General features: G+C 31.0%; 9 protein-coding genes and 1 pseudogene across 9 annotated transcripts; 4 read left to right on the plus strand and 6 right to left on the minus strand.

Annotated features, from left to right (window-relative positions):
* The first annotated feature begins 7,292 nt into the window (after positions 1-7,292).
* LOC114185339 lies at positions 7,293-9,443 on the plus strand. The gene has a single exon (XM_028073007.1). It carries the CDS (start codon positions 7,694-7,696, stop codon positions 9,218-9,220), a length of 1,527 nt encoding a protein of 508 aa, XP_027928808.1. The 5' UTR covers positions 7,293-7,693; the 3' UTR covers positions 9,221-9,443.
* Positions 9,444-31,556: 22,113 nt separating this feature from the next.
* On the plus strand, positions 31,557-34,966 carry LOC114185420 (probable protein phosphatase 2C 65). Its single transcript, XM_028073134.1, has 5 exons — positions 31,557-32,051; positions 32,932-33,267; positions 33,362-33,476; positions 33,564-33,787; positions 34,252-34,966. Exons 1-5 carry the CDS (start codon positions 31,644-31,646, stop codon positions 34,666-34,668), a joined length of 1,500 nt encoding a protein of 499 aa, XP_027928935.1. The 5' UTR covers positions 31,557-31,643; the 3' UTR covers positions 34,669-34,966.
* On the minus strand, positions 34,074-38,183 carry LOC114185422 (aldose reductase). Its single transcript, XM_028073135.1, has 10 exons — positions 37,992-38,183; positions 37,505-37,555; positions 37,348-37,421; positions 37,137-37,224; positions 36,849-37,055; positions 36,626-36,697; positions 36,288-36,530; positions 34,837-36,127; positions 34,522-34,686; positions 34,074-34,423 (listed from the first exon to the last, which is right to left on the minus strand). Exons 1-8 carry the CDS (start codon positions 38,130-38,132, stop codon positions 36,038-36,040), a joined length of 966 nt encoding a protein of 321 aa, XP_027928936.1. The 5' UTR covers positions 38,133-38,183; the 3' UTR covers positions 34,074-34,423; positions 34,522-34,686; positions 34,837-36,037.
* Positions 38,184-44,736: 6,553 nt separating this feature from the next.
* On the minus strand, positions 44,737-47,332 carry LOC114183906 (patellin-6-like). The gene is made up of 4 exons (XM_028071085.1): positions 46,405-47,332; positions 45,788-45,912; positions 45,384-45,525; positions 44,737-45,209 (listed from the first exon to the last, which is right to left on the minus strand). Exons 1-4 carry the CDS (start codon positions 47,149-47,151, stop codon positions 44,919-44,921), a joined length of 1,305 nt encoding a protein of 434 aa, XP_027926886.1. The 5' UTR covers positions 47,152-47,332; the 3' UTR covers positions 44,737-44,918.
* A 3,097-nt stretch (positions 47,333-50,429) lies between these two features.
* Positions 50,430-53,233, minus strand: LOC114183956 (pentatricopeptide repeat-containing protein At3g18020). Its single transcript, XM_028071165.1, has one exon. It carries the CDS (start codon positions 53,039-53,041, stop codon positions 51,125-51,127), a length of 1,917 nt encoding a protein of 638 aa, XP_027926966.1. The 5' UTR covers positions 53,042-53,233; the 3' UTR covers positions 50,430-51,124.
* Positions 53,234-56,783: 3,550 nt separating this feature from the next.
* LOC114184027 (dirigent protein 22-like) lies at positions 56,784-57,690 on the minus strand. Its single transcript, XM_028071255.1, has 2 exons — positions 57,444-57,690; positions 56,784-57,339 (listed from the first exon to the last, which is right to left on the minus strand). Exons 1-2 carry the CDS (start codon positions 57,584-57,586, stop codon positions 56,913-56,915), a joined length of 570 nt encoding a protein of 189 aa, XP_027927056.1. The 5' UTR covers positions 57,587-57,690; the 3' UTR covers positions 56,784-56,912.
* A 12,715-nt stretch (positions 57,691-70,405) lies between these two features.
* On the plus strand, positions 70,406-77,115 carry LOC114184026 (kelch-like protein 12). Its single transcript, XM_028071254.1, has 11 exons — positions 70,406-70,569; positions 71,068-71,231; positions 71,458-71,639; positions 71,756-72,340; positions 72,422-72,499; positions 74,739-75,063; positions 75,146-75,345; positions 75,706-75,782; positions 75,936-76,037; positions 76,282-76,468; positions 76,573-77,115. Coding segments are annotated over exons 1-11 (2,001 nt in total). The 5' UTR covers positions 70,406-70,567; the 3' UTR covers positions 76,672-77,115.
* A 4,117-nt stretch (positions 77,116-81,232) lies between these two features.
* Positions 81,233-85,019, plus strand: LOC114184320 (annotated as a pseudogene).
* Positions 85,020-91,170: 6,151 nt separating this feature from the next.
* LOC114184321 (F-box/kelch-repeat protein At3g23880-like) lies at positions 91,171-92,400 on the minus strand. Its single transcript, XM_028071630.1, has one exon. It carries the CDS (start codon positions 92,398-92,400, stop codon positions 91,171-91,173), a length of 1,230 nt encoding a protein of 409 aa, XP_027927431.1.
* Positions 92,401-94,879: 2,479 nt separating this feature from the next.
* LOC114183366 (protein SIEL) lies at positions 94,880-102,510 on the minus strand. Its single transcript, XM_028070377.1, has 8 exons — positions 101,656-102,510; positions 100,000-100,077; positions 99,522-99,755; positions 99,201-99,392; positions 97,878-98,021; positions 97,151-97,240; positions 96,525-97,009; positions 94,880-95,802 (listed from the first exon to the last, which is right to left on the minus strand). The coding sequence occupies exons 1-8, from the start codon at positions 102,238-102,240 to the stop codon at positions 94,881-94,883; spliced, it is 2,730 nt and encodes a 909-aa protein (XP_027926178.1). The 5' UTR covers positions 102,241-102,510; the 3' UTR covers position 94,880.
* Between the last annotated feature and the right edge of the window lie 2,764 nt (positions 102,511-105,274).

Below are 105,274 nucleotides of genomic sequence, written 5' to 3' on the forward strand. Positions count from 1 at the left end.
TGTAACAAGCAAGAAGATTAATGGGAATTGTGTATATTAGTTTAGAATATATGTTGAAACTTAAGTGTTATTAGATATAACTGTAACTCCATAATTGTGCTGAAATTATTATGAAACTGTTCTGGAAATTTGCTGATTTTCAGGTGTGGGAATGTTGTAAAAACAACCAAATTAAAAAAAAAAAATAGAGCAGATTGACGTCTGGTGGTGATCTGACAGACGTTATTTAACGTCTGAGCTTACTGTGGCCGACGTTATTTAACGTCTGTCAGAGCCCAACAGAAGTCAAATTGCTCTGTTTTTTGGTTCCATTTAGCGCGAAAATTGACGTCTGCTGCTTTTGGCCCCGACGTTGGATAACGTCGGACCCCTATTGCTCCGACGTTAAGTGACGTCTGTTTTGTTTTTCAACGTTATTTTAACGTCACCCAGTACGACGTCGGTGTTTGGGCAGACGTCAAAGGTCAAAAATATCGGACGTTAAAAGACTTTTTTGTGTTAGTGAAACAACTTAAAAAATTTATTCATTTTGATCTCATGATAAAATTTTATTTAATAAGTTTATTTATAATTTTTTATTAATTATTTTTATTAGATCTAATATTTCACATTATTTATGAATTGAGACTTAAGACAGTTTAAATATTCTTCTTCCTTCCATTTTTCGATATGTCTTTCAAAGATAAAACCGTAACGGAGTTCCACGCTCTAAAACGGTAAAAAAGAGGATTTTTAATTGAGTATCCAAAAATTAAAGAATTTAAGTCAAAATACCAAATTAAAGTAGATCAATTTTTTTTATTTCTGAATAAGTGTATATTTTACCTTAATTTCTTCCATAACGGTATGGAACAACAGTATCATTGAAGTAGATACATCAATCACTTTAAGTATAAGAAGTCAAGTAAAAGAGTTGATTCAATTGGAAAATAAAAAAAATCAATTAAAATATTTTTCAAAAATATCTATTTTTCTCTCGGATGCATGATGATTGATTTTAACGAAACAAACTTTAAATCGAAACATTAATAAATATCTAATTCATATCCAACGGTTATACTTTGACCCCAATTAAGTTAACCTTAATCAAACTATATCAATATCAAAAGATGGTATATCTTAATAAATAACAATTGAAAGATTATTGGTCAAAAGATGTTCTCATTGATATCACTAAAAAAAAACTTGAATTAAGGTTTAGTGAAAGATTCTCCAACTCGAATAAGGCTACAAATTTTTCGATTAAAATCAAACTAAAAATGTACGGACATACACTAAAAAAAAAGTCAATGTTACTCTAATAAGGTTGAGCCAATGAAGTCTCGTCTAGGATCAATGATGTTCTTAGTTGGAACTTACACAAAGAGGCCTTTAGTCCAAGTCTAATTATAACACTTTAAAAACTTAATAATTAAATAAATATTAGAGTTTATTGTATAGCAATTGCATGTGTTAATTTCGACCAAATATCAAGTTAGTTTGTCTCTTATGTTTATTTATGATAGCTGTTTTGTGAAAAGTTTAGAACTTAATAAAAGTGGCGTGAATTAAGAAAATCTATCACAATTAGAGCCTTCAAAACAGGTAATTTAGTCGGCTTGATCCATTATAAATTGATCATTAATTAAGTGAGCCAACTAAACCTGACTCACTTTTTAACGAGCCAACAAAATTTAAATCCGACCCGACCCACCATGGATTGACGGGTTAAACGGATTGGCTCACGAGTTAACTTAATTAAAAAAAATATTTTTTTTATATTTTGTTTCAATCAAAACTAAATTATAATTCTAATTAAAATCTAAATAAACTTTAATACAATTCAAATACAAACCAAAATAAAAAAATACAAATTATTTATGTGTTAGCTAAAAAAACAACCTAACATGACATAGATGTAAAGTCCAACTTAATAAAAAACACTTGTGTGACCCTTTTATTTGCGGGTTGGTGAGCCAACTCGGCTCACCACAGGTTCAACCCAGGTGAGCCGGGTTCTAGATGAGCTGAGTCAAAAATCAACCCATATTAAAATTTGTAAAAAAATTTCAACCCAACCTGACTTGAACTTGTTGTGAGTCGAATTGGCTCGCGAATTTCAACCTATTTTGCCAGCTCTAATCACGTGTTTAACCTAATTACATTATGTGACCCTACATTGCATTACGCCAGATTAAGCAAAACATGCACACTGAAAAATTATATTATATATATGGAGATAATTCAGATTTCACAAATTCTAGGTAATTAACATAAATGTATAGGCTAATTGATGAAATATTTACCATTTATGGTAAAAGCAATCTATCCATTTTTTTCCAATATAACTTAACTAATTTTGGGAAAGAAATTAAAAAAGTCAAATTAGCCACAAATGGTAATTTCTTGTATGTGCAATTAAGATCACATTAGTGTCCTCAAGTCTAACATAAATAACACCTACCTTTAGCCAACCAAAAAAATCTTGTATCTAGATTTTCCAATTATTTCATAGTCACTACAAAAGAAAAACTTTGCCTTTCGTGGACAATAACGTGATCTAAGTAATTTCATTGCTTCTTTTGTAATCAACCTGCAACAATAAAAATTTGCTCAAAAGAGATCAAAGTAAGGGGTAAGAAGAGTTTAAATCATTCTCTTTTTTCATTATTCAAAACCATATTTTTTTAAAATGCCCTTAAATTAAACCAATCTCTTCATTTCCATGTCTTTATGAAAAGCTTTAGTGCCGATTTTAAAATCCTAACTACTTGTCTGTTCATGGTACTGGTACACCAGAGTTTTCCTTTTCTTTTTAGTTACGTTGAATACTTTATCACATGTTAACTTAGTTATAATGAAATTAATACGTGTATATTCATATTTTAATTGCATAAAGATGTTTCTTTAAATGTTCTAGAATGTGGGGTGATTTATCTTTGAGTATGATTTCTTTAATCGTTAAGAAGAATATTAATGAAGGGCTCAAAGAACAAATTAATTATTTCCATAGAAAATCAGTTATATTGTGTTATGGATGGACATCGAAATAATCAAATGTCCAAATATAGTGGATTATATAAAGTAAGTTTGATACATATGTGCATTTAATTATTATTTCTAAAAATAATTGACTAAATGTGGCAATATCTTACTTTGAATAATCCATTGTCAAGGAGTTTAGGTGAATCAATTATGACTGAATTGATATGTGAATCAATATCTTAATATTGGAAGTATAAGCATAATAAGTTCAATATTATACGAACATCCAAGACATGTCATTATTCAACCTCAAAATAAAAGAAAAATGGTTATTAATTTGAAACAAAATACTCACTAATTTCAGTAGAATATGCTTTAAACTTTTTTACTCCAAATATTTAAATTGGAGAATTTATTTAACAAAATTCAATCATATTTAAAATGTTATATGATTTAACCTTACACAAAAATTCTTTTATCGAATAAGCTTTTTTTCTTTACGAAATATCTATGAAAAGTGAGAATTTGTAAACCTAACTTATCCAAATGCATTGGAATTTGTTCGGAGGTACACCAACCAACTTTCCAACGTCCAAAACGAGCGAATCGCACGTGACTGGTGTGCCGTCGCTCTCTTTATCTGCTATCCTTCTGCGCACTGTTTCGCTCAACCACTCCCCTCCAACGGAAGCCTCAAACGACGTGCCGTTGGATCACGGAAATAGGGGTAATTTAGTCATTAGAATTCTTTAACGGCTATATAATATTCTTTCCTTCTTGAACGTTGATTGGTTCTTATTCATGTGCGTACAGTGTACTCCAAAAGTGAATCACCGCTCAAATATAATGCCAATAATGCCCTCTCATTTCATCACGAGAATTGTAGACGTTAAAAAGGTGGTCAACAGTTTTGAGTTTTCCAAAATTTAATGACGTTAAATATTTTAAAATTTTAATTACATATTTTAAATATGTATATTATATTATGATAAATAATTTTAGTTATATACGTTGTTTTCTGTAATTTGAAATAATAATTTAAGTTGTGATACTTAATTACTGGTAATCTATAAAATCTATTGCAACTTGATTTAAAAATAAATTTGAATCAAAATTCATCGAATACAAAATACATTGTTAAATATATTAACAATGATTTATTGTAATACAAAACATGATTATAGTAAAGTTTCATAAAATCAACAAATGAAAATATTAGTTATCAAATATAAGGTAATTATACGTAAATTAGGGTTAAGTATATTTTGATCACTTAACTTTTGATAAAAAAAATATAATTAGTCTTTTTTCAAACTTTTGGATCAATTTAATCTTCTATTTATAAGAATGTGAATTTAGTCATTTTAATTAAATTTTATTAAATTTATTTGACATTCCAAATATGTTTCTCAACTAACATTTAAAGCGAAAATATGTCATAGTATAAACTACTCAAATGTTACCTGAAATACATCTAAAATACTAAATAAACTTAACTAAATTTATTAAAATTGTTAAAATTATTAAATTCACGTATTTATAAGATTAGAAAACTCAACTTCGTCAAAGACTTAGAAGAAATTAACTCCAATTTTACTAAAAGTCCAAGAGTAAAACATATTTAGTCTCATCAATTAATATGATAAACAAGTAAGTTATATTCCAATGACTATAAATAAATGTTATAATAAATTATTTAATTCATATTTTTAACTACAAATCAAATATGTGTATTAAAAAAATATGGAGAATGTTAATCAGTGACACTGGTTAAGGAATAATTATTGTCTATTGGTTCTATCATTGTTACATTAAAAACATGAATAATTAAGTATATTAATTAAAGTAATATAAATGTATATAATAGATTTTATAAAGATAAAAATACCCTTTTAAATTTTTAGACAATAACTTTTTGATACAAAACATGAACTTTGAAATTTTTAGATCTTTACTAAAATGCAAAAAAAAGAAAAATCTTTACTAACTTTTTTTTTTGTAAACTTTTAAATGTTTAACACTATTTTTCTTTTTGTTGATTTTTCTGTTAATTTAGACTTTCTTATATTTATTTATATTTAATTTTTAGCAACATTAAAATATAGTTATTTTATTATTTAATTATCTTTTAACTTTTGTTGGTGAGTATTAAATAAAATATTAAACACACATATACAACACTTATGGACATTTTGTCCTTTAAATAAAATAAAATAAAATAAATGATTATTAAGTCAGATTTTATAAATTACATTAATGGTTATTAAGTCAGATTTTATAAATTACATTAATGGTTATTAAGTCAAATTTTATTTAATATCACACATAACTACATATAGTTATACTTTTGTAGTATTCAATGCATGTTAATTATCCTTAATCTGTACTTAACAAGACCCAAAACATATTAATTGATACCTTCCTCAGTAGTTGTAATGAACATGTGTTTTAATGAGATATTAACATTTGACTTGTTACAAGTATGCAAACATAAATTTAAGACATTTAATATTCAGGCATGTACATATTTTTTAGATGTGTAATAAATTCTCCATTAATTTCTTATTGAGGTTTTCATTTACAAAAATTTAAAACTCAAGAAAGTTAGGAGGTCTTTATTAAATAAAAGTGGTTGTACTTGACACATGTGTATTTATCATTCATAAGCTTCTTAAAAACATCTCAATCAAACATCTTAATATCACTTTAAATCATAACATACACATTATTACATTGAATAATTGAACTAAAAAATAGTTTATACTAAATTGAAAAAAACGTGTCACTTTAAGCAACTTACAATAGGACTAAGTAAAAGCATATAATTGGAGTTTAATTCCAATGTTTTTCAAGAAATTGTTCAAAAAACTTAGAAAACCAAGAAAAGTATTAACTCCCATAGTGCATGATTCACAAATTAAATATATCAACACAAATCTAGAATAACAATATTCGTTTATTCAATTTTGATCTCGCATTCAACAACAAAATCTCTCAAATGGAACCAAAACAAGAAAAAAGAGAAATTTTGAGATTTGAGAGTTCAGAAAAACTTATACTCTAACTAAAATCTTTATTAGTCAAAAATATTTTTCATCCGATAACAACCTAAAAAGAAAGTTAACTTCTTTAGTGAATATTCTCATTGATAAAAAAAAATGATTTTCCCTTAATCGTTGTCTTAGTAATACTCTTTCATGAAAAAAAAAATCAAGACGAACTCCAAAAATTAGAAAAATATTCAGAAATAACCTAAAAGTTAAAAATAAATAATAATAATAATATTAATCAAGATTATAATATATATATATATATATATATTAAATATAATTTTAAATCTTAATCTTTATTAATTTTTTTAGATATTCATCTCTACATATGAGTTTTTGTAAAGTATGTAACTCCAAATTTATTTTGCCTTGTATTAATTTTGAATATTAAATATGTAATTATTAGTAAAAAAATTTATCTCACACGATCAAACTAGATAGATATATTTCTTTATTTATCAATTTGTTTTTAGTTGACATTCTTGATACTTTATTTTTTATTTTATTTGGATATGTATTTCACATACTATTTGTCTAACAGGACAACTTTTTTTCTTCTCACAGTTAAGACTATTCTATCTTTACGCGCATATTTTACATTCAAAACTCAACAAATCTTTATTTTCATATCTCTAAATTGAAATTCGTCCAACATGAATGAATCCTTTTCCTTTCACGAATAATTAACATTGGTGTACTGTCAACAGCTTTTATTACTTTTCTTTTTTATTTATTTATTTTTTCCTTTTTTCCCATATTAAACTAAATTTTCATAGAGTATAGTTGTGATAAACCGAAAGTTGCCATATTAATATAAAGTAACACTGATAAAATTGATTTACATTCATTTCATTCCATAATTACTTAATTTGATATGCTTATTAAACTTTTGGAGTTTGCTTCCTTTGCTTGCAATCTTTGACATTAGATTAGATGCTTCACGAAAATCTTTTTTAAATCATATATCTTATGCAACACGAATATTGAAAATGTGAGCAATAATATCAAACATTTTTATAGATTTCGACGAACACAGTTCATGAAAGACGGACCCAGCAGGAAGCAAAACAAAACATCACACAGACACATCGCAAAAAAAAAATATCAAACAGTTTTGCATTGCCTGCGTGGACATAACTAACCCTCCAACACCACATTACATTTGTCTCTGTCACCGTAAATAAAGAAAAAAGGAAAGTGACGTGGCAGTGGCATTCTTGCAATTTTAAAAATTCTCGGAGCCAATTGCGGAAAAGAGAATATTAGATTATCTCGCTCTTCTTCCTTTATCCACGCAGCACAATCCGGTTACTTTTCACACGCCTTTCCTTTTTTCTCTGCAAAAACCACCACCACCACCGAGTCACACTCTCCGAGTCATGAACTCGCTCTTCGCTTCTCCGTAGCAAAAACTCCCTTACAACGTAGAAAAGAAAGCCACCGCATATTCATTTGTGAATTATGTTTTCCCGTTTTGCCCCTCGCTCGCCTCTCTATTTCCCAATTTCTGCCACCCAACCTAAACCCCTAATCGGCGCCAACCACACTTCAGCTCGATTCTGCTCTCGATAAAAGGAAAAGCCATAATCTATCTTCTTTTTCCATTTTCGTTCCTTTTTGATTCCGCCATTTGTTTTTCTTATTGATTATTCTGTGAGAAAAAAGTGCGCTGTTTTACCATGGAACAGTCCGCAGGCAAGCCTAGTTCTCTCCGGAACTTTCTCGTACGGTTTCTCCTTTTCGGCGTTTTGATCATCGGCGTTCGTTTCGCTTACATCATCGCCGTCGCTGGCGAGTCTTGCAATATCGGCGACTTCTGTTTTTTCTCTCTGCCGCAGACTCTCAGCCTCGTCACCGCCGGCACCGGTCCCCTTGCTGTCGAGTCTGCCTCCGGCGGCGGTTCACTGCAGCCCGAGCTTTACACCAGCAAGGACTGGATCAAAGGCGTTCGGTTTTACTCTTCCGCTTTTCAGGACCTGATTGCCGGCGGTTACCTCTCGCCGCAGTCGAAGTCGCTGTGCGTGGAAACGCCGACCGGACGCGACGTCTTCTCGTTGAGGGAGATCGGCGTGAAAGACGCCGTCGGAATTGCGAGGAAGGGGGTGAAGCCGCTTGTGAAGTTTGGCCGAGGTGAACGGATTCCGTTCGGCAATAGGACCTTCGATTTCGTGTTCTCCGGCGAGGATTCGTTCGTGCAGTCGGCGAAGCCGGCGGATTTCGCGGCGGAGATCGACCGGACGCTGAAACCTGGAGGGTTCGCAGTGTTCCATTTTGCAAACCCTAAAGATACGTATAGTTTTAATTCGTTCCTTGATTTGTTCCATTGTTTCAGAGTAGTGAAGTTGCATGGCTTAGAAGGCTTTGATTCTTCAATGCCGTATATACGTGAAATTGTTTTGAAAAAAGAGTGTGGTGATGGTGCTGGTAAATTTGATTTTGGTGATTCAAATGGAAAATGTTATGTTCCTGGTTATAAGCATGATTTGGTTAAGATTGCCGAGCCTTTGATATCGGAGGAGCCTTTAAAGCCTTGGATTACTTTGAAAAGGAATGTGAAGAACATAAAGTACCTTCCTTCAATGGTTGATATAAGCTTTAAGAACAGGTATTTGTATGTTGATGTTGGAGCTAGAAGCTATGGCTCTAGCATAGGGTCTTGGTTTAGGAAACAGTATCCTAAACAGAACAAGACCTTCCATGTGTATGCTATTGAAGCTGACAAGACTTTTCATCCGGAGTATGGGTTGAAGAAGGGGATCACTTTGGTTCCTTACGCTGCATGGGTGAAGAACGAAACATTGACGTTTGAGATTCATCGTGATCCTGGGGAGCATGTCGAGGTTAAAGGCAGGGGGATGGGTAGGATTCGGCCTGTGCAGTCTTTGGGGAAGGAGGAGTTTGATGGCGAAGTGGAGAAGATTCAGGGATTTGATTTTGCTCAATGGTTGAAGAAGACTGTTACAAAGAACGATTTTGTTGTGATGAAGATGGATGTTGAGGGTACTGAATTTGATCTGATTCCGAGGTTGTTTAAAACTGGAGCTATATGTTTGATAGATGAAATTTTCCTCGAATGCCATTACAATAGATGGCAGAGGTGTTGTCCTGGGCAGAGGAGTTCTAAGTATGAGAAAACATATGATCAATGCTTGCAGCTCTTCAATTCCCTTAGACAAAGTGGAGTTCTTGTTCATCAGTGGTGGTAATTGCCCTACACGATAGGTGAAATTCCATACTCCTTATGTAACATTATTTTCGTTTTTTAAACCTTCTACATGTTTCTCTCTAAACATTTTTTCATCCCTCACTTCTTACCCCCGACTATAGAGAAGATTACTATGTTTCAAATTTCTTTTCATGTAACAATTGCAATTGAAATGAAATCATTTCTTTAAATCAATGGTATTTGTTGCCGGACTTTTCTTTTTATTGCCCCTTGTATGGATATGGAAATGGGTAATTGGATTCTGTAATCTCTTCTTTTTTTTTTTCTCCAAACGAATTTAATTATTCTAATTTGTCAGTGCTTTTAAATTATAAATTGAAATTTATAATTTTTGGGGGGATCATATGTCAAAAAGACTCTTATATTTTCTTGAAGTTCCAATTCCTTGGATAGGATGATGTTGTTCATTGTGTAAGTTGAGAATATAGGTGATTTATGACATTTGATATGTCAATGTCATTGATCTGTACTCCTATGTGTATACCAGGTAGATCTTTCTTTTGTTTTGTTTTATAATTTTGAATTCTCCTACAAAATCTTCCTAATCCACGAACTAATGAATAAAATGTTGAATGTTTCTTAAGTTTTTCAAGATATTAGATGTATTTACTTTTTCAATAATATTTTCCTCAAAGTACTAGGAAGAGGATGTAGACGATAGTTTATGTACCCAATTAGTTTCTTTTTCCTGGTAATTTTTGAGACATAAATAGGAAAGAGTCCTAATTTTTACTTTTGTTTTATGTTGTTTGACTAGGGGTGGGATTTGATACCTTAGGACATCATTATCATATCCAAGTCTGAACTTTATTATTCCTTAAATGGTTCTTTATTGTGGTTTCATGGTGTGTTTATTGGATATGTCATTGATTAACGCCGCAATGTGAGACAAGTGCGTTTTATGTGAGAGTTCACTTGCAGTCACTGATTAAATGGCCATTTTCATTTATATCAATAATAAGGTAGTAATCATATTTTTCATGGGACACCACCCACATGCATCAACATTGCCAAAACAAATTATTATTCACATGCTATTTACGACACAATAAAAGTTATTAGAAATATAAACTTGTCTGTTGAAAAGAAGAGAGAAGAAAAAAAAACTTGTTTTATCTTCTTGCAACTGTGAACACATATTTCTTGCAAGGATTCGTGTTTAGAATTAATAGTAGAACAGAGAAGGTAAGAATGGGTTTGATATCATAGTGGTGGTGGCGGAATGCTACAATGATTTACTTATACTGTGGCAAAGAGTGAATGCTTTTCTTCATTACTTCTTTTTTTATGTCCCAAGTTTCTAGACATGTTACTTTCTTGGTGGGTGTGAAGATAAAGTTCAATCGGCTTTTGAACGTATGTGGGGTTTTGGCGAAGGCTCATGGTAGTTGAAGAGAGACTAAATGCATGGGAAAAAAAATATCCCAATGTGTGACTCCATTATTAGTGACAGCGAAAACATGACCAAAATTCTTAAGTGTGAGTTGCAACTTAGCTGGATATTGATGACAATCAAGATTCCACATGGATGAGAAGCACATGTTAAGGGAAGAAAAAAACACAAAGAGACAAAACATAACCGAAAAATAAAAGAGTCATATTTTGGGAGAAAGAAGGTTATCATGGTAAATGTAGTAAACCTCTTGTCGCAAAAAGTTAGGACCCTATTTTTCTTTACAGTGTCGAAGCCATGGAATAATTGATTAATGAAGATAAGTCTCGGGTTTGATTAGATTTGATCAACTTATAGTCGGGATTAAACCAATTAAACTGGTTCGATATTTTTTGTCTTTGATCACTCGGCTTGAACTAAAGTAACAAGGCTTTATCCTTTATTAACTTGAGTATTGTATCTTAGTTTCACAACATGATCACTCGTTCACTCGTTACTTGACATGGTGTGTGTTTGTTGTATAGTTATGTTGGACGGCACTCCAATCCAATACTACATTTACTTCCTTTTTCGGTATTGAAAGTGTAAACTGTTTATTTAATGCAATTTCAATATTTCCATAGCACACTTTTAATCAATCATTTTTTTTTTTCTCACAAGCTCTAAACTTGTGTTTAAAATAAATTTAGTTTGCGACAGGATGTAAATAGTAATACTCTCTTTTTAATCACTTTTCACAATCAGTTAAAAAATGATTTGTAATAAACTTCATTGAATAATACTAAATAGTGCGTGTAAATCCTCTTTAAAATATGGCAAGAGCCAATGAATATAGCTCATACACAAAGGGTATAAAAAAACATCGATAGCATCAAACTCTATGAATTAAGCAAGTTTTAGCAATAGATCTTTGAACAATTTGGGCCATCTATGTTGGACCTAATGGGTGATATATGAATAGCATGTGTCCCTTTGACTTGAAGGGTGCAGCTATAGAATTTCCTTGTACTCACTTCTTCAAATGCCATGTGAAATATCAACCAAAACTTTCTTTCTTTGGTACGGTGTGGTTTTCAATTCATTTATTCTGAGTTTTGAATTCATGAACTGACCAAACAGTATCAATCATTTGGAAAGCTTTTTACAACTGAGTTATGTTTTTCTCTTTTCCTTCTTATGGTAACAAGCATTAATGCATAAACTTTTGAACTAGTGATGTCACGGGTAATAACATGTTATGGGTAGATTTTCTTTTTTTCTGATTGGTGGTGCTATAGTTAGCATCATGAATGAAGAAGTGTGACTTGTGATCAAATTTTTGGTTAAATCTCCACCAATGTAAGTGGTGGGTTTTGTTTCAACATCACTATCATGAAAACATGACAACTCCACTTTGCATTATCTTCCATTGGTTGGCTATTGCGATCTTCACGGACTATGCTTGTAGCTGTTGGTTTTGTTGGATCGGAATTAAATTTGTAATTATTGTCATCCATTGATAATGATCTTTCTTCCAATCAAAAGTTGTGTGTGTGCATGTGGTGAAGCAATCACAAAGGCGGAATGAAGAAAGGCAAAATTTTGATCAAGAACTTTCGAATCTCATTCAGTAAGTGTATAAACACAAGTGTTGATGATGCAAGTGAGAACCACTCTTAATACTCTTCAATTACACCATTATCATTTACTAGGGGGACATATTATTTGTAAAACAAATTGTACAATGAATAGAGAGAAAATTAAGATGTAAATTTTGTTGTTGCCTCAATTAAGTTATATAGTAAATTTATTTATTTTAATTGAGTTTCTCTAGTTTACTTATTTTAATTACATCGTAAATTTATTGTATTTAATTGATTTTCTATTAATTTTTTATATTTCTAAAATGAGTTTTTATCTTCTTTTTTTCTTTTTTGTAATTGAGGAATTAAATTGTTACTTTGTTTCGTTATTTAACTATATCGTTTACATATCAAGTCCTTGGCAACATTATGCTTAGTTTAAAATGAGAAGTTATTTTTATTATACTTATTGACAACGAGATTTTATTACTCCAGAGCAATCAAGGAATTCTTTTTGTCATTTCGATGATAGGACCAACTTTGTTATCTAATCAATATAAGGAAATATTGTATTATTGAAAGAAAATTTTACCAAACAAAAAAAATTGTCGATCAAATAATTTATCAACAAATTTTAGAATTTTAATTATCAACAAAAATATTATTAATAATTTTTATCAATAAAATTTTATTATGAATGTATGTTTTTGTTCATAAATTTTGTCAATAAAACTTTTTATTTTGACTATATTATAGTAAAATCATTCTGTAATTAACTTTTTTAAAATTTATCGATAAATTCATTCATAATTAAATTTTTTAAGATTTGTTTATAATTAATTTTTGAAGATTTATTGATAAATCTGTCAGTAATTATATATTTTAAATTTATCTATAATTTTATTAATAAATTCGTCAATCGAGTCAATTACACATCACTCGTTGTAAAGGTGGAGTGAAGATGAATGGAACATCTTTCCTCAAATGAAATGTTACTAAAATGAAAATTTTACATCAAACTTTCTTGTGTCAATCAATTGCATATCCCTAACTGCTTTGAATTTCTGTGAATGTTGTTTATATTATTTTTTTTTTCTATTAAACTTGATTATTGATGTATTCCGGATAATGTCGTATTTGATCATTTATTAGAACAATGAATAATTGTGATAAACTATTTTTTATCCTTTATTAAGTTAAGAAAACTGAATATTATATTACAAATATTTTATTATTATTATATATATATATATATATATATATATATATATATATATATATATATATATATATATATATATATATATATATATATATATATATATATATATATATATACTGATATGACATTAGGTATAACTAACAATATTATGGGGATAAATATGGGAGGGTAACATCCCAATTTCAGACTTTTATTTACTTATCCATCTTGCAGTTGCATATGCATTGACATTAACTTGTTATTTTCCTCTTTTTTAACCTATAATACTGCAAAGATGGCAAAAAAGAAAAAAAAAAGTAATGTTAGGTTTTTGACAATCATAATAATATTTTTTTATATATATTAATTTATTTTTCTTGCCCACCCCACTAGAAGAAATTATTGAATTGTTTAAATTGATGAGTTGAGTGAGTAAGTGGGATTAATGGACCTTGTGTCATGAACCCACTATTGTGTTGTTGGACCATTATTCATTAAGGCCACACAAATGGTTTAAGCCGTTTTTTCAAAATTCCTTCCACACTACGCTTTGAATTTTTTTTCATGGTGATTCATCCATAGATCAAAAAGTAATCAATCTCATGATTACAATTGAAATATAAATTTAACCAAAATTTTATTCGTTCCCATTATTTTAACTAAATTGTAGACCTATACTTGGAATTTGTATCACATCTCCGGTGCATAAATTATTTTTTGTTTCATAAATAATCCAAATAATACAATCATCAAATTAAAATTCATAAACAGTTAAGACTAAAATACATAGGAATTCAAATTGAAATTTTATATGACCATTAAGTTTTAAGAGTTTACAAAATATAAAATTAATAAAAAGATCACAATCTTCCTATATTGAAATATATTTTAGTTATTGCAAAATTTTAAATTAAGGTTGTGTTGTGTCAAATAGATTAGCAACATATTGTTGCATCTATTAGAAGTATAATCATTTTCATCATGATGTTGTCATCGTCGTTACATAATTTTTTTTTCTCATTTATCATTACTGTCTTGATATAACAATAACAATGTTTACACTAAAAAAATCATATAAATTCAATAAGAATGTTTAACCTAAAAATCATATAAATTCTGACGATTTTAATATGACAGTCGTTGAAAATTACCATTTTTTATAATATAAGACGACAATTGAAAAACTGTCATACTTTACATGTAAAATGTAACGATTTTAACTGTCATTTATTATTTTTCGATAACCATCATAATTTATATGTAAATTATGATGTTTGTAAGTAACATTTTTTTCAATTTTATCAATTTCTCTTTCAATCAAATCATTAATTTTAAATTTTTCTTATTTTGATCAAAGTTATAGTTTGTGACGACATGAATTACGATAGTATTCAAACTCATTATCGATCTAAATTATGAGAGATAAAATCGTCACATTTTATAAAAATAATTACCGCAATTTACACTATTTTTCTTAGTACACCATAATTGTCATGATTACAATAATAAGAATAGTAAATAATAATCGTAATAAAAAAATATATAAATCATACTAATGCTCTTAAAAAAATAATGTAACCCATCATATATATTTTACGATTAGTAAGTGAGATTTCTTATAGATTTAAATTTTACTTATAGTAAATCTCTTCAAATATTAATAATTATGTCATATTTTAATTTACTTTCATTGGTATTATATCACATTTTAATTTAAATTCTTAAATATTTTTAAGTTTTTTATTATATTATTTTAAATGATAGTTATTATTAATAAGTCTAAGAGTTATTTACAATCCTCACGTAATGATCCAATGGGATATATTCCTTTTTCTTTTTCACTTTAGAAAAAACTTTTATCAAAGTTAATCTTCAAATTCAAAATCAAAGCTATCAAATTACAATTTAAATCCCTTCTTTCTACAGGGATTGAAGTTTCATGTGAACCTTTCTTATAAGGGTGAGAAAAATCAATAGTAATACCTAGAGATGGCAAATAAATCCGTGCCCGTGGGTATCACCCGAACCCGTCCCCGTTTTGACGGGGAATCCCCGCTTTGACTGGGTATGGGTATGGGTATGGGTATGGGTAATACCCGAAATTTTTAACTGGGGATGGGGATGGAGATGGGGATATATATATACCCGCCCAAATACCCGTCCCCGCTTAAATTACTAAACTATTTATAATTTATTAAATAATCTAAAAAATATATATAAATAAATAATATATTTACACATAAAATATAATATAATATAATATAATATAATATAATATAATATAATATAGTATATATACATATAAATAAAATATACTTATATATATATATATATATATATATATTTACACATATACATGTAATATAATATAATATAATATAATATAATATACATATAATATATATACATAATAATATAATATAATATATATAATATATACGTATAAAACAAATTAATCATTTAACTAGTGAGATCTTTTATAAACAAATTTATAAAAATTTAAAAGAAATATATATATATATATATATATATATATATATATATATATATATATATATATATATATATATATAAAAGCATAAAATATTTACGCATATACATATAATATATATACACAATAATATAATATATATTATTATATTTATATTATTATATAATATAATATAATATATACTTAAAATAAATATATATCTATAAATATATATATATATATATATATATATATATATATATATATATATATAAACATAAGATATCCACACATATAATATATATACATAGTAATAATAATATAATATATAATATAATATAATATATATAAATAATTATATATATATATATATAAACATAAGATATCCACACATATAATATATATATACATAGTAATATAATATATAATATAATATAATATAATATATATATATATATATATATATATATATATATATATATATATATATATATATATATATATATATATATAACATATTTCTCATTCTCTTTGTTTTTTGTTATACACTTTGTTTACTCTCTCAATTGTCTGGTTTGTTTTTCAAGATTTAATTTTGAAGGTAATTTTTCTTCTTCTTATTACATAATTTTTACTCTCTGTACATGGTTATGTTCAAATAGGTGTTCCTCAATTTCATTCTATGAAATAATTTTTAGGTTACACATTTGATTATCTTTATTTATTTATTTATTTTCATGAAAATGTTTGACTCTTATTTGATAGCTCTTCTTTTTGTTACTTTGGTTATACACTTTTTTACTCTCTTTTAATTGTTTGGCTTGTTCTTTAAGGTTTAAGCAGATCTTCAAGGTACTTTTCCTTTTATCATAATCTTAATTATACATTTTTTTTCCGTTATGTTATGTTCAAATGGATATTCTCAAATTTGGGTCACACATTTAATTATCTTTACTCCTTTATGATAATTTTATTTATTATTTATTTTTTGTTTCATGATAATGTTTAATTATTTACTATAGAGGCTTTGATGTGTACAAGAAGTTGGATATGGAACTCAAACCATCTAGCTAAGTTACTCAAATTTATTAATATTTGTTGTTAGTATTTTTTGTGAATTCTCATCTAATATTCTACATTTGGTGTTTGTAGGTGTTAAAAAATTAAAAGGAAAAGATGTTCTAATGAGTGAAAATGAATCTGATGAAGAAGGTACATTATATTCTAGTAATTAAAATTTTCAATTTCAATTATTATATCATATCTAATTTTTCATTTTTTTTCTATGTGTAGGTGGATCGAATGCAAATGAAACCACTGATCATTTGTAAAATTAATAAATATTTTGGTTATTATAAAATTTTAGTAATGTGTAATTTTTTAGCTTTTATATAATTATTTGAATTTTATTTAGTTGTTATTTGATACTTTAATTTGAGATTTATACTATTATAATATTTTTCTTAATATTTGACATCATGAAAATCAAAAAGAGTATGTTATTTTAATATTGAATATTTTGATAGTATCATGATTCCGTTGGTGTGATTTTTAAATTTTTTTTATAAAAAATATTTAATTGATATATGGAACAATAAAAAAATGGGTATGGGTATGGGTATAAGAAAATACCCGTTACCCGGTGGGGATGGGGATGGGTCAAAAGTTGTATACCCGTTGGGTTTGGGATGGGGATGGGGATGAATTTTTATTATGAGGATGGGGATGGGATCATGATACCCGTACCCGCCCCGCCCCGTTGCCATCCCTAATACCACCATTTGATGATTGTTTTTCTTTTTGAATAAATTGTCGGTTTTCCAATCTAAATTTATCCACTATGGAGTGTGTTAAATTGTGTTGGATCAATTAGATTAATTTTTGATTTTATTTTCAAGTATCAACCTAATTAATTAAAAAATAATACAATTTAATATTTACAAAAAATAATTCAAGACTTCATTTTCAACAATTTTAAAAGAAGCTAATCAATTATCATCATCCTAACTAGTGCAACAAGACTTATCTCTTATTGAATTCAACAAATTTCAAGTTCATGTCATTACTTGCACATCCTTTTCAAATACCTAATATCCTTTATTTCTTATCAACATGTGCAATAAAGTTAGCAATTCCATATTTTTTCCCTATTAGCCTAATATGATTTGTCATAACACTCTCAAATTGTATTGCCGTCTATTTATTTTAGTCAACCTAAAGCTTTGAAAGATCTTTTGTAGGTTACTCTTAAGCTTATGACATGGTTCAAATGATTCTCCCAATCTAAGAACATTTGTTATTTATGGTGATTGAACTTCAAATGATGCAAATTGAGTAGGACCTTTAGAGATGTTATTGACGGTAAAGAGTTTTAGGTGTTCATACTTTCTATATAGACTCACTACATTAATCTTTTGTATATGTGTGAACACCCACTACAAGAAAAAGTCTCATTATTAATTAATTTTAGTGACCAAAAGTTGTTAATCACTATAGTGACCAATTTATATATCATTTTATAAAAGAAAAAAATTATTGGTTACTATTATAAATAAAAAATAATAATTGGTCTCTAAATTGGTTTTTAAAATTTAGCTACTAAGGTTTTAGCTACCAAAAAAAATTAGTCACTAAACATTAGCTACCAAGATTTTTGTTACAAAAAAGAATTGGTTTCTAAATTAGTCTCTAATTAATTAATGATCAATTAACGACCAATTATAATTTTTTATTCATAATAGTAACTATTTTAGTAACCAATAATTTTTTTAAAAATTGATATATAAATTGGTCATTATAGTGACTAATATCTTTTGATCACTAAAATTAGTTGTTAATGAAACATTTTCTTATAGTGACCGAAACCATTACAAATTACCAAAACCATTTCAATAAAATCAATACTTTGTTTGTTTCATATAAAAATAATCGGTAAGATTTAAAAAAATAACAATTACAATTTAGCATTTGTAACCATCCATTCATCACATCCACTAAAGCAAGTAAAAAAATTACAATATAATCACCCAACAGATGTTGTTGGGCTTTTTGCAAGACGAGAAAAGCTTGTGTCTTGCAAATTATCAACAAGGTAATAAAGGGATAGAGCACGACAAAGAAGAAAGATAATATTTTTATCTATGAAAATTTAAAATACAAAACATAATTCACAATTTAAAACTAAAACATATATAAATTTTATATTTATCGAATATCAACCAAAGAAGATAAATATGAAACTTTATTTAAAGAACAGAAGATATATAATCAAACTCGGTCCCATTTCATCTTTTTCATTCCAGAAAAAGAAAAATTATATATAAAAAAGTGAAAAGTAATATCTTGTAAGAGATTCATACCAAAATATCCTAGAATAAGAAGATATTGGAATATAATAAAGTCTAAGAAACTAAAATAGTTATTTCCTTCCACCAACCGTTTTGCTGAAACCCTAAGTTCCTTGAACCCCATGGAGACAACGAAGTCCACGTTGACTTTGTTGTGTCATAGATGTCAGAGATAGATACAACATGCAAGCAAAACAATGTGATTTGTACTATCATATTAAACCCTATTTAATGTCAAGACGCGGTCTTTGCATTGCATTAATGCTTCTGTCTTCCTATTTTTTGGTATTCAATGCTATAATTTATTATTCTGTTAGAATGCCACTCAAGTTGGGTATAAAGCAACTGTGTGGGTTAAGTTTATAACAATATATAATTTTAAATGAAAACTATTTTGTTGCAAAAATTTAAAGATTTCTCAATAAGTTTTGTTAATAAGTACAGTAGAAAAAAAATGATTAAATTGTGCTAAGTATATATACTTAAATATATTCTAAATTTATGTAAAATTAGGTTTGAAACATGGTCTAGTGCAAAGGTATGAAACATGGGACTAGGAAGAGAAGAGGATGTCCCCAATTTACTTGGGAAGGATTCATGTCGTACTTTGATCTATATGTTTGGAGGGAAGGTAATAAAGTATACCTCATACTATGGCTAAAGGGGCTTCCAAAATAGGATTTGGGAGCATGATTGGTCATGATGTTAGATGATATTTTTTATGTTTGGATAAAAAATTCAAGATCCTTAAAAAGCTTAAAACCTGTTGGATTTAAATTGTGTTTATTTTATATTATTTTAGCTTTTAAATATTTTACTTATAAAGCAATATAATTTTATTTAATTATAAACTTGAATAATTTTTTGAATAAAGTATTTTAGTTATTACTAAATAATATGTTGGGAAAAACACATCATCAATTAAGAACATTATCAATGTAACGTGGAACTTCAAATACAGAGAAAAAACCAGAACCACAAAGAATAATCACTATGTGCAAATTTGTACAACACACATAAAACACTCTCAACCCTTTGATCCCAAGTACATCCACAGCCTTCAGAGTAAACATAAAACACTCTCAACCCTTTGACCCCAAGTATATCTACACCTTTCAGAGCAAGAATTTAACTACATCTCACAACACTCTATTACAAGAGAATAAGAAAAGTCAAACACTAGCTCAAAGTGTCTTTGACTTGGGGTAAAGAACATCATGAACTTAGAGTTCATTGTATAATCACTCACCCCTTGGTTATTCTAAGCGATGTGAGACTTTTCAATACATATTATTTTCATCATCCCAACATTCTCCACCCTTATTAAAATAAACACATCTTCATTGTCTATACCTGCAATCATACTTCACGATAAGGAGTATTACTTGGAATCAAGTCGTCTTGAAAATTTTCACTTGGTATTAGTGTAGAGCTAGCTGTCAACAGCTGTCATTCTGTTATGCTTGTTAGTATACAGCTGTCAATCTGTTGATAGTCTGTTAAGCTTTGTTGTGTATAAATACGTGCTATTGTAAATGTCAAAGACAATCCACTCAATATTCAGTTTTCTCTGCTAAGAGCATTTCTCTGCTAAGAGCATTTCTCTTTCTCTGTTCCTACACTTTTCTGTTATGGTATCAAGAGCCCGCAATCTCCATTAATGGAGTCGTCGCATCCTACTTTCTCAACCTCTTCCATTCCTTCCTTTCATCCTATCTCTGAGAAGCTGAGTGAGTCCAACTTCCTTTTATGGCGGCAGCAAGTTGAACCAGTGATCAAAGCGCACAAACTGCAGAGATTTGTTGTGAATCCTGTTATTCCTATACGGTTTCTCACTGAAGATGATTGTGCAGCAGGCATTGAAAATCCAGCGTACTCTACTTGGGAACAACAAGACCAAGTCCTTCTATCGTGGCTTCAATCAACGCTTTCTTCTTCAATTTTGTCTCGGTTGATCGGTTGTGTACATTCGTATGAAGTTTGAGACCAACTTCATGACTATTTTCAAAAACAGAAGCGTGCGAAAGCCAGACAATTACAAACAGAGCTTCGCACCATGACGCTTGAGCAAAAATCAATGTTTGAGTTCCTTCTTCGCATTAAGTGTCTGGTTGATGTTCTTAGCACTTGCGGTGATCCTGTTTTGCCTCGCTAACATCTAGATGCTATCCTTGAAGGTTTACCAGAAGATTATGGACCGGTTATATATGTTATTGAAAGTAAATTTGATCCTCTTCCGATTCATGAGGTTGAAGCGTTGCTCCTTGCGCACGAGTCTCGTTCACAAAAGTTTCGAAAGAAGTTACTCGAATCTCCTTCAATTAACGTTGCTCAAGACGGATCCAATTACAATTCTCCAAACAGCTTCCGTTCTCAGGTCCAACATTTCAATAACACATATTCTGTTAATAGAGGCGCTCCTGGCTATACTAGCAGTTCTAATCGGACTGGCAATTTTGATAGAATAACCACTGCCTATAACCGCGGAGGTGGTGGTTTTACTCGTGGCACTCGTGGTCGTGGAGGCAACGGTAGAGGAAGAGGTCGTTATGCAAACTTCCAGTGCCAAGTTTGCTTGAAATTTGGCCATACTGCAGTTGTGTGTCATTATCGATTTGATTCTGATTATCAACCTAACTCAACATTAAGCCTTCAAGAGCCTGTGTTCTGTAATTCTTCCAGCACGTCAGATGTTCGACAGAATGCGTCACAGACCAAAAATGTTGTTCCAAGTGCCATGATCCTTAACTCTGAAAATCAAGATCCGAACCTTACTACATGGATCCCTGACTCTGGTGCTTCGTTTCATGTTACTGGAGAGTCTCAAAATATTCAACAACTTCAGTCCTTCGAAGGTCCAGACCAGATCTACATAGGCAATGGCCAAGGGCTCCCTGTTCAGTCGTCAGGTTTCACACAAATTTGTTCACCTTTAAATCCCACCTTTCCTTTAGCTCTTAATAAATTATTGCTTGTTCCGTCTGTTACCAAGAATTTAATTAGTGTCAGTGAGTTTTGCAAAGATAATCATGTCTTCTTTGAATTTCATCCTAATCGGTGCGTTGTTAAATCACAGGCCACAAATGAGATCTTGCTTCATGGCTCCTTGGGTCCTGATGGTCTCTATGTCTTTCCACAGTTACAAACTTCTCAATCTGCTGCTCAACCATCCTTCTCTGTCCTTTCTATGTCTCCGAGCACTACTACTAATAAAAGTGCTGATCCAAGGTTTTCTGTTCAAAGTTCCAAGCCATCTGAGCATGTTGCTCCTACTTCTCAAACTTTGTGGCACCTTAGATTAGGTCATCCCAATTCAAGTGTACTTAAAATTGTTCTGACTCATTGTAATATTCCCATATCAAATAAAAATTTGTTTGAATTTTGTGCAGCTTGTTGTGTTGGAAAATCACATCGTTTACCCTCTTCCTCATCCCAAACTGTTTATTCTGTTCCGCTTGAACTTGTTTATAGTGATCCGTGGGGTCCTTCCAATGTTGTGTCAACAAATGGTTTCTCTTATTACATAAGCTTTGTTGATGCTTTCTCTAAATTCACTTGAATTTATTTTCTGAAAAATAAGTCTAAAACCTTCACTGTTTTTCAGCAGTTTAAGGCCATGGTTGAACTGCAGTTTAATACCAAATTAAGAGCATTCAAACAGATTGGGGGGGGGGGTGTGAATTCAGACCTCTGTCCTCGTACTGTAAAAATCAGGGTATTGTTCATAGACTTATTTGTCCTCATACACATCATCAAAATGGTGTTGTTGAGAGGAAACATAGACATATTGTTGAGTTGGGAATGACTCTTCTTCAGCAAGCCTCTCTTCCAATCAAGTTTTGGGACTTTGCCTTTCAAACCTCTGTTTACTTAATCAACCGGTTGCCCACATCCTCCTTACAATTTCAAGTTCCATACACTGTCCTGTTTCACAAGTCTCCTGATTATGCCTTCTTGAGAAACTTTGGTTGCTCTTGTTATCCCTTTCTATGTTCCTATAACAAACACAAGTTGGAATTCAGATCTCATGAATGTCTATTTTTAGGCTATTCTCCTTCTCATAAGGGTTATAAGTGTTTGTCACCTAGTGGTCGTTTATATGTTTCCAAGGATGTTGCCTTTAATGAGTTGAAGTATCCTTTTCATGACTTATTTCCCACCACTAGTAATAAATATGATGTTTCTCCCATTGTGGATACTCTGCCCAGTGCCAATATTCCAATTGTTTCGTCTTCTCCTTCTACTCCAGCTGTAACCAGTCAGTTTTCTCCACCCATAAATACTAATTCTGTTATCATTCCTCATGAGCCCGCTGTTATTGCTCCTGGTTCTGGTCAGTCTCTAAGTTCTGTGAGTCATTCTTCTCCTCCTCATTCATCTCCACAAAATATACATCCTATGCAGACCAAGTCTAAAGCTGGAGTTTTTAAACCCAAAGTTCACCCTTCTTTTCTGTTAACAACCTGTGAACCCAATAGTGTGAAACAGGCCCTTGCTGATCCTGCATGGTTTGCTGCTATGAAACAAGAGTTTCAAGCTCTTATTGATAATAATACTTGGGACTTAGTTACTCTTCCAAATGATAGACAACCAGTGAGTTGTAAGTGGGTTTTTCGCATAAAAGAAAATGTTGATGGTTCTGTGAAAAGGTACAAAGCCCGCTTAGTGGCTAAAGGATTCCATCAAGTTGCGGGTTGTGATTTTACTGAGACATTCTCTCTTGTCATAAAACCTGTAACCATTAGATTGATTCTTACTCTTGCTGTTACTAACAAGTGGGATTTGTTTCAGCTTGATGTTAATAATGCATTCCTAAATGGTTCTCTTCAAGAAACTATCTATATGCAACAGCCACCAGGGTTTGACAGTGGTGATAAATCTATGGTTTGCAAACTTAATAAAGCCATATATGGTTTTAAGCAAGCCCCGAGGCAGTGGTTTCAGCGTCTAAAACAGATTCTGCTATAGCTTGGTTTTGTTGATAGCAAGTGTGATCCTTCTTTGTTCATTTACAGAGATAACAACAACACTGTTTATGTTTTAATATATATGGACGACATCATAATTACTGGCAGCTGCGTTTCTCTGGTTCAACGCTTTATATCTCAGCTTCATTCTAACTTTTCTCTTAAACAGTTGGGTAAATTGGATTACTTTCTCGGTATAGAGGTTAAGTCTCTTCTTGATGGCTCTCTTGTTCTGACTCAAAGCAAGTATATTAGAGATCTCTTACAAAAGACAAAAATGGTTGAAGCCCAATCTGTTTCATCACCCATGACAGCGCCCTGCAAACTCAGTAAACATGGCACAAATTATTTTCATGACCCTTCTCATTACAGGTAAGTTGTTGGTGCCCTTCAGTATGTTACTGTGACTCGTCCCGATTTAAGCTATGCTGTTAATAAAGTGTGCCAGTTTATGGCTACTCCATTGGATTCACATTGGGTTGCTGTCAAGCGTATTTTGCGATACTTAAAAGGCTTTGTCAGTCATGGTTTACATATTCAAGCAGCACCTTCCTCCAAACCGTTTCAGATCAAAGCTCTATGTGATTCGGATTGGGCCTCTGATCTTGATGATCGACATTCTACATCAGGGGCTGCCATCTATTTTGGACCCAATCTTGTCTCTTGGTGGTCGAAGAAACAGACTGTTGTTGCTAGGTCCTCCACTGAAGCAAAATATCGCTCCTTAGCAAGCGCTGCAGCTGAAGTTACCTGGATCCAAACTCTTCTTGCTGAATTAGTTGTTTCCTCTGTTGTGCCAGCTTTATATTGTGATAATCAGAGTGCGGTTGCTGTCACTCACAATCCAGTTTTACACTCTCGCACCAAACACATGGAAATAGATGTTTTCTTTGTCAGTGAAAAAGTCTTAACTCAGCAACTTCAGGTTTTTCATATACCTGCAACAGATTAGTGGGCTGATGCCTTAACCAAACCTCTATCTCCTAGTCGTTTTCTATTTTTACGTTCCAAACTCAATGTTGTTGATTCCTTTTGTACTTCTCAACCCCATTGAGTTTGAGGGGGGCTATTAAGTGTAGAGCCAGTTGTCAACAGCTGTCATTCTGTTATGCTTGTCAGTATACAGCTGTCAATCTGTTGATAGTCTGTTAAGCTTTGTTGTGTATAAGTACGTGCTATTGTAAATGTCAAAGACAATCCACTCAATATTCAGTTTTCTCTGCTAAGAGCATTTCTCTTTCTCTGTTCCTACACTTTTCTGTTACTTGGAATCAAACATTCAAAAAATTTCACTTGAAGATCAAATTATCCCAAAAATTTTTACTCAAAATCAAACAATCCAAAGAATACGAAATATATTTATCACAAGAACTTCAACAATCTTCATTCATATGAATTAAATGTATTTTACTTCACATGTCAAGTGTTTGAAAAAACTTTCAAGCCTAAGTTTCTTATTTGTCTTCCATATTGGATATTATATGTAATTGTCTTTAGTTTTGGCCATTCAATTATACTAATCTAGAAATTATACTTTAGTCACCCAAATATTCTCCGACGACGTTATTTTACTTATATTTTTTATAATTGTGTTTTAATACTCTTGCAAAAACCACCAAAAGATAAGAATATACGAAGAGAGAAAAAAATGGAAAGGAAAATTAATTTTGTTATATTTTATCCATTTACATCTTATGCAGTATTCTAACAACTAACAATATATTGGATATATCCCAAAAGGATGACTCGTCTTTTGAAGTTAGTTCACCATTCAACCACCTAACATACGTACTTTAGGTACAAAAAATAGCAGTATTCAGAAAGTTGGTAACCCTTTCGAGAATATTTTATATAAATAACTAATAATGTCCTATTTATTTGAAATACACTAATTTAGACTTACGTATGTCAAAATTCAAAATTGAATTAACGGGTATATGAAAGTATAATCTATTATGCATATTTATTTATTTAATTAATTATCTATTATTTTGTATTATATTCGATTCGAGATCTCGATTAGAAACAAAATAAATTTATATTATATAAATAGTTACAAATTTTACTTTATAAATTAGTTATGAAAGATTAAGTTAAACTTAGAGTATATATTTATTAAGATAATGATAGGAGCGACCTAAGAGCTTGGAAGGTCAAAAAGAAACTTAAAAAATGAGGTCTTTTATTTAAAATTTATTTTTTGAGTTTTTTTTTTAAATTATTTGTTAATTGTCATAATTAATTTTATTTAACATTTCTTTCCATAGATAATATGATTAATCCATTTAATCTTCTTTGAGACATTATTGATCATAATTAAGTTTTTATCGCTTGAAACAACGGACACTAGAATTGTTAATATTATTTTATAAGTTCTATGTCCATTTGGAAAAGAATTCATTCTTTTTATATAAGTAAGAACATCAAACAATTTATTATTTTTCAAATCTATAATTTCTCTTAAGATATTTAATTCTGAAAATAAATCAAATCCATCAATATCCAACAAATTATCATGTTTCAAAGATTTTTTCAAGGTTTAAGAAATTTTCTTTAAAAAATGTACAAGTGACTTTAATTTTTTTAACACGGAATAAAAAATAAAAATATCTTCATATATTTTAAATTGTTCAAATCTAACTTGAAGTATGTTAATTGTTTTGTCTACAATATATAAAAATTAATTAATTCTAAACGATTCTTGAAGAGATTTTATAATTTCATTTTCAACATTTTCATCAAATTGTCTCTTTCTGTTGTTTTATCTACAATATATAAAAATTAATCAATTCTAAACGATTATTGAAGGGATTTTACAATTTCATTATCAACATTTTTATCAAATGGTTTCTTTCTGTGTCTAATATGTTTTTCACGAAACTTAGGTTTTTCTCAACTCAAAAATAAGTATTTTTTTTTCCTAAACTTGAATTATCTTTCTACAAAAATTGACTTTAAATTACGCTTCAATTAATTTATTATCCACCAAAAGACTAACCCCTAATCTAACTAATAGCTTTTAGAAAAAATTCTAATTCTTTGTCAAGATATATGCAAAAAAACTCTAAAACTCGTAAATCGAAAAAAGTATCAAAAAACAAAATTGAGCAAAAGAAAGATATTTCTAATTCTAATACAAATCCAAAGCAGAATCAAAACAACATTACAAATCGAAAGAAAAAACATACTAAAGATAAATAATGTGGATGACAAATTTGGAACACACGAACAATATGAGATTCAAGAAATGTAATATACCAAAACTCTAAGAAAAAGGAATCTTAGAAGAAAAAAAGAGGTAAAAGGAGACAAGAGAAGTCACAAAGAGATAAAAGCATAAAAAAATAAAATAGAATTCGAATTGATTATAAGAGAACAAAGATAAATAATCATAATCTTCTTTGTAAACAAACTTGTAATTTACTAAATAAAAGTTCTAACACTTTAATTATAATTTTTTTATACAAATAAAAAGTTAACCGACACTAATAACAATTTAATTGAATTTTATTCTCAAACATGAATTTTTAATTACTTTAATAAAGCTATATTAGTAATAAAATAGTTTTTTGAAACCTTTTTCTTCTTCTTAATCATAAATTTATAATTAATTTTATAGGGTTATATTAGTATAAAAATTGATTCTTTTTTTAAACATAATTTTATAATTAATTTAATAAAAAAATATTAGTAATAATTTTTTTTAGATATGAAGATCTAAAACAAATGTTTTTACTTGTTTTATTCCTGAGTCGAGCTTGGATAATGAACATTGTTTGTTCATCCACATGATTTCTTATTTTATTTTATTTTTTATTTTTCTTCTGAAGATTCGTGAGAAAGTTAGTGCATCATAATACACCATCTATGTATGCCGACTTTTATATAATTTTAAGTAACGTTTTTTTATGGAAATGTGAAAAATATATGAAATTCAACGTTTGAAAAAGGTAAAATTTTTGTTTGAGTTGTGAACTCTTTAGAATTGAGTTATGTATATTTGATTATCAAATGGAGATCGTTACGTAAATAAACTATGATACTTAAGTCAAAGTTATAATAACAAAATAGATTAACATTTTGGTGGTATTAGATAATGTTCATGTGGAGAATAAATAAGAGATGTCAGACACAAATATCACATTACCTCAATCTGCAATCTCCTATCTTCTCAGTAGGCTTCTTTTCGACTGGCATATGCTATCTGCTGGTGTCTCGGCTTACCAGTTTGGACCCAAGAGTTACCTGCGGAGAAGACTCCGATGCTCAAAGTCAGCAAAGAATTCTCAGAAAAGTCAAATCTCGTAATTAAGGAATTAATGAATGTGTACCTTTAATTGCTGGGGTTCACGCATATTTATAGATTATTAATTATGTTTAACCACGTCATGGGCTGGGTCCTGTTTGGGTCGCAGGTGGGCCTAAGTCTAGCCCAAGACCCCTAGCTCGATTATTGTGGGCCTCAAAAGCTTTGCTAGTAATGTTTAAGTCTATAAGGGTCGTCAAGTTCTCGTTTCCTCTTCTATAGCATACGGCTAAGGCCGCCTATTCTCGCCCGTTTGATTTATCTGGTAACTATTCGTATCCCTGAAGGTTATGTAGACGGATTTTACTGTTATAATTATGTTAGGCTGCCTAGGTGTAGTACAAATAATGATACAAATATGTAATAGTAGTATAACTAAGTCGTTAATACTTACAAATTAACTTCAAATTATTAATTATAATAAAATAATTTAATATGTAAAAATAATAATCATATTTTAATTAATTTAATTAAAAATATTAATTAATCAATTAAAAACTTAAAATTATATATATATATATATATATATATATATATATATATATATATATATATATATATATATATATATATATAAAAGAAAAGAAATTTATATTTTGTTCCATTTTTGACAACTCAAAATGGACTAAGTTAGCTCTTTTTACCAATCTTAAAATAAAGGTAAAGAAAATATATTTAATCCTATGTTATAGATAAATAGTATTTTTACCTTTAAAGTTAAATATAATAAAATATTTTAAATTTTTATAACTAATAATTATAATATATAGAAATTATATGTGATTTAAAAATTAATCATTACTTACTCCTTTCTTTTTCTATCTTTATACAATCTAATACTAATACAAAATAGTAGCTTAAATAGCTTTTAATTTATGTATGGTCCCATCTCACCAGAATCTCTTTAAATATTTTTGTCACTTTTTAAAATATTGATATTGATTTTGATTAGTTTCTATTAAATAGCTAATAAGAATAAAATGATACATTTTCTGCAATAATTTATTTATTTATTTATTTAAATCATCACTTCCTTTTACGGGAATATTTTTTTTTTTTTTGCTAAAAGAGTTATCAATATTGCTTACGAATAATGCAATGTTTTAAAAATTAAATCGAATATAAAAAATTATCAGACGTTTAACTTGGTATTATTCTTTCTTTTTCTTCTTTTTATTTGTACAGATAAAGTAAAAAGTAAATACATTAATTTTAATAAGATCCGCCGAATCAACAAAAACACACAACTCAAAAGATTTGACTTGGGTCTAGTTATCCATTTTTCGCCATTTGACTTCATTTCATCTGTTTGATTCATTTCTTGTGAGAATTCAATTGTCTGTGTCAAAGTATTTGCAATGCAATGATTTATCTCCTTTGCTTAACATAAATATCATTAATCGTTACAAAAAAAAAGTGTTACTTAATGAATGAATGCTTATATATAAACAATATTACTTAACAATTATTTAACAATAAATAATTTGTATATGTAAAATAACTTTTCTACTTAAAATAGAGCTGTCAAAATGGGCCGTCTGACCCGACCCAAGCCAGCCTACTACGGATTAGTCATTTAGTGGATCAATCCAATTTGGCTCACTTATTAGCAAGTCGACAAAATTTGAATCTGGCCCGACCCACCACGGATTGGTGGGTTAAACGGGTTGACTCACTAACCCACTTAATTTAAAAAATATAATTTTTTTAAAGTCAGAAATTAAATTTCGGATTAAAATTTAAATAAACTTAAATACAATCTCAATATAATCCAAAATGATGTTAATATCCAATAGAAACCAAAATAAATAAATAAAAATACAAATTACTATCTAAGATCAAAGCGTTCTTGCGACTTACCAAATCTTTTATTGAATGCAATACTTTTTTCGACAAACTAATTATACTTTTTCCAATGATTATACTTTTATTAGTTGGAACTAGGTTTCCATTTGTCAACCTACCAATGTGTTTGGTTAAAACAACATAACGTGTGTCACCATGCGGGTTGGTGGGCCAACCCAGCCCACCACGTGTTCAATCCGGATGAGCCGAACTCTTAGTAGATCGGGTCAAAAATTGACCCGTACTAAAATTTATAAAAAAAATTCAACCCAACCTAATCTGAATCTGTGATAGGTCGAATTGACTCACGGATTCTAATCCTCTTTGACGACTCTACGTACTAATATTTCCATTCAACAAAATAATAAACAGTTGAATGTTTCATAAATATCCGGCAACCTAATTTTGATATGTGAATAGTGATATGCTATTAATGAACAGTGATTAGGATAAATTTTCTGGTACCAATATCATTATCTATTGCGGAATTCTGACTTATAAACATTGAACTAGTTTATCTGTGTAAATAATAAATTTAGAAATATTTTTTTAGAAAAAATATTCTGTAAAACTCGTGTATGTTTAAAAATAATATAGAATTACTTAAATCTTAATTTTTTTAATTAGTTGACTATATACGAATATTTATATTGATAGACACAAATTAGACTCAATAGAATTTATTTAAGGCATATTTTGAAATACAATTATTATAAAATTCAACTAGTGTAAACACAGGCGCGCGCGCATGTGTGTACACATTTTTTTGAATTATATTAATAATGGATGATGTTGTAATGTTATTAAGTTAATAAATAAAATAAAAGTATATTTATAAAAAATAAAATAAAATGTACGGAGAAAATAAGAGAAAAATAACTGTTGATGAATAGTAAGAGAAAAAAAGAAAAAGGAGATAAGTAAATAATTTTATAAAAACTTGTACAAATAACCATTAATTTTTAAAAATTTAATAAATAATTAAATTATAAAGGGTAAAGTTGGAATTATGAAATGTGGACACAAAAGAGGAAATCCCCTTTATATATAGTTATAGATGATTGAAAATGTATTATTTGGCCAAAATTATCTTTAATAAAGTCTTTCATTCTTTTTATTTCTATTAGACTTTGACTTTTGACAACGGAGAAAAAACGAACAACAAAAAAACCACCTAAGAAACAGACAATAATATAATAATATTCATAGTTTCAAGTTTCAACCTTTGTCTCAACATGCCAACCTCTTTTCCCTATCCTTCTTCCATTTGTATATTTTCCAAGTCCTTCCATGCATTTTTGGCCTTCGTTTTATGCATTTGCCCGTCACCTTTATACGCCTCTGCTTCACACTGAATTCTGACCCTTCATATCTTTCTACAAAAAAAAAAAAAAGCTTCTTTCTTCTCTCCCTCGTTTCTTTTCTCCTGATTATCATCTGGGTATTCCCTGGATTTTTCAGGGGTGCCCTGGTTTTCTTCATTGGAAATTGCTGTCACTGGGTCGCAAACATGGGAGGCTGTTGCAGCCACGAAGTCTCGGTTCGAGGGAAGGTGGAAACCGAGATGGATGATAAAGAATATGAGTGTGATCATGAAAATGATGAGTCTTATGAACGTGGTGGAGCATTGGTGAGGTTAAGAGGATCTTCCAAGTTTGTTTCAATGCACACCCAACAGGGCCAGAAAGGTGTGAACCAAGATGCAATGACAGTTTGGGAGGTATGATTGCTCATGTGGTTATTTTCATTTTGATTTTTCTGTATTTATTGCCATCAATTTTGATAGCTTTTTCTTCTTTTGATTATTTCTTCTATTTGCCATTAAAGTTTTCAATCAATTCCTGTGGCCTGGATTGTAGTTGTCTCTTTCGCGGCGAGGTTTTATTTCATTTCATTAATCATCGACTTTTGATGAATTTAAAGGATAAGATTCTCATTAGAAAGTTGTCTAATGTGTTAGTAATCACCTGTTTTTCAGTTCTGTGTTATTTTTGTTCGACATTTTTGCTCCCTTTTGTTTTTTCATGTTATTCATATAGTTTTCTCTGCCTTAACTTTTATATGAACATGACTTTATTACCCACGTTCTATGTCTCTTCCTCCTCCTCTTTTTATTGAACCAAAAACACGAAAATTCGTTGTCACTGCCAGATATAGATTTGAAGTGTATAAGAATTATATCTTTGTCTGCACTTTGTGCTTCATAGCTCTATCCTTTAATTTCTATGCTTTTTGGTAATTCCTGAGTGTCTGTTCGATAATTGGCATGATTTAGGAGTAACTCAATTTTAACCATTCACGATGCTTTTTTTATAAGCCAAATATTAAGATGGTCTATGAAGAAGAAGATAAACGGTTGAAAAGCAACCTGCAAGCACTTTTACAGTTGCATTTGTTCTTCCTCTTGGGTTTGGGGAATTGCTACCAAGATTCTTGTTGAATGGTCATTTCAGTACTTGATTGTTTTCTTTGGTTTTATGGTTAATAATGAAAGAATTGAGTTACTCCATGTCTCTATCCAATTGCCTTTATCATAACATGGTGCTTTTAATATATAAGACATGTGGCTTGGACTAAGATTTGATATGGAACATTTATAGGGCTTCACAGGAGAAAAGGATGTGATTTTTTGTGGTGTGTTCGATGGTCATGGTCCTCTAGGCCACAAGGTTTCACAGTTTATTCGTGATAATCTGCCCTCAAAACTGTCTGCAGCAATCGAAGTTTCACAACAGAAGACAATAAAGTTTTATGATGCCAATGATGCAGAAACTGCTAGTTTTGATGATGGCTACGATGAGAGTAACCACATGTCCCTTGCTTCATGGGAGGGATGCTTTCTGAAATCCTTCGATGAGATGGATGAGCACCTTGCTCGGGAAATTAACACTGACAGCTATTGCAGTGGTTGCACCGCTGTGACTTTAATTAAACAGGTATAACTACTTGTTCACATAGCATTTTCTACTAGTCAAACACTTTTAAATTATGGAAATAACTATATCCATCACTTTCCCACCTAAAATTCAGGGTGACCAGCTGATAGTTGGCAATTTGGGTGATTCTCGTGCAGTTCTTTGCACAAGGGACAGGGACCAACTCGTTGCTGTTCAACTCACTGTTGACTTGAAACCAGAAATTCCAAGTAGGTCTAGGCTTTTCCCTCAATTTCCAAGTCTTGGTAGACCATAAAATCTTGAGTTTAAACCATCTTTTCTTCAATTTCTCTCAGGTGAAACCTCTAGAATCGTTAACTGTGAAGGAAGAGTGTTTGCAGCAGAAGAAGAACCAGATGTGTACAGAATATGGATGCCTGATGATGACTGCCCTGGACTGGCCATGTCAAGAGCCTTTGGAGACTTTTGCCTCAAAGATTATGGCCTCATATCAGTTCCTGATGTATTTTACAGAAAAATTACCCCACAAGATCAATTTGTGGTTTTGGCAACTGATGGGGTAAGCAACAACATTACGATGTCACCTAAATTCCAAGTTCTATTATATATTGCTGGTTATTGTTTCTCTGGCTTCATATAATCTCCCAATCCAAATGCATATGCAAATAGGTTAACCTGTTCACTTGATTCTTATGATTTTCCCCATTTATAGTTTCATCCTTAGAAGAGAAAATTGTAAATTTTAGTCCCTTCACATACATAAAAGTTAAGTATCGGTCTCTATTGTTAACATCAGATAATACTTTCTTTCTGGCAGTGGTAAATCGCCACAAAAAACTATTAAGGAACTACAACTTTTGGTTTCCTCATAAAGAGACTAAACCTTGAAATGTGGACAATTATAGGGCCTAAATAATAGTTTAAACTATGCTAGTATTTAGTCAAATCATGGAAGCAATGAATTACTTTTACAAACATCCATTTGGAATGACCAAAATTTTATATTTTCTGTTTTCTACACAGATATGGGATGTGCTCACTAACCATGAAGTAGTAAGCATAGTTGCTTCAGCACCAAGGAGGTCTATCGCAGCCAAGTTGTTAGTAAAGCGTGCTGTAAAAGCTTGGAGATACAAGTATCCTGGTTCCAAGGTTGATGATTGTGCTGCCATATGTTTCTTTCTGAATGAACAACCTGTTCAATCCAATTCACAATCCCACATGAGTAGAAAAAATAGACAGTGCAGCAAGAACTTGCATCGCTCTAAAACCACTAGAAATGAAGACACTGACACAGTGGATGGCAAGGTTGGGTTGGAAATAGATGAAGAATGGAAAGCTCTTGGAGGGTTTTCCAGAGCCAACTCTTTGTCAAAACTTCCACGCCTTGCTAGGGCTATGAGTAAACGGCAATCGTCCAAGTACTATTCACCACGTTGAATCTCACTAATGAAGGGCCTTCAAAGAAGTTGATGCATGTTTAGGAGGAAACAAAACGAATATTTTAGGATCATACGAAAAATTTAATGATGAGCTTTGTATGAAAATCTATGTTCAAACATGTTCATTTCACTCGGTCTTTAAAAAGATACCAAACTGCATGTCTACCTCAAGATGTAATGCTTGTGCCTTCTCAAAACATTGTCAGGGTGACCATCTAGTAATTACATACCATTATGACTGTCACCAATGGAAACATTTGTCTTGTGCACTTTATAAATTGAATTTGCATTGTGAAGAGTGACTTCTAACGCATGAACTCAAATGGAAGTTGTCTAGGTTCCATATACTGTCAACGCTCTTAATATCTGCAAAATGGTCTGCAGAATGTTCCATGACAATTTTTTGGTATCAAGAGTTAAAGAAAAAACTGAGGGACCTCATTTATTTATTTATTTGCTATGTAAATTAATGTATGTTGATTCCTTTAGTATATCATGCCCACTAAAGAGTTTAAATTATTGCCCTTTGACCATCCGGAGCAAGCCTGACCTTAAGCATTCCTCTCTTATCTACAATCTGTCACTCTTCAGAATCATAACTTCAAACTCTGCATTTATTACTACTTTTGTTCTACTTCAAATTCTCTGCCACTAGGAACAATTGGACAAGTGCCCCCTACTTTTAAAGATATAATAATGAACCATGGGAACACCCTGGCTTCATTGCTTGCATTGAATAGGGAGTGTTTATTGACCTTGGTTAGTGCATCAGTGACCGTCTTTGTTGGTTGCAGTGGTTTCACCAAAGTCTTGGAAATTTAGATTTTTGCTTATAAATTTTGTCCAGTAACAATGATTTTAGACGCTGAAGAAACCTTTCAGTGGATCAAACACATACAAAAGCAAGTTAACTCTGAATATAAATTGACATCATCCTTTACTGAATACAGATCACCTAAGAAAAAATGCTACAGAAACACATTTCCCTTGGGAAAAGGCAAATTACATAGTAAAATCCTAAGGATTTTTGTAATTAAGGTTAGAAAAACATACAGAATAATTGAAAATTCCTTGGCCTCAGTAATTCCTTACCAATAATTCTCAAGCTTCCCAAACACTGACTACTCCTAACTTTATTTATATGATCAGAATCATAGTTGATGTTAATCTTTATAAAGTACTAGTGAAGTAATTATAGTATATCACAGATAAAAAGTCTGCATATAGAGGGTGTGCACCTAATATCAATGTGAATGACCTGAACCCTTACCCTTTATAAGAACAAGTATCACATTACGTTAAATCTAATTCTACAAAGTGCCTTGGAAAAGAGAGAAACAAACAAAGTGGGTTGGTGCAAATGTGGACTAATCTTCATGGTCCCAAATATCCGCTGTACTCTTTAATGGACCATCGCTCTTGTTCACAAAGAGCTCTTCACCGTCCAGAACTCTTCTCTGCAATGTATCAGTAACCAAGGAAAGAAAAGAAACACAGTTATAGGATAGTGTGAATGAATGTGTGAAGTAAAAAGATAAGGTGTATGATTTTTTTGCTACAAGACTGACATGAAAGACCAAATAATGTGAATAACAAAATGTTGAGTTGAGTGGCTACCTGCTCCTGCATGCTGCTAAGGGTCTTAAAATCTTTTTCTGGAAGTTCCCAATTGAAGACACTGACATTCTGCATTATCCTATCTGGCTTAACTGATTTGGGGATGACACTTGTCCCTCTCTGAATGGCCCACTTCACCAGCACCTGCCCTGGATTCTTGTGAGACTTGTTGGCTATCCTATCAACCCTTTGATCTTTGGTCAGATTCCTCCCACTGTCTGATGAGCCCAGTGGAGAGTAAGCCTACAACAGTCAAATTTTTCATTTCAATCACGGCCCTTTGTCATAAAAATAAAAAACCAAGAGGAACAAAATTAAACTAGCAAAGTGTTGATTACAGTGACATGGATGTAATTCTTCTTGCAAGCTGCAAGCATCTTATCATTTCTCCATCCAGGATTCATTTCCATCTATAACAAAATAGCAAATATAGAAGTTCAGAAAAAAGGAGGTGGGGGTGTACCATTATCCAATGCAACACTCAACCTTTGAGATTGTTCATTGTTCCTTCAGGATAACAGAAATTGAGGTAACAAAAAATCTGTACTTATATGAATTCACCTGGCAGACAGAAGGCATTATTTGAGCAATGCTCAGCAGCTTTTCAAGCTTTGCCAGAGTGAAATTGCAGATTCCAATGTCTCTCACAAGCTTTTCCTCCACAAGCTTCTCCATTTCTCTCCACACCCCTTCCATGTCAAACTCTAAAACATCTCCTGGTCCTGGGGGTCTGCTGGCCCCATCTTTTAGTCGAAATGGCCAATGAATCTGCAATTTACACATTAGAGTCTGTCTTCTAGAAAAAAGTACAAAAAAACATATATTTCGGACATGATAGAAGCTCATTACCAAGTAAAGATCAAGGTAGTCAAGTTGGAGTTCTTGAAGGGTATTGTTCAGAGCAGGTCTAACCCTTTCAGGGGTCAAGTCAGTGCACCTAGTAGGTATGAAAAATCACCATGAGACTTTAAAATGTTTAAAGAACTTTATTCAAATGAATTTAGAAGGATCAGCCAAAGATTTTGTATTTGCATGACCTACATCTATTTGATTATATTACCATAGTTTGGAGGTGACAAATAGATCCTTCCTTTCCACTCCTGATTTCATGGCTGCTTGGAGTGCTTCTCCAACCTATAAGTTGATAGATATTTTGAACAAGTATGTATAAAATGGTGATCTAAATCAAAATAAACTACTAGGAAACACAATCATACTTCTTTTTGAACTCCATACTGCGAAGCAGTGTCTATGTGTCTGTAACCAGCCTGCAGACAAAGTTGGATCATATCAGACACAGCTCCACAAAAAGGCAAAAACTAACTTGAGTTTCTTTTTCTTGTTAAATATTTTTCCAGTACCACAAAAACACAAAAAAATGTTTTTAATCTTTCTAAAATATAAATGGTCTTTTTGTTTCTTTTGGACTTCTTAATGTGGGGTAAAAAAAGCAACAAAGTCAGAAACTGGAGATCCTCAAAGAGATGTAAAATCTCTGAAGGGGTATTGAAGTTAAGAAATGGTCTTAAAATCTGAAAATTTGTTCCACAAAAATCTCTGCTTTTTTATAGTATGTGAAAAGTGCAACATACCCTAAGGCTTTATTCATTCATCAATGTACAATGATGACATCGCACACCCAAAACCAATGTCCCAGAAAATGAATAAACAAACATAAGAGTGAAAGCAGGGCAGTGCAACTACATCAACAATGGCAGTGAACACAGAATTGACTGCCTCTGAACCAGACTTCCATGTCCCCAATCCAACAGCTGGTATGGAATGACCACTCAAAAGGGTAAACGCCTGTGTCTTTGGTTCATGTGGCTTAACAACTTGTGTCATCTTTCAATCTTAGCTAATAAAAATGGTGTTTCTTTCTTTTCACAGATTATTATTATTATACAAGAGACTCTTTCTAAGTACCCGATCACGTAGGAAAAGAGTGACACATATGTGACCAATTTGCATGCAAGACACGTTCACAACACTTGAGGCTGCGTGTTCCTTTCTGCTTTCACCTGACTCACTCTCTTACACGTTTCCTACGTCTTTCTCTCTTTGCTTCTCTTTGTTGACACATGGTTGGGAAACCGAACAACGATAGTTAAGTGTGTCTTTTCTTAGTCGTTACAAAAAACATTATCCTATTTTTAGTTGTTTTTGTCTGCTATGTGGTGTTATAAAAAGAATGCTAAAAACATGTATTTTTAATTTATTTTCATAAAATTAACTCTCCCAAATTAAATATTGCGACTTTTTTCAAAATAATGAGAAAATGAATCTGGACCCTGGTGGTGTTCAGTATCAACTGCACATGCTATGGTGGAACTGTGTAAGGTATCTGTAAGTATTCTGGTGCTAAATTCAGTGAAAAAGTTTAGATAAGTGTGATGTATAATACATACGTATATGTCAAGTTGGCGTATTTATAAGAATAAATGTGAGCTGAATTCTTATATATTCAGGTTTATATCATTAAAGAGAAGTTAATGATTTCTCTAATAGTAAGGAAAAGGTTCCTTTTAAAATAAATAGGATTGTAATTTAAAACAACGACTTAATAAATAATAAATATAATACAAATATTAATTGTCAAATAATTTTATTTACATTTTTTAGTGTAATTAGTTTTTTTTTCAACTAATTTTGGCTCTTTTAGTGGAAGAGAGTTATGTTTCAATAACTTTACATGTTATATGTATTGTACATTCATCCCTCTACTAATAAACCCTACAAAATATTTCAAAAAAGATAATGGTTGATACTAGGGGTGGCAATTTGGGCCTGGCCCGCGGGCCCGGCCCGCAGGCCCGCAGAAAAAATGCGGGGCGGGCCAGGATATTGAGCCCGCAGGCCCGCGCGGGCTCGGCCCGCATAGGCCCGCGGCCCGCACGGGCTAGCCCGCGGCCCGCGCGGGCCGGCCCGCAAGCCCGCATAAAATTTAAAAAAAAAAAAAACTTGCACTTGTATATATTAATTACTTCTTTTATGAACTCTTGCATTAACATTTCAAATTCTTGTATAATTAGAAAAGACAAGTATTGTGTAATTTTTAATGTGCTAAAATTTAAAGAATACATTGTGTATGTCATAGTATGAATATGATGAAAATGTTGAATTATCAATTTATCATCTAATTCCCCAAAGTCTTTACTTAATTTTGTGAACTTCTTAAAGTTTTCCAATTTGTAAACATTGAAAGTTTTATTATAAAAAAAAATAAATAAATAAAAAAATTAAAAAAAAAAAAAAAAGCGGGCCGGCCCGCAGGCCCGCGGGCCAATGTATATGCGGGGCGGGCCAGAGTATGCGGCCCGCATAAAATGTGCGGGGCGGGGCGGGCCGGCCCGCAATGTGCGGGCCTTATGCGGGGCGGGCCTAAACGGGGCGGGCCGGTCCGCATTGCCACCCCTAGTTGATACCAAAACTTAATACATCGTACCATAAGCTTTGCTCGGACAAAACTAATTAATGATCTTACTTTTAAATCAAAGAAATTAACATTATCACGACAAACAAATAACTGTACCATACATAAATAAATACACAAGGTGTTGGTGTATGGCCGGGTACATCCCGACCTAATAAGACAGAAATGGGATCACCCCGATCCAAGTATGAGGCACATTCGTATTGGCCTAGTCACTGGGGTATCTGCTTTTCACCTTTTCTCCAACATAACACAGCAGGCCCAATAAGTGTGATGGTCGGATATATCCCGACCCCTTTTGGTCGTGTACATCCCAACCCAATGATGTGACAAATAGAATATGGGATTATGGCAGAGGTACAGAGGAGCAGCGCACAATCTCATCCAAAAAGGAATGAGTTGATATTTGGCAAAGTACAGACGGGCAAACTCCAAAAAGGAAGGAGTTGATATTTCAGAAGTACAGACGGCCAAACCCCAAAAAGGAAAGAGCTGATCTTTGACAAAAGTACAGACGAACAAATCTCAACATGGAACGAGTTGATTTTTAACAAAGGCACAGACGAACAATCTCAGTCAATAAGGAAAGAACCGATGCGTACAACCTCAGTCGGAAAGGAAAAGAATTGATCCTCGAATACAACTGGCCCGCAAATAATAATAACAAGTCCATTAAGAAATTAGTATAAATTAAGGCCTAGTGAACACGTAAATTTATGCTTTTCTCACTAAACCAATTACACCTCATATCGAATCATTTTCTGACTTGAGTGTCGGAGTGCCTGCAGGTAGCCCGCCCCCGGAGTGCAGATGGCAGGGAGATCCACGAGGAGTCCAGGGAGGAACAGGAGGAGGTTCGACACAGAGGGTTCTTGAGATCGTCTGGTTCCGCACTAAAATAGTATCGATCAGGTACACAAAGTAATTTAGAGAAGATTTAAAAATGATAAGTTTTAAATAAAAGAGGACAATACTATAAAACTTATAACTTAGTTATTTGCAAACAATCTCAAACAATCTATCTTCAATATTTAAGTTGTCAAATCTTCAAAAATCATTCAAGAAATATCATTACTAACAAGCTCAAGGACTGATGTACTGACTAGCTTGACTAGTACCTAAGATTTTGCACATGTCATTACTTAGTTACTATAACTTCACGAGAGTTGCATTGTTCTGAATACATATGAGAGTATGAACAACACTCTAAGCTAAAAACCTCATTCGACTCTCACCTTAAACATTTTTTTCTCTATTTGATTTCAAAGAATAATAAAGTAAGTATAATCTTATTTTAGTCTTTATCGTTGACAAATTTCACACAAACCACAAACCAATGTGATAAAATAGTAGTCCCAGAAAATAAATAACTTCACAACTCTTATGTACAACCATTTATCATCCTTATAAGATAATTCTGTTAAACAAAATTAGGAATTTTGTACGGTTGAATTTTGTACAATAATATGTATAATAACCATACGTACAGTCATATACTTAAATTATATATATATATATATATATATATATATATATATATATATATATATATATATATATATATATTCCACTATTATCAATAGTCTTGTAAGGAATACTAAAACAAAACTCCTCTAAAAATGGTTTATTTACGAAAAAAGAATTTTGTAAGTGTTCTCTTGGACAATAAACAACACTTAAGATTGACTATACCTATGTAAAAAGAATAGTCAATATATAGGAGGAAATAAATTAAAAGAAAATTTTGCAGAGGTGATAAACAAACAATATAAACATAACATGAAAAATAACATGTCTCTTTTTCATAGAGTAGTTGTGACTATTTCAAGCGATCATTTTTTTCTTCACTCCTTTATAAGTATTTCTGAAAAAAAAAACAACTCTTGAAAGATCGTAAACTCTTGTAGACTACGTTTGGAACAATTTTCATATCTTCAAAGATCATAAAAGTTCTTAAGCTTTCCAATTTATTACGGTTTTCAATTTTGCTAAGGTTCTCAATTTTTAAGGTTTTGGTTCTTAATTTTTCGCAATTCACAATTTGTACCTTTCTCAATATTTTATGTTTCTAAATTTTTCAAGGTTCTCAATTTTTCAGAGTTTTTAAATTTTTCAAGATTCTTAATTTTTCACAGTTTTTAATTGTTCACAATTTTTATTTTCTCATGGTTTCAAATTTCTCACGATTGTCAATTTCTCACGATTCTTAATTTTTCAATTTTTAAGGTTTTTCTAATTTTTTAAGGTTCTCAATTTCTTAAAGTTCTCAATTTTTCAGGTTTCTCAATTTCTAACATTTCTCAATTTTTCATGATTCTCAATTTTGCACGGATTTCAATTTCTCACGGTTCTCAATTTCTTACAGTTCTGAATTTCTCACAGTATTCAATTTCTTAGAGTTCTTAATTTCTCATAGTATTCAATTTCTCATGTTCTCAATTTCTCAGAGATCTCAATTTCTCACAATTATCAATTTCTCACGATTCTCAATTTCTCAAGGTTCTAAATTTCTCTAGGTTCTCGATTTCTGAAGATTCTCAATTCCTCGAGATTCTCAATTTCTCATGATATTCCAATATTTAACAGTTCACAAATTCTCACAGTTTTAAATTTCTCAAGGTTCTCAATTTCTCAAGATTCTCAATTTCTCACAGTTTTCAATTTCACAAGGTTTTCAATTTCTCAAGAATCTCCAACTTCTCAAGGTTCTCCAATTTCTCAAGATTCTCCAATCTTTCACGGTTCTCAATTTTTCAAGGTTCTCAATTTGTCATGTTTCTCAATTTCTTAAAGTTCTCAATTTCTCAAGGTTCTTTAATTTTTCACGGTTCTCATTTTCTCATAGTTCACAATTTTTCACGGTTCTAAATTTGTCACAGTTCTCAAATTCTTAAGGTTTTCAATTTCTCCATGTTTTCAATTTTTCAAGGTTCTCAATTTCTCACCGTTCTCAATTCCTAACATTTCTTAATTTTTCCATGATTATCAATTTCTCAAAGTTCTTAATTTCTCTAAATTCTCGATTTCTTACTATTTTCAATTTTTCAAAATTCTCCAATTTCTCACTGTTTTCAAATTCTTATCATTCTCAATCTCTCGGGTTCAAAGTTACTCAAACTAAATTTTCATAAAAAAAAATCAAAATATATTTCTTCTATCAGTCTTGCTAATATCAAATTCAATAATAAAAAGAGAGACATAAAAAACACAATACATATGTGAAATAATATATTTCTTTTTTATAGTGATATTATATTGAATTAGTTATCATATAGCAGTTTTCTTGAAGACATGACCATAAACCAAATTTCTTAAACCTACTTTCTACTTGTACTTTTGTACAAACACTTGTTTTAACCAAACAAAAACGTACTATTACGCAGGTTGAGTATGTGGACTGAAACAAAAGTTGGGTCAGCACTCATCAGAACATGGCATGTTCAAATCAATGCCGGTCCTCATATATGTATAAATCTGAAGAAGCAACTGCTGCTACAGTTTCGTAACTTAGAAATATTCTTCTATATACAGTAACTCAATAAACCTACACACTATTTTTTTTACTATAAGACGCAAAATTCCACAACGCAACCCTTCAAACTCCCACTTCTCACTACAAAATCAACATGCAACTCTATTCAATGTTTTGCTGGTTTTTCACTTGCTAAAATCGTACATGACCATCACTAAATCTTCTATCGTTGAGAAGAATTTTAATATATCTTTAACAGAAATTCAAAGTGACTTACAAGTGTCATGGATAGAGTCATAAATTTATTACATTAAATTTTTTTACTGAAAATGATGTTTTGGTGTCTTATAGTTGTGAAGGGTTAAAAATGTATGGAATTCCTAAATTTATATATCAAATTGAAATTCGTTTCTCTCTTAATTTTTTTTATACATTTTTTTCCCAAATTTCAAAAATAATAGACATATTTCTTTTATCCAACGACAAGTTAAACTTTTTGCACATTTTAAACGATATTTTGAATTGGATTATGTGAAATAATATAGACATTTGAAACGTTAACTTAAAACATCACTTAACACATAAAAAATTTAACATAATTGAATTAAAATAAATATACTCATTATTTTTAAAATTTAAAAAATAAAATTTATAAAAATTTAAAATAGAACAAATTTCAATGTTTTTTATAAAATTTAGAAACTACAGATATATATTTAGTCCATAAAAACAATGATTTGGACTAGTAGATTAACAATCCTAAAGTTTATTTCTTATAAAAAACTCTTCCATATTATGTATATATATATATAATAAAATGAGAAGAAAAGGAAAAGAAAATGGCTACTGTTAAGATATTGGTGCTTTGAAAGGAAGATGTTGCAAAGTACTTCAAGACTCTTTATTGTTTGGAAATGTTTTAATAAATTTATCTAAAAGGCTTACAAAGAAAAAGGACTTGATTCATAGTGCTTCTGGAAAAGCAGTTCGCATGTGGGGTACTAGCTACAAAATTTTCTGAAACATTTCCAGAAAATATTTACTTTTAACAGAGCATAGTGGGGGCAAAATAAAAAATATTCTGAACCTCATTTGATATAAAAATATATTAGACATAAATGAAATCCAACTTCAAAATCACAATCTTTTAAAAAAGCAACATTTTAAAAACTTATTTCATATAATTGCCAGTGCTATATTTTTTAAAAATTTTGATTCTGCATTACCAAACCATTGCAGAATGCAGACATCACCATCAATGCATAAGTCAAGAAAAGATGCTGCATCATTCAATTTCAACATCCAGAGCCCGTGAAGTCTTCATTGATCTTTCATCACCGTTCACATGCAGGGACCATACACACATCATATCAAATCAAATCCATTCATAGCAGGTAACACTCAATTCAATTCTCTTCTGTGCGAGCAAACTAAAGTACTTTTACTTTCCTCACACATGCCACTAAATAACAATGCCGCTGACAAAAGTCATCACAGTCACGACCAAATACTAAAATTGTATAAGCAAACCAACTTGCTTTTTCTTATGTACCAAATCATCATGCTCTACCACGTTTCTTCCATTTTTTACATTATACTAATACAATACTAAGTTACCACCTTTAACTTGGCTCAACCAAGTACAGAATCATACCCCAAAAGAGTTCAAAACTCAGAGAATTAATTAACTGCATCAGTAAAAGATTACATTGTGTAGTTGGTACACTTATTTGGGGCTTAATTGAAGCTCTGAAGATGGTGTGTTGTTGCATTTGCGCACAAAATAGCGATACGCAGCAACTTTTTTCTTCCTTGAGGCAGAGTTATCAACAGAGAGTACCATTTTCCCAGCTTCTTTTGATGTGAAAGTGTTGTGGATTGCTTCTTCTGTGCCCATAATCTTCCTTGCCTTGTCAACTGCTAAGGTGTAGCTACCTTCTGCAATTGGGACAAATTCAGCACTGTATTCCAGGTCCCAGCCTCCAACCACAATATCCCATGTTATACTTGCACCACTCTATCACCCAGTAACAACAAGTTAACAACAAATCTATCATCTTTTCATCACAACTTAAGATAATCACAGTGTAAACATCTTTAGTTAAATTCAATTCCTTAGCTTGAAAATTCAAAACCAAAATCACAATTCTCATAGGGTTAGTGAAGGGAATGAACTTGAGAAAATTGTAACCTCGATTCCTTCTATTTGTATGTTCACTTTCTCTCCCCCTTTAACTGTGAACTCAGAAGCAGGTTTTGGGGGACCATTTTCCAAATCGCTGGGTCGACTCAATCCACCATATCGAACAGGAATATTCTCGGGCCTTATAAATCTGAACAAAAGACAATAACCTCATCTTAAACTACAAAAGCTAGAGATATTGTGGGGTAAGAAGCATTTTGTTTGGTACAATCTGGTTTAACATAAAGGGTAACAAGGAAAGACAACTTCAACACAAAATAAAAAACTATGGATAAAACAAAAACTCGAGACAAAATTGTAAGGATGATAAAAGTTAGAGCTAAGTTGAAACCATTCTATAAATAAATTTTAAAAGAACGCATTCCCGAATCAAACTTTCAGAAGAAATTTACTTGTAGAGTGTCTCTGCAGCATTTCCCTCCTTAGAGATCAAAAACTTGCTCTTGGTTCTTTGGGTCAGAAACGGACTGAACACTGAATACAACATGCTGAAGTACCATGGCACATTGATGAAAATCTGAAACCAAGAAAGAAGTGAAATTCACATCACACCAAAACTAAAGGTGAACATGACATGACAAAAATAACAAGCAAAGAACCAATGATCTGTTTGGATAAGCACACATAAATTAACTAAACTTCTGCACTAAATTAAAACTAACTTGAAAAAAATTAAAGAATTTCAGCAAAACTTAATACATACAAGTTCTTTTTTACAAGATTTTAAATCGCAGTAAGTAGCATTTCATCCTGTTCCTTAACAATACAAAGAAATGCAACTTAAGCAATCAAAATTATGGTAAAATCCTTCACATTGGCCATAATTGCATTCATGAACCAGCTTAATAAGATCATGGTTTCTGGTCTTTTACATAAAAGTTCCATTTATTCTATGTTTGTTTGCATGCTACAAACTGAATTATATTCACTGGCTTCTTCAACAACAAGATTAGTTTACTGATAGTCATGGATTTCCAGCTAAAAGCAACAAAATAACATAACAAGGTACCTTGCGAGCAACCATTTCAGGGTAGTTATCTTGGAAGAGAGAGAGTATTTGGTTAGAAGCGACCCTGAGTTCTCTCTTGGGCATGTCCTTAAGGTCAGTGACCTGAATGAGCGAGTTGACCCCACCGGGTTTGAAGTGAAGCATCTTCACCCCTCTCTCCAGAACCTGAACCCTCCACCTTAAGAACCTCTTCAGCTTCTCCTCATCCCCGAACACTTTCTCATACATCTCCTTATCCTTGAACACCCCATAGGCATTGTAGCACACAGGGTGCCCCTCTCTATCGTACCCGTGAGTGTATGCCACCACTCCTTCCAGCTCCTTGAATCCCAGCTCCTCCTCCACAATGTTGTCAGCTCCGAACTCCGTCCTCCACGCGAGGCACTTGAGGAGCATGTTAAGGGCGTCGTGGACCCTGAAGTCCCTGGCTCGGAGGAACTTCAGCAGCAGCACGTCGCCTCTGTCGCCGCCGTCGAGCAGGGGCACGCCCCACATCGAGACGGGGTTCGAGGAGTCCGAGGAGGCGAGGAGTTTGTCCCTGAGGTCTTGAAGGGCCTTTTTCTCGGAGGGTTTGAGGTGGGAGACGAAGTAGGTGTCCTCTTTGAAAGAGGGGGCTGTCATGAAGGAGGTGAATGTTGTCTTCTTTGAAGGCTTCGGAGAAGCTTCTGTAAGGTCTTGGAAAGGTGTGGAAGAGGGTGTGGTTTCCATTGACGGAGAGTGGGGATGACCAAGATGGAGTTTTTGCATGGGAATGGGGAATGTGGGTCGGTTTTGTGGCAAAGGATACAGCTTTTGTACAAGGGAAGGGAAATGAGGACACAGAAAAAGGAACAGGTTTCTTATATGTTGTTAAAGTGGTTTTTTTCGTTGTTAATGTTGTATTTTTGAACTCTTCTTTTTTGTGTGGGAGTTGAAGGTGTGAAAGCAAATTTGAAAGCGGGTGTAGAGAGTGAGGGCACGCGCTGGTTTGAAGTGTTTCGAGATTCAAGTTTCAACTTTTAAACCGAGTGCAGTTGGAAAGTGATTGGGGGCAGACACCGCTTTGGCATGCATCATGTAATGTAGTTGAACAATTAGTAAATAAATCTTTTTTATTAAAATTTGCTAATAATATAAAATGTTATATTATTTTTTTAATTGTTGTTCTTAAAAAAATTTATTCAGGAAATGATTTTTTTAAGGGTGAGTTTATCAAATACATTCATAGGAACCGATGCTACATGCATGTTAACGAGTTTATCAAATACTAAAAATACGTCAAAAAGACAGCAAACTAATTGTTAATTTTTTTTTGTCATCGTTATCACAAGCTTTTAAATTAAGAAAATGCCTACAATAAACACGTGTTTATCAAGAAATTCTCTTCACGTGAATGAACTTGCTGTTAATTGTTTACAGTTTGCTTCTATTTCCAGAAAATCAGGAGCAAAGCTATATATATATATATATATATATATATATATATATATATATATATATATATATATATATATATATATGCTATAGAGAAAATAATAATTTGATAGATCATAATTAGTTAATAAAAACAAAAAAAATATATATACATGTAAACTCAAACAAAAAAACATGAATGTCTTTTACGATGTGAGCTTTTGCCCTAGTACATAGGTAACCCTCTATATTTGACTTTTTCTTTTCTTTTAAGCATTAAAATCATTTGAATTAAACAAAAACATCCAACAAATACCGCGTTACAGTGCCATAGTCCATAAGCTTTGCAGGCATTGTTTGTCCATAAATCCTAAAGGACAGAGAACCTATATTTGTCGTATGTTCGAGGGAACAATTGTTGTCAGCATATACATATAGTTTGGATGAAATGCATGCATATGCTATGGCATGAATAATCAATTTATCTGATGCAGAACATTAAATTAAAAAAAAAGATTTGACAGAGCATAAATCACTTTCAAGTGACTTTCTTTATGAAGGATTGATATATAGAGACTAATAAATATTAAAACTTGAAAGTGATTGCACAGAGCTTTGTGCATGTATTGTCAAATGTCAAATTCTGCATGTGAAACTATTGCACATCCAAGAGTGGTCACGTATTCAGAAGCAAATCATATATGTGGCCAACATTGTCTCCATTGTGAAGCTGATTCAGCTGCATAATCATGCATGCATGAAGAACCAGCTTCTTGATAGGTCTACTAATTTAGTTCAAGGCCACTGTTTGTGCTGGAAACTGAGCCACTCTTGGCATGACCAAAAGTATGAATAAGGTTTTGCAGGCTTTGGATTTTGCTCGCTCCAAAGCAACAAACATTGTAATTATTACTCAGACAGCGAATCTCTCTACAGTTTCCAGTGTGGGAAGCTGAGAATATAGCGTGGTCCAGTGCCTGTGGCCGTGACCATAGTTCACGCCAGGTAAATTAATTGTGAGTTTAAAAACTTTGGAATCACACCAAAGAAAAACAGAAATCTTTTTCTATACATTATTCAGTCAAGTACATATATATATAACATATTTGGTGTTCAATGTTGTGTCCGTATCCGTGCTACATAGTGTCTCTAGATTATGGTTAATGGTAAACCATAATAAGGTTTCTGAAATATTAGTGATTAGTGTTGTTAACAAAAGATGAAAAGAAAGAGTGGTTTGTTTTGTTTTGTTTGGTGTTGTAGAGATAAAGGAAGATAGAAGAAATAATTGAGAGAGTTGCCTGAAAGAAAAGGCATAGGAAGAGATAGCAGTAATGGTGTTAAAGTTTGTTGAGGTAATGGCTTTTATTGTGGGGAGGTAAGAGTACCGTGAGAGTGGAGAGTACTGGTACTGCCTTATTCAGAGACAACCTGTTCAATACTCTTATACCAAGTTCCAAGACCAGCATTTTGTGTCCCCATCATAGCCACTAAACTTAGAAACGTGTAGCAACAAGGACTACTACTACTACTACACCTTCTGCAGAATCATAAACTGGTTTCAAATGTCTGAACTGAAGCATTGAAAGGTCAGTAATATCCCAAATTCCTGGGAAAAATCCTGAACATGGCTACAAGCTAAAGGGGAAGTACACAACCCTTTTGTAATGGCTTAAATGATTTCGTTTCAAAAAATTTAGAAGCAAATAGTAATGATTTTGCAATGTGCAAGTCTTCAAGTGCAGAATGTTCGTGATAAAAAAGTGAAAAAAAGTTATCAGCTTCAGAGTTGAAATGCTTTTCAAGCAAGTGCGAACATTTGACTGGACTTTCTTCGCTGTCACACCTAGCTGTAATACATGGATATATATAATTGAAGATTGTTTGGTTGAAGTGATTGAAAAGAAACTAAAACGATAGAAAACACCTATATTGAATATGTGTTTTATCTTGTCTGGATGATTTAATAGAAAGATATAGATTGGTGATTGGTAATTTGTGAAATTGGGATTGAGGTAAATAATTTGCTTTATGAACTAAACGCATCTATGAAAAACAAAAGCCAATGTTTTTATCAGTTCTAAGGTTATAAATATTGGCAAAGAAAAAAGAAAAGGGATAGCAGATGGTCTAAAATGGATATAATTTTCTTTATCATTGTCTCAGCTTCTTAATCAGTTTCTAACAATAAATAAATAAAAACATGATTCCTTTCATTCTAGAAAATTTATTTTGAAACGTCCTTTCAATTAGGCATAAGAAAAAAAAAACTAGAGAAATAAAATAGACAATAATAATAATAATAATGAAGTTCAAATAGAATATCCAAATTTTTGTGAATTTTTCCAAAAAAGTATGCTTTAATATTTATATTTTCAATTTTATTTTTTATACGATGATTGTTTTAATATAATAGTAAGTTATATAAATTTATAATTCGTTATAAAAACAATTATTAAAATCACATACTTGATTTCTTTTGATAGAATTTAATAGATTTAACTTATGCATTTAAAATTAAAATTAAAATATTTTAAAAAAAGTTACTCAATATGAATCAAATCCAAATAATTCACCTAAATTTATCCACAGACCGAATAATTCATGTCCTATAAATAATTATATTTTCGTTTCAATTGCATAGAGTAAGGCTGAAAATAACATCTAAATTTTTGTCTCAATTGCTCAGAGAAGGCAGTGGTTCACTTTCAAATATTCCTATGTAAATATTTCTACCTCTCACTTTTCAACTACATACATCTAAAAAATTCTTCACCAAAATTTAAAAAAATAATCAGAATCCTATTGTACCCTTCTTTTCGTACATAATAATAGTCGCTAGTTATTTCAAGTGGTTAATGGATTGAACTCGCGGTAGAAGATTTCATCTCATGGCTTCATTATTGGAGCTTGTCTGTGTGCCTTTTGTACATAAACTAGTGTTTGATACATGCAATCCAATGCAATGCTGACTGTGTGTAAATCTGCTCTCCTTGCTTTTCTTTCGCTTAAGTCACAGCCCTTCCAGTGGCTTCATAAATCACAAAATTTATCTCAAAACTCACAAACTCTCATCTCCGTTCAAGATCAAATATCATCGTATAACGCATATCAGCTGAAGCAGGGTTTATAACCCAGATACGTGTTTATATGGAGAAAATCCAGAATTTTACCATCGGTTCTCCTAGTTTAATGCTCCCCATTGATGTTGTGCAAACTTCAAAGCTCCTGTTTATGCATGCTTTAGACGCTTTGAATCAAACCACAATTTTTTGTTAACATTTTAAAGCACAAACCAAATTTCATTTACTTCAATCCTGACTTCATGTCATTCCTCATAAAATGTTGACATGGTAGGATCTTCAGAATGAATGTCCTTCCCCACTTTGCCATTTAACTTGTCAAGTATTCTCCATGTCACAGAATCAGGAGTGAGTCCATTCTTTTTCATCTCTCTGACAATCTGGTAAGCTTCACTTTTCAGACCAAGATTGCACGCACAGTTGATCAGAATATTATAACTAAATATATTCGGAGAGACCCCAGAATCTACCAATTCATACAAAAAATGACAAGCCTCCTTAAAATGGCCAGATCGGCAAAACCCTTTCAGCATTGCTGCATAAACAAAATTATCATGAACCCCTGAAGGCCATATAATATTGTGCCAAAATCTCTTTGCTTCTTCTACTTGGTCAGATTCACATAGACCTTCTACCACAACTGTATATGTGGTACTATCTGCCGTAATGCCATCCTTTACCATGTCATCTAGAACCATCAATGCATCATTTGGTCGCTTTAGTTTGAACAAACCTCGGAGAAGAGCATTATAAGTCACAACACTAGGTCTTATACCATTTTCAGGCATCAGCTTATGAAACAGATCAAGAGCTTCACTGATTCTTGCAGCATCCAACATACCAGAAATCAAAGTAGTGAAGGTCACAACATCAGGTGCTGCAAATTTTCCTATTAACATGTCATGCAATACCTTTGATGCTTCACCAACCCTACCCATCTTGCAAAAACCATTGATCACCGTGTTGAGGGTGATCACGTCAGCATGACACTGGCTCTCAAGCATAAACACAAGTACATTCAAAAGCTCTGTTGGGTCATTCACAAGACAAAGAGCTCTCAAGTAAATGTTGTAAATCCTAGTCTTGTCAACATCTTTCTTACTCAGCATGAGTTTCAAAACTTCCCTCGCCTTGTCCACATCAAACACTTGGCAAAGAGCTTCCACGAGTACCTTATAAGTATGCTCAGATAACATAAACCCAAACTCGGCTCCTTCCTCTAACAACTGATAAGCCCTCATACAATCACCATCCCTGCTAAGCCCATGAATGACATAATTATACGACACCTCACTCGGAACAAACCCTCTTTTCCTCATTATGTAAACAATCCTAGCTGCCCCATTATGCCTCCCAACTCTGCAAAGTGAATCCACCATCTGCCCATAAGCAACCTCCTCAGAAAAACCACTCCCAAAGGGTAACTCCTCAGCAATCCTAAACACTTCACCAAAAAACCCCTCCCTGCACAAAGAATCAACCAAATTTGCAAATGCCGCGGTCTTCACAGAATCTTCAGCTTCCACACTCATCATCTCCCACAACCTGCACATCAACTCCCTCCCACCTTCCACATCTCTCTCCCGAAGAACACCGCAAATCAAAACACTCTGAGTCACCGAATTCGGCTCCACGCCACTCTCAAGCATTTCATCGAACACCTTGCGCGCGTCCCGAATTCCACGAACCAAGCAGTACCCATTAATCAAAGTGGTGAAAGAGACAACATTTGGGCAATGCCCACGGCTCTTCATATCAAAAAATAGCCTGTGAGCGTCCAGGGGTTGATGGGCACCGCAAAACTGGTCCATCAGACGGTTGTAGTTGACCAAAGAGGGAACGAAACCGGGCTTGGAAGCAATGAGGGATTGGATGAGGCGCCACGTGGCGTGAGGTGTTCGAGAAGCGAGCATGCGAGCGAGGAGGACGTTGCAGGTGCGCTCATCGGGGAGGGAGCCGGAGGCGAGGGAGAGGGAGAAGCGATAGTGCGCTTCGGAGAATTGGCGAGAGTCGCAGAGGGAGTGAACAATGGTGGCGATGTTGTGTTTTGAGGGTTCATTTTGGGACTGGTGAAGTGAAAGAGAGGGAGAGAGGTTTGAGAATTGAAGGAAGAAGGGAATGAGTTTGGGCCTGCGGAGAATTGGCGCGAAGATTATGTGCATTGTTGCAGCAGCGAGGGAAGCAGAACCAGGGTGGCAGACATGTCACCACAATTCAAAGGAAATTCGAAACTAATAACCGGTTCAAAAATCCTCCCTTCCCTTTGAGCTCTTTCGACGTGATAAAGTTTCTCACCTTTTGATTCACACAATTCAAGATTTGAAATTCAACTACACAGCAAAATGAATCTCAAATCGTCGTTATATGATCTGATCTCGACAAATAAACTATTATAGTGTAATTCAAGTTTCAAAATTAAAACTATTGAAGAATGAAACTCATTTGTATATATTTTCATAATATTGTTTTCAAGTATATTTAAAAGAATATTAGAATAATGTAAAAAAATAAAGGCTTAAATAATTATTTGGTCCTAATTTTGGTTAAGTATTTTCAATTTAGTTATATTTTAGGATTTTTTTCAATTTAATTCTAATTTTTTTAAATATCATTCAATTCAATCATTTTACTTATTACCGTCAAAATTGTTAACATATATGTGTCATTGTTTCATTGACGTGGTACATTATATAGTGATGTGTCATTTATTTAATGTGACATAATGACATGGTGCTTAATTGAAAGGGAATTTGGTTTACAAATTAAAGGGAATTGGGATTAGGATTCGTTGTTGGGAGAAAATTTGGAGAGAGTTTGCTGTTGGAAGAAAATTTTCTAATGCAAGGTTGTCTTTTGAGATCTTTTGAAGCTTGATTGTTACTAACATTTCTGGTTAAGGAGTGGCAATTTCAAATTCATTTGTGCATTGCATAACTTTTCATCAACCATGAGTGTCTTTTAAGAAACTTGAAACTTGCAATGGATTACTCGATTCAAGATTTTTCTATATTTCATTATTCTTACCACCACTTGGCAATGAGAAGAAAATGTCGGGATTACGAATGACTCACAACTTAAATCTTCTTACGCAACTATTTTCTCCAATTGAAAAAAAGGTCCAATGCACACAATGAAACATTTCAATCCAATTTCGTCCCAACAGCAAACCCTTCCCAATTTTTCTCCCAACGACGAACCCTAATTCCAATTTCCTCCTATTCGTAAACCTAATTCACTTTTAATTAAACACCATGTCATTGTGTCACAGTAAATAAACGATCACGTCATTGTACAAGACACAACGTCAGTGGAAAAGTGACACGTATGCACGATTATGTTAACGATTTTAATAGTATTAAGTAAAAGAACTTAATTGAATGATATTCTTGAAATTTATGACCAAATATTGAATAAAAATCCTAAAGTAGGACCAAATTAAAAAAATTTAACCAAAATAAGGACCAAATAACTATTTAAACCAAAACTAAATTGTTAAATGTTTCATCTACTTTACAAACATGTAATCTTGAACTTATAAAAAATTAAGTTCTCAAAATTTCATGTTTAACAAAAAAAAAAACTAAATTGGTAAATATTTCATCTACTTTACAAACATGTAATTTTGCACGTATAAAAAATTAATTTCTCATATTTTCATGTTTAACAAACAAAACCACTCTAAATTAGTTCATTAATTTAGAAGTTACAATAATGTTATTTAATCAATCAATCCTTTCATAAATTAAACTGAATCTTTACCTGACTGTTAAGAACTTTCAACCATAAAAATATTTAACGTTGTTTTCAATAATCAAAACTAAAGAATGATTTGAATAGAGATTTTTCAATATATATAATGAAAAGTTTAGCATATCATGTCTATTTACATGAGGAAGAAAAGGATTAGTCATTCATAACGAGGGACCTATTATTTAGAAATAAAAGATCAAAGTATAGAAACACTTCATCCTAAAATTTTACATATATAGTTTTCACCGTTCTTGTATATAAAAGATCAAATTTTGTTGAGCAAACTGCTTTGAGAAAGGTCATAAGAATGAATCATCTCCTTCAAACGAATAATGGAGGAAGAATCCGTAAAGAAAATTCTATAAACGAAGAATAGGTCTATGGTGAAAATCACGTGAAACAACTCTCACTTTTAAGTAAAAGAGTTATGTCTAATTATAATTCTTTACTTTGTAGTAAGTATTTGATCTAATAAAGATTTAAAAAATCAATTTGAAAATATTTTAAATCAAATTGTCAAATTACATGCTAAAGTTTGTACATATCTTAAAATAAAATAAAACTTATTTAATTTTACATATCAGCAAGAAAACAAGTGAATTCACCACCAATTATCTTAATTCCCCTCATACACTTCATTAATTCGAAATTTTTATTTTATTTTTTATATCATATGCATAAAATATTAAAATTAAAATTAAAAAATTATAATTTAAAAAATTATAATTTTTGTATTATTTCTTTAGAAAGATTAAAAATACAGCGATTATGTAACTTAAATCAACACTTATAAACTTAATTTGAATCACTAATTGTAATTTAGTAATTTAATACATAAAAATAATATACTTTTTAATTGATCAAACTTAATTCTTATATAGTACTCTACTTTTTCATTTCTGATCAATGTGGGACTTAAATTCACACTTGAATTATTAACCGCATCTAGTAAACTTTATCACGGCAAACTTCGAGGTTTATCTTGATTGCATAAAGTTAGATGTTTCAAAAATGCAAGAGAAGAAATGATAACTACTTTTAATCGGAGAAACACTCATAATGAATTGAGTTGCACAATCAACCACCACAAGCTGCCAACATATACTTCATTGGGTTCTCCATTCTTTCTTAATTATTAAAATAATGAAATAAAAAATAAATAAATTTATCAACAGTAAATTTGTATATATAGATCTAGATAATGTATTGCTACATGATTAAAACTACTAAATTTATGTAAGAAACTTAAAAGAATGAAAAAGTTACACACCAGAAAAAAATAATGTTATGCAAATATTCAATTATAAACCATTTTGTAAATTTTTACAATAACTATCTTCAAAGTAATACTATAAAAATACAACTTATAAACCACTAATATTCACATAAACCACTAAAAACACAAATACAAATTACAAAAAGAAAAATATATTTAACACCTAATTTCCTTCTTCTATTCATTTTACAATCTTTTAATTGAAAAATATTATGTTTAATTGATAAAAATAAATATAAAAAGTAAAAATAATACTATTTATAGTTGTTAAATTGTAATCGAAAATGTAATATTTCCACATTTGAAAAATATGAATATACTTGAACAAAGATAAATTGTATACAACTTTAACGATAAAAGAAAATATATCCGTCGACAACCTCTTTTAATAATAATATTATATATATATATATATATAATTTTAAATTAAAAAAACAAAATAAATATAATTAAAATACTATTGTTTTCAGTTATAATATAAGATTTTTTTTCTTTAATACTATCAACCTATCAGCACTCAACACAAAATATGAACATCGCATAATATGTTTTCTTAGATACATCACATTTTTCTATTAAACCATTCTACAACTATTTTTATAAAAATTCCAAATTTCTTTTGCTAAACAAGTAAATGTCTATCTTTTTCCTTACCTCGCTAAATGCAGGGTGCTGAATTTCTACGTTAACTCATAAGTAAATGTCTATAAATCAATAATTGCCCAGAAGCAGAAAACAAAAAAAAAATATTTAAACAAAAAAAAATCAATAAAATATTTAGATATAAAGAGAAACTAAATAAGTCCGACATGATAGATAGTGATGCGTTTATTTTTATTGGGTGATTTAAACAGGAAAATACAGGACACTAATCCATATACTTAAAATATTAAAATTATAGGTTTTTTTTTTATATATAATATTTAACTTTGTATTTTTACCACATATAAACCTAGAGTCGCACTTATTCTTATAACAAGAACATACTATATGATATATCATGTATATCAATAATGCAGAAGATAAACAGTGTACTCAACAATGGCGTCCCTGGTGGCGGGTGAGAACCAGTGAGTTCTGAGCTGAGCATAACCCCTAGCGAATCGAAAGAGGCCACTTCCACCGATCACAGGCATCTCCCTCTTCTTGTTGAAAACAGGGTTCCTTCCAAGAATGGTGAAGCTGCTACCATTGTACTTCCCTTCAGTGATGGCGAAGTTCATGGCCATCAACAAGGTAACCTCACTCTGCGACGTCGAAGCATAGAACCCCTGTGCCATCCCCACCAACTGAGAGTTCAATTGGGGTTCCAGTGTCAAAGGGTTCTCTATCATGTTCACCGCTCCAAACGACGTCGTTGAGTTCTTCAACCCTGATGAAACTACTTCTATGGAAGAAGGGTTGCGTCCACTCACCACGTCGTGCCAATAGAACCTGTGTAAGGGATGATTCAAATAAACAATTCATATGCAATAATTCACTTTTATGATTCTTTCCCTCCAAAAAAAATTAACTCGTCAATTTGGGAACTTAATAACCTGAAATGGCTGAACTTTTCTTGGTTTTGGTCCAAACCAAACATTTTGCGGTCTAAGGTACGCACGAAATCATGGGTGTCTTGTTGTGTGGTGAAGATGAAGGGAGTGAAGAGGAGAAAGAAGAAGAAGAATTGGGTGAACATGGTTGTGTTGATGAGGTCACAACAAGAGTGGATTTGCAAATGGGAAGAGAAGAAGAGTCCTTATAATCATCACACAATAAATGGGTGGCGTAATCATTCATCAATGGACACTTTCCTGATAACATAAGAGCAATGATATTTTTACACCACATTATTTCTTCTAGAAATATAAAAAGTAATTATTATTGAAAATATTTTACTCATTGTCAAATGTTATCGTAAAAACCTTTTTTCAATTTTTATATTCATTTATCATAAGGGTAAAAATTCTCCTATGTTGCTTTCAAAAGCAACCACCTCTCTTTGGTTTTCAATTTTTTCTAGTTCAAGTAATAATTATTTAAAGGGTTAAGTATGTTTTTAGTCCCTGAACTTTGATCAAAAATTGGAATTCGTCCCTGGTTGAAACTATGATAAATTTTGGTCCCTAAACTTTAAAAATGAATGAATATAGTCCTTTTAACCCAATTATGTTGACTCTTTTTCAACAGATGGAATGTATTTCATGTTAATATTGGAGTTGTTTATTCTGTTTGACACATTCTCGGCTCAATATTTACTGAGAAATGCGTTTGAAACCTAAAAAAGAAGTTCACAAAATTGGGTTAAAATGACTATATTAATTCATTTTTAAAGTTTAGGGACCAAAATTTATCAAAGTTTCGACCAGGGACGAATTCCAATTTTGAGTTAAAGTTCAGGGACTAAAAACATACTTAACCCTTATTTAAATTGACCGGGGATAAATTGATATAATTTTAGGATCAATATAATGTTATAGATTTTTTTAAAATCTTTATTATCTTTTTAATTAATAGGTTGAATAGTCACATCAAAAAATCAAAGGTTACAAGAAGATCAATTATTCATGAAAATGATAGTGCAAAATAATGAGAGTTTTCAGTAAACATTAAAAGTGATTTACTGAGAGTTTATTTGTGAAATTTAGTTTATTTTTGTAATTCTTCTTTTGTTTTCTAATGAAACTTACTTTTTTTTATCCACAAAATTATTTATGATTTATTTAATAAGGTTAATTTCATTTTGTAATTTTTAATCAATTATTTTCCTTAATTGATGTTAGAACTTCATAAGGGTATATTCTCTAGTTAATTGTGTCAACGTTTTATCTTTTTCCTTCTCTTCATGAATTTATCTTCTAATTCACTTCACTAAACTATCCGCTTTCTTCTTTTAATAATTTTTTTTCTCTTATAAAAGTTTCAAAAAGAAACTTTCCAATTATTTTTTTTCTTCAAAATTTTCAAATTATTATATTTTAAAATTCTAAAAGCATTTTTAAAAAATAGGACTTAAGTATTGGAAGAGAGGGGATTCAAAATTTTAATTCTTCAGAATCTCTAAAAATGTAAGTATTACATTGTAGTTCATTATATTCAAATAAGAAACTCATAACATAAATTTCTCTGTCAACAATAACTTTATTATGTTCACAGGATCCGTGATGACTACCTTTCCTATAACTCAACTTTTTGACCAAAAAAAATATATCGAATATTAGAACTTAATACACAAGTTTAACCTAAAATACTATAGCCAGTTATATTATGTCTCAAAACTTTAATTAAGTACAACAGATCCATTGTCTCTTGACAATTTCTTTGATTTCTTTATAGGTAACTTCAGTCAAAATATTCATATTATTAACCCATTTTTTACAAATTGTACTGTTAGTTATTGTTGTGGTACACTAATAAGTTTCACATCGTTTAGAGTCGAGGTCAAATGTAGTTTAAATACCCATCCCTTCCTCCATCCTCCGATACGCTTTTTAAGGACAAAAGTGTAATGGAGCTTCACGCTGCTCCAAAGCGGACAGTACCTCGGGAACGCAGTAGCTATTCCTAACGATGGTTGCCGGACAAACTTGGGTCGGATAACCTCGGGAACGCGGTAGTTGTTCTAACGATGATTGTCAGACGAACTTGGATCAGAATCGAAACATTGACATCCACTGTGAGGACCGAAAAGTCCCCTTCAACACAAAATCGTGTAATTCTTCTACTAAAGATTTTATTATGAAGTTATTTTCTTATTTTATATCTGTATCACAATAATTTATGACATTTTCTTGGTTGAACAAGTTATGATACATTAAATGAAGATTTTTAAAAATTTATTACTATTCCTTTTTCCTAAAAGATGATATTAACTTAACTTACAGAAACTGAATATCATTTTGTAATTATAATAATGACCTCTTATCTTTTCTTTCATTTGATATTTTTTCTTCTTCTAATAAGTTCAATTATCCACTCCCTCTTCACTTGTTTATTCCAAAAATAAATTCAATTTATATGGTGATATCTAATTTTCTTCTTAAAAGTTTCTCAATGCGAAATTCCTCAAATTTGCTAAAAAATTGCATTAGGGTTCAGTGTATAGAGATATTAAATATAAAAAATAAAAATAAATAGAGTGAAATATATATATATATATATATATATATATATATATATATATATATATATATATATATATATATATATATATATATATAAACAATCATTGATCATACTTCAACTCTAAAAGATCATAAGTTTGAGGATGAAATTTAATCCAAAATCCATTCCATTAGAAAGTTTCATGACTTTAGTAGCATAAAATTAAAAGTTATATAGTAAAATTGCAAGGAATAATTTAAAAACCAAAAACTACCTTATGTGCTGACCAAAATACTTCAACAATTTTTTGAAGGGTTTTCTTTGATTCGAAGAAAAAATAAAGTGACTCAATATAATATATACCAAAAGCTCTTTAATCATTGCCCTCTCAATCTCCCATAAATCATTTTGATGTGTTACTACCAACGCATAATTACAAGTATTTTTCTATTCACCTTCTTACAAATTATGGAAATTATTATTCTAAATTGATTTAAGTATAGTTTCTCTCCCTAGTAACAATTCTACAATAGTTTTTGCTTATTCTACATAAATCACAAACATTAATCAGAAGAGAAAAACAAAAATAGAAAAGAATTATTAATGTCAAAATTGTATTTAGTTTATATTTAGCAATAGAGAAGATCTTATGAAATTATATATTATTGAATATTTCATTTAGAGTAAATTTCAACTGTCAAAATATAAATTTATCTTTGAAGAGTCTCTTCCTATTATGTGCTAATTTTTCTCCCCCTATTTTAAATTCATTTTTTTTATTTCAATTCAATTTCTTTTTAGTGTTCTAAATATATATCCTTGAAGTAGCTTTCTATGTGAAGTGTAAAGTTGAATCCATGAATAGTTCCGTGACTTTATGTCTAAACCTAATTAACCTAACAATATTTGGGTCCCAGCACTTCGTTTTCATATCTCTAAGGTTTTGCATTTTAATTTTCATGTGATCTTCAATTATATACTTTTGATTTACTCCTTAGGTTGCAATAAATGTGAAGTATTTATTAAGTTTATTCATTGCTAATATTTACTCAGAACTTAGTCACAATATTAAATAAAAACAAATCATTCGATTCTTAATTCAGTTTGTGTCAGACCATGTTAGCGTTTATGTATCATGTCTTAATTACAGTATTTATTATATTTCTTTTCGATATGTAAATTTGTTTAACGCGTATTTTCCCCTTTAACAATTTTGACGTTAATCGTACTTATTTTTTAATAAAAAGAGGAGAATTGTTTTTAGCAAACTTTTAATAAAAGTGATTTTTCGTTGATTTTATTTCATAACATTGATAAATATCTAAATATTTGTAATTTCACCATCAACTATTAATGACTGTATAGTGTCTCAGAAGATAATTAAAAATCATAAATTTCATAAGAATTAAATTTAAGTCAGTTTTAAGTTGTTTATAAATTTGATTATTTTTAATTAATTTTTATTAATAAAATTATTTTTTATCATTTAAAACTTTTATATATTTTAGTTGAGTTTTTTATTTAATTTTATTGTCTTATATAGTTGTTATTTTGTATTGTCATTGTTTCCATATTTTACCAAGAAAATAAAAAGTAATATAATTAAATTTTAAAGATACTTTTAATTAAGTTTTAATTAAAAAAATTTAAATATAAAAGTATTCAAAAAAGTTATATTTTTCAATTCAATCTCTATTATTAATATAATATTTATCATTAACTAATATGATATTTTGAAAAAAAATAAAACTCCAAAACTTTAATTATTTTTATTAAAAATCATTGTTTGGCATGATTGGTTTAATTTTTGTTTTATTATTTAATTTAAAAAATGAAACGATATCACTTGTTAAAAATATAATTAAGATTAATCATTTTTTATAATTGTTTAAGTTTGTAAATGTGATATTTAAGAATTCAAATATCAATCGCTCACATCATTTTCACTAAACAAAAAAAAAATCAAACTACAGGTACTAAATTAAAAGAAAAAAAGAATATATATAAAGTTTTCAATACTTTATAAAACAAAAAATCGTATATAAATTTAAATAAAAATACTCCAGCTGTTATTAATTTAAATTTAAATTTTATTTTTAATATTTTTTAATTTTAATGTAAAGATATAAAAGGAACAATGATTCAAAATCATGGTTATATCATTTGAATTAAGGGTAAAATTAAACAATCAAATTTTATTTAAAAAATATAAAATTTTAATACTTAATATAATGATTTTTCTAATAAATAATCTATTAAAAAATATTTAATTTTATAAAAGTAAATTTTAATTGAATCATTAATTAAATTTTATTTCTATGTTATTATAAAATTAGAAAATTTCAACGATAAAACGAAAGGAGTGAAAGAAAAAAACTAACTTTTTTCGCATAAGCAGAATGATATAATCAAATTCATAATTTTTGAACTTTATGCGTGAGCAAACTTGCAGAGAAAGTGACAGAATGTAGAAAAGGCACTTCACATTAAAGCATAAACTGTTGAAAACGATTTATTTTAATTTAAAATTTGACACATATAATATGTTTTTTGTTTCTAATTTCTATTTTTAAATAAGTTATGAGGTTTCACATCTCAATTATACTATACTTCAAAATTTCATCGATTATCAGAAAATTTACTGAAATAAAAAAAAAGGAAAACAAACTAAATAAAAATAAAATATGAAAATTCATATCAAATTGATGATAAAATTATATTAAAAAAATAGACAAAATATATCTATTACAAAAAAAAATATATAAATAAATGTACGAAAGTAAAACATTAAACCACTTATTTTATGTGAATAAAAACAAAATTAAATAACTTAGTAGAACAATTATGTTACTTAAAAAAAACAATTATGTTCCAAAGCATAAATAATTCTCATAAACTCAACATAATATAAATTTTCACCTTAAAAAAACTGTAAAACTACCCACATATAGGGGTGGCAATATGGGACAGGTCCGCCAAAAAAACGCAGGACATGCCAGGACATTGAGCCCGCTGGCTTGCATAAACCCGACCCACATAAGCTTACAGTCTGCTGGCCCGTATAAAAAAACTTGCACTTATGTATATCAGTCACTTTCCTTCTGAACTTCTGCGTGAACATTCCAAATTCTTGTATGACTGGAAACATAAAATATTAAGTATTTTTGAATGTGCTAAAATTTGAATAATACATCATGTATGTCAAAGTACAAATATGGATATGATGAAAATGTTGAATTATCAATTTATCATCCAATTTTCTAAAGTTTTAGCTTAATTTTTTGAACTTGTTAAACTTTCACAATTTGTTGAACATTGAAAACTTTATCATAATTTATTTTAAAAAGGTAGGCTGACCCACGAGCCCACACTTATGCAGGGTGGGCCAAAATTTTTCAATCCGCATTGAAAATGTAGGACAGGTCAGCCCGACCCGCATTTTACGGGCCAAGTGCAGACTGGGCCTAAACGGGCTGGGATGACCTGCATTGTCACCCCTACCCACACATCCCCAACTTTTTCTAAAATTACTAACAAATGTAACTAACTATGACAACCCTTAAGTGCTTATGAGCTACCTTAAGCCAATTAACATATGAAACTTACCATATTACATTAGTAAATAAAGTCATCCTACTCTCCCTAGTTTAAATATTGAAAATTTTCAGCATAAAGAAATCAAATACATAATTACTCGTATCCTTCTTAAATTTATTTTGAAGTCATACCCATCAACTTCTTAATTTGAAAAATAATAAAGTAAAAACAATTGGATCTTGAATCTACTATGATTCTCATCCTCAAAATCATTTAGATAATCACAATAATGACAAATAACTTTAACTAAATGACTATAAAGAGACTTCACAAGCTAAAAACTAAATTCAAAGAGGAAAACTACAAATATTGAAAAACTCCATTCCACGATTCTCACAACTGCATAACAATAAAATATTGAAAAAACAAATGAGAGAAAAATTCAATATTATTTACACACAAAAACCACATAAAGCATAAATCCACTCTCATCTTTTGAATCTCTAAATCAATAGGTAAACAATCATTTAACTACTTCAAAAAAAGTAAAATTTTAACGGATGACACATCATTTGATCAAATTAAATTCTCTCAATCCACACATCTCATACTTGAAGAGTAAATTTTTTTAACATCTTTTAAAAAAAGTACATCATACCATCCAAGATCCAATTAGATACATCATATCTTTATTAACCATAAAAAAATTAAGATAAATTCATAGGAAGAAAAGTTATGAATACTCATTTCATACTAATGAGTATCTTTATTTCAAAATTAAACACTTAAATAATTTAAAAGTATGTCCACGTAAATAAAAATCTCACACCCATGTTGGATGTTAAAATAAGCACAATCACCATAGTGTTATGAATGAATGGTGGTCCATCGATTTGATACAATTACTCATATGATTGAATGATTGATATGATTGAAACTTATATGATTTATTATTGTTTATGTAAATATTTGTATTAACTATTTGATTTGTATCATTTATGAGTTACCATGTTGTATATATAGATAAGACTATTCCTAACAGTAATAAAAAAATACTGAAAAGTTGCTTCCCCCCATTATCTCATTCTCTATATTCTTCCTTTACTTCTTCTCTCTATTATTAGCTTTTTTTTATAACACGTTATTAGCACGATGCTCCAACCAACTGAGCGCTAATGGAAGCATTTTCTCTCTAAGGACAATATTTTGCGTGTCTTAATTCAGACTTTGTCTAATCCTTTCTTCTTTTACAATTTTATCTTATATTATTATTTTTGTCATAAGAATGGTTTGACTTTATCAATCTTCATCTTGAATTATTATTATTATTATTTATATGATGATTATTACTATTATTTTATGTACTAATTTTAAACATGTAAAATCTTGCAAATTTTGAATTTGTCATCCTTAATATTATAAGGAAGAATTACTTATATTGGATTTTAAATGTTGAAATACATTTAGATGGAATGGGTCTTGGGATATCATTAAAGAAAGAAATTAAACATCTAAGCAACCAACATGCCTTTATATGGCTAAACAAAACAATGAACTTTTGATAGAAAATCATGAAACTTGTCCAATTGGTTTTGCTCCATTCCTAGAAGTGAATGCAACAACATTTGATTTATATCTTCATGATCGTGATATTGATTATGGACATACTTATAAAGAAAATTTCAAAGACATTTTGTCATCGGAAGTGGCACAAAAATGTGAAAAAGGGAAAATAAAAATGTTGAAATATTGACAAATAAGATGAAAGTATATATTATCATTATGATGATAAGGGTCATTTGAGTTAACACTTGGCATACACCAAAATATCTTACAAATAATGAGAAGAACATGCAAACACATTTTGCTTATAAAAATGGTAATTCTAATTATGATTATATGGATGTTACTCATCTTGATATTATTATTTTATTTGTTAAACCAAATAGAATCATTGATCACCTTATAGATGATGAGAGTATAAAAGAAAAAAAGATTTTCTCATATTGATATTTATGTATAACGGATTACACATCATTCGATCAAATTAAATTATCTCAATCCACACATCTTATACTAGAAAAGTAAAATTTTTTAACTTTAAAAATAAAACTACACCATACTATCCAATATCCAATTAGATACATCATATCTTTATTAACCATAAAAAAAAAGAGATAAATTCACAGAAAGAAAAGTAATAAATTCTCATTTCATACTAATAAGTATCTTTCTTTCAAAATTAAACGCTTAAATAATTTAAAGGTCTGTCCACGTAAATAAAAATCTCACACCCATGTTCATGTTAAAATAAGCACAATCACTGGGGAAATAAAAGAATATGCAAAAAAATAAAATAAATTTATGAAAAGTACATACAGAAAAATAAATAAAAATGATTAAATAGAAAGTTAATTTGGATCACATGATGTAACCTTACAAATCGGGCAATGAACACCCTAATTAACAATCCTTCATTTGACCCGTGAAAGAAAATAGTGACCTCATGTACATCTATTTTATTATCTTATTTTCAATTTATTCTTTTACATTAAATTACTCGTTTATTTTTAATATTTGCAAACAAACTATATTTTTATTTCTATATTAGAAAAAATATCTCTTTTAGTCTGTTTAGTATTATTTTAATGTTTATGATTTCTATATATATATATATATATATATATATATATATATATATATATATGTAATTTTACTTTCTAAATTTATAAGAACTAACAAAATAATATCTTCTATCATTCATAACTTTGATCTTCCATTTCTATTCTTAATAGTATTTTAGTCGTTTTTTCTTTAAGTTATAATATCTAACTATTTTATACAAATATTATTTTAATAAATTGAAATAATGTTTAAGATAAATGTTTATTTTTTAACGGTAAGAAAAAGAAGAATAGATATCAAACTTTTTTTATTAAATTAATCTAATTTAGTATTGAATTTTTTATTTAATCACACTGTTAGTTTAAATAATCACAGGTATAAAAAATGATTTTATCCTCAACTATTACTTATTACTTCTTTTAATAGAAAATTATTATTTTTCTTTTATGAATATTTAATCTAAATTTATTTATAATTTTTAATGATATTCTTTTTAGAAATTTATGTGATATTTTTGTATATATTTTATAATTATTTTTAACCTTTTTTTCTTTAAGAAATCAAATTCGTGATAGTTTTTTCTCATTTTTTTCTAACTCAGTCATCTTTATTTTTTTTTTGAAATCGAAGACATTTTATTTATTTAAAAAAAAAAAATCAAAGGTATTGTCTTTTTTTCCATCGAATCCTTCTTCAATATTTTTATTTCTTTCATTTAAACAATATTTTCAAAGTGAGATAAAGAAAAAAATAGTTTTAAAATGATAAAGTTAAAAGGTTGACAAGCGGAAAGAGTTTAAAGGAAATTAAAAATATATTGTAAGACGGTATACTAAATATGACAAAGGATTTTATTATCTTATATTTATTTTTAAAAGAAAAATTTATATTTTTGTTCTCTTATCAAAAATTAACGAATATAATTTTTTGTCACTTAATTATTTTTATGGATAACGAATATATATTTGTACCTTTTTTCTTTACATATATTTATTTTTTTAATATTTTAATATTAATTAATAAACTTTTATAACATAATAAAAAATTCTTTAAAAACAACATAATATACCAAATATTTATTATAAAAATAACATATTATTATTTCTTTAATATAAATATTTAGAAAAATATATATAATTTTATACATATCATTTTAGAAAAATAACTAGCGAAGTTTTATTTAAATAAAACTTCGCTAGTTATAATTTTGGCTTAATTACTCAGAACATATAAACATATATGGGGACTAAGTTGAAACAAATAAACAAATATGGGTACTAAATTGAAACAAATAGACATATATGTGGACTAAGTTGAAATCAAGACAATGACACTTGAGAGGTACCTTATCACATGGCGTATCTTGCCACGTGTCATATCAAGAATTTGACACGTGGCATTTTTTTTAAATTAAAAAAAAAAAAAAAAAAACAGAGGCTGACATGTGACAAGGTGCTTAACGACGTTTGCGAAAACTTAACTGAGTGTACTACATTGATGCACATCACGAATTTGTGTACTAAATTGAGACAAACTTAAAAGTGAACACCATTTTAAAATTTTGGAACCAAACCAGATATGTTCTGAGTAATTAAGCCTTATAATTTTACTTTTTCCTCGCTAATTATCACACTTTTGAATATTAATTTTGCCAAGAAAAAAAAAATATATAAACAATAATATACCGTCTTTTATTAAATTAAAATAAATGAAAAATAGAAAAGTAAACTTCGAAAAAAAAAGTATTTTTTGTCTTCCTACATTGTAAGTACTTTGACACTCATAAATTTTGAAATATAATGAGATTATCGAAAAACTTAAACAAAGAGAAAAAGAAGTAAACAAAATCCAAGAAAAAAATTGTGATAAAAAATTGAATAATGATATATTGATCTATTTTTAACTTATTATCTCAATATTTTTTAATTATTTATTTTAACTTTTTTAAGTGATATAACACGATAATCTAAAAATAATTGAAATAATAAATAAAAAATGAGTTAAAATATTATTATATTTTATTATGACTTTTGCATTTTTGTAACGTATGGGAAAAAGGGGAACGTACAGAGAAAAAGGAAAATGGACCATGAGACAGAAAAGCCCACATCGGAAAACAGAAAAAAAAGGTTATACACCCCATAGCTGCTGAGTATGAATGAATACTCAAAATTCAATGCTTGTTTACAAGTTCATGAACAATAGACGTAATCACTCTAAATGTTTTAATTTGGTACCTGTTTCTAAAATAAATTTAATTATGCTCAATATTTTAATTTGATATACATTTTTAAAATAAGTTTAATTATTTATTTTCTTTTTAAGAATTTTTACATTCTATGTTTTAAAAAAGTTTTAATCACATCATAATTTTTGAAAAAAATGTGTCAATTAAATTATTTAAGAAACAATTACAACCACGTTAACAGTTTCAAAAGTTCACACAATTGAAATATTTTTTAAAAGAGGACCAAATTAAAACGTTCCGGTATTAGAAGAGAAAGCCCACATACGACAAAACATAATAAAATATTAAGGTTCAAAGTTTTGGGATAAACCCATTATTCTCTTTGAAGCATGGATATCGAAAAAAATTCTACCCTGACAAAAAAAATATTTGCATGATGACGAATGATTATGAGTATATGAGTTATTTATATAAACCAGTACACTTTGCTCACAAAATTATTTAAATATCATTATATTAAAGGAACTAAATTAATTTTTTCAATGAAAAAAATTGAATTAATAAGACATTTCAGTGAACTATTTTACTCTCCAAAATTTTGATTTCTGTAATTTTATTTTTTATATAATTTACTTCTCGTCTATTTATTTATTTTTAAAGATACAGATTTTATTTCAATTTATACTATTTTGGAACTGTTGTAGCTTTTTGTTATTTAGTGGGTTAGGTGAATTAGAATCTCAGAATTAACGTGGTGAAGTGTCAGTTGCTGATCTGGGTAATGCTTCCTTCTTACGGCGTCATCTGTGGCATTGTCACAAAAATATATATTCAATCTCTAATAATTATAACATATTTTATTAAAAAAAATTAATGTTGATATACAATTTCAGTCTTTTCCTTTTTATCTTTTATTTTATAATATCAAAAGTTTTAATAGTTTTTTCAATATTAATTAAATATTAATAATAATGTTTTCTTATATATATATATATATATATATATATATATATATATATATATATATATATATATCTATAACTATATATAAAGGAGATTCTCTCTTTTGTGTCCACATTTCATAATTCCAATTTTACCCTTTACAATTTAATTAATTATTAAATTTTTAAAAATTAACGGTTAATTTTACAAGTTTTTATAAAACTATTTATTTATCTCCTTTTTCTTTTTTCTCATACTATTCATCAACAGTTATTTGTTTCATATTTTCTCCATACATTTCACTTTAATTTTTATAAATATACTTTTATTTTGTTCATTAACTTAACAACATTACAATATCATCAATTATAAATATAATTCGAAAAATGCGTACACACAGGCGCGATAGCGCCTGTGTTTACACTAGTATGTATATATGACAATTACTAAATATAAAATACATCCAATTATATTAAATATTAATAGAATTTAAATAAAATTAATAAATTTAAATAATTATATTAAAATAGTACTCTTTTATTAGATTAAAAATAAAATATATCAATAATTTTTATATTAAACTAATAATGTATTTTTATTCTTTTTCATAGTGAAGTAGAATTCCTATTTTGGTGTGATCATTAATTTTTTAAGTTTAGTATGGGGGAGTTTTCTATTATATATTTTAATATACGACTTTATAGTTTCTATTAAAATTCTTTCTAGATGTGGCCGCAATGTTGTTTTTAAATATTTATTAATTAACGTCTTTACAATTTTCAAATAACTAAAAGTATATTGCTTTTAAAAGAATAAATTTGAATTTTAAAGGTTCCTTTAAAATTACAATGATTACACTAAAATTATTTCTTATTTTTAAATTCAATAATTTACATAACTTAATTCAATAAATACTTTTAAACTTTATGTAGTTTTATTAAATGAGCTATCCTTATATATACCACAGTTTGCACTTTGTCGGAGAGAAAATAAAATAAAATAAAATATAGTAATATTTTTTCTTTTATTTGACTAAAATGTATAAAAAAAATCGAGTTTTAAATTCTTTTCTATTCTTGGCTCTTTCTTTCCCACTCACTACAAGAACCAAAGGGTTTATGTGATTTTACACTTTGATTGAAAACATTTCGCCATTGTGTAATAAGTAGTTCCTTCTTCCTTCCCAAAACTTTACGCCATTGTTGCTTCATTCCCATCATCGGAGCATCTCTCCTGATTCTCTCGCTTTCTCTGTTCATTGTTCTCTTTGTGTATGCCAGCAGAATGTATGCTTCAAAATGCACACACACTTTTTTCTTTCTTTACAGTTGTTGATCACAACCTCTTTGAAAGTTTTTTTGGGTTTTCGACGCTGTTTTGGAGTTTTGGATGTTCGTATAAACCCCATTTAATCGATTTTGGAATTTTGAAATGGGTTTGCCTGTTCTCTTTTCTGGTTCATACTTGCAAGTTCTTGGACAGTGAATGCCGCTTATGGAAGGTTTTGAAGTTTAAACGTTGTTTTTGGGATTTTGGAGTTAAACCCCGTTTCATCGGTTTTTAATTTTTTGAACGGTGTCAGTTATGACATTTGTGTGATATGTATGTACTGGGGCTGTGAATAATCTATTCATCTTCTCAATAACTTAAATAAGAAAACCCATTTTTAACGTCCAAATCTTGATTTCGATTGGCACAAGAGATACTAGCGACAACTTTCAGTTCTTTATACTATAATTTTGACATTGATTGTAAAGGAGGTAACCTTTCTCTTCTGATGCCAGGGCGGGGGTATGGAAGAAAGTACAACCTCCTCAGTACTGTGGGAATCAACCTTTCCCTCCAAATTTTTCTTGTGGCAGAAATTTGCCGAAGAGTCAACTTGGTGGTGTAATCTTTGGATGCAAGAACGCCACAATGAGAGAATGCCTCTCTAAACAACTCTTTGGTCAGTTCTTCTCTCTCTCTCCGTCTTCTTTTTCCTTTCTTTAAAGTATTTACGATATTCAGCATTTTGAAATGAAAATTGTGTTCTATATGACTTGGAGACACTTATATCTTTTCATGAACTTAGTGCTTAAAATTTGTATTATTTATATATGATAATCAGTACTGGCAACGAAGATAAGGATTGAAATCTCTAACTCATGGATACATTTATCTGTTTTGAACAGGCTTACCAGCTCAGCACTTCTCTTATGTGAAGAATATTGATCCAGGGTTGCCTCTGTTTTTGTTTAACTATACTGACAGGACGCTTCATGGAATTTTTGAGGCAGCTAGCAAAGGGAGAATGTTTATAAACCCCTATGGATGGACTACTGATGGTTCAGAGAGAACACAATATCCTGCGCAGGTATATCAGTCACTCACTCGAATTCTATAATTGATATGGTTTTGTTATTGAAGATAATTCTGGTCATGATACATGAAAAACCTTTTATACTCACACTCTTTATTAAAATATTTAAGGTGCAAATTTATGTTCGACTTCAGTGCCAGCCACTGTCCGAAGATAAATTTAAAGAAATACTTGCGGACAACTACTACACTCATAACCATTTCTGGTTTGAGCTAGACCATGCGCAAACAAACAGACTTATTTCGTTACTATCATCTGGATCAATTGTCTCTGGTAATTCTGTCTCGCAAAATACACCGAACTGGATGACTTTATCTCGACCTCTTACATCAAACGAGACTTGGAGGGAAGATGAAACATCTAAAATGCTTGAATTAGAGACAGACTATTCTACTCACGCAAGTACAAGTGCATATTGGACAGAAAATGATTCTTCTTTAGTAGACCACAGCCAGCCATTAGATACTAATGAGGTTGAGAACGAAGTACATGAGGATGAGATGAACAGCGTATTTTTGAAACTGAAGGAGTTAACTGTTAACCATGAAAGTCAAGATTTATCTTTGGCAAACAATGTCAATGATTCTCCTGATATGAATAGCATAGAAAAAGGTTACACGGAAGCGTTAGGTGGTTTAGATAAGAAGGAAGAAAGTTCTGATCCTCCGATTGAGTGTCAGTACAACATAGCTCAGGTGGTTAAGGATGTTTGATGGAAAACATTAAATGTCATGTTAATTTTGTCTGCAAGCAACTAACATTTAGTGTATTTATAGTTTGTGCAAGAGGTCAAAGAATTGACAAGTTTCAAGAAAATCCAAATAGACAGGAATTCCTACCTGGAGCAGAAACTGGTACTCTTTTCTGTGTTGTAGATTCTCTCTGAAATTTATCATATTCCTGAATTGTTTCATCTTTAAGCATATGGGTAGCATGCATAAAAAGTATTGGGTTATCAAAGAAATTGATCATGCATGTGGAATTTCTCAATCTACCTCGCTTATAGATTCTTCTGAAGTAATTAAACCCTTATGCAACTTTTAACTTCTATACTTTTTGAATTCTCCAAGTATGTAGATCATCTATGTTGTGCTTGTTTTTACTCATTGCATTGTCTTTCTAGATTTGACATTTCATGTTTAATTGACTCATTTTCACAAAGTTGTTGTTATACTGCAGCAAATGCAGTGGCAGAGTGAAACACATAAAACAAGTTGATTCCAATAGTTTAAATGTAGTAAAATTCAATTTTTCTTGGGTTATAGTAGGATCCACTTGCAATAAGTCTTGTTAGTATGCAATTCTAGTGTGTCTTTATGAGGCTTTGAGCTCTTCGACTACAACATGGCTAGCTTTTTATGGTGTTCCCAAGGTGCTAATCCATGGTATAGAATTTGGTTTCCACCATGTCTCGTAGCTGTAAGCAAGCAACACAAGTCGTGACACTGACTTTGCAGGGCTCTTCTCAGGCTAGTCAAATGGTTAGTACATTGCCACCTCATGTGGGTGCTAAGGTGGCAAAGCCTGGTGGGATGTTACTATGGGATTCTGTTGTGGGGTTATATGGCCTTGGACTTTTCAACTACAACAACTAGCTTTTTGTAGAGTGGTTCTCACAGTGTGTTCTTTTTAGGTTCTCTCTGTGATAGCATTGCGTATTAAGAATTGAAATCTTTATTGCATTACTAAAATTCTATTCCTACCAATGTAGTAGGCATAAAATTGGTACATAGTATTCTCCCACTGAGGTTGTTCGAGAGAACCTCACTCCACAATTCTTCTAAACTTTTCCTTTCCAAAATTTTTCAACCATCTAAGTTTCGTCATCAATTCCACCGGATTGGTAGGATCATATAACTTCACTTTTCATTCAAGAATATTCCAATCAGATAGTCTTGTTCTATTTCTTTTAGTAGCCCCACATATTGTTCAAATTGTTTTATTAATTTTCTAGAATGCCTGTCTATGTTAAGGCAATCAAGATTTGAAAAGGATTCTTTAACATGTTGAAACCTTCGTACCACTGCCATCTTAAAAAATTTCCAAGTTGGATTAAGATTACAAGATTCCCACCATTAAAACCAATTTAAAGTCTTCCCTTCCAAAGCAATCATCATCGCTTGCATTCTTTCCTCTTTCGATACTTATTTCAAAAGAAAATATTGCTCTAATCTATTCGTCCACCCAAAAGCTTCTTCTCTCACAAAGATAGGAATATCCAATTTTCTCCACTGTGATTGACACTGTGGTTGCCAAGCTTCTTCTCCTTCCCGTGGCCGTTCTTGCTGTTATTATTTTGTGATCTGCCATTGACTTTGAACTGCACATTTTTTCAACCACCACCGTAAGACCACTGATAACATTTTCTAACCTTTGAAACTGCTCGTGTTGCACATTTTCTGCTTTCTCTTTGTCACACCACAGTACCTAGACCGAAGCTTTGCATACTAGTTGATAGAACTGCGTATTAAGAATTGAGAATACAAGACTATCTTGAAATCTTTATTGCTTTACTCCAATTCTGCTCCTATCAATGTAGTAGGGATGGAACTAGTATAGAATGTTTACAAAGTATTCTCCCACTGAGGTTATTTGAGAGAACCTCATTCTCCACAATTCTTCTAAAACTTTTCCTTTCCAAAAAATGCTTCCCCACTACTGACCAGGACTAATTACAGCCGGCACACCACCACCCTTATTTTATTTATTTCGTCTCTTGAACACATAATTTCTTGTAATTTAGAGTCTGTTGGAAGTAAACTGAATGAACATTATATAAATTGAAACTTGGAAGTATTAATGCAAGGCTGACTGGATGTATAAGTAAGAAAAACTAAGAAATGAAGTACATTAGGCATGCCTAAGAAGCTTGCATTGATTACTTGAGATAATTAGTTAAGGCTCCAAAAGGTATAAGTGATTTCAATTGGTTGGGGAGATAATTTGAATAATTTTTTCGAAGTAATACAGAAGTTAGTGCAATCTTTTGGAAGTAATTTTGGTATACCTTACCTTGCACTATTTGTTATTTTTCATATAATATAGATGTCTTCTTGCGTATCAATATTGGCTTATTTTTTACTTGTCATTCAGATTGAGGCAGAAAGGGAAATTCAGCATCTTAAAGATCGTTGTACGCTCTTAGAATCTGCTTGTAGTATCCCTAATCGTTTGGAATATGTTGAGAAGGCAGTAATAAAGTCGACAGCTGATTTAGATCCCAAAGATTCACTATTTTTAATTGGAGGTTTTGATGGAAATTCATGGTTAGCAACTATGGATTTGTACTGTACTTCTCAGAGTCTGACCAAACCTCTTAAGCCTATGAACTCGGTTCGTTCATATGCTTCAGTTGTGCGGTTGAATAGTGAAATTTATGTTTTAGGTGGTGGAAATGGTTATGTTTGGTATGACACAGGTATGAGATCTATCTGTAATTTTCAATTAGTTCTATTTTGGAATGAGATGAGGTTTTAACAACCCATCTTCTATCTGTGTAGTTGAATCATACAATCCAGTTCTCGATAACTGGACCATGTGCCCTTCTTTGAACAAGAAGAAAGGAAGCTTGTCTGGTGCTGCTTTATATGGCAAAATTTTTGCTGTTGGTGGCGGCAATGGAGTTGACTGCTTTCAAGATGTTGAGATGCTTGATTTTGATATTGGGCGGTGGATCCCTACACGCTCAATGCTAAGCAAGGTAAAATGAAACAATTAAATGGTCAATATTTTAGGTTTTGATTGAGATTTGAGAGGTATAATTATGGTAACTTCAAAACGAACTGAGATATGTGGTTTTGAGGCTTATGCTTCTAATTATGTGACTTTTGTCAGTTCATTTCGGCCGGAGGTAAAAATATAAAATGGTTTAGTTTATCTTATACCATGTAGTCCATATGTTTGCATCAAGCCTTGTACCTTTTAAATACTTCTACATATTGGTCATTAGTAGGATGACCCGAGTCTCTAAATCTGACGTGGAAGAAAATCATTTAGATAATTTCTTTGAAAATCATACAAAAATATTTAACGTATAACTTTAGTGCTCTTTATATTTCAGAGATTTGCTCTAGGTGCAGTTGAACTCAACGGGTCAATTTATGCCACTGGCGGGTTTGATGGAACTGATTACTTAAGGTAATATGTATAACTTGATTGTGGTTTAATTTATTTACATCATTAGCTGAAACTCATCATGGAAACATGGTTGATCTAGACATGATTGTTTGTCCTTATAATTTGTTATTTTATATTTGTACTAATGGGAATGACACTTTTACATAACTGCAGGTCTGCTGAAAGATTTGATCCCAGGGAACATTCTTGGACCAAAATATCTGACATGAATGTGAAGCGGGGCTGCCATTGCTCAGTTGTTCTAAATGAAAAGTTGTGAGTTCATCATTTTTTGCTTCAACCAAGTAACATTTATAAATCTAAATTGGTTTTGTAGAACCATTAGGTGATTGTTTGGAAATGCTCAACTTATCTTCATATCATGTTGGACAAAGTTTGTAATCCATAAATAGGGTAATATTCTATTGATAAATTACCGCCGTTCTAATAATAGATCTAAATCTGAATTTCTTGTGCTTGACCGAGACGAATTTCGCTTAAAATTTCATGCATTGCGTAGGTACGCGCTTGGTGGCTTTGATGGCGAAAAAATGGTTCAAAGTATCGAGGTGTTTGATCCTCGTCTTGGGGTATGGGCAATGGGGGAACCAATGGTTCATCCACGGGGGTATTGTGCTGCTGTAGTTGTCAATGAATCCATTTATATGATTGGAGGAGTTAGGATTGGCGAGGACATTGTAGATAAAGTGAGTAAATCTTTTAATCTAATATTTTTCTTTTGAAGATGCATTTTTACTACCCTCAAATACTTTGATTCTTAAATATCTCTCTAAAAATATATACTTTACAGGTTGAGAATTATAAGGAAGGTCAGGGATGGCAGGAAACTTATCGATCAGCAGCTGTTAATAGATGTTTCTTGTCAGCTATTGCTTGCAGTCACGACTGAGAGAATAAGGTTCTTCAGTGGTCATGTAGACAGATAATTTTGCGTTCTCTGTCTGTGCATAAAACAGTTTATAGGGCACTAACATTCTATGTAAATGAGTTTGTTGGATATTTCTACTGGTGAACCCTATAAAGTCTGAAGTTGTAAGTGTTTGCTAATTGACCATAAGGGCACTCACCGTAGATACTAGGGCTAATATGCTAATAGAGAAGTCAAATATTGTTGTATGCTGTCAAATATGCTAAGGCTAGTTGTATGAGCCTAATTTGTTAAAGCTGCATGTAGTGCTCTGCTCCAGTACAGATTCTGGGTGAACATCTATTGAATAATACCATGAAGATATTGGCAGTACTCGTAAAGAAACTCTTGTAATCTGCCTGTAGTTGAACATTCTTCTATGTGCAGCAATGGAGCTTTAAATGCATGGACAAGCTGTTATTTTAACTTGTGTATTTCACATAAGTATTTGTTTGTTGTAATTACAATATTTAATAAATAATTTTAACATATAAATTGAATTTATAGTGAATAATTTAAATTGTTATATACTGTTTCTTTTAATTATTGGTATTTAATAAAAAATTGATTGAAATTAAAAGTATTGATCGAAAATGTAAAAGTAAATGGGTGGACAATTAACAAGATTAAGTATATAAATAAAAATAAGGGAAATTTGAGATGGTTGAGATCTTAGGTTGTCTCAAACTCGAAAACTTGTGAAAACTTGGTGAACTTGATCATTATCTCGAATCATAAACTCGAATTGTGAATGCAAATGATAAATTTGTAAGAATTTATTTTAAATATAAAACTAAAATGTTTATAAATAATATAATATTTTATTGTGATATGATTTTATAAGTAACTATTTATATTTTGATTTTAATGAATTATTATTATTATTATTAGATTATTATATTATATTATTTACATTTTTTTAATTTTTCTAATATTATTATTCTTTTACAATAACTTTAAGTTACATTATACATTACATTTTATATTACATTTTTTTATAAAACAAAAGCGTGTTGGATTGAGGCCCAAAAGCTCTTAATAAATAAAGGAATCATTAAACTTTACTCCTACCTTTAGCAGCCTAGCACCAGTGCACCAGTGCGATAGCGGTGCAACACCAACACAGCATAAGAAGACCGCAATAATAGGCCACCAGCGAGACAACAACTAATAACCAGAACAAAATTGAGATGATTTCGCAGAGGAAACAATAATCTTTTGTGTCTTTTTATGTTTGAAGAAAAGTTATATGGACTTGCCAAGTCGAGTTCACACTGAGTTTAGTGAGTCTGCTCCAAAAACGAGTTTAAGTTAACTTGAGAAATGAATGTGGGAACATAAACTCGGACAATTTTACGAATTGAATCGTGAGTTTGATAAAATATTCATAATAAAGAAAGTCACACTGATGATTAGTGTTTTAGGGTTATGTTAAATCGAAGAACAAATATTTAAAATAATTGTTTTTCGTTGATTTGGTTCAAAATTAACATAAAGCTATTTGATTTTAAGTTTGAAAATCTAAGGTCTGTTCGTATGAATGGACGGTATTATAGACAAATTTGTGTGTTTACTTAATTTCCTTTAAATTTATATGGAAGAGATGAAAAAAAAAATGTTTATTTGATAAATAGACTCAGTAACTCATCTTACAAAAAAATTGAGAAGATTTGGATGGATGAAGTACCATTTTACGACTTAATTCATGACATTAAACTTTGACATGAGAGTATTATGGTGTGCATTGTGCAGACGATGTGAGAGTGAAAGAGCATCGGTTAACTAACCAATGTCGGTGTGTGTTGTATGTGAGAATGAAAGAGAACTAGTTAGCTAACCGATTGTGTGTTATGTGGAGTGTGTGAAAGTGAGAAGCACTAAGTGCTATTATGTGTTATGTGTAGTTATGGTGTGTTGTGTGGTATATATATATATATATATATATATATATATATATATATATATATATATATATATATATATATATATATATATATATATATATATTTAAAATTAAATAATAATAAATAATATATAGTAATTAAATATAACAATAAATAATTAAAATAATGTATATAATAATTATTAATTATTATTATTATTATTATCATTATTAATAGTAATTTCAAATAGTAGTAGTTATTATTAAAATAATAATAATTTAATATAATTTATTTATTATTATTTTTAATTAAAATTTATTAAATGATAGTTTTTAAAATTTAATATTTTTAACTAATCCAAAAACCAATTCAGGTATTTTTATCATCAATGGTATTTTAATATTTTTCAAATTTTGTCTATTATAACTTTTTATTTTATCTATCACATCATTCAAATTACTCACTAACTCTCACAAAAGCCATTCAAACTCTATTCACTTTATTTTCTAAATCCACAAAAAAAATAATAATACACATATTCATTTATTCAAACTCATACAAATCTATTTTCATACTCTTTCCAAACTCATATCTTCACGAGAACACATCCTAAATGTCTAAATCTTGAGATTATCTTTCTATTTATAGTTACCACAGTTATGTACTTAGCCTCATCCTATATCTCCATCAGTAAAAAAAAGAAGATATAAAATGCTTAAAAACATGATAAAGTATATAGATTTTAAAGATATGGGTATATTATCTTATAATATCTCCTAATTTATAGGAAATTTATTTTACTTAATTTCTTTTAATCTAATTAGAATCACCAATAAGAGATCTAGGCCATATCCAATCCAAAGTTTCATAATGTTTTAATTGAAGTATTAATCATCCATCCCTCAGGTTGATTTATATGGACGTTATATCCCAGTCTTGCGTCGACTAAAACATAAAGGCTGAATATTCCATCTAGAAGCTTCTTTGCCAAGTCCTCAAATGACACGTTAGCACTCTTAAAAAATTACTTTCCACGTGTCCCATTTTAATTGCTTTTTCACCTACTTCGCTAGTTTTAAATTAGTTTAATTATTCGTAAGGTACCCAGTTTGGTGCTAGTGTGTCAAATTGGTATCCGATTTAAAAAAAGTGTCAATTGCATACCCAAATACGTTTATGTACATCAATTGAGTCCATCCTGTTAAATTGTGACAAACGACGTTAAGAATGTGATGATGTGGCAATTGTGAACGAATACGTGTCTATTTATGTTTTTATATTTTGAGTTTTGTTGATTTTATAGGGTTTAAGTTTTTTTTTATTCGATTTTACGTTTTGAGATTTGCTGAGTTTTTAAAGTTTCTTTGTTTACCCGTGTTTTAAGTTTTTCTAGGTTTTCTAGCTTTGACGTCTTATGATGCTTTCTATTCTTGTACTAAACTTGAACTCAAGAGAGAAACCTGTGTGCACATTTCTAATAAGAAAATAAATCCTTCCATCGATGTCAGACCATTAGTAAGTATAATGAGGATCGTGTTCTACTATGTGCTTGTCAATTAGATGAAACAATTTATGGAGATGTCACTGTACATTTTAAAGGGATGGTATGCTTTTTTTGTGACACCATATTTTCTAAGCTCGATGTCCGATTACCTCAAAACAATTTTGGAAAAAAGATTCTTACTACAACGAATGTTGCCCTCGCCCAAATTCATCCTTATAATTTGGGGTTTGTGCACGTTTTCCATATTTTATATACTCATTTTGGGATGATTATGACATCCAACATGTTTTGCTTTTTCAAATTTAAAAGTTCCCCTAGACAAATGTGGGCTTCTTTGAGTAGTGTTGGCAAGCGATGTCTCTTGACCCTCCATCGGTCTTCTTATAAATACTCTAAAATGGTGCTTTTAAAAAATTCAACATTCCACCAGTAATTTGACCCTGCTAGAGGGATTTTCTCTCAACTGGAAACAAAATCCTCAATTTCAAAATGTTCAAAAATTGAAATAAAAAGAATCGTTCAAGCGTTAGAAAAGACCGAAATTGGAACGATTGGATTTGTTTTTGATACTTCCACCCCCGTTAAAGCTTGAAATCGAGTAGTAGATCTAAAAGTCTATATCGATTAAGATCTCTTTCTTAGCCTTAACTTTTTAACCATCAAATCCTTTCTTTTTTCTTTTTAAATAATCAAATGATGGTACGGAAGAAACTTGTGGCTCGTCCTTTTAAAGAAATAAAGGTCGTGAAAAATGTTGAAATCATTGTTATTTTCAGAGAGGAAAATCTTTGTAATGTTGTGATTAACTCATACAGAGAAGCTATGCCACTCAACAACTGTTTAAAGAAAATAAAAACTAAAAAAGGAAAAAAAAAGTCATCCCTGATCATTACTCTAACTCGGTCTGACAATCTGACAATCAAAATTCATCTGTTGAGATGTTGATCGAGGAGAACTTAAATCCACAAAGTTCCAAGTTCCAAAGTAGGTTTTTGGGATCTAAAATTTTGTCACTCAGCCCATACTTATAGAACTTTTTTGAGGGCAATGCTGAGATGTTGGAGCTTTGGTTTACAAAATAAATGCATTATTTTTTTCTTTCTTTTTTCTTTATAAATAATTAGATGATGGTATGGAAGAAACATGGAAGAAACGTATGACTCGTCTCTTTAAAGAACTAAAGGTTGTGAAAGATACCGAACTCATTGCTATTTTAAGGGAGGAAAATCTTCATAATGTTGTGATTAACTCGGATAGAGAAGCCGTCTCTCATTCCACAATTGTCCAAAGAAAAGAAAAACCAGAAAAGGCAAAGAAACCATCTCTGATCATTCCTCCAACCTAGTTTGACAATCAAGGTTAGTCTATGGAGATTTTGATTGAGGAGAAGTTATATCCCAAAAGTTCCAAGTTCAAAAGTGGGTTTTTGGGATCTAAAATTTTCCCATTCGGCCCATACCTAGAACTTTTTTTAGTGTGATGCTGAGATGTTGGAGCTTTGGTTTACAAAATAAATCTGGCAGTTTTTCTTTATTTTTTTATAAATAATCAAATGATGGTATGGAAGAAACGTGGACGAAAAACAGGGGTGGAATTATTAAGGGACAGGGGGAGCCAAGGCTCCCCCAACTGTTTTTGGTTTCACTTTTTTTTCTATATATTTAAAAAATAATATTTAAAAATTATTACTCTATTTATATTAATTATTTTTATTTTATTTTATTTTCTATATATTTTAAAAAATATATTTATATATTACTACTTTATTTATATATTATTACTTTATTTATATATTATTACTTTATTTATATATTATTACCTTATTTATAGTAATTTAGTTTGAAAAATCTATTTTAAAATTTAAAAATCACGTTTTGTTCTCTATTATAATTTCTTATACTGTTCTATTTGATTTCTCTCTTCCGTGTCTCCAACTCTTTCTCCCCTTTTATTTCCATCTCAATTTTCACCATCAATTCCTTATTATTTTCAAAATCAAATTGTACTACGACAAAATTGAAGAGTTAAGGAACATTTTGGACCAAACAATTTCTTCTTTTGAGTAAGTTCATCTTTTCCTTTTTATTTTTGAAGCAATATGTTTCCCTCTTGTATGTGGCTTTTCTACACTCTAGGCATATATCTATCTGTTAGAGATCATAAAATCATGCTTTAATTATTGATCAAACTCTTCTTTGTGTAGATAGAGCTATTTTAAGCTTTGAAGTTGTGTAAGGGAAGAACAAGATTAGGAATCTACTCTAAGGTAAGGGAAGCTAATCATTTAGAAGTTATTAGTTTTCTTAAAATATTGAGTCTTGCTTTTAAGATTTAATTTTGGGTATTCATAATTTTATCTTTTTGTAAATAGGTGAGAGGTGAAAAATTTATATTAGAAAAATTATGATAAAGAGTAAAAGAATTGATTCTTTTTTCAAGAGGAAGACTTGTGATGAAGATGAAAAAAATGCATCTACATCATCTAAAATTGAGAAACTTCATGAGAATCCAAATATTGAAGAAAATGAAAAACAACTCTCTAAGGTTCCCAAAGTTACACATAATGAATTTGAAAATACTTTAGAACGTGATCCGGGAAAGCGTCTTCAAATTTGGCAATACCCACCAAATCAAATTGATGAGGTACGAAAGGCTTATCTAAAATGGGGTCCATATCAAATGCGTCTAGAAAATTATCCATTTTCTGGTAAAGATGATCATCCAAGAAGATTTCAGTACACATGGTTTAACTTATTTCCTTCATGGTTAGAGTATTCGCCATTAAAAGATGCTGCATATTGCTTACCGTGCTATCTTTTTAGTAAAAAACCAAGCGGACGACCTGGCTCAGATGTTTTCATTGTTACAGGTAATTGAGTTTATTTTCATTGAATTCTAATTGGCAATAAGTTTATTGTCATCAACATGTTTTAACTTTTTGAATGTTATTTTATAGGTTTTAAAAATTGGAGGAAAGTTAATAATGGAAAAAATTGTGCTTTCCTTAAACACATTGGGAAGGATCCTTGTTCACCACACAATATTGCAGTGTCTGTTTGTCAAGACTTGTTAAATCAAAATTGTCACATTAGGAATGTTTTCGAAGTGCAAAGCTCAGATCAAATTATGAAGAATCGGTTACGTCTCAAGACTTCAATCGACACGGTTTGTTTTTTATCACTTCAAGCTTGTGTTTTTAGAGGTCATGATGAAAGTACTGAATCGAGGAACCAAGGTAATTTTCTTGAGATGATAAAACTCATAGCACCATACAATGATGAAGTTACAAAAGTTGTGTTGGAAAATGCTCCATTCAATTCCAAATATACTTCACCCAAAATTCAAAAGGAGTTATTGAATATTCTTTCTAGTAAAGTGAAAAATCATATTCGTGAGGAAATTGAGGATTCCAAGTTTTGTATAGTTGTCGATGAAGCTCGTGATGAATCAAAAAAAGAGCAAATGGCTCTTGTTTTGAGATTTGTTGATAAAAATGGTTTTATTCAAGAGCGATTTTTTGATATTGTGCATGTTAAAGACACTACAGCAATAACTTTGAAGAATGAATTGTGTGTTGTACTATCTCGACATAATCTTAATGTTTCTAATATCCGAGGTCAAGGGTATGATGGTGCTAGCAATATGAGAGAAGAATGGAATGGATTACAAACATTATTTTTGACTGATTATCCTTATGCATATTATGTTCATTGTTTTGCTCATCGGTTACAACTTGCCTTGGTTGCTGCATCAAGAGAAGTTATTCCAATTCACCAATTCTTTTCAAAATTGACTTTCATTGTCAATATTGTTTGCTTTTCTAGTATACGTCATGATGAGTTACAAGCTGCCAAGTTAGATGAAATTGCATATTTGTTAGAAATTGATGAGCTTGAAAAGGGTAAAGGGGCAACTCAAATTGGTACTTTAAAACGAGCTGGGGATACCCGTTGGAGCTCCCATTTCTCTTCTATTTGTAGCTTGATCAATATGTATGATGCAACTTGTTTAGTTCTAGAAAAAATTACTGTTGATGGATCTACTTATTCACAACGTGGTGATGCTGATAATGCTTACAAAAGCTTGACCTCGTTTGAGTTTATACTGATCTTGTATTTGATGAGAGAAATTATGGGGATAACAGATGTTCTTTGTCAAGCATTACAACAACAATCTCAGGATATAGTTAATGTTATGCGTCTAGTTTGTTCTACAAAAGGACTTATTCAAAACTTGAGAGAAAATGGTTGGGATAAGTTATTAAAAAATGTGACTTCTTTTTGTGAAAAACATGATATCGAGGTGCCTAATTTTGGGGCTTCTTATGTAGCAAGGCAAGGACGCTCTCGTCACCAAAAGGATCATATTACAGTGGAGCATTATTTCAAAGTTGAAATATTCTTTGTTACCATTGATAAGTAATTACAAGAGTTAAATAGTATATTTAATGACCAAGCAATGGAGTTATTAATTCTAAGCTCTGCTTTGGATCCTAAGGATGCTTATAAAGCTTTTAATATTGATAAAATTTGCACTCTTGTGGAAAAATATTATCCCATGGATTTCAATGAGCAAGAGAAGATTAATTTGAATTTTCAACTTCAACATTTCATTATTGATGCTCGTCAAGATTCAAATTTGAAGAATTTATCAACAATGCAAGAGTTATGTACATGTTTGGCAACAACAAAAAAGTCTGAAGTTTACTACTTGATAGATAGATTACTTCGTCTTATCATGACTCTTCCAGTTTCTACAGCTACAACTGAAAGATCTTTTTCTGCAATGAAAATAATCAAGAACAAGTTGAGAAATAAGATGGAGGCTGAATTTTTAGCAAACACTATGATAATCTATATTGAAAGGGATATTGCAACTAGCTTCAGCTCTGATTCAATATTGAAGATTTTAAGTCATTGAAAGAGCGTAAAGGAGCACTCTGAATAAAGGTAACTTTTGTTTTATATTATTTTCGATGATAAACTTTGTTACTCTTTCATATATATTATTGTTATATTGTTTAGATTCTATTGTCATGAATGCTTATTTTGAATAAAAAAAATGATGTAAAAAAATTAATTTTTTTTAATTAAAAGAAATTATTATTTTTTAATTAAAAAAAATTATATATAACAAATATAATTTGGCACCCCTACAATTTTTGGTCAAGTTCCGCCACTAACGAAAAGTATGGCTCATCGTTTTAAAGAACTAAAGGTTGTAAAAGATGTTGAAACCATTGTTATTTTTAGGGAGGAAAATCTTCGTACTGTTGTGATTAACTCAGACAGAGAACCTATGCCACTCCACAATTGTCTACAAAAAAGTAAATCTAGAAAAGGCAAAGAAACCATCTATGATCATTCCTCTAACTCAGTTTGACAATTGAGGTTTCTCTGTGGAGATGTTGATCGAGGAGAACTTAAATCCCCAAAGTTTCAAGTTCCAAAGTGGGTTTTTGGGATATAAAATTATCATTAGGCACCATACTTATACTTAGAACTTTTTTTAGGGCGATGTTGAATTGTTGGATTTTTGGTTTACAAAATAAATGTTGTAGTTTTTCTTTCTTTTTTCTTTATAAATAATCAAATGGTAGTATGGAAGAAATGTGGAAGAAACATATGGCTTGTCGTTTTAAAGAACTAAAAGTTGTGAAAGATGGTGAAACCATTCTATCTTCAAGGAGGAAAATCTTCGCAATGTTGTATTAACTTGGACAGAGAACTTATATCGCTAAACAGCTATCTAAAGAAAAGAAAAACTAGAAAAGGCAAAGAAATCATCACTGATCATTACTCTTACTCAATCTGACAATTTAGGTTTGTCTGTAGAGATGTTGATCGAGGGGAACTTAAATCCCCATAGTTCCAAGTTCCAACTTGAGTTTTTGGGATCTGAAATTTTGCCATTTGGCTCATACTTATATTTAGAATTTTTTTTAGGGCGGTGTTGAGATGTTGGCGTTTTGGTTTTCAAAATAAATGTTGTAGTTTTTCTTTCTTTTTTCTTGATAAATAATCAAATGGTGGTAAGGAAGAAACATGGAAGAAATGTATGGCTCATCATTTTAAAGAACTAAAGGTTATGAAAGATGTTGAAACCATTGCTATTTCTAAGGAGGAAGATCTTTGTAATGTCGTGATTAACTCGAACAAAGAAACTATATGACTCAACAATTGTCTAAAGAAAGGAAAAACTAGAAAAGCAAAAAAACCATCCTTGATCATTCCTCTAACTCAATCTAACAATCGAGGTTCGTCTATGGAGATGTTGATCGAGGAGAACTTAAATCCCCAAAGTTTCAGGTTCCCAAGTGGGTTTTTCGAATCTTAAATTTTGCCATTCGACCATACTTATACTTTGAACTTTTTTTAGGGCGACGTTGAGATGTTTGAGTTTTGGTTTAAAAAATAAATGTTGTAGTTTTTCTTTCTTTTTTCTTTACAAATAATCAAATGGTGGTATGGAAGAAACGTATGGCTCGTTGTTTTAAAGATATAAAGGTTGTGAAAGATGTTGAAACTATTAATATTTTCAAGGACGAAGATCTTCGTAATGTCGTGATTAACTCGAATAAAGAAGCTATGTCACTCAATAACTTTCTAAAAAACACTAGAAAAGGCAAAGAAAACATCCTTGATCATTCCTCTAACTCAATTTGACAATTGAGGTTCGTTTATGGATATGTTGATCGAGGAGAACTTAAATCCCCAAAGTTTCAGTTTCCCAAGTGGGTTTTTGGGATCTTAAATATTGCCATTCGACACATATTTAGAACTTTTTTAGGGCACGATTGAGATGTTGGAGTTCTGGTTTACAAAATAAATGTTGTAGCTTTTCTTTCTTTTTTCTTTATAAATAATCAAATGGTATGGAAGAAAGGTGGAAGAAACGTATGACTCGTCGTTTTAAAGAACTAAAGGTTATGAAAGATGTTGAAGCCATTGCTATTTCTAGGGAGGAAAATCTTTGTAATGTTGTGATTAACTCGGATAGAGAAGTTATGCCACTCAACATCTGTCCAAAGAAAAGTAAACTAGAAACGGTAAAGAAACCATCCTTGATCATTCCTTTAACTTTGTCTGACAATTGAGGTTCATCTGTGACGATGTTGATTGATGATAACTTAAATCCCCAAAGTTCCAAGTTCCTAAGTGTGTTTTTGGGATTTAAAATTTTGTCATTCGGCCAATACTTTTACCTAAAACTTTTTTAGGGCGATGTTGAGATGTTGGAGTTTTAGTTTACAAAATAAATGTTGTAGTTTTTCTTTCTTTTGTTCTTTATAAATAATCAAATGGTGGTATGGAAGAAATGTGGAAGAACATATCACTCGTCATTTTAAAGAACTAAAGGTTGTGAAAGATGTTGAAACCATTACTATTTTTCAGGGAGGAAAATATTTGTAATATTGTGATTAACTCTGATAGAGAAGCTCAACAATTGTCTAAAGAAAAGAAAACCTAGAAAAGGCTAAGAAACCATCCCTTCTCATTCCTCTAACTCAAAGTCTGACAATCGAGGTTCGTCTATGGAGATGTTGATCAAGGAGAACTTAAATCCCCAAAGTTCCAAATTCCTAAGTGTGTTTTTGAGACCTAAAATTTCGCCATTCGGCCAATGCTTATACTTTGAACTTTTTTTAGGGCGATGCTGATATGTTGGAGTTTTGGTTTGCAAAACAAATGTTGTAGTTTTTCTTTCTTTTTTTTTCTTTACAAATAATCAAATGTTGGTATGGAAGAAACGTATGGGTCGTCGTTTTAAAGGTTATGAAAGATGCAGAAACCATTGCTATTTCTAGGGACGAAGATCTTCGTAATGTCATGATTAACTCGGACAAAGAAGCTATGTCATTCAACAACTGTCTAAAGAAAAGAAAAAATAGAAAAGGCAAAGAAACCATCCTTAATCATTCCTCTAACTCAGCCTAACAATCGAGGTTTGTCTATGGAGATGATTGAGGGGAACTTAAATCCCCAAGGTTTCAGGTTCCTAAGTGGGTTTTTTGGCTTCTTAAATTTACCCATTCGGCCCATACTTATACTTAGAACTTGTTTGAGGGCGCTGTTGAGTGTTAGCAAAAGCAGAAGAAAGGCTTAAAGTTAAAGCAAGATTTTGATGATGTCAAAGAATCTCAAAAGCTATTTGAAAGACAATTAGTAGACAAGTGTTTTTATGTTTAAAGTTATCTTATAATTTTTTTAAAGTGTTTAGAATAGTTTAGAATTAACAGCAAAGTTCGTAATCTCTTTGATCCTTTTATTTTTGTAAAAGCTATTATGATAATTGATTATCACTTAGGATAATCGATTATCTTAAGCTGAGTTCAAATTTTCAAAATCCCACTGGAATAATCTGTTATCTTCCTGGATAATTGATTGTCTGCTCAAACTTTTATTTTTCGAAAACACATTGGAATAATCGATTATCATAAGTGATAATTGATTATCCTTGCCAATTTGAACATGTCTGTTCAGTTTTTAACCTAATTTTTAAAAACCCTTATTTAAAGAATTGCAGTGCTACTTCGAACTTACCTTTTTGAGAGCCAGAGTTCTAATGTTGTGTTTGCAAAGCATTCTTTGAGTGTTCTTAAAAGAGCTTCGAAAAACTTAGTATGAGTAGACGATAACTTTTCTTAAGAGGGTTTCTTGGAGATTGAGTGTTACTATTGTTGCTTCTTGTTACAAAAAGATCAAACACATAAAGTGAGATAATAAGAATGTCAATATTGTCAAGCTTAATATACAATGTTGATTCAACAAAGCTTTTGACAAATCCCAAGCTCAGCAAATGATCATCAATTTTGTTATACCAAGATCTTGGGGTTTGTTTTAGCCCATAAAGAGCCTTCTTGAGTAAATAAATCTTATCTTATTCTCATTCCTTCACAAAGCCATGGGGTTGTTCAACATAAATTCCTTCACAAAACCATTTAAAAAAGCTTATTTAACATCAAGTCGATAAACCTTCCAATTATTTTGGGAACCCACAAGAAATAACAATCTAATGGTGTTTAATCGAGCAACACCATTAGATTGTGTTTGTTGATAGAACCATCAATATTTAGCTTAGTTCTAAACATCCACTTGACCCCAATCACTTTTCTACTTTGAGGTTTTTCCATAAGAATCTAGGTGTATGTTTTCTCCATCATTGACAACTTTTCCTTCATTTCAACCATATAATTTGGACTTCTCTTTGCTTCTTTAAATTTGTATATTCATACACACACACGAAAACATTGAATCTTTCATAAATTTCAAAGAGCGATTTGGTATCTCTTACTAAAGCCTCATCCACTAATTTATTTTGCAAACTTCAACTTCATTTTATTTTTGTGTTTGAGGCAGATGGCTTGAACTCCAAATTTGTCTTCTTTTTACTATTCCAAGTCCATTCTTCATCTTCCACAAAGTGAACGACCTTGCTAATAATTATTTTTTTAGTTTGCGGCTAAAAGATTTTACAAGTTTATCTCGTTTGTTTTGTTGAACATGAGTAAACACAAACAACCAAATATTTTAAGAAATTTTAGAGATGGTTTGTAACCATACATGACCTCAAATGGTGTTTGGTCCTTCAAAGCTTTGGTGAGAAGCATGTTATGAAGAAAAACAACTACATTTGTTGCTTTTGCCTAGAATTCCTTTAGCAAATTCTTCTCATACAACATGCATCTCGTCATCTCCAAGATATATCGATTTCTCCTCTCACTAACCCCATTTTGTTGTGGGGTATAGGGACTAGTTAGTTGATGTTCAATACTCGAATTCTCACAAAACTGGTTGAATTTTTCACATGTGTAATTAATGCTATTGATTTACTAAAGTCTGAATTTTTAAACAAGTTTCATTCTCAACCTTGGCTTTGAACTTCCAAAAAATTTCAACCACCTATCATTTGTTCTTAAAGAAAAAAGTCCAAGACATTCTTGTAAAGTCAGAAATAAAGATAATATAATAAAGATTACCTTTCAATGAAGGTGTTCTTTGAATACCTATGTTAAGAATTGAATTTTAAACCTAATTGAACCTAACAAAACTGGCTTGTAATCTGAAGTTTGTACCGACATATATATTGTAAATTGACCTTATTTCTAATTGATGTGAGATTACTAACATAGCTCCTCATGTTAAGTAATATACATTTCGAATATGAGAATAAACATTAATAAGTGATATGACAACGATCCGATAATGGGTGGAATAGTAGACCCAACAAACAACAAATTTTGTTAGGATAGGCTTGAACATATGTCTCTGATATCATGTTAATAAGTGAACTTTAAACTCAACTCAACCTTAAAAAACTGGCTTGTAAAGTGAGGTTCATACAAACACATCCCTTGATGATGATAATGCCTGAGCTTTTTGTGCCAAATTTATGTTACATTTTTTTTAGTGAGAAACCAATTTGCTCTTCCTCTAAGGAATTTAGAGCAAAGCTTTTTTCCTTTCATTTTTACCTTGATTATTTCTTGTCCATTTACATCTTTATTCAAACACTATTTGTCTTCAAAAATAACTTTATAACATTTTTCAATCAGTTGACCTAACACTTAATAAGTTCGGCCTGAGGAACGAAAAGAACATTGAGAGTAAATTTCTGCACAACTTGTGGTTGCAGCAATCCCTTTTCCTCTGAGTGTGACATAATCACAGTGACCTATTTTGACCTTAGTAAGTAAAATTAGTTGGCCTCAAATCTTGGAAGAGTGACTTGTCAAAGGTCATATGCTTGGTACAATCCCTATCAATTAGCTAACTTTCATTGGACACACTACTCAAGAAATTACCTCACATCAGGACCCGCTTAGAAAGTAATTTCCCTTGATTGAAAACTTCTGAATTTATTTGTTCACAATTCTCTTTTACCTCTCTAACAATTAGCAAATGATAGACCAGTAACGATTTAAACCGATAACAATTAGCAAATGATTAAAAATTGTAATAAGGATTCAACCAATAACAAAAGCTATAAACGATAAACCAACTGCACCACCAAACATTTCACAAATTCTATACCCATCACTTGTTTATCAACTCATGAACAAGAAAATGATATGAAATGAAAATATTAATGTGACTAAACACAAAGACCTAGAGACTTCTGGGAAACCAAGCTTTGAACATAAGCCATGGGGTAGATCCCAAATATGTTGCAGTGAATTTGAGGGTGTTCTACAATATTACCACTTCGATCGTATATAACTCTTCTTATTCGCTTATATGTACCCTCGATGAACAGAACTTCATTCTCTTCTAACATGATCAGTGGGTGTAAGTAAGGACGTGGCATGGAAACAATCTGAAGATCTTGCATGGCGATGTTCAGAGAAAGAGACCAAGATTTATGGTTCCCAAAGTCCCTCATCTGCCAAATCGAAATATGTCTTTTGTTGTGATCGTGAAAAAACACTGTCAAACAATCCTTCAAAACCCCCAAACAGTCGTGAAAATCCCAATCGTATCCTAGAGAGTGAGAACCTCTCATGCAGATTCCATTCATGCAGATTCCATGAAGAGCTTGAGGCAACATGAACTGCGAGCTCTTCTCGTTCCGAAGATCAAGTGAAACAATCACCGATTCATCAAATGTAATATAGGAATCATGTGGGTGGTTATCGTGAAGATCCAACCCTACCCAGTTAAGGGTGCTATTTAGATACACTCCCCATCCTGAACCCTGCATTGTGGTTTTAGCGGGAAAACTTTCGACGCTTCTCCAACAACTGTTGCCACCTACGTTGCAAACTTTTACGTCGCGGTAGATGGAACGTCTATTGAGATCAAGGGCGTCGAGCATCAACACCACCTTGTAAGCATGGCTCAGATCGTCGTAGCCAAACGCAACCTTGCGACGAGGATGATGGCCGGAAGGAATGGGGAATGAACATTTGAGATCCTCCAATGTTTCTCTGGTGGCAGGGTTCCACACGCAAAACATGCATCTTTCGTCTTTCTTACATCGTCCCGCCATACACACCAATCCGTTGCAGCTTCCGATAACCCCGTACCCGCTGATATCGAATCCCAGGGTTCGGTCGTGGGCAACCGTCGCTTTATGGTTGTCTGATAAAGAACCGATGTGGCAGGGAACGAGGAAACGACTTTCCAGATTATTGTCGTCTTCTAAGTACTCCAACAGCAAGTCCACGCCTCTGGGTGATCTTTGAAGGTGCAGCTTCACGAACCATGGATCGGAGATCAATGAATGAAACGATTTGCTGACGCACTTGAAACGCAGAAGAGTCTTAACCCGAAGCCATGAGAGAATTTCCGCTTGGAGTTCTTCGCAGAGGGTTGGTCGATTCATATCTTTGGATTTTGAATTTAGGTTTTCATGTTCTTCACCTTAATTCGGAGGCAACGAAACATGTTTTCGATTTCATCTCTCTTTTACAAAAGGGAAGATGAAACGCTGTTAAACAATATCATATAATCGTATAATTAATTATCTGTTTACAAGATAGAGAAAATCTTCGTGTTTGAAGATAAATGCCGCGCATATTTCTATCTTAATTTTCTCTTGTAACCCAAATACTTCACCTTAACTTCATCGCATGTTATTGTTCCAACTATACCTATATTTTTATTTTTGCAAATTAAAATCTTACCACGTATTCTTTTTATTTACCTAATTAAAAATAGGGCGAAACCCTTTTAAAAGAAGGAGTTTTTATATCCGTGAATTCAATGAAAACATGTTACGACATTGGTTTTGTTAACGGTGCTACCATCTATCACCACCGCTATCACCGGAAGTTATTGCACATAGCATTTTTTATTGGATCACTTGGAAAACACCAAAACTTCTTCTTTTAAAGAGACACTGAAACAACACTCTTATGGTAATTATAGTTATTAAAATTGTTCATTTTATCACATTTTGTGGTTGAATGATATTGCAAAAAAGTATATACTATTAATATATTATAATTAACTTTAAATTATATATTTGAAATTTCTTAATATTATTAGTTACTAATTAGATATGACAAAAAGAAATCCATGCCCAATCGGTAAATGAAAGGAAACGAAGGCATTCTAATAATAAATAAATAAGACTCTTTCTTTGTATATAGGATGTCTTTCAAGATAACCTTAAAGGCGTTTAAATCCTCCCATGAAGAGGTTCAAAAGTTATTAAGGCATTTATTCCTTTTGAGATAATAGTTGGGTCGATCGTATACAAGTGTTTTCCAATAAAGATAATATAATTGTCATCCATAATAAGAAAAATGAATTAATATGACTGTTATAGGCTAGACTATGTGTATAGATTATAGAAAATTTAACAAAGTCATCAAAAAAATATCATTTCCCAATACTGTTTTTGGACAAAATGTTGAAGAGATCGGAAAGAAAAACTTAATACTATTTTTTGAATGGGTATTTAGGTTACACCAAGAAAAGACTGGTTTCACTTGTGTGTTTTTCACTTAAAAAAAAATGTTATAGGGGTTTTGTAATGCTTCGATCACTTTTTACATATATATGCTTGCTATCTTTGTAAACTTGGTGGAAAAATGCATTAAAATATTCATGGATGACTTATATGTGATTCCACTTTTGATTATAGAAGATTCATCGAGAATTTTTGCAAGATTACAAAACTATTGAGCAACCTACTTAATAAGGACATTCCTTTTAAATTTGATGAAAATTGTGCTATTTTATTGCAACATTGAAAAAAAACTCGCACTCGTAATTACTACTCTTAATTGGTAATATAATTTGAACTTAAATGTGATGATAGTAACTATGCTGAAAGAGTAATGTTAGGGCAAATAAAAGAGAAAGTTTTCTGTGTGATACACTATACAAGTGAAGTCCAGAATGAGACTCAAATTAATTATACCACTGAAAATTAATTACTTGAGAAGTTTAGAACTTATTTGATTGGATTCAAAGTTCTTTTATTAACCATGTTGCAATTAAATATTTGTTAACTAAATCAGCTTCGGAACGACTAACAAGTTGTTGCAATTAAATATTTGTTGTACGAATTGAATTTGAAAATAAAGGATAAGAAAAGTTGTGAGAACAATGTGCAGATAACTATACTTGAGCCATAAGTGCTAGAAGAATTTCCAAATGAACATCTTTTAAGAATTTTCAAATTTTCAAACGAACAACCATAGCAATCCAATAACACTTATCATTTGCAATCTCTATTTTGCAATCCACTAGTAAAAGATAAAACCAACACATTTGTCATGTAAACAAACAATTAGAGTATTTTATACCATCTTTTTTTCACAAGGATTTTAAAAAAAAAAAATAGAAACAAGATAAAATTTACCCCATAAATTAGCATTAATTTAAATTAAAAACTCTCATAACTTCTCAAGCGCGGAAAACATTCACTTAATAAACTAATTAAACTCGTTCAAAATCTATAAATAGGTGCAATATATCCTAAAATCGGAACTCCAATCATTTAAAAAAAAAATGCATTCCTTTCATCTTAAGTCACAAATAAATGCACCACTTCCTTTGCTTCTTTTTCCATTTTTTTGAAAAAAAAAATAATTATTATTTCCAAAGTTTAACATAGTACTATAATTATTTATCCATTTTACATTTAGTTACATGTGATTTTTACGATATAGAAATAAAGATAAATTAATAAAACAAATTGTAGTTTAATTTAAATGAAAAAAATATTATGGTATTTCTTAGTTAAAAAAAAAAAAAACTCTTAAATGACACGATGAAAGGAACTAAGAGATCAGTATTTATAGTGCAGTAGTTTCCACTAGCATAGCTTAAAGCAAGAATAATAATAATAAACTAATCTTTATTAACCTTGGAAAGATAAACCTGTTTTTCTTTACAAAGAAGAACTAGTTCACGTTTTGGTCCCCCAAACCTTTGGACTGGACCAACATTTTCAAACAAACATTCTGCACCAATGCAAACCTTCAACGTAAGACAATATGCTTCTGCTGTTCTGTAGAAAGGCGCAACAAATGTAAATTTTCTTACCACTTCAGAGCCTTCAGAACAGTCCAAATCAAGAAAGACATGTTGTACAAAACCATCATCCAGAGTCATCCTTAGCCACAACTTACTCTCACTTGAAACATTATGGAGAGTGATTTCACATGGTACACCAACGGGTAGCCCTGAAACAAAGGGAAGAGGGTGTTCCATGTCATTGTTGGGAATGCTTAGTTCTGCATTCACATGTTTGATTCTTCCATGAAACATAAACTGTTTCAGAGAGAAAAACTTGAGACATGCATCAAACTGAAGTGGACTGCAAGAACCTCCATTGGTTGAGATGGTACTTAATACTTTCCCAAGTTCAACTACGAAATTCGATGGCGAAGCTGAACTTTCTTTGAGGATGGATTCAACGCGTAAATATAGAGTATTCAGCCTCTTGAATGGATGATTAAGACAGATGATTTCACTTTTACATATCTTGAGTGCACACGTTAATAACATAAGCTCCAAAACGTTCAATTCCTCGTCTGCAGACAAGCCTATAAACCTACTCATCAATTCTTTAACCCTCCTATCAAGCTTTCCCAGCTTGAATTCCATTTTTCCTATTCGCTGAGAACACAGCTTTTTTGCTGGCAGCAAGTGCTCCCATACTTCAGCAAGTAGCTCTATCACCCGGAGGTATAGTTTAGTAAATGCCAAAGCATCAGCGTCACCAGATCCCAAAGAATCAAGTTTCATGGCAGTTAACTCTTTCAAACACCTGCACCATTGGCATCAGCACAGAAATAAATGATTAAAAGAACGAGGAGAATATTAGGCACATGCATACTGAATTTTAACAATCAAAATATAAGAAAAAGTGATATTATTATTGTATTATAAAAGCTTGCAGGACATCTTAAATTTCAAGCAAAAAAACCAACTAACTAGAATCCCCATATTCTGTATATAGCATAAATTAATCACACAAATATAAATCAATATGTCGAAATTGAATATTTTTAAAGGAAGTTTAATAGTCTTTTAAGCGCCAAGTTTTGCTAGAATTATTTAATGCAGTCCCTCAACTTTTTTCATTTCAATGTAATCCTTATTTTTGTTACCAAAAAAGAGTCAATGGATGTGACAGTATAAATGACGATATGACACCAAGGTGGTTGGATTTATCCAATGTGACACGGAGATGGCTAGACTTATACAATGTTGTGTCATTTACACTGTCACCTTGTCACTGTCTAAATGATATCAGCAGCACCAGTTTAACCGAAGAAATCACAATAATTTTTTTCTTTTGAAAATAAGACTACATTGAGATGAAAAAAAAATTGAAGAAGCAGATTAAATAATTTTGACAAAAATAGGGAGAAAAAATGATGTAAAACCTTTAAATGGTTACTTATATGCAACTCACGATACAAATATTGGAAGAAACAACAAAGACCAAGGCACATATGTTACTAAAGTTATTCAACAATTCCTCACCTTAAGGACCTCAGCACTTCATTTGTATGACCTGACTGTATCCTCGGCCACATAGCAGGGGGCTTTGCCAGAATGTAGTTTATAACTTCATCACTCAGAGATTGCTGTTGTTCTATCTGGTTATCTGCTGACTCTTTCGGCTCCCTCGTGATTTGTGCACCAATCACCTCATTGTTAGAAAAGTTTGGAGCATTATCACCTTTAAATACAGGCAACTGTTCCTCCCCTTCCGTGAGGTTAATATTTGTTGCAGAATACTCTGTAGATCTGCTTTTCTCACATAGGCAGGCCAAAAGGGCATCCCTATCCATGATATCACTAAAAGCATTATAAATTCTACCTAGGAACGTAACTGCATAAGAAAACATAACTGGTGGTATTCTTCCTACATCAGCATTCAAGAGTGGAGCAGATATAGAAAGAATTAACAGTGCAGCTATCCTTGCACTATCAAATTCTACATTTCCTTCCAAAGCCGTTTCTACCTGTAAAAGAGAAATAAAAATGTAATCAGTGGCACTACTTCAAAGAAATATAGGTACATCTGTCTCATTGACATGCAAAATTTGTGAATGGATCAAGAAGTTCTTGTGTATGACTATATACAATAATCCGAACAAGCGCACCTCTTCAAACGTGTCCTTCATGATCAGGCTTACAAATTTCTTGTGATTTCGGCCCAGATGAGAAAAAGTAGAAAATACATCAGCTTCATCCTGGAAGCACCAAAGTGAAAAGTTAAATGGAATAGAGGTTGGTTAAAAAGTAGTTGTATTGAGAATCTTGGCTCGTCTTCTGAAAGAACAGGATTAGCCCTTAGTGAGAGGGATGACTTTGTAAAAAATGAGCGAGCAAGTACCGGGGGAACAAAAGAGGTTACGAGACTGACCACAATTGCATGTGGTTGAGTTGCTTACTTGTTAGAGTAAGGAGGAATAATTTGGCTTTATGGCTATTACTAATAATTTTGAAGCCATAACAAAAAGTTAAACCATGATGGAATATTAAGACAATGATGCAACAAAGATAAAAATATTATGTAAAAGGGTGAAGAATACATGTAATTAAGGATATTCTTTTCAAGAGACACGTCTTAAATTGAGGACATATAAAATTGCCAATGGTGCAAGAAGAGATGATGATGCAAAACACAAATTATCGCATATTTAAAAATTAAAAACAGAATATAAAATGGATAGGAAATGGTTAAAAGATATATTCATAAGCAGTCAAGGTCCTCAATGATTATAGTTCGCTATTGCCTGAATTGTGAAATAAAAATACATGTAGTGTACATGGGTATTTTAGCCATTGAAAATATAAAAGACAAGTGGAACCGAGTATAAAGCAAACCTGTGGATAACTGTCTAAATTTCGCAGGAGTCTGTCAACAGATGATTTGAACAATGGCAGATTGTTTAGCTTCATTACTTTAAGTATTTTCCTATAAGTAAATCTTACATCCGAACTATTATTATCCACCAGAGCTCCAAGAAACTGAAATATAAAATGACAACATATGACTAATATCAATAATAAAGTGCATCATATGGCATTAGGTGAGTCAGTTAGAGAAAAAATCACAGTTTTGGCAAATTAGGTTTATTGGAAAAGATTAAGATCAATCAAGAATTCAACTAAGAAAACGCTCAATGTCCATAACAAGTATCAATAAAATCCCCACCACTAGTTCATGCTGTTGGTCAGGTTTTGTTTATGAAAAAGTTTTTATCAGCTGAAACTTAAGGACTATCAAAGACAGTTTTTAGTGAAAATGCTTCTTCCTTTTAAAAGAGGAAAAAGCCATAACAGTCCCCAGTATTTGATTTGATCACCGATACACAAACAATCATTCTTTTCAGTTTGGCAAACCAAAAACAGGCAATCTAACCAATCACAGAAACCATGGCTTATTGGTCCCCAACAAAAATAACCTTTTCCATGCACCCTGCTAGTCATTCTTCACTTTCCAAATGTAATTTGGTCAACCCTAGGGACCTAGTTCATTCTACAAATCTACTGAAAAGCTTAGGGCCATTTGGTTTAAGTAAACAATTTCTATTTTCACTTTTAATGACAAAAATGTCGCATTAATTATACTTTGTTTTCTATTTTCACAAGTTTGTAGTATGCATAGGGCATGGTGAAAAAAAAAAACAATAAAAGATTATGGTCAGTGACTCCTTCACAAACTTTTGAAAATAGGGAGAACATGAAAACAAAATGGGACTTTTGTTATTAAAAATAAAAATAAAAATAGAAAATGAAAACTAGATGACATTTTTTTAATTAAAAGTGAAAATAGAAAACTTTTATCCTGCCAAATGACACCCAATTAATTTGAAACCAGAACAACTATAACCCAACTCATCTACCAGGAAAATAACCACACAACTAGCAAAACTCCTTAACCATAAAACTTGCAAATAAAGACATTAGATTTTCCCCCCAAAATTTGTCCTACCTACTAGCACAGTAAACAAGGTAAAAATTCCGATTAAGAAAAAGAAAAGAATACAAATAATCAATAAATCTCCATACAGCAATATGAAGGAGGTTCCATAATTTGGCCAACATGAGATGCATCTTGCAGTTTGAAAGAAAGGAAAAAACCGTAGGCACTAAAATACGTACTGGAAATAGAGCAAAATGAATAATGGAGGATCAGAAACACACCATATGCAAATGTTTGTCATGAAGCTTTAAACGGCCATTTATTGCCATATGGTGCATGGTTTCTAAAGCTTGTAAGCGAACCACCGCAGAATCATCATTCAACACATCCATTAATGAGTCTAACGCTTCGCGTGCAAACTCAGCAGATAGGCTTGTTAGTGTGCGTAAGGACTCACATACAGACTTCCTCACCTTCACATCAGGCACAAATGAAGAAAATATTATCAAACAATCACACAAGGAAAAAGCATTATTACTATACCAGATTATTGCTATCAATTTTAGATAAACCTCCACTAACAAGGGATTTTCATAAGATACCTCAAAGAACTCATCCTCAAGTCCATGAACTAGTGCACCAGCAACAGTACTTGCCAACATGACACATTGTTCAGATGTGCGCTGATCCCCACTTTCCTTTTGCTTTCCACGTCCTGAAACTCTCTTTGCTAAACTTTGCAAAAGAAGATCCTCCGATACCATTTCCATCTTTCTGAGGCCATTAAATGCTTCAAGTCTAACCTTCATATTCATATCTCTTGCCATGGAGCATAGCTATATGCCCACACAATGAGTATGGATTAATTCAAATATATGACTCATGTGAAATATTACAACGAAATCAAATTGATTTAATAAAATATAAGGACCTAAGAACCTATTAATTATTGTGGAAAGTTATAATAAAAATAAAATAAAATTCCAAGATAACCAATTTGATGGATGTTGATTAATAAAAGGGATTAGGGTTCTTTCATTGTAAAAAACTTGAAACATATGCAACCCAATACTACTATACCTTGGCAAATACGTCGTTGGACCAATAGGCTTTCATCTCTGAGCTAGAAGCTGCCAACATCATACCCCATGAAGCCACCTGCAATATATCAGTTTACATCATTCAAAGACTTGCTTAGCCCAATCAACTAGCTCAAAAACAAACATTAATCATTCGACAATTGACTGAACTCAACAAGAACACTATCTGAATCTGATTAACACTAATCCTGAAATATCTGATTTTCTCATTTCTAATATTTCCGCAACACAATAACTAGCAATAATAAAAAAGGACTAAACACTTCGTTTAGTTGGTCATATAAAAGTATTCCTTTCATCACATTGGGCATTGTCTGTTGGTGATGTAGGTCATACCAAATTAATCTTCAATCTTCAATTCAATGCAGTATATACTCTCATTCTAAAAAAGAGTACTTTCACTTCATATTGGCCCTTCGTTCAGATATCCACTGGTCTTCAAATTGCAGATAAATGCCGCTATCATATTACTTTGGTCCATAGAAAACCAATTTCATGGTATTAACCGACTGAAATACTATGATGTCACCATGGTTTTAAATGCAGTTCACTACAATCATAGTATTGCAGTTTTTAAAATCCCAGCAATTTTTCCACAATTTCAATAATTATTACAGTTAAAAATCATGGCATCACTATATATTGACAACTTGTATAATTGAATTATATTTTAATAATATAAGGTCATTTTAAAAAATTAACTAAAAAATATTTCGAAAGTCAACTTTATGGAATTCGTGTTCAAACATAAATCTCCTTTCATGTTAACTACGCTGAAAAAAAATACCTACACTGTAGTTCCAGGATTTATCAGCATAAACAAATGTCGTGGTAACATGGCTGGAAAAGACCGAATTTGGCTTTCTTCGTCTTTGTGCTTCTAAGAGAGAAAACAGGATCATGTTCGAGCTTAAATTTAAATTTAAAACTAAACCTCGTCCTCACCCAGTCTTTTTCTAAAATTTAATTAACTTCTATGATTTAATCAAATTATATAATGATTATTTTGGGTAAGAACTAATGAAAAGTACAAATCTTTAAAATTATCTTACTTTAAATTCAAAACATTCAATTAATTATTGCAATAGTTAATTTATATTCTCAAATGCAAGCACTTATTAATAGACCGTAAATTACATTCTTAACCTCCATCTCGTTTTTGCAAAATAAACTCCAGTCAAATCAAATTATATACTTTCATCGTTCTCTTTTCTTTTTCACTCACTTGGAGTGCATTCACACAAACTCTTGATCAACCAACCAAAAATTACGTCTCACAATTGATCTTCTTCACCCTCTATTATTCATAATTTACTCTTTCTCTAAAATTAAAATAATTAAAAATAACCATAAAAGATAATTTAAATAATTTATTAAATCTAAACTAAAAAATTATATAGGAGAATAGTTATCTATTAAAATTTTATTCATGTATAAATTATACATCCAAAAGTTATCATAAATTTAAATTACGTAATTTCCTTTATACAGTGTCTGAGTTAAAATATTAGTTTTCCCCGTTACAAGGCAAACGAATAAAAATAAATTCTGGTGAAAAATAGAAATTATTGGGAGAGGCAGAGAAAAAGAGGAAAGCCTATGGAGATGAAAAAATGATAGCAGAAGAGAACCTTACCACGCGAACCGCAGAGAACCTAACGCAGGGGTCGAAGTCCCGAAGCAACTGAACGGCGCGTCGATAACACGCATCGACCAAGCCAACGTCTTTCAGCTCTCCACCGCGCTCGCTGAACCCGACGAGCCCTTCCAGCGCCGCATCTCTCACGTAAGGGTATGGATCCTTCGTGAACCCCAGCAGCACCGCTAACAGCAAGCCAGGTCGGACCTCAAAACTCGAACCCACGTTCCGGAGCATCCACGCGCGGGCGGGCACGGAGGCGCTGAAGCACAGCGACGTGAAGCGCGCGTCGTCCAGATGGAGGCCCGAGAGGGACGCGCCGATTGCCTCCACAGCGAGGCGGGGAGAGGACTCGGCGGTGGGGAGAACAATGGTGGGGGCGAGGTCGGGATGGCGAGCGGCGGCGTCGGAGAGGAGCTTGAGGGAGTGAGGAGTGGGGTGTGGGGAGCTGGCTAGGGTTTGGAAGATGTGGGAAACGGTACGTTTTGAGGTAGAAGGGTGGAGGAGGAGGGACCTCATGGTGCTGAGGGTGCGGAGAGAGAGGGTTTCGTCTGCTTCAGAGGTTTCGTCTGGATTGGCCATTGCCGGAAAAGGAATACGACGGTGCCGGTCGTTTTGGTGGAGAAGGTGGAGGTGGCTCCTAATTTTCAGATTTTCATAAGATTTTTTCTCTTTTACAAGGATAGCTTTTTTTTTGCCAAAAAAAAAAACTGTATTTTTTTAAAACCAATTTTTTTTTAAATGGAGGGAATGATTTTGTATTTGGTTTTGGACTGTTTGGAAAGTAAACTGTGAGAAGAAACAAAAACAATTGAAATATAAATTTGTTAAGAAGAGAAAAATGTAATTAAATAAAAAATGTATTATTATCTTTTATTAATTATTGTTTTTACTCCCTCCAGAAAGCCCAAATCGCAAAACTACAACTGTCTCAAGAAAATTGGACTCTTGCTATTGGGCACTTTCTTCTACCCCATGTTTTCTTCAACCTGCAACCCATAATTTCAAAATTTTGGATATACTAGTATTGTGTAAATAAATGTTCTCAATGAGTGTATTCGTGCTGGGGAGTTTTTGGATTGTTGAGGTTGTTGTTTGTGGTTTGCGCCTAGTGGCGAGCGGTGATTTTTTTGGTGATATTATTTCATACGAAAATTATTTTTTAAGAAATTGATTTTGACAACGTTTTAATAATATAAATGTGATAGCATCTCATTAAATAAAAGAAATATTTGGTGTGAACAGAGAAACGAAGAGAAAAGTTTGACGTGGCTTGTAAAAAAGAGTTTATCAAAAAGTTTGTCAAGGAAAAACTTTTTTAAAATATCAAAATCCTTGTAAAATAAATTTTCCATGATGATTGAAAGAGTTCTCTACTGACTATTTGACCGTCATAGATGTCATTCTTATTATTAGTTTGACAAAAATGATAACGGTTAAAAGAATCATTGTCGTTATTTTACAATGATAACTTTAGAACTACAATGGTTGTTCTTGAATTGTCGTTAAAAATCACACAAAAAAACGTGTTGCATATTCCGACAAGTAAAAGAAAAAAATATTTGAATACACTTGTTGCATAAACCATAAATAAATCTTAAATTTTGGAAATCTTAAATTTTAAGAAATATAAGATGGTCTGGTGGTTAGAAGAAAGAGAATGGAGGAAAAGGTCGTGATTTCCATCTCTTTTGTTAACAACTTGAAAAAATAAGATTGGTTTAATGATATTTAGAAGGAAGAGTAGGAAAGATCGTAAATTAAACTTTATTGACTAATATAAAACTAACAATTAACAATTTTCGAAATAATTTATTATGCTAATGCTATGCAACTAAATAGACACACAAATTGTACAAATGGATGGCATAAATATGTGGAATATCATCAAAATTAAATCACTGGTGTGGTTTGAGGGTTCGGTATAAAGATTGCTTATTGCATATTTCTTAAGAAGGAGACCATGAGACCCATAAGCAAAACAGAAAGTTTCACATAAGTTTTTCATTAGTTCAGCAATAGCATATAAGAGCTATATTTTGCTGGTCCTAGAGGAAATTAGAAGAATTTCAAAAGTTTTTTTCATGAGATGAATTTCAAAAGTTTTTTTTTTATAAGATGAAATTTCAAAAGTTAAATACTATAACCAAACTACACACAATTTTTGGGTACAGTGGTATCCTCACAGTTAGAAAGTAAAATCTTTAGCACAAACACCAACGTAATTTGAGTTTGAATTCAATCATTCATGTACTCCCTTCTTTTTTTATCTATTATATATATATATATATATATATATATATATATATATATATATATATATATATATATATATATATATATTTGGTGTGGACGTTGGAATTGCAATATGAACAGCAATTGGTGCTCTTTGTGGGTCGTACAATCATTTCTTTTTCTTAAGAAATGATAATAAAAAAAGTATTTTCTATGATTCCAATTTCAAATTACGCGATCAACAAAAATTTACAATAAAACCAAACCACGATAAAATAACATGATATATATATATATATATATATATATATATATATATATATATATATATATATATATATATATATATATATATATATATATATATATATATATATATATATATTATATTCCTTTTTCCATCAGCCTCGTTCACTAGTGTCACTTCACAATTCTGATGTTCAATGCCGTACATTCCTTATCAAATATATGCTATTGTTGCAACTTAACATGGTATATATAATAATGTAAACTGAAAATTTGATTATTCAAAAGTAAAATAATAGCAGATTTGAATCTTGTTGCTAGAGTTCAGATATTCGACTGAACAAAAAAAAAAGCTAACATAACCTCTTTTCTTTTTCAGTATGATGGAAGAGAACACAGTTTATTAAAGGATGATCAGACAAAAGCATTTACAATTGTAATCTTAATCTTCAACTTTTTGTGCCAATAGTTTTTGTCTCTGTATTTTGAAATATTCAAATTTTAAATTCCTAGTAGAGCTAGCATTTTCTTTTTTTTTTTACCATGGGATGGAAGATCGAATATTTCAATAAATATAGGGGTTTGTCCCTATTTTTGAAAATACTCACATTTGAGTTTTAAAGTAAACACTTTTATCCTAAAGGGGAGAATTTATTGAGTGTTTAAAAATTTGGGATAAATATAATATTTGAAAAGTATTGATTAAAACAAATGTTTTAAAACATAATTTAATTTTTTTAAAAGAATCACAGAATACAAATACTACCAACTCTTAGATAATCGGTTTAATTTCCTATTTACATTTATAATTATTTTATCTTAAGAGAATTATTCACTATTCAGAATATTTGCTTCAAAATTAATGGTTATATACGGTGAATAAGTAAATTTAAACAACAAAATTTTAAGAGATGAATGACATATAAATAGTAATTCTCTTATAGTATGATTATTGTGTTATGCATTATAAAGTTTGTGGGTCATACATATTCCAAAAAACAGAGAAAACCTGCATAAAGCTAATAATTATTTTCCAACTTTTACCGTCCGCCCATAAACAATGAGGAGTGGAGCATAACATAGATGGAATTACACACATACCAACGTGTACAGTAGCAATTTTTCAAAGAAAAAA

Source organism: Vigna unguiculata, chromosome 5, assembly GCF_004118075.2.
Source record: "Vigna unguiculata cultivar IT97K-499-35 chromosome 5, ASM411807v1, whole genome shotgun sequence".
Classification (NCBI taxonomy): domain Eukaryota; kingdom Viridiplantae; phylum Streptophyta; class Magnoliopsida; order Fabales; family Fabaceae; genus Vigna; species Vigna unguiculata.

Coding starts and splice junctions, on each gene's coding strand:
- LOC114185339 (XM_028073007.1), top strand. CDS start 7,694: ATGGAACAGTCCGCAGGCAAGCCTAGTTCTCTCCGGAACTTTCTCGTA.
- LOC114185420 (XM_028073134.1), top strand. CDS start 31,644: ATGCATTTGCCCGTCACCTTTATACGCCTCTGCTTCACACTGAATTCT. Junction 32,052..32,931: donor ATGCAATGACAGTTTGGGAG/GTATGATTGCTC, acceptor GAACATTTATAG/GGCTTCACAGGAGAAAAGGA. Junction 33,268..33,361: donor CTGTGACTTTAATTAAACAG/GTATAACTACTT, acceptor CCTAAAATTCAG/GGTGACCAGCTGATAGTTGG.
- LOC114185422 (XM_028073135.1), bottom strand. CDS start 38,132: ATGACACAAGTTGTTAAGCCACATGAACCAAAGACACAGGCGTTTACC. Junction 37,056..37,136: donor ACTACCTTGATCTTTACTTG/GTAATGAGCTTC, acceptor TGTAAATTGCAG/ATTCATTGGCCATTTCGACT. Junction 36,698..36,848: donor TAATGCCTTCTGTCTGCCAG/GTGAATTCATAT, acceptor ATTTTGTTATAG/ATGGAAATGAATCCTGGATG.
- LOC114183906 (XM_028071085.1), bottom strand. CDS start 47,151: ATGCAAAAACTCCATCTTGGTCATCCCCACTCTCCGTCAATGGAAACC. Junction 45,526..45,787: donor GCTGCAGAGACACTCTACAA/GTAAATTTCTTC, acceptor TCTTTTGTTCAG/ATTTATAAGGCCCGAGAATA. Junction 45,210..45,383: donor TACAAATAGAAGGAATCGAG/GTTACAATTTTC, acceptor ACTGGGTGATAG/AGTGGTGCAAGTATAACATG.
- LOC114183956 (XM_028071165.1), bottom strand. CDS start 53,041: ATGCACATAATCTTCGCGCCAATTCTCCGCAGGCCCAAACTCATTCCC.
- LOC114184027 (XM_028071255.1), bottom strand. CDS start 57,586: ATGTTCACCCAATTCTTCTTCTTCTTTCTCCTCTTCACTCCCTTCATC. Junction 57,340..57,443: donor GAAAAGTTCAGCCATTTCAG/GTTATTAAGTTC, acceptor TCCCTTACACAG/GTTCTATTGGCACGACGTGG.
- LOC114184026 (XM_028071254.1), top strand. Junction 75,064..75,145: donor TTATGTTTGGTATGACACAG/GTATGAGATCTA, acceptor CTATCTGTGTAG/TTGAATCATACAATCCAGTT. Junction 75,783..75,935: donor GATGGAACTGATTACTTAAG/GTAATATGTATA, acceptor ACATAACTGCAG/GTCTGCTGAAAGATTTGATC.
- LOC114184321 (XM_028071630.1), bottom strand. CDS start 92,400: ATGAATCGACCAACCCTCTGCGAAGAACTCCAAGCGGAAATTCTCTCA.
- LOC114183366 (XM_028070377.1), bottom strand. CDS start 102,240: ATGGCCAATCCAGACGAAACCTCTGAAGCAGACGAAACCCTCTCTCTC. Junction 99,756..99,999: donor CCAACGACGTATTTGCCAAG/GTATAGTAGTAT, acceptor GTGGGCATATAG/CTATGCTCCATGGCAAGAGA. Junction 97,010..97,150: donor TGAAGGACACGTTTGAAGAG/GTGCGCTTGTTC, acceptor TCTCTTTTACAG/GTAGAAACGGCTTTGGAAGG.